Genomic DNA, 129,924 nt, shown 5'->3' with positions numbered 1-129,924 from the left:
GAAAATAAACTGACAACGCCATGGCTATAAATGAAAAAAGCAAACAGACAAACAATAGTACACATGACACAGCATAGAAAACTAAAGAATAATCAACACGAACCCCAGCAAAATGTAGGGGTGATCTCAGGTGCTCCGGAAGGGTAAGCAGATCCTGTGTCACATGTGGCACTCGTCGTTTTGCTCATATTACATATTATCGTAAAAGCATTTATTTGTTCCTGTACAGTGTCGACGACCTAATTATCGTTTTTGTATGTGAGATTACTTCTTTCTTTAAAACATATAGCTTTCTGCTTATGAGAAAGATGACGATACATGGATTGTGTTGTTAAATTAACATTTTGTCGTAAAATAATTTCGATAAAACATTGTATCAATGAAACACAATATAATTTCATTCTTCATGAGTGTAACTGGCTGATTAATTTGACAAAACTACAGATTCGCTTAATATGCTGCATATTGAGTGCTTATTCGTATTCTACTGTCGTGTTCAATTTAAAGTGCTATTGCTGCTAAAGGTTTGTTTTGCGATTTATCAAACAAAAAACAAAAAAATGAATTGCACACAATTTGCTCACTCCAAGAATGTAACGAAAGTACCTACGATTTTAAGTTGAAAGTTAAATAACAAAATAACTGAATTATGAGTTAAATTCAAAACGGAAATGGCAAAATCACAAAGCTCAAACACATAAAACGAATCGACAACAACTGTCATAGTCCTAACTTGGTACGGACATTTTCTTATGCATACAATGGTGTATTTCGTTGGAACATGGGAACCACGACTTTAAACGATCAACGAAATACAGATTTTCTAAAGGAACGTATGCATAATTTGTCAAAACAACATTATAGCATATAGCTCACTAAATCTCTCACTTGCATGACAGTCGCATAACATTCCATTATATTGACAGCAATGTGTAAACAAAACAAACCGACATAACAGGTAAAAATGTCAAAAATAGAGGTTCAGTAGTCAACATTGCGAAAATACTTGTTTAAAGTTCATGATTAGATTTTAGTTACGTAAGCGCGTCACGGTTTTTTAAATCCTTTTAGTTTAAACAATATTTATTCAGAAAAAGTGCATGAAATATAATAATACAATATAAATACAGGGATTCGGAAACAAGAAAAACTTATATAAATCCGTCTCCCTTTAAAAAGAATGACAAAATTAGGAACATAGTATATGAGAAACTCGTATAATCTAATTTTCAATTCACATTTTACATGTTTATTCTGTGGTTTGTCCGTTACTTAGAAGTCAGTTTGATCGAAAAATGTGATCAACTCTTTTTATCATAATTATGGTTCATGTATATGAGATATATGTAAATGTTCCGAAAAAAAAAAAAAAAAAAAAAAAAAAAAAAAAAAAAAAAAAAAAAAAAAAGATAACATTAGATCAAAGTTTCAACATCTAAATCGACATCGATATAAAGATAATTGTTATGGACCAAATCTCCCTGTTTCTAAGATAAATCTCTGTACAACTTTAAAAATATTTTCGTTTTCCTCATCACTGATGAGTTCACTACCTGATACTAATGTTTGTACATTATATATTGGTATAAATCCTTTTGGTGCTGTCGTTGATGAAATATGGTCGTTGTTGTTCTGTGGTTAGAAGGTTTCGTCTATTATATTATTTATTCGTGCGTTTCTCTGTTATGAATGTTCTTGCGTGGTGTTTTCTGTCACGTAGTTTTTAACGATATTTTTTTAACATTGTCATAAAGCGAGTGGTTTTACTAGCTATTTAACCAGGTTCAATCAACCATTTATTCTTAAAGTGTTTATTATGGTTGCAATTTGGTGTTTCAGTTGTTCCTGTTAATCCTTATAAAACATACAAATATGTTAACAAAGAAGCACAAAAAGACATATAAACAAAGCACATTAGCAAAAATGAAAGACAAGTATGCAAAAATTTAACATAGCACAATTACACATTGACAGGAGGTGCCCCGTCAAATGAATATTACCAAAATTAGAGTAAACAGTAAAAGTTATATTAACAAAGACAAATATAAGAATACTATATCGCGTATTGAAGACGATAAACAAAGTCAGAACCTTGAATATATACTGTAAGACTATTGTATGTATTGTTTGTGAAGTTGATACGGAATAATTATGAACAAGTTCTTGGTATCTTTCGATAATTAAGGACAAGACGTTCTCCGCCGTATTCCTGCTTCATCAGCTACTGGTACACTGGAGACGTTTTATAAAATCTGAGTTGAATCTGCTAAGTTGAATACATAGTTAAACACGACAGGAGCGGCATGTGGAACTGGATCTACTTACCCATCCAGATATAGTATCAGAGATCACGCCGGATTTTACTCAGTTATCAAACTGAAAGGCCAGATTGCATAATGAATGAACAGGTTATGGTTTTATATGTTTTCAGAGTGACTTAATCCTTCGAGTTAAAGTACGTTTATTTCACAAGTAGGTAGAACATATAGTGACGCTATCGACAAACACATTATAAAGGTCCGTAATCAAAATGTCATTGGTTGACCAATACTTGAAGCTTGGTTGAGAAAAGCACAAACACAAAAACGAGAATACAAATTAAAACTGGAAGAATATGAAAGGTTCACGAGTGTTCTTTTTGTAATTATTTTATTTTTCAAGATGAAACATGTGAAATTACATATAATACAGTATTAGACACAAGGTATAAAAAAGTTAATTAATACTTCATTTTTTTACATGAATAAGGCCGTTAGTTTTCTTGCTTGAATTGTTTTACATTGTCTTATCGGGGCCTTTTTTAGCTGACTATATGCGGTATGGGCTTTGCTGATTGTTGAACGGTACGGTGACCTATAATTGTAAATGTTTGTGTCATTTTGGTCTTTTGTGGATAGTTGTCTTATTGGCAATTATACCACATCTTCTTTTTAATATTGTAAGATCGATTAAATCATAATGGTATAGTGTTGCCTGGCGCTTTAGTCCAAACAATAAGACTTATTATAAAGTTTTTTTGTATTTTTCAATTTATTTGCAGTTGTGTACCGAATGTTAAGGTTAAAATCTACCCGCGGATTTATGTTATTTAATTTTCAAACAATTTATTTTCTATGTGAAGTAGTATTAGATTTGAACGACGATAATAACCATGCAACTAAAGCAGTTAGAGAGTCTGCAGTGTTAATGTTCTTCAAAAATCGTGATTACCCATTTTGCCAGGGTCTTTTGTCAAGACTTTGTTAAGACAGCTGTTCTATATATCTGTGATGCATGTTTACATATTTTTGACAGCTATAATTCATTAATTGTCACGTTTACCTTTGATGTCTGTTTGATTTTTTTTTTTCAATGCTAGATTTTATTTATTTTTTCCAAAAGGTATATTTTAGCTCTCTGAAATTACTCGTACTTTACAGCCTTATTAAGATCGAGAAGGGATCCAAACAATTCATGATAGAGCTCTCTTTAAGATATAGTAGGTCAATGATCTTCTTGTATCATTTGAAAAGAAAAGTATACATTACCGGATTTTTACTCCTTGTAGTATACAAAGGTATATGATACCCGTAGTTGACTTTGAGCAATAAAAGAGACGTTTGAGCGCCAACGTATAGGACATTGATTTACCGAATTTAAGCACATTTGATCGATAATAAACAATAAGCATAGGGTATTTGAACGAGAAAAAAAAAGATTGAAGAAGGAGTACCTAAACCGTTGGCCAAATATGATATGTACTGGTGGACCTTTCGTCACAGAGAGTATCACCAGCCCAGTATTTAACACTTCGTTATTGACATGAATATCAAGTGTATAGCCATCGTTTCATAATTTTGTATCCATAATGCTCTTTAACTTTGTACTTTGTTTAGCATTTTTGTCTTCTTTGATATTGAGTCTTCTGTAGACGAGACATCCGACTAGCGTATAAGAATAATTTTCATCCTCAGTAGAACACACCCGGGACATCGCGGATCCGTGACTAAATTTAAGTATATAACTATGCGTAAGCCTTATTATAGTATTGGGATTGTCATCTGATAAAGTCATGTCGGTTATAAGACTCATAGTTTTTTCTGCTTTCAAAATCTTTCTGTTTGAACCCGTCGACCTGGAACTATTATCGGTAATATTTTTTTGGAAAATAAAAGGGCCCTGGATGGAGTATTCTTTAATCAATAGCATTGTCCCATATTAGTTTTAAATAAAGTTGAATTATTTGACGACAAATTGAAAACTGTACCTATACGCCTTAATTTAAGTCCCGATTTTTACTATTTTCGTATTGTCATCTTAGACAGTCATACTGATTAAAATACTACAATAGGGAACAATGTGACAATGATAGAATTTAGTAGTGTGGTTATGATCCGTGTATATAGCAAAATCCTAAATACACCTTATGGTGGTGCGCCCGTCAGTTGCGGAACTTACAGATAAGGTAATAGGTAACAGGTGAACATACTATTGGTATCGGTATCGAATTCGACCCAGAACTTGTTAATTATTGGCAATATTTATTATGTTGACAGCAAATGGAGTGGTGTTATTTTTAATCGACACCATTGTCCTATATTAGCCATATATAAAGTTGAATTCTTTCATTTGTCGTTTTTACCCCATGACGGCTGACACATTGGACCTCGTTATTTTAGTATTATCGATATCTATGATGCATTTATCTACTGTGAACTTTGAAAATGTCTCTCTTGTCTAGGCAAAACACCAAGTTTGACCCCATTAGTATTATAGCATGTGTTGAAATAAAGACGACGCTTTGAAACATATATACCGCATACAAGTATTCAGTGTTGTGAAAGGTTTTCAAACGAGGGTATATAAAACGTCCATGAACATTCACTTATTCAGTGAATTGTGATACATATTAAAGATTATCGTTCCCCTGTCATACTAAGCTGACGTTCAGAAATAAATCAAATTAATATTCAATAAAATAGTCCAATTTTAATATATGTTAAGTTTAAACAACAAAAAATGATATACATTGTACCCATTTTCCATGGTATGTATCACCTACCACACATAAGATACCTAAACTCAAAGTGAACATTTTTGCTTACACTAGTCAATTCAATCATTAATGTTTCATTAATTTAGCATAAAGCTTTCATTATAGGAAAACAGAAATTATCATATATTATGATGACATAATTATTTGTTTGTACATAAACCAATATTTAGTTAAACATGGAGGTAATTGAAATTAATTAAATGATTAAATTTTACTTTGCTTGTAGTATATGTTTTATGTATACTATGCAAAAGGCCAGTTAAAATGCTTTTGTTGGTTTTACAAATAATTCAATTTTTAATAATCGAAATTGCTTATTATGCAGCAACCATGACAACGAAAGCGTTTTGTTCTTGCTTATTACATCAGAAAAATACAAAAGTTATTATTTTCTAAACATCCATTTTGCTCACAATCATATTACGGCTCGATCTAGCTTATAATGTTTTCTAAGCATTCAATTTACACCCAATCTATGGAATTCTCTTTTTGTTGTCCACAGTTTTTAATGTCGCCGTTATATTCACTTTTATTACCATTAATACAGTCTATTTTTGGAAAAAGATAGAACTTAAGAATATCATACAAAACCAGGATAAAAAATGTCGCTGATGATATCATGATAAATGAGTCAATATAAATAGATGAAGCAGGATTAAATCCGGATACAATAAATACATAAAAAGTCGGTCTAACGCACCACATTATGAAGAGGGCGCGCGACATTGTATGGTTATAAAGTGAAGTGTTGAAACGGCAGATGGAACATGTTTCCTTTAATGAAGAATTCTTCAGTTCTGAAATGGAAAACAATATACAAAATGAGAATATGTTTAAGTACTATATCATTGTTCTACTAATATTTAAAATTTTAATAAATTTTGTCAGTCATATAATTATAAGCTTACTGGTATCTTGATGATGTTTTAATGATGTAATAATTGTACATTTTTCTCAAGGATGAACAAGTAAGCTCACACTGCTGAAGGTTCCATTGAGGTATTATTTTTTATATCTATTAATAAAAGTTCAATTTATTGTTTTTTTATCTTACGTCAAGTAGCAGATACTTAATGCATGATAACAATGTGATTTCAAAACATGGCTAGTTGTGATACATAATAGAAATGAAATTCGAAAAAGTTATTCATAAACATTACTATTTTTATTTTAAAATCGACCTAGACACATTTTATCGCACATAATCAAATCATTATCGTCAAAATGTGTACACAGAATATCACTCGGAAAAAAAATCAAAATGACTTAACAATTACGATGTCGAAAATACTCAATAAAATTATATTTCTTTTTATTTGACCACTTTGGAAAATTGCAAAAATATATTATTGTCATTGGACACTTTAATATCTTACAAACTAAAAATAATACTAACCAGAAAATGATGACGTTTTGTATACTGTCTGATATAGTACTACAAAAGACGGGACAAAAAATAGCAAATATTCCAGAAAATAACCGCTGGTCACAGGTTCCTGATTCTCAAAGCAATAGAAAGATGTAATAGGTCTTGGTTTGTTCATGATATGTAACATACTAATTGTCCCATCGTTTAGGCATTGATAGTAATCCATGAGGTTCCAATCTTTCAGGTATGAATCACAGTTAGTGTGTTTGTTTTTGGCAGGATGTTCAACAATCAGACATGTTGCCAAGAAATAGTTCCATATAATTATTGTTATCAGCGATAAATAGACATAGACGAAACAGACAACTTTAACTAACAATGTTTTTAATGGAACGGAAGACAATATAATTGTGCCAAGTAGAACGGAACAGGTCAATGAAACTATAGGCATTCCTCTGAGAGGGAAATAAAACAGGAACACATTTGTTCTATCCCAATAAAATTTAACAAAATATAAAACACGAAGCAGTTCAAATATATATTCCACAATAATCATCATGATAAAAATTGTTGAATATTTGTGTCGTGCTGACCTATATAGCGACACCAGCGCAACAATAACAATGAAAGTCAAAATAATAATTAAAATTTCTGGCACTAACGATAGATCCATTTTTGAATTGATATTCTATCAAGCTATCATTTTAAATCATTCTACTTATAACTGCAAAATCTGGATACTCTGTAAAAGATCAATGGGAATCGATTTAATTTATATTCCATAAGTTTTGAAGCCCAGACAGAAAGTATAATTGTATTTTTTTTTAAAATTTGTATGTGTTGTTTGTCATATCGGTTTAAAGAGAATTTAATAGAGTGTTGGAGCCTTTTCCGTTATGATTATCGTATACTCGTAATCGAATTTATTAATTTTTTTCCATATATTTTAGTAATAATACGTATTTGTATTTTACGAAAATGGTCTAGGGTGAATCCACCATTTTGTTTCTCTATAAAATGAAATAGCTGTACCAAGTCTGAAATAGGACAATTGTTTTCCATTTGTTAAATGATTTTGAGCTTTTGATACTACCATTTTTAAGTTACTCTCTGTTTTAAATTTTCCTTGAATGTGTTTAGTCTTGTTGTTTTACTCTTTAATATGTCTTAAGTGTATATTTTTCCCAAGAGAAATACACAATTTTTACAAAACCAAATACGGGATCTTTTTCGCATGTTATGTTATGTACTTTCTGAAGCTTACCTGTTTCCATCGAACAGGACATAGTGCACACCGTTCCGTACAAAAGGAAAATTTCAATTGAACTTAGCTTCCTGTTTAATATTTACTGAAGTATTTGTTGAGGTCATCTTATCAATATAAATCACCATTCGGTTTAAATGATTGCAAACATAAATCCTTAACTTTCTTGTAGTTTAAACCTAGCTGTAAAATAATGTCAGATTAGATCGAAGAATATTGTTCGCGTGAAACCTATTATTGCGAAAGATGATTATTCTTCTGAAGATTTATCTATCCTAGGCACTGTGACAGCGGCTTTAATAATATTTTGATTACGATATATTCTTACGATCTTTGAGGGCCCTCATGGGGTTTTTGATTATGTGATTACTTGGCCGTTTTTTTAATGATTATTTGATTATTAAGCCAAATATTTCATGATTATTTGATTACCTAGGACTGTATTTTTAGTTTATGATTATTTGATTACTAAAGATAAGCAAATATTTAATGATTATGTGATTATATTGGCAAAAAAATGGTGATTATGTGATTACTAGGACCCCCCCCCCCCATGAGGGGCCTCATCTTTATTGCAGCCAGCTTTCTTTATGGGAAACGTAGACGACAATTTACATTCTGCTTTTGGTTTAATTTTGTTCAAATTTAATCCTTTAAGGTTGAAAAAATATCGTTAATTTGTAAGAGTATATCATGATAAATACATGTATAATGTTAGCTGACTAATATAACTAACATACATATTCGCTCAATTTGCAGTATCTGTGAACTTTTAACGCATTTGACGGTCTTCATTCGTTTAAAGTGGCATACTCCATTCTCAATGATATCTGATTATAGATATTGGGAACAAGATGCTAGAAACTTGCTTACAAGTTGGTAAATATAGGGTACGAGTTGGGTGAGGACATGTTATTAAATGTGCGAGTTGACATTGATCCCTTTCAAAAACGTTTTATGAAATGAAATCATACAATTATTTCCCCTCTTTCATCCTTAACTAGTTTTGTGTCTTTTTTCTTCTTTCTCTTTTTAACTTTCAGTAAATTTAGCCAATCGAAATCTTAAATCTGGCCATGAGGAACAAGTTCCAGTCAAGTACATGTACAGGAATGCCTTTTATGTAATGCAAACGAGTCATCATTAAAAGTTATTTAAAACCGAATTAAAATGTACAGTGGTGAATGTAGTAGATAAATAAAGGCAACAGTAGTATACCGCTGTTCAAAACTCATAAATCCATGGACAAAAAACAAAATCGGGGTAACAAACTAAAACCGAGGGAAACACATTAAATATAAGAGAACAACGACACAACACTGAAATGTAACACAAACAGAAACGGACCAAGCATCAGGCAAAATCCCATGAGAATAACAAATATAACTTCAAAACCAAATACATAAATTTGGGATAAACAAGGACCGTGACACGTCTTATCGCAATGTGAATTTACACTAAAAAATAAGAGAAAACAAACGATGCAACGTCAAAATGTAACACATACAGAAACGAACAATAATGTGACAATTGCCATCACCTGACTTGGTACAGGACATTTTTAAAGGGAAAAAAACTTCTATTATTGAACTGAACTCAATCATAAGTAGTTTTGTTGACAAAACATGCGTTTAGCTTAAATACAAAATGTAATCCTGGTATCTATGATGAGTTTATTCAACCACTAGGTCGAAGGTACTACTGGTGTAGTTTTAATTCCCCGAGGGCATCACTAGCCCAGTAGTCAGCAATTTTGTGCTGACATGAACTATAATTGATATGGTTAAATTTATAAATTAACTGTTTTTAAAACGTTTGAATTTTTTAAATACTAAGATTTTTCTACCTCAGGAAAAGATAACCTTAGCTGTATTTGCCAAAACTGATTGTGGAAATCCTTACGTTAAACATCGTCATTGGAACTCTAAAAAATTCGTGGATCCACAGGTTGCTTATTATGTCGGTTTTGGGGAACCTTTGAAACGACAATTTTAGCTGTCGGGAACCCCTGCCATTGCATAATGGCACTCAACAAGGCTTGTAATGCCCTTTATAATTTATGTCGGCGTCCAATTTGTTTTAAGGTAGTAGAAATAATATTTGCATTTTTTTTTAATAAGAATTATAACAACACTGAACCAGACCCTACATACACAGTTAAAACTTATTTCATCCGATTAATTCCTCAGCTTTGGGAAATTATGTTCAGTAGGTTCCGCATTCTTTATTTTTTTGTTCAATCACAGTGTTTGGATCATTAACAGAAGAAGGGTACAGAAAGAGCAACTTAGGTCCCGGAAAGTAAATACTATCGTTCCACCTTGAATGCCACAAATAGACCAGGACATGTTAACACTTCTGAAGCACCAATATTCAACCCCGGTTATTGATGAGGTACGTATCGATCTAACCGTTATTTTTTGTGTATTGTGTATGTCATTTCGTCGATTTTCCTTTTTTTACATTGTTTTCGACTAATTAGATTACATTTCCTTTTGTTGTTTTTCGCATTTACTTATGTAACTGCTCTCGCGTTTTGTGGTTGTTAAATTTTCAAACGACTAGGTAAGTTTAATATGCAGGCGCTAAAAGGTCATATGATATCGGCACTGAATAACGCTATGTGGGCTTTTTAATTTTTGCTTTTGAGAAATTTTTGCAGCACATTTTTTAAGAATTGATAAAAATCGTCACCAAAGGACTATAACTCTTATAAGGAGTCATCTGACAATTTTGATCAGGATAACTTATGTGTAGATTTGTTTTTGCTGATTGTTGTTACGTTCTAAAGGTTGTCTCTTTCTATAATAATTTTCGAGATAACAGGCAAATCAAAAATCAAATGAACAATTTGTCCAAGGAGTCTTATAACACAGATAGATGGACAAGAAGTATATTCTTTTGGAAGTTTTGTCTTTGTCAGATTTTTTCTATTTCAAGCGATTTTCAAATTAGTAGTCGAAACTTTCATTTTACCTTATATTTATTGTGAGTTCATGTAGGCCATCATAGTTGACAGGCGGGGTCAACAGACACATATTAGACACATATTTGAAACAAGATACATCAATGATGATTGGTTAAATTTAGCCATGTACTTTCATATGAGAAATTATTTGTAAAAGTTAAGATCAGTTAACAGACGACGCTGAACGACAGTGACGTACACCGAGTGATGAGAAAAGATCACCTGGCCTATATGGTCTAATGAACAGATGTGCAAAAAATGGTTAGGCCATAAACACTGACAAAATCAAAAGCCATCAATCAACTGTAAAAGTGAAAAAAAACTTCAATACTCCTGACTTCGAACATACATTTTTCGAAGACAATGGTGGAATAAAACCGGTTTATTAGCTAGCCTAACATCCTACTTACATTGCAGTTGTTTTTATAGCTCCGTTAATTATATTGATAAAATTAGGTGAGCAGCCCTTACAGACAAAATAATTGGGATCCAGCAGCCGAACTGTGATGAAGGTGCTGTTAATATACATCACAGACATACAACATAACTGAAAAATAATTCTAATAATCATTCATCTTAATCTAAGAAAGACAAAGACAAAATCAAAGTCGAGGCTCCGAAGATCATTTGTCGATCACCTAGGTGTACAAAAATGTATGTACATAATAAACAATGGACTGTCTCAAATATTTTAAACAGAACAGAATTCTTGACAAAACTTTTTGATGTAATGCTGATCATTTTGTTAGTTTATTTTCCCTCTATTTTTGTTTTGTTTTCTCAAAATACAAAACAAAATTGTAAAACTAAAATGCCCTTTCAAGGGCAATCACTCAGTTTGAATAGTGACATTCTATTTACTATTAGCACATTGTACTTGTTTGTGGACTTGTTTGCCGATCATTTTTGTCATCGAAAATTTTCATTGATATGTTCTAATTTTAATTTACAAAATAAAGTGAAAAAATAGCCATTAAAGTGCAATAAATAAAAAAAGAGTAAAGGAAAACTTCTGCAATATGGTCGTTAATGTAGATCATGTCTTTATTCTTGCCGTGCAGACAGACTGGAGCCTGCATTTAATCAAAATATTTGTATTTCAGTACAATACAATAATCTCATATATACATATGCATACATCACATATATAATAGTATCTATACTAAGTAATTTAACACACAACTTTGTGAACCAAAAAATATACCTCCGGCAGCAATAGTAATAAATATCTATAAACTTCCAATAACATTCCAAATGATAAATATCATATTATGAATTGAAGTCTCTATCTTTCTATATTGAAATTGGAGATTTGTAGTTTTAAGATTTAAATCTAAAACAAAAAAAGAAATAGTTCAAGTTGTCATCAGAGGGCAATAACTTTAATAGCCAACTGGTAATTTCAGCAATGCATACTTATTCGTATATCTTGATCATTTTGGAAAAGTTTCTCTTTATCTTTTATAGTTTTCTAAATGAATGGCAACAATGAAAAGTTGGTAAAATTTGCTCTGCAGTTTATTTCAACTATGTTCTTTGGCTTAATAACCATTTTGAAATGAGCGTCACCGATGAGTCTTATGCAGACGAAACGCGCATCAAGCGTATTGAATTATAATCCTGGTACCTTTGATAACTATTTAATGAACAATTGCCCTGTTAGATTTTGTCTATTCATAAAAGTTTTCAAAATAATAAACAACACTTTCATATTAACCATGTTTACTTTCTAGATATCTCGGGCAACACATTCCTTATTTCCATTCTCATTTTTATTGGTTGGCAAGCAGGGTCATCAGACATGTGTTTATACTAGATTTCTCAATTATGATTGTAGCCCATTTTGGTCAAACTTGGTTCTGTTGTTTCAGTGGAGAATATTTTGTAAACTTAAATGTACGATTACAAAGCACGACGACCTATCAAATTATAATGAATCCAATAGAAACTAACCATTGAAATATGAAATATACACCAATAAAGGCACCAGTAGTAAACCGCTGTCCAAAAGTCATAAATCGATTTAATGAAAACAACGAAACAGCAGAAACTCTAATGTGCAACAAAAACGAACGAAAATGCAACATTTATATTTTACAAATGCAATGATAGATTCATCAATGATTATATATACGCAAATGAACTGATGAACAAGACTAAAAATACTGTGAGAATATTTGTTTGGGTACCCATATCAGCAAAATCATAAACCATTGAAGTTGAAGTTTATTTGTAACCGTATTTTCAGTATTTCAGTAGGTGTCAGTATTCACCTCAGAAACTTACAAAACCTTTGAATAGACTTATTAAGAATGGATATAATTACGATACTGTTGTCAAGTCATTAAAGATTGCATGTTTTGGCGTTAATATTAAGTCACTGATAAGGTCTTTGCGTCGGAACTAAACACATTTATTCTAAAACAGTTGTTGGCATGACACGGATTATGTTCTTCTCATATATGTTATAATGGTATGATATTAAACCCCTAACGGGAAGGATTGTGCCTGATGTTCATATGATGAAATCATAATCTTTCAGTCAGTTTAATTGAAGTCTTGAGCTGGCATGTCAGTTAACTGCTAGTAGTCTGTTGTTATTTATGTATTATTGTCATTTTGTTTATTTTCTTTGGTTACATCTTCTGACATCAGACTCGGACTTCTCTTGAACTGAATTTTAATGTGCGTATTGTTATGCGTTTACTTTTTTTACATTGGTTAGAGGTATAGGGGGAGGGTTGAGATCTCACAAACATGTTTAACCCCGCCGCATTTTTGCGCCTGTCCCAAGTCAGGAGCCTCTGGCCTTTGTTAGTCTTGTATTATTTTAATTTCAGTTTCTTGTGTACAATTTGGAAATTAGTATGGCGTTCATTATCACTGAACTAGTATATATTTGTTTAGGGGCCAGCTGAAGGACGCCTCCGGGTGCGGGAATTTTTCGCTACATTGAAGACCTGTTGGTGACCTTCTGCTGTTGTTTTTTTATTTGGTCGGGTTGTTGTCTCTTTGACACATTCCCCATTTCCATTCTCAATTTTATTTGTCTTTTTTACTGGTACATGACAAATTATAGTTTGGAAAATCTAAGGTCAAATATGCTTATAATATATTTGAATCATTTCGAAAAAGATACTGAAAGATACATGTTTTCTTACTAGTCATTTAATTTTGCTCACATTTTACGGATTTTCCGTTATATTCACTTTCATTATCAACCTTAAAGTCTAATTTCCGAAAAAGATAAAATCTGAGAATGTTCGTCAAAACAAGAATAAAACATGACATTGATGATATCATGATGAATAAGTCAATATAATTAGACGCACCTGGAAAAGAGGATACAAATGCAATAAAAAAAGGAAAAAGTCGGTCTGAAGCACCAAATCATAAGGAGGGCAAGCGCCAATATATGGTTGTAAAATACAATGTTGAAACGACAGATAGAGCACGTTTCCTTTAAAGGAGGGTACCACAACTCTGAAATAAAAAACAAGATATCAAACAGAGTATGCTTATAGATACATGAAATAGTACATAATTTTACTATCAGACTGAGATAAAAATCTTTGTTATTCCTCAAAACAAAAATCAGAGTACCATTATCTTAAGATTGTTTGCTTTTATATTTCACTACGATATCTGGTTGTTTTTTTTTAATGTCCATTAGCCGATATTTCAGTCTCTTTGGAACGAGTTTTAGAAAGAGATAGATAAGTAAATAGTGCCATTTCATTTTTTTTTTCAAATTGATTGGTTATTGCTCCAATTCTCCTTCTCCACAATTCATTTAAAAGATACTTGCATTAAAACATCATATCAGTGGCTCATTAATATTAAAAAATAACTCGGACAATTTTGTTGTATTATGATTTTGCAGTAGTGACAATGTAGAGGTTTAAAAGAAAAAAACCCACCAGTAATTAAATTATTCCATATTTATACTTTACAATTTCAGGTAGTACCTATTTCTTGCATATTTTGCCTATTTCTTAAAAGCTAACAAACTGCAACCACAACTTCGGCCTACTATTGCAACCTACGTTTTGTTTTGTTCTAGAGGTCACGTGCAACTTAAGGTCGTACAAATGATTACTTACCAGAAAAGGATGACGTTTTGTATAGTTTGTCATACAGTAATGCTAATGTGGGAATACTTAAAAGAAAATATTCCAGAAAGTAACCACTTGTCCATGGATCCAGTTTTTCGTAACAGTATAAAGCTGTGTTTAGTCGTGAGTCATCAAAGCCATAGTAGGAATATTTTTCCGTTATCAAGCATGTTCCCAAAAAATTGTTCCAGACTGTGATTAATGTCATCGATAATAAACCATATATCAAACAAGCGACTGTTAATGAAGATTGTTTAAATGGGAGGGTGGTCAAAACTATTGTGCCGATGAATACAGAACAAATAATCGAAATTGTAGGCATACTGCTTACAGGAAGAAAATACAAGGAAAAATTGTTTATATTCCCGTAAATTTTCACAAAATATAATACACGTAGTAGTTCAAACGTATATTCAACAATAAGAATGCTGATAAAAATTACTGAATATTTGTGTTGTGTGGACAAACAAAGCAGCACCAGCGCGACAATAACAATCAAAGTCAAAATGAGTATACAAATTGCTGGCACTAACTATATATCCATATTTATATTAATATTCCATCAGACTATTCTTTTTATATCATTTCACTATCAACTTTTAAATCTCAACACCCTGAAAAAGATCAATAGCATAAAGTCGTTTTGTAATGCAGCCCAAACAGGAAGTTTGATTATATCTGTATTTGGAATTGTTATTTCTTATCTAGTTTCAAGTTGATTAATACTGAGATGATGTTGTTGAATTTTTCGTCATGATAAATGCATAATTGAAATTCTTAATTGACCGTTTCAGATTCTAAGGAACCAAAGGTTATTTCATTGTTCGTACCCCAAAATGAAAATAACGTAACGTTATTGGTCGAATTTCCCTTGTTGGTGACATCTTTAATGAATCACGACGTTTTGGTGTACACTTATGAAGATATTACACAGGATGCAATAGATTCTGAAACGGCGAATTGTTTTACACTGATCATTACAAACATTAAGAAGCGAAACATACTGTAATTTTACGAGAGTGGTATATATGATTTTGTTGTGTATATATCTCTCTCAAACATTAATTTTGTAGAACTTTTACAAGACTCAATACGAACTCATTATAAAATGTAATGTGTATGTACTCTTTTTTCTTCACTCCAAGAAGCTTACCTGTTCCAGTCGAACAGAACCAAGTGCACATCTTTTCGAAATTCAAAAACAAAAGGGAATTTCCGATTTAATTTGACTTCCGGAATCACAATTACTGTAGCGTTTCGTGAGGACATTTCAAATATAATCATAAATAATACATTGTTCAATTTAAATGATTGCAAACTAAAGTCCTTAACTTTTTATTTTTAAAAACCTAGCTTTAACATAATGTCTATATAATAACATTAATGCACACTGCATGTAACAAGCTGTCAGGTGTTGTAAAATGTATAATTTCTTAAAATAGGGTTTTAATATAGGTTCATTGTTTTACATAAATAAGGCCGTTAGTTTTCTCGTTTGAACTGTTTTACATTGTCTTATCGGGGCCTTTTTAAGCTGACTATGCGGTATGGGCTTCGCTCATTGTTAAAGGCCGTACGGTGACCTATAATTGTTAATGTTTGTGTCATTTTGGTCTTTTGTGGATAGTTGTCTCATTGGAAATCATACCACATCTTCCTTTTTATATTTACTTTTTGCTCTAGAAACCAGACCACTTTGCTGCCCGCAGAACTTTGTTAGCGTATTTTGGGTCAACCGATTTCTAAAAAGTCAAATCAGAAAAAAAACTGAATTCAAAGGAAAATTCAAAACGGAAAGTCCCTGATTTGCTGTTAGTAAACAAATCGCAAAATCAAATGAGAAAACACATCAAACAAATAGATAACAACTGTCATATTCATGACTTGGTACACGCACTTTCAAATGTAGAAAATGGTGGATTTAACCTATTTTTATAGCGCTAAACCTCTCACTTATACCACAGTTTAACTTACTTTAATGTAGGTAGCTTTCTATTTATGAAAACGTATACAACTTTCTACGTTCTCTATTTTTCATTTGAATATATATAAAAAACAGAAAATGTATAAGTATTTTATGAGAAATTTAGAAGAGGGACGAAAAATACTAGAAGGACAGTCAATCTCATAAATCGAAAGAAAAAAAGACTGACAACGCCATGCTAAATATGAAAAACAACAAACAAACAAACAATAGTACACATGACACAACATAGAAAATTAAAGAATAACAACTGTCATATTCCTAATTCATAATCACACTTTGATCACAACAATTTTCAATAAATGCAATAAACAGTTGAACACGATGGGTGCTTCATGTCGAGCAAGATCTGCTTATCCTTCCAGAGCACCCTTGATCACTCCCATGTTTCATAGGGCTAGTGTCGGTCAGTTTTCACCTTTCTATGTTTTTTTTGTAGACTGTCTTTTGGTTGTGTTTCTTTTTTGACGCGTCGAAGTCAGATTTTTTTTATCGCCGTCTGAGTTTTAATACTCTTTTGATATATTCAACCTCTCTTTAATATGGCTATTTCTGATGTACTCGGTTTCACCAAGGCAGGTTGAAAACATACAAATTATGATTCCCCCACTGATTAATTTACAACTGACAAAGACCAGACAGTACGTTGAATTAAGGTTTATTCTATCCAACATTTTCTTAATGAGAATATTCAAAGGACCATAGGAGAATGTAGATGTTTGTAGATTGGCCATGTTGAATCGGCCTATCAAACTACAAGTACAATTTCAAATTGTGCAAAATGGAATGAAACAATCATTATGATGTATAGAGATATATATATATATCTTAGTCAGGGTGACTAAATTCATCGATTTAAAGTACGAGCATTTGCATATCACTAGCTTCGACTCAGCGTAAACGTTTAATTTGAACTTCCATTTCGGGTTATTGCTAGAATCAAACATTGAGTTTACTTCCGAGTTGAAAGTTAGTGGTCGAGATCCGATTGAAAAGTAAAATAATGCTAAGCCAAAAACTGCAGTTTACCTGATTGTTCTATTTTTAGCCATGACAGCCATGTTTTTTGACAAACAGAAAATAAAAAAGACATTGTATTCTTATTACCCTAAGGAAAGATCGTTTTTATTAACATTCATTTTGCTCACAATGTTTGCATTTGTCTTTTTGTTTCCACATGTACATTCTGTAAGGACAACATTACATTCACTGTCATTATCCTCATTGCAGACAAAGGAGTAGGTCCGGTAAGGACCGATTTTTGCCTCAAATTTCAGGTTAATCTGACGAAAGATTTGACCACTTTTTAAACACTTTAGTGTCTATTTCATTTGATTCAATTGGTTTATGTGAAAGATTTTGACTGATTTAGTCATTAAAATTGCTCCGATTCAAGCTCAAATACGAAAAATCTAACAAATATGGCGAAAAATGTCAATTTTCAGATAGTTTTTGTCAAAAAATGAAAGGGGCCGCATCCGTTTTTATCCTCAACTCTAATATATGCTATGTATTACTATGCAATACAACTAACATTTCAATATTAAGGATGAACACGATTGCGGCCACTTTCGTTTTACACGAAAACCGTCTAAAATTTAACTAAAACGCTAGAATTGTGAAGATTTCAGTAATTTACCATGACTTAATGGTGTTGTTACCCGATATATGTGCATGGTATTGTCAAAAATAGCCAATATTTATGCAGCAGAAGCATTCTTCCTTCCAATAAATAACTAAAAGTTTACATTTTAACAGTTTTGAAAAACTGCTGTATTTTGGGGCCAAAAAGGGGTCTTACTGGACCTACTCCTTTATGAAAAAGATAGAATTTAAGAATGTAAATCAAAGCTAGTAATGTAAAACTCGCTGACGATATCATAATAGTTAAGTCAATATAGAAAGACGTTATCCGACAGGATCCTGATGCAACAAACAAATAAAAAGTTGGTCTCACACACCAAATTATAAAAAGGGCCAGCGCCATTGTATGGTTATAAAGTGAAATGTTGAAACAGCAGATGGAACAAGTTTCATTACAACTATTCAGTTCTGAAATAAAAAAAAAAACATAAAAGGGTATGTTTATGTAGTTTATGATTATTCTTTCATATTGTAAAGCATTTATTAATATTGAAATTTTTACAAAATTATAATCCTTTGATCTTTAAGGAGTTTAATCTAAAATTGTGTTTATATATTTTAATCAAGAATAAACTAGTTTAAAGCTTCTCAATTAGCTTATTTTTCCCCATATGAACACTTTGGGAAATAGCAAAAGTGTTGTTCTTTCTGTCTACTTTTTGCAAATGTCTTAAAAGCTATAAATTGTGTCAAACATTACTTACCAGAAAATCGTAACATCTTGTATCAAACAAGCGACTGTTAATGAAGATTGTTTAAATGGGAGGGTGGTCAAAACTATTGTGCCGATGAATACAGAACAAATAATCGAAATTGTAGGCATACTGCTTACAGGAAGAAAATACAAGGAAAAATTGTTTATATTCCCGTAAATTTTCACAAAATATAATACACGTAGTAGTTCAAACGTATATTCAACAATAAGAATGCTGATAAAAATTACTGAATATTTGTGTTGTGTGGACAAACAAAGCAGCACCAGCGCGACAATAACAATCAAAGTCAAAATGAGTATACAAATTGCTGGCACTAACTATATATCCATATTTATATTAATATTCCATCAGACTATTCTTTTTATATCATTTCACTATCAACTTTTAAATCTCAACACCCTGAAAAAGATCAATAGCATAAAGTCGTTTTGTAATGCAGCCCAAACAGGAAGTTTGATTATATCTGTATTTGGAATTGTTATTTCTTATCTAGTTTCAAGTTGATTAATACTGAGATGATGTTGTTGAATTTTTCGTCATGATAAATGCATAATTGAAATTCTTAATTGACCGTTTCAGATTCTAAGGAACCAAAGGTTATTTCATTGTTCGTACCCCAAAATGAAAATAACGTAACGTTATTGGTCGAATTTCCCTTGTTGGTGACATCTTTAATGAATCACGACGTTTTGGTGTACACTTATGAAGATATTACACAGGATGCAATAGATTCTGAAACGGCGAATTGTTTTACACTGATCATTACAAACATTAAGAAGCGAAACATACTGTAATTTTACGAGAGTGGTATATATGATTTTGTTGTGTATATATCTCTCTCAAACATTAATTTTGTAGAACTTTTACAAGACTCAATACGAACTCATTATAAAATGTAATGTGTATGTACTCTTTTTTCTTCACTCCAAGAAGCTTACCTGTTCCAGTCGAACAGAACCAAGTGCACATCTTTTCGAAATTCAAAAACAAAAGGGAATTTCCGATTTAATTTGACTTCCGGAATCACAATTACTGTAGCGTTTCGTGAGGACATTTCAAATATAATCATAAATAATACATTGTTCAATTTAAATGATTGCAAACTAAAGTCCTTAACTTTTTATTTTTAAAAACCTAGCTTTAACATAATGTCTATATAATAACATTAATGCACACTGCATGTAACAAGCTGTCAGGTGTTGTAAAATGTATAATTTCTTAAAATAGGGTTTTAATATAGGTTCATTGTTTTACATAAATAAGGCCGTTAGTTTTCTCGTTTGAACTGTTTTACATTGTCTTATCGGGGCCTTTTTAAGCTGACTATGCGGTATGGGCTTCGCTCATTGTTAAAGGCCGTACGGTGACCTATAATTGTTAATGTTTGTGTCATTTTGGTCTTTTGTGGATAGTTGTCTCATTGGAAATCATACCACATCTTCCTTTTTATATTTACTTTTTGCTCTAGAAACCAGACCACTTTGCTGCCCGCAGAACTTTGTTAGCGTATTTTGGGTCAACCGATTTCTAAAAAGTCAAATCAGAAAAAAAACTGAATTCAAAGGAAAATTCAAAACGGAAAGTCCCTGATTTGCTGTTAGTAAACAAATCGCAAAATCAAATGAGAAAACACATCAAACAAATAGATAACAACTGTCATATTCATGACTTGGTACACGCACTTTCAAATGTAGAAAATGGTGGATTTAACCTATTTTTATAGCGCTAAACCTCTCACTTATACCACAGTTTAACTTACTTTAATGTAGGTAGCTTTCTATTTATGAAAACGTATACAACTTTCTACGTTCTCTATTTTTCATTTGAATATATATAAAAAACAGAAAATGTATAAGTATTTTATGAGAAATTTAGAAGAGGGACGAAAAATACTAGAAGGACAGTCAATCTCATAAATCGAAAGAAAAAAAGACTGACAACGCCATGCTAAATATGAAAAACAACAAACAAACAAACAATAGTACACATGACACAACATAGAAAATTAAAGAATAACAACTGTCATATTCCTAATTCATAATCACACTTTGATCACAACAATTTTCAATAAATGCAATAAACAGTTGAACACGATGGGTGCTTCATGTCGAGCAAGATCTGCTTATCCTTCCAGAGCACCCTTGATCACTCCCATGTTTCATAGGGCTAGTGTCGGTCAGTTTTCACCTTTCTATGTTTTTTTTGTAGACTGTCTTTTGGTTGTGTTTCTTTTTTGACGCGTCGAAGTCAGATTTTTTTTATCGCCGTCTGAGTTTTAATACTCTTTTGATATATTCAACCTCTCTTTAATATGGCTATTTCTGATGTACTCGGTTTCACCAAGGCAGGTTGAAAACATACAAATTATGATTCCCCCACTGATTAATTTACAACTGACAAAGACCAGACAGTACGTTGAATTAAGGTTTATTCTATCCAACATTTTCTTAATGAGAATATTCAAAGGACCATAGGAGAATGTAGATGTTTGTAGATTGGCCATGTTGAATCGGCCTATCAAACTACAAGTACAATTTCAAATTGTGCAAAATGGAATGAAACAATCATTATGATGTATAGAGATATATATATATATCTTAGTCAGGGTGACTAAATTCATCGATTTAAAGTACGAGCATTTGCATATCACTAGCTTCGACTCAGCGTAAACGTTTAATTTGAACTTCCATTTCGGGTTATTGCTAGAATCAAACATTGAGTTTACTTCCGAGTTGAAAGTTAGTGGTCGAGATCCGATTGAAAAGTAAAATAATGCTAAGCCAAAAACTGCAGTTTACCTGATTGTTCTATTTTTAGCCATGACAGCCATGTTTTTTGACAAACAGAAAATAAAAAAGACATTGTATTCTTATTACCCTAAGGAAAGATCGTTTTTATTAACATTCATTTTGCTCACAATGTTTGCATTTGTCTTTTTGTTTCCACATGTACATTCTGTAAGGACAACATTACATTCACTGTCATTATCCTCATTGCAGACAAAGGAGTAGGTCCGGTAAGGACCGATTTTTGCCTCAAATTTCAGGTTAATCTGACGAAAGATTTGACCACTTTTTAAACACTTTAGTGTCTATTTCATTTGATTCAATTGGTTTATGTGAAAGATTTTGACTGATTTAGTCATTAAAATTGCTCCGATTCAAGCTCAAATACGAAAAATCTAACAAATATGGCGAAAAATGTCAATTTTCAGATAGTTTTTGTCAAAAAATGAAAGGGGCCGCATCCGTTTTTATCCTCAACTCTAATATATGCTATGTATTACTATGCAATACAACTAACATTTCAATATTAAGGATGAACACGATTGCGGCCACTTTCGTTTTACACGAAAACCGTCTAAAATTTAACTAAAACGCTAGAATTGTGAAGATTTCAGTAATTTACCATGACTTAATGGTGTTGTTACCCGATATATGTGCATGGTATTGTCAAAAATAGCCAATATTTATGCAGCAGAAGCATTCTTCCTTCCAATAAATAACTAAAAGTTTACATTTTAACAGTTTTGAAAAACTGCTGTATTTTGGGGCCAAAAAGGGGTCTTACTGGACCTACTCCTTTATGAAAAAGATAGAATTTAAGAATGTAAATCAAAGCTAGTAATGTAAAACTCGCTGACGATATCATAATAGTTAAGTCAATATAGAAAGACGTTATCCGACAGGATCCTGATGCAACAAACAAATAAAAAGTTGGTCTCACACACCAAATTATAAAAAGGGCCAGCGCCATTGTATGGTTATAAAGTGAAATGTTGAAACAGCAGATGGAACAAGTTTCATTACAACTATTCAGTTCTGAAATAAAAAAAAAACATAAAAGGGTATGTTTATGTAGTTTATGATTATTCTTTCATATTGTAAAGCATTTATTAATATTGAAATTTTTACAAAATTATAATCCTTTGATCTTTAAGGAGTTTAATCTAAAATTGTGTTTATATATTTTAATCAAGAATAAACTAGTTTAAAGCTTCTCAATTAGCTTATTTTTCCCCATATGAACACTTTGGGAAATAGCAAAAGTGTTGTTCTTTCTGTCTACTTTTTGCAAATGTCTTAAAAGCTATAAATTGTGTCAAACATTACTTACCAGAAAATCGTAACATCTTGTATAGTTTATCGTATATTACTGCAAAAGACGGGATACTCAATAGCAAATATTCCAGAAAATAACCACTGGTCCAAGGTGCCCAATTCTCAAAACAATAGAAAGCTGTATTAGGTCGGAATCTGTTTTGGACGGTATAACATCCAGTAGTTATCTTCTCATCATCGATGCATTTGTATTAGTCTAAGATATCTGAATTTATGAGGTAATGGTCACAGTAGATTGTTTTGGTTCGATCAGGGTGATCAACAATCAAGCAGGTTGCCAAGAAATTGTTCCATATTATGATTAGTAATATTGATATAAGGACGTAGATGGAACAAAAAACTTTTACTAACGATTTTTTTAATGAAACGGATGACAAGATAATTGTACCAAGCAGTACGGAACAAGTCATTGAAATTGAAGGCATTGTTCTGAGAGGAAAATCAAACAACAAATCTGCTTTGTTCCAGTAAACTTTAACAAAATATAAAACACGAAGCACTTCAAATACATATTCAACAATAATAATGCTGATAACCACTGAATATTTGTGTTGTGCGGACAAACACAGTGGCACCATCGCGACAATTACCATCGAAGTTAAAACAATAATAAAAACTTCTAGTACTAACGATATTTCCATATTTGATTTATTATTCCATCAAACTATTCCGTTTATTTCATTCTACTGCTCGCTCCAAAATCTAGATACCCTGTAAAAGTTCAATGGGTATAAAGGCTATTTGTATTACATCATAAACAGGAAGTGTATTAGTACTCTTTTAAAAGCTGTATGTGTTTTTGTTCAAACAGTTTTAAAGCGAATTTGATTCAGTGTTGTAGCTTTTTCAGTCATGATTATCGTATACTAGTAATCGAAATTATAATTTGTCTTTTCATATATTACCTATTAATAAAAAGTATTTGTATTATACAAGAGTGGACTAGATTTAATCTGTCATTTTCAATTTGATGAAATGCGTGTACCAAGTCAGAAATATGACCTTTTCCCTTTCATTTGATGTTTTTTGTTCAGCTATAAATATTGACATTTGTTAAGGGAATTTCTGTTTTTAATTTTTCCTTGGGAGGTTTGTATTCTTGTTAGTTACCTCTTCTATATGTTTTATGTGTATAAATTACTCAAGAACTGCTTAAATTAAGTGTTGATTTTTTTACAAATCCCGATACAGACTCTATATAACACGTAATCTTATGTACTATCTTTTACTCCCTCCCAGAAGCTTACCTGTTTCCATCGTACAGAAGCAAGTGCACACATATTCGTACTAAATGGGAACTTCCGATTTAACTGAACTTCCTGATTCACATTTACTGAAGCGTTTCATGGATTAAATTTATGTATATATAAATTACCATTCGATTTAAATGGTTACAAATTTTAGTCCTTTAATTACTTTTTATTGTTACAAACCAAGCAATAACATAATGCTAGATGACAATATGAATGCATACTTCCAAAACTGTTCGGGGCTGTGAAATTTATAATTTCTTCTTAAATGTTTTCTTAATTATTTATCTGGAAACCATATATCTTTGCTGCGTAGACGTATGTAAGGTTGGAGCATATAATAGGGGAAGTATTTGTTCTGAAGATTAAATGTTCCTATGAAATATGAAAATGCATTTTTGGTCCGGCATTTTCTTATTTCTTTATTGTAGCTTGCTTTCTTTTTATGAAAACGTAATTACCCATATACATTCTGCTTTTGATTTGCATTTGATGAAGTTTATTCTATTTAAAAAAAACACCAGAAAATATAACAATATTTCATTAAAAATGTACATAATTTTGGCTGCTTAATTTGAGAAAAGCACAGATTCAATGTATAAGGCAATAGTAGTATATAGCTGTTCAAAACTCATAAATCCATGAACAAAAAACAAAATCGGAATAACAAACTAAAACCGAAAGAAACGCATTGAATATAAGAGCAGAACAACGACATAATATTATTATGTATAATGCATTATCTGAGGTTTTTGCATTCTACTGTCCTGTTCCATCTAAAATGCTTTTGGTCATATTTGTTTTCAATTGGTGATTTATCAAAATATGCATTGAACACTCTTTGAATAGTCCAATTTTCGGTACAATGTATTAAATCGTTCTATAGACTTTAAGATCAATACACAGTTAAACATGATTGGTGACTATGTGGAGCAAGATCAGCTAGCCCTACCAGAGCACTCAAAATCACTCCGGTTGTTGATATGACTCGTATTGATCAGTCTTCAGCTTTCTATGTGGTTTTTTGTAGACTGTCTTTTGGTTGTGTTTCTTTTTTGTCATGGTGCTGTCATTTTGTTATCGCCTTATGAGTTTGAATACCAAATTGAAATCTTCCACCTCTCTTTTAATATGGATACTTCTTTGGTATTCGGATTTCCTCACGGCTGGTTTAGATTACTTGACAACATACAAATTGGGGTTGCCACACTGACACTGACCAGACTGTCTCTTGCCATGTTGGACTGCTGAATATGGATCTCCTCACTTTATGCGCATGTGTCAACTGTGTTTTCTTCTACCTATATCATTTTTAGTTGCAAGATAATGCATAAGGAAGGAACAAGTAATTACGATTTTATATAGCTTAGTCGGTATGACTATATTCATCGACTTAAAAAAAAGGTTTAAGTGAGCATTCACATACTTTATTTGGCCCTTTTAACTTTTTTTGGATTCAAACGTCACTGATGAGTCTTTTTTAGACGAAACGCGCGTCTGACGTATACTATACTGAATTAAGTCCTGGTATCTATGAGTTTATTATACTACTTCCAGTCAGAAGTAAAATTACAAAAATACTAAACTCAATTGAAAATTCAAAACGGAAAGTTCTTAATCAAATAACAAAAAATCAAAAGCTCGAACACGTCAAACGAATGGATATCAAGTGTCATATTCCTCACTTGCTAAAGACATTTTCTTATGTAGAAAATGGTGGATTGAACCTGGTTTCATAGATAGCTAAACCTTTCACTTGAATGACAGTCGCATAAATATTGATTCACATTATATTGTCAACGATAAGTGAAAACAACAAACAGACATAATAGGTAAAAATGTCAAAAATAGGGGTACAATCTTAATCACTATAAAAACAAACAAATGTGTACCAAAAAAACCCACAAGAATGCATATAGACAAAGCACAGCAAAAATGAAAGACAAGAGTACAAAAAATAACCATAGCACACAAACACAATGACGGGATGTGTAAGTACTGAGCCACGTCAATGTAACATTTCACAGCTTATTTGTGTCTTAAAGCTTACTATGGTTGATTACTCACAGTTTTTCAATTCGAGTTTTTATAAAAGAACAGATTGTTTTGACCCATTCTAACAAAGTGTCCAGTTCAACTTCTCGGTTAACCCATGCTCTGGTGTAAGTGAAATCAATAATCATTTAACAGTTATAGTTCCAATTGATGAGTTGGGGTTCTCTAAACATAGGACCATAAGATACGGTATCTCCTTTCGGAAATATTCATGTTGATTATGTGTTGATCCCCAGTAATAACATGGCCAGAGGGGCTATAAATAAGGCAAGAACAACATATTAGAGAAATTTTATATTTTGTTATTAAGGTGGTACCCAACACTTTAACTAAAATTAATTTGGCTCGTTTAATTCTCTTAAAATTTTTACTAAGTATTTCCTTTAACCCTTTGACAAAAATATAAAAATTTCAAAAAATTTGAACCAACCGTTTTATCAGAAAAATTACACTGGTTATATAGCAGTTTGACAAAAATTTATTTTAATCTTTGAAAAGCTTAATTTTCCCTTAACAACACAACGTAATTAAAACGTTTAGCTGATTTTACAGAGTTATCTCCCTGTAGTGTTAGGTATCACCATAATCTAGTTCCTCATTTGCTTGCTTATATACGACGAAATAGTATCTTATACTATAAACATGGAAAAAAGTATTGCAACACCAAATTGAAATTGAAATTAAAAAAACACTTTTTATATTTTTGTGATATAATTTGTTAAAATAGAACTAGTTAAACATTATTTAAATATCACCTGAGTTTGATTAATAATTATCGACTCGATAAGTTCTTATCTGCACATGCAACTTCTGTACCCGTAAACAGCAAAATATGTGTTTTTATCCTCATTGTTTTCAACACTTTAAACAACCAAGTTTATAAAGTTATGTGATTGACACCTTGTAATGGGTCCTCCACAACTCTTAACCGCAGCAAGATTATCAGCATCAGAGAAGCAGGAATGTCGCCATGACGTATTGTTGGTTATCACCATTCCACTTTTAGTCGTTTTGGGAATAAAAATCAGGCAATAAACGATGTTAAAGACTATCCGCGTTCTAAAAGACCCTCTATGCCATCTGTTAGGGGAAATCAAGCATTATGAAGCTTGGTCAGAAAGAAACCCATTGCATACAATACAATCCTAAAAAGAGAGTGGTGGGCATACAGGAGCCTTTTAACGAAAATTACTTGAGATCTACTCATTGCTACTTGTTATCATTCGATAAGACCATTTCGAGAACCTTTGCCTACGAACAGACACACAGTTGTCCATATCCAATGTAGTGCAGAGCTCGCCAAAGATGGAAATTAGCATCGTGGAGGAAGATCCATTGTTCCAATGGAATTCGGTTTATCTTCCTTGGCCCGATTGTAGCCCGGATTTGAACCATATCGAGCGATTTGCGCGAAAGGACACCCCAGTCCAAACACGTGATGAATTTAACAATGCCCTTCATCAGAAATGGTTGCTGCTACCTTAGCAAAAAATAAGTCGATTTATGGAAGGAATCAGAAGACGTTAAGTGTCGGTTAACCGTTTGATTGGAGGTTATTCTTAATTCTTAAGATTAATTTTGAAATGTCTGACATTGTGAAGTTCGACTACAGTAAAAGTTGTAAAATGCAGTTTTTGTACAAAAAACACTTCATTTCGTTATCAAAATTGTGGTAAGATAAATCTTTTTTTTTCAAATCTTTTTTTTTCGTTAAAATGCCAATGTAATCATAAATTATGTTTCAATATTGTTATACAAATATTTTATCATATTCCATCCATAATAAAAGGCTGATTTTTCAAGTTTTAAAAAAACAAGGTGTTGCAATACTTTTTTCCATGTGTATATTAAATTTTTTTTTTTATAATGTATATGCACTGGTGGTAAGCGGATGGTCGTAACTAAAAGTTACGACCATCCGAAAATGGGAGACAACTCTAGGGATATGTTTTTCTTTTCCGATTTTCGTGCACTAAAAGGTTCATTTGAACCAAACCGCTTGTCTCGTACATACTATTCGGCAGTCCGGTGATATTAAAACCAAATTTGCTGCATTAAAACATTCCAATTTTCGTAAAATAGTCATTCAAAAATTCAAGCATGATGGTCGTAACTTTAAATGTGTGATGGTCGTAACTTCAACTATAGTATTTTGAATGATGGTCGTAACCGACACAAGATGGTCGTAACTTTTGAAGGATGACCGTAACTTTTGAAGGATGACCGTAACTTGATTTAGAAAAACTTTTATTAATGTATTTTCATTGAAAAGGTAATAGACTCGTATGTAATATATGATTTGCTACAAACAATATTATTTGTTACTCTTGTAATGATATGCAGAAATTAAGCTAGAGAATTAAACATACACATTTCTGATGGATTTCAAACGCTCATCATTTAGAAGCAACAGTGAAAACTAATCAACTCGCATTAAGCCAAAAAGCATGTCAGGATTGAGAATTAATATATATTTTTTACTGTACGTTAAGGCATAAAATTATTGAATGCACGTGTATGCCCTTATATTTGTTTTTAGTGTTTTTTATTTACGATTTTTTTTTATCTGCAATCATGTCGGCAGATGATATTATTAAACGTACAATTCTGAACAATCATCTTTAATTCATTTATTGCAGTTCTTATAAGTCTTTGAGTCTTTGGGTCTTTGTTTACTCCTTGACTTTAAATTGTTATTGTCTTATAAACTATTGGCCTTCAAATATTCGTCATTTGGTCGTTCATGAGGAAATAGAATCCACAACTGCACTTCTGAGTCAGGGTTGAGTTCAATATCGTAGATGCTACGTAGTGCTACGTAGATTTTGACGATTGAACATGTAGCTATAGACTAGTTGTTACATAGATATTGATAGCAGCTACGCAGCCGCTACGATATTATTACGTCTTGTCGTTATTTTGTATCGATTACATAACGATTATATATTGCTGTATAGCATTGATATTAGTTATAAGTATTGGTACGGAATGAAAACTGAATCCATGGTGTCGCAATGAACATTGTGTTAACCACGAAAGTAGGAATATTGTTGATATATATTTTACACTGCTACATGCACTGAGTAGTCTTAAGAGTAAAATAAAATACTAGTTTGTAGCCAGGCTTAGGCTTGTAGCCAGGATAATGTAACAAGGACTTAGGTCAAACTAAATGTACTGCGGCAACTATTACATACAAATCCCGGTATGCAGGTTGAAAGTCATGTGTAAGTTATGTTTACATTGTATGAATGGCTACAAGCTACTCATAAACTTCGTCATTAGACATTACTGTGCACCTGATTATCAGCTTGATTTCACCAAACAACAATATGACGTCTAAGCATATAGGCTAAAAATAACTCAGGTATAGACCTGCGATTTCGCGGGTATGCTCTAGTCTCGATAACGACCTTCATAACCTATCAATATTTTAAGCATATTTTGACTCCTTCTTAATGCTTTTTCGACTTAATGTATCATTCTTAAATTGAAGATTTAAAAAAAAATCAACTAGTAGGTACATCCTCAAAAAGTTTATGTTTTAATAGATGCGAATTCCAAACGGGAAAAAAATCAGGATACTGTTATTTCATGTGATGTCCAATTTGTTAAAAATCCTTTTCTTAAACTCATTTATTTTGTAATTAAAACAATTATTTGATACATGTTGTGCTTTTTATTTCTAACTAAGAATTATCGATTCATAACCAGAGCTGTGTTTCTTGTTTTAAAATGAATTCTCCACTTTTGAGAAAAATACATTGTTAATGAATTTAACCGCTTACATTAATTAAACTATTTGCCTCTTTGTTAATTTTATACATTATATTTTCAGAATATATGACTGTTAATTTCATTTTGTATTGTTTCGTTCGATTTGTTCCAATTTTCTTCTTTACAGGTATCCTTCTCTCCATTTAGTTGTTTTATTATTTGGTGAAAACAACTTCACAAATATATAATATGATACATGATATATTCAAATAACAAAGGACACGCTTAGAACTCTTGACTGGTTCGGTTCAAGACATTTGAAAAATTTGAAATTCTAAATCGAACTTTAATCAAAATTCCCCAAAACTAATATTTGAAAACTTTTAAAATTTTTGAATTGATAAGCGTTACACGCATTGAAATTGCTTTATTTCACATTGTATGTAAAAAATGAAAAAAAATCTTCAGAAATCATCATATAAAATACTAGTATGCATATAATAAAAGACAAGTTTAAAACTCTTGACTTGCCTTATTCGGTCTAATTTAAAACAGAGTTACGACCATCCTCAATATTTTTGTTTTTTTTAGTTACGACCATCATGCTTGAATTTTTGAATGACTATTTTACGAAAATTGGAATGTTTTAATGCAAATTGGAAAAGAAAAACTTATCCCTAGAGTTGTCTCCCATCTCCGGATGGTCGTAACTTTTAGTTACGACCATCCGCTTACCACCAGTGATATGTATCAGGTTTAATCCTCTTATGTGCATGGTGATATTGCACTTTTATGTTTTGTGTAAATAACAAAACTATGTTTTAATTCTGTTGTTTTATAATTATATATAACAGTCTCTCATAGTTCTTTTGAGAATGGCACATGCATTCTAAATTTTATATTGTGTACTTGATATTATATAATATTGTGTTTATATTTGTATGCATGTGGTGAGACTTTTTAAATAACTTAAAGTATTGAATCCTTATAGTTAAATACATAGGGTGCAATGGTTTAAGTGAAACTTAAGAATACAATAGGAACACTGATTATGAAAATTATGTGGAATTTACCGCCTTTTGATATAGAACGTTACTGAAGTTGATTGCATCAATTCCTTTATTGATTAACTGAACAGGAATCCTACTGGTTTAAAAAGACGAAAAAGAACTTAATCACAAATTATACTTACCATAGACATAGAAGTATGTGGTAGGAGAGCCAATGAGACAACTCTACGTCCATATCACAATTAGTAAATTGTATCAGTCTGTACTATATTAGAAAAATGTATGTATGCATCCTTTCTTCAGTGCATAATCTCTCAAACATGTAAGAAAATTACAGTTATTGATTTTTTTTAGTTCTAATGTAATGTTACACTAGCGGATGACGAAATATGAAAGAAGTTAAAGTATATCTTTTTTGCACTTGGGCTGTTTCACGAGATCTTCTCAATATGACGATGTTCTAGTTCTTATTTGTTTATTTTCTTCACCAGAAGTTCTTGACATTACAACTCTTAAAACGTTTAAGTGCACGTGGCAAAAAAGGAAATTATAAATTCTCCATCAAAGTCCATCTTTGGTCTTGTTATATTGTTTGAAATTACCGATTTTTTTTATTCTTTTTATTTATTTTTTTAACTATTTTGAATAAGGATATCTTGCAATATGTAAATGATTAGATTGATGATTTTTTTTCTTGTTTTAACAATAACATAGTATTTAAAAAATTACACATAAAGAAATATAGATTCTCACACTGCAACAAGTGTATTACGATATTTCTCCACTCGAGACAGTTAAATTTTATCATTTAAAGCGCGAGGCTTGCCGAGAAGCTGATATAATATACTATATATAAGCCCTCTAAATATAAATATATTTTCCATCGTTTTTCAGTAAGAACTGTAATCATTATCAACACATATAGAGATGTGTACGTCATACCATGACTGCAGAGGAAAAGTACAGCGACATTCATAAAAAATGACGTTTATGAATACATTGAAAAGGTTAAAATTGACAATGTTTACAATAAGCCCTAACATTAAGAATGTTTACATTCAATAAATAATGTTATATTAATAGAATGTTGGTTAGTGTGTCATGGATCGATAGCACTATGTCAATGTGCCAAAGTGACCTGGAAAACGTCTTAAAAAGTATACATTTAAAAAGTCTTCTCGTAGTTAGTTCAGTTGTTGATTATATATGTGATATATCAGCTCATTCACCAGGATATTAACGTTATCAATATCATCTCGTGACCTTTATTTATAACTGTGATCATGTGATTAGATTGTATAAACAAAACTTGCATTTATTTGTGTATCATATTGGTTAACAGATAAATAAGGGGGGATGGAGCCTTTGCGGTACTTCTGCTGTTTTATTTTGGTTTTCACCACAGTAAATGGTAAGCAATAGTTCAACTTTACCTCTTTAATATGTATTTTAGCGCAAAAACTTTATGAAGTGATATTTAAGCTGGATTACGAGACATGCGTAAATAAATATTTTTCACTTGAGATGTTTATAAATTTAATACTTTTTAAAGGTCATCGTTTATATAGTGTGGTCACTGTGACGCCGATTTAAACAGGTTTATATTAATCTTACTACTACCAAATTGTTTAGTCCATGTACTACACAATATAAATAATGGTTTGAAGAAAGACATAAATCATTTAACAATTTAATCTCACAGACCATGATAGTTTATCCATATATATAGTAAATGAAAATATTGAACAATTTTTTTTATAATAGATATAGGAAGATGTGGTGTGAGTGCCAATGAGACAACTCTCCATCCAAATAACAATTTAAAAATTAAACCATTATAGGTTAAAGTACGGCCTTCAACACGGAGCCTTGGCTCACACCGAACAACAAGCTATAAAGGGCCCCAAAATTACTAGTGTAAAACCATTCAAACGGGAAAACCAACGGTCTTATCTATATAAACAAAACGAGAAACGAGAAACACGTATATATTACATAAACAAACGACAACTACTGTACATCAGATTCCTGACTTAGGACAGGTGCAAACATTTGCAGCGGGATTAAACGTTTTAATGGATCCAAACCTTCTCCCTTTTTCTGAAACAATAGCATAACATCACAACATAGAAAAACATACGATAAAATATCAATTGGCAGACTTAACTCAATCAAAAAACGTACGATTACACAATGAACGAATAAATTTGATCTGCGATATCTGAATACAAATGCATACACATTTTTGCATATATATACTTTCATATGCATATTTTTTGTATGAAAGTTAATTATTTTACACTCTTGTTACAATTTTATTTCTATGAAGCCTGTACATTTTGAAAAATTAATAATATTTATTTATCAGGTTTTTAATTACGTATTATGTCGAAATGCGCATCTGGTGCAAGAAAATTGGTACCGTTAATTTTGTTATATCGAGTGTGTCGTACCGTTATCCAGGTTGTATACACATGATACTAGAGCAAAAAAATTCTAAAAATTACTTTTAAGATTTTGTACATGTAAATAAAAAGTTGTCCATTTGGATTTAAAAAAAAGCTTTTAATGTAATATGTATATAGATGCAAAAGAAATGATTAAGTAATTAAATTGACCGTGGATGCAACTGGTCAGGCGTTCTATCGAGAATATATACAAAATAATTTCAAATTCAAAGGCAACACAGTGCTATATCCTTTGCGTTTCAGTATACTGCGTCACATTGAATGACATACTTGCACATTAAACACAAATGTCCCACTACTAAGTCAGAAACTAAATAATATCCTTATGAGTTTGTTTTGAAATCATTGTTCATTTAAAACACTTATATACAAAATCTGTATTTTTTTTTAAGTCTGTGTTTCCTTTCTATTAATGCAACTTTATTATATCAGGCACATATCTTTCAATTATTTCAACACTATTATCTTCATACAATATAGAATATAACTTGTCGAAGAAAATGTCAATGTTCAAAAATCAATTTAAATTAAATATATGAAACTAATAACCATTTAAAAGTTTAGAATTTTACTTTATAAACTTGCTAAATTACTTAAATTACAATCCAATATTTTCGATAGCGTTTGTGAAGTGGAACATAATACAGCGACGAATAATTGAAGATACCGGACATTGAATTATGTTTAAATGGTAATGGTAACATATCTGAAGTATTAAAAAGCCTCCCTCCCGAATTTTTTTTAATTAAAAACAAATTGAACATCCTTTTTTCTTTGTTGCATGCTCCAATAACAGTCATATCAATAACGGACTAGACCGAATAGTCCCAGAATAAACGAATACAAACATACTATAATGGTCACCACAATGCTTATGTCAGCTATTCTTTTTCAGCTTTGAAGTTTAAAGAATACAAAACTTTCTTGGAAGAACAATCCAGAAACCAAACATTTATGAAACTATTCGATCAGCATATTAAAAAATTCAACAAAGCAAAATCAAAGGTAAAATTACGTTAAATTCTTTTTTGGTGTACTGTTTTTACTGACAAGCAGAAGTATTTAATATGCTGTCAACTATTTAAAATGCATAGTTCTGTACACAAGCACGTGTTTTTCTGAATCACCGTCATCAGGTTCAACCGTCACAAAACTCAAAATGTTTAGAGGGCCTAGAAGCCAATGGCACAAAAGAGTATAAAGAATCGAGAAAGAGAAACTTAAATTCCAAGGTTTGAATGGATCATAGAACTATGCATGGTCATCCCTGGATTTCTGCATTCCGTCTATTAACCCCATGTTAAAAGCGGCTATTGGTTTAGTGTGATGTATAAATACGAAGTCACGTCCTTTCGGAAAGGTGCAACTAAAGCATATTTAAGGAAGAGTTTCAAGTCTCTATCCTTTAAAGTGACACCATTACAAAATGTCCACAGGATTGATAGATAGCCTGTTACAAAATATCACTCCTTCCTCTATCCAATACACTGTTATTTTCCATTGTACCCGCTTTTTATGCATGTCCGTTTCTTACGATCACATGTACGTTGTGTAGACTGTAGAACCAGTGTAGTTTGATTTCTCACGATTTTTGCAAGGATTGTTTTTGAAATATTAAATTAATAGTTTATTTCAAACCAAACCAATACAATTTTTAGGATGTGCATAACAGAGGAAATCTCGTTTTGTAAAAACACGATTTTGATCAAATATTTTGGCAAGTCATATCAAATGAGAAATGTAAACGCTTAAGGATATGTGGGATAATCGAAAATAAGAAGTTAAGAAATATCACGTTTATCATAAATCTCACATAACAAATAAATAGTGAAGACAACAAAAGATTCCATAGCGAAAATATGAAATAAGTTTTTCTGATATTGAAATCAGATTATAAAATTAGAATGTTTGGGTTTTTTGGTGTTTTTTTTTAAATAATAATCTCTGATTCATTTCAGTACGATATTCAGGTGACAACAGTCTCCAAAGTTCTTGAAGACTTGTAAACATTTTATTTTAATGAAAATTGTTTTTAATCAATTATTTTATCATATTGTGAATTTCAGAGCGTCCAGTTTCCATGCGAAGGATTTAGATTAAACAAGAACGCAACAAATGGTAATACAATTTCTACACAGATTGTTCATGACTCTGCATTCTTTAATATGTTTCACTATTGTTTGGGTTTTTTTTAAATTCTTTTTCGTTTGAAAAGAAATATGTGTTACTTTATTTCCTCACTTGTGAATAGTGGTGTTTGTTAAGAAGTAGATATATGTGTTAAGCGGTGATATTTGTGCTTATTCAAAATTGGAATCAAATGGTAAATGAATGGATTGGTTTTTAACGTCGACTAGTAAATGTTAAATATTTACCAGGACGAATGATATCAACCCTGCTTTGCATAAAGAGAACTTGAATAAGCCGAGTCAGATTTTAACGTGGAGAGTACACAGTAACAATATGCAGTAAGACATGTCACACTAACCATAGTCACCAGACAAATCGATAAACCAAACCGATAAATCTTTGGTTTCACTACTTATAAATGCCTCGTGCTTAGCGGTTCGATGAAAATATCAATTTTCGAGTCTTGACTATACTAAGGATTAAACCACTACCCTATTACCAAGCTGGCGAATACGGTTTCACGAGACTGCCGAGGTTGAAACAGACGAGTGCATTATACTTGACATCGTGTCATCATGTAAACAACATATATATTTATATTTAAGTTATGCGTTAGAATGGTTACAAAGTCGAAGCTATGATGCTCTAGATAAAAGATGCATGTACCCGGTGTGCAAATATGTATCTATTTAACTGATTATGTAGATAAGAATACTATCAATATACACAGGACTATCTCAAAGGCCAGATAGTGTATAGATATTAGTAACCATTAAAAACACTTCTATTTTTACTTTTTAATTACATTATTCAGTAATTTTAAATACTTTACTACAACCGATGCATATTTAGACCATCAATATGTACTTGAAAAACCAAATCCCAGTTTATATTATGAGACGGGTCCGTCGTGACTAATACATCACCTGTAGTGGTATTGAGTATGTAAAAACAAATTACATTTCATGGTACTAATTTAACTAATACCATCAACGGTTCGAAGGACAATGTTCCCATTAGGCCGTATATGAATTTCAACTTTATCGAAACATTTGAAAAGGGTCATATTTTTGTTTTTAAATAATTGTTGGTCTCTATTCTGTTCTATACCAAATCAGCATTTCGATAATGACCATCGAGGACAAAATATTTGAAAATCAAAAACTTGAAATGCAGAAAGCTTTGAATAAAAATACTAGATGCTATGTCGAAAAATGTTTAATAACTATAGCATAAAACAAAATGATGTCAGTTTTTAGTGTCCATTTTATTACCGGACAGTTAATCCTAGTATCGATCTATCAATGGAAATGGAAAAAAGGAAAAACAGACATATACTGCACTTAAAAGTCAATGGTATTTCAAATATTTATCTTCTTTGAATTCCTGTCTTTTTCCAGTCGAACAAACAAATATGTGAGTAAAATTCAAATGCAGCAAACATGAAGCAACTTTATTTTCTGAACCTGAAAATCAAGGGCAACAAAGTTAGACAAGATAGTACTAGATGTTAATTTTGGTTCAAATGATAATTCAGAAAACTGGTATCGTGGCGATGTTTCATTAATTACACTCAGTTTTATATCTTGTTGTTGTTCCATAGGTCTTGGTTTAGTATCATTTAGTTTTCAAGAAACAAGAAAACTACTGACACGAGATTCCATCAGTTTATATTGTCGTAAAAGGAAAAGAGGAAAATATTTGCAGCAAATACTAGGAAATCTCGTTTTGAGAATATTCAATGAATTACTCTATGCCTTTCTTTTTCTTTTTTTCAGTTCATGAATTGACACCAGCTGACATCAGCGTGGTAGCTGCCATTGGCGATTCTATTACAGTTAGTTAAATATTAATAAAAATACCATTGTTTTGACGTGATATCTGTTGTTGACTCTTGTAAGCTGTACAATTCATATTTAGAACAAATAACATGTTTGTACGCAGTTGTTACAGCATTGTTGATGGGTGTGATAATCTATATTTTGCTTAGTTTAATCCACCATTTTTTACATAACAAAATGCCTGTACTTTAGTCAGGAATATGACAGTTGTTAACATTTCGTTTGATGTGTTTGAGCTTTTGATTTTGCCATTTGATTAAGGCTTTTTTTTTTGAATTTCCTCTGAGTGCGTTTTTTTCCCCTGAGTTTTATTTATTTTATCCCATTTAACCTATTTGTTGCAAATTATTTCTGATTAAAAGTTAGTATATACATGTATACGCAAGGACAAGCCTTTTCCGTAGTTGTTCATTACGAAGTTTAACAAATACTGTTATACAAAACCAATAATTTCTTATGTCAGGGTGAAATTCGCCCATATTGTAATCTAAAAAAGCGTTTAATTGATGAAAAATCTCATTGAACGAGTAAGTTCATGCAGTTTCTATTTATTTAAATCCATTATTCATTACGAGCATTTGTGTAGGCTTCTAAGAAACTAACTGCATACGAAAAACGTCTATATATGCCATTTTACAATCTGGATAAGAGTGCTGGCAACATTGGTCTAACAATAAAGATAGTCATGTTAATATGTTTATTCTCAAGACGTTTTTAAGACGACAGTGTATACTCTGTATTTTCAAAATCTGCCAAATTATATAAATATTCGTTCTATATTTCACTCCAGGCTGGAACTGGTATTACAGCAAAAACACCTATTGGACTACTGAGGCAGGACAGGGGACTTTCCTGGAGGTAACATTTGAAATACGATTTATTGAACAAATATCTATTGTATATACAATTTTGGGTTTTATAGAATTGTTATAGATTTGTGATTTCGAGAGGGATACAGAATGTCACAGATATGAAGGGAATATGTGCAGCTTATTTTCCCCACAAAACAAACACGCGACGCTGCTAAATCGTTTGAACTTTTAAGGATTTGTAAAAAAAATATTTAAAAACAAATCTGACGCTGATTCCTTTGCACTTACGAAACGTCTTCTTTGCTATAAAATCATAAAGCCTGTGTCACACTGTCCCCATTTTTATATACGATGGAAAACCGAATGCAAAAATTGTAAGTTCGTACAAAGTTGGTCCCGATCTCGTTTAAATACCAAAAAGTGATCAAAGCAAGTACGATGAATAACGAAGTCTATACGATGATGCTGAAATTATATACGAAAGCAAAAGATGGACATACGAAGGTTAACCGAAGGCGGGTATTTAAGCTTCATATCTCAACTGAAGCCTACAAGATGAATCACGAAGGCTACACGATAGATTACAAAGGCTACACGAGGGATTACGATGATGGCGCGATGGCCATACGATGTCTAAAAGACGTCGTGTACAGCTAACGATGCATTTAAAGTACTGTAAACCAACTTATTTTCGCGGATACTTTATTTCGCGTTTAGTCCTTTCTAGTCATTTCGCGGCTATTTAATTTCGCGATTTTCTAATTTACTAGAGGTGTTTAAATAAGGTACGATTCAAGGTATGCAGATTCGCGACGATTTAAATTCGCATCATTTTTCTATTATTAACAAGTGTGGACACAGATGAGTGTGGATAGTGTGTTTGGATGTTTGATAGTGTCTTATGACAATAAAGTTCTATGTTTTTCCTGTATGGTGTTAATAACTGTGTTGCACGGTGACAACCGATCTGAGCATTAGGAGTGTTATTTATTTGATATTTTTTTATGTTCAATACAGACATGGGGAGACAGTAATTACATTAGTTACCAAATGATTATGATAGATCATGTTCTACATCTTTGGTTTTGGATACATTTTGTAGCTGGGAATTCTTAATTTCTGTGTCGATTTGGTCTCTTGTGGAGAATTGTCTCATTGGCAAGCATACCTCATCTTTTTTTTTATATGTATTTGCTTACTATTGGTATGGTTCTATTTACATTACTTTGTGGTGGATCGTCAGTATCATTAGTAAAAAAAAATTAAAATGTCGAATTTCTTCCTCAGATTAGAATACATTTATTGGTTTTAAGTAATGACAATGGCTTAAGTCTGACATGATTATTGGGGCTAAATAAGATCGGAAGTAAACCTCTGTGCTGATTTATATCAATTCTTTGTATCTCCTCCAAAGCTGGTCGAAGCAAGGACAAATTTTGACCAAAATAACAATGATTTCACCAAAAGAACCTTTGTGAGCATGCTTCAAAGACTCATTAATAAGTCTTAAAATATGTCTAAATACCTAAAAAGCTATTTAGTACTCAGAAGGTATTGCAAAATTATTCCTTTTCATTTTTTGTTTTGTTATATGGATACAAATATAAGTGATACATGTACCAATACAGTATTTGTTGTGGTATGCAAGTGTAGTAATTAGCAATTACTGTAACAATGTTAATTCACACAAATTAAGAAAAAACAAATGAATGGAACAGATACTCCGCAGGGTGCTGCTTTATACGACTGCAGAGGTGGAAACCTGAACGGTTGGGGCTAGTATGGACACAACATTCAAGCTAGATACAGCTCTGAATTTGGATTGTGGTTAAATAGTTGACACAACATAGGTTTCTGACACAGATTGAATGTGGTCTATGAGGAACTTCAACTTAAAAATTTTAAATTGGACATTTACCTATTTTGGTCCAATATCCAAAATCTAAATACATGGTTAAATTCAGAATATCATAGAACCCGAAGAATTCAATTTTTGATCGGACCAACTTGAAAACTAGGCCCATAATCAAAAATCTAAGTACATGTTAAGACTCACCATATCAAAGAACCCCAAAAATTCAATTTTTGTTAAAATCAAGCTGATTTTAAATTTGGACCCTTTGGACCTTAATGAAGATCAATTTAAAAACAGGACCAAAAAATAAGAATCTTAACACGGTTAGATTTGGCATATCAAAGAAGCATAATAATTCATTTTTTTGATGAAAGCAAACAAAGTTTAATTTTGGCCCCTTATTCCTTGGGACTAAAACTCCCAAAAATAACCCAAACCTTCCTTTTGTGGTCATAAACCTTTATAGATTTCTATTAACTTATGCTAAAGGTATTGTTAAAAAAACCAAGAAAAATGCTTATTTGGGACCTGTTTTTGGTTCCTAAATCCTACCCTGTTGGGACTAAAAATACCAAAATCTATTCCAACCCTCCTTGTGTGGCCATAGACCTTACGTTAAAATATCATAGATTTCTGTTTACTAATACTTGAGTTATAGAGCAAAAACCAAGAACAATGCTAAATTTGGGCCCTTTTTCCTAAACTGTTGAGACCAAAATACCCAAAATCAATCCCAGCCTTCCTTTCATGGTCATAAACCTTGTGTCTAAATTTCATATATTTCTATTGACTTTTACTTAAGTTAGAGTGCTAAAACCAAATGTCTTTGGATGAAGACGATGACGCCAACGTGATACAAATGTACAACCATAAAGTTTTCAATTTTTGTGGTGGTATAAAAATGATCTCAAATCAAATTTCTAATGGAGTTTGCAACAATAATTATTCAACTACTCATTTTAATAAAACATTAAGTATTAAAATATAAATGTCATACAGTCATGGTGTCAGATGATGCCCCCGCTAGCAGGTACATAAAGTGAAGCTGCCAAAAATTGAACTTAAACTGAGTTTAGAGGTAATAAGCATTATATACACATTTCACTAAATGTAGTTGAGACAAGCTTGAGAAATTTTTCCATTTGTGAAAGGGCATAACCCTAGAATGATAATCAAAGTGCTTGTAATCACTGAATGGCTATTAAAGACTGCTTAAATTTATCAGTTGGTAGTAAAGTGAATTTTGCATTGTATAGTGTATATACATGTATAGCATTATTTTAAGTTGATTCAACTACTATTATGGACAGAGAAATCTTAACTCCAATTTTTAAAGAAGATTTCATAAAGCATTGGTTTTAGGTAATTCAACAACCATTCTGGACAAAGAAATAACTCAAATTTATTGTCTGGAATCTACAAAAATGTTTGTTTTTGGCCCTTAATTCCTAGACTGTTTGACCCATAACCCACAAAATAGACCTCAACCTTCTACTTATGGTATTCAATATTATGGTACAATTTCAGAACAATTGAAATACTTATACACAACTTTTTGTACGGACACTAGATTAATGCTTGTTTTGGTCACCTTTGGAACCCTTATTCCTAAACCTTAGGGACTATATATATAACCCCCAAAACAATCCCAGGCTTCCTTTTATGATTATAAATATTACTGTGGATGCATTATTATTCTTTGGATACCAATTTTCGTGGCTTTTGTGGCTAGAGTCCTACCACGAAATTAAATGTTCAACGATTAACAAATTTTCTAAAGGCTTGTATGCAGACTTCGGCAAAACCACGAAATTAAATATCCACGAAAATGCAAACTTTCTTTAATCCACGAAAATAAATGAATCCACAGTATGTTATAATTTTAAGGCTTCCTTTTTACTTATACTGAATTTATTATCTGGAAACCATCCGTCTTGGGAAGACGACGACAGGATACATACATATATTTCAACTGCAAAAATTTCTGTGGTTGTTTGAAAATTTCAAACATGTACAATGAAATATTGTTTTAGAAATTGATAAGCCTAGATATGCCTTATAATTTTTCCCTGCATAGTTGAAGGACCATTTACACTCAGAACCGAGTCATCAGTAGGCAGCTAGTACAGATGTATTAAAACAACCTAGCATCATATTGCTAGTAGTGGTAGTAGCATTCTCGGGTAAATTTGTTCTTTTTTTTTATAATATATTTGGTTCAAATCAATATAGAATGCTTTTATCTCCCTAATACTTACATTGTAAATAGAGGTGATACTACTTTGACAAATCCTTGTACATGAAAGTTTTCTGTCAAATCTTTATTTCACAAAGAATGATTTGCATAACAATGAACTGAGCTCAAAGCAAAGTATTCAATAATACACTTAGACAAAGAGCTTAATTCAGTGATATACTTTGTACTACAGGTCCTTCATTAACATCCATCGACCAAAACCACATCTCAAAAACATTCCATACTACATGGTCCTGAAAAAGACATGATTTTTTTTATCATATTTTAAGTATATACACACAGGTTTAAACTTTCTTGTGGTACAATCATTCCGTATCTAGCAACTATCAATTTGCTTCATGCACATATTGATATGTGTTGAGTTTACCTCTGTTGGAAATAAGAACACACAAACCTCCACCTAATTTTAGTCAACGGACAAAACATTCAAAACTATAAAATATTATCTAAGACTTGTCAGTGTCTATTTACCATTGCCACTGAATCAGTGATATACATGTATGTACACATAATTATGTACATGCAAGACTAAAATTATAAAGTACACTAGAACAGACACGTGGTATCGCAGGTCCATGACTGAGTTAACGTATATAACTATGTGCAAGCCTTATTTTAGTATTAGTATTTTTATCTGATAAAGTTATGCCGATTAAACGATACACAGTTTTCTCTGCTTTCAAATCTTTCTGATTGAAACCGTCGAACTGGAACTTATCAATTATTGGTAATATTAATTATTTGAAAAACAAAAGTTCCTGGAATGGAGTATTTTTTTAATCAACAGCATTGTCATATACATACATGTATTAGTTGTAAATAAAATTGAATTCTTCGATTCGCTGTTTTACGTCATGCCGGCTAACAAATTGAAAACTGTACCTATACGCCTTATTTTTAGTCCAGATTTTAGTATTTGTATTGTTACAATGTATCTTAGAAAGTCTAAACTGATTAAAATTTGACAATTTAGTAGTTTCAACCCTGTGGATACGACCCGTGTATATAGCATATTAATCCTGAATACACCGTTTGGTGGTGCACCTGTCAGACGCGGAACGTACAAATAAGGTAATCGGTAACAGGTGAATATAATATTAATTTTTGGTATCGGTATCGGACTCGATCCGGAACTTCTTAATTATTGGCAATATTAATTACGTGGAAAACAAAAGGGCCTGGAGTGGTGTAATTTTTAATCTACACCTTTGTACTACATTAGTTATATATAAAGTCGAATTCTTTGATTCGTCGTTTTTACGCGATGACGGCTGACAAATTGGACCTCGTAATTTTAGTATTATAGATATATAAGACTAAAACTGACATTCAGTCTTTACGATATCTTCATTCCCAAAGTCATTTTCAAATCTGACTTCATGGTAAAATAAGATTCCATATCTACAACCAATGAAAAGGAAATATCCCTCTAATAGACTAGCATTTAAATCACAGTTTTCGAAAATGGAAGCTAGGTCACCGTGGAACCTAGAACAAAAAAAAGGGAAACAATATATCTTAAATATTTCAAATGCATGTACATTGAAAAATCACGCGAAGTTCGCGAATTGTTTTGGATAAAAAGACTTCAAACAGCTTATCCTCTCGGTCTAAATGATAAAATATTAGGGCAGGGGAACATATCTAAAACTCATATCGATGTCATTAATATTGTTGATAAACGACTTAGAAATAATAGGTCTCATGGTAAACACAAGCAATTTGAAAAATCACGCGAAGTTCGCGAATTGTTTTGGATAAAAAGACTTCAAACAGCTTATCCTCTCGGTCTAAATGATAAAATATTAGGGCAGGGGAACATATCTAAAACTCATATCGATGTCATTAATATTGTTGATAAACGACTTAGAAATAATAGGTCTCATGGTAAACACAAGCAATTTGAAAAATCACGCGAAGTTCGCGAATTGTTTTGGATAAAAAGACTTCAAACAGCTTATCCTCTCGGTCTAAATGATAAAATATTAGGGCAGGGGAACATATCTAAAACTCATATCGATGTCATTAATATTGTTGATAAACGACTTAGAAATAATAGGTCTCATGGTAAACACAAGCAATTTGAAAAATCACGCGAAGTTCGCGAATTGTTTTGGATAAAAAGACTTCAAACAGCTTATCCTCTCGGTCTAAATGATAAAATATTAGGGCAGGGGAACATATCTAAAACTCATATCGATGTCATTAATATTGTTGATAAACGACTTAGAAATAATAGGTCTCATGGTAAACGCAAGAACCGCAATCAACGTATTAAACATCGTATAAATTATACACTTGCTGATCTGTTATCTATAATAAAGAATAATGGCAGACATCAAGTATTATGCAAACTGGGTCAGATACCTATAAGTAAATTATATGCTATTTTTCTTGAGTGTGATAAAATTTCTTTTTTTAGCCCATTTTATGAATACACCCGTATTATTACAGCCTTTTGTCATCACAGGCTTTTTCCTATTATTGATAAACCTGAAAATCGTAAACGACATTTTCTCAAATTAAAATATATAAATAGAGGTATTGATTTTATTAATTTGTCTAGCATATTCAATGACTCTTCTGTCTATAGCTTAATACCTCCATATTTTGATAATATAGAACAACCCATTATTTCGTATTCTTATAAAAAACCGAGCAGAAATTTGATTTTCAATTATACGTCAATTACAACAGACGTCAATATAGAAAATAATGTTCCTTCCACTTGAGATTGCGAAACATCTAGTTTTAAATATGTTCCCTATGGTCATGTTATCACAGGAGACCTCAACATAGTCGATGACCGTGAAGTCATAACTTTTCTAAAGAAAGGACCGAAATACCGTCCTCCATCTACAATAGATTGGAAACAGTGTCGTCAGGTCATTAAAGACGCTCTGTCTGCCTATTGTAAAAATTGGTGCAAACGTGAAAAATCCGATAAAAAATCTTTAGACAGTTATTTGAATAAAATTATGAATACTGTTGATATTCGAATATCTCATTTAGAAAACAATTCTGAAATTAATAATAGGAACCATGATATACCCATTTCTAGAATAAAAAACAAACTCAAGGTACTCGCAGAGCGGTTTGTGTTCGTACCGGCAGACAAGGCAGCAAATAATGTAGTGGTGGTGTGACGCATATACTACACGAAAGTTCTTCAAAACGAAATAATAAATTCCTCTACATTCAGGTCAGTGCGCACCACAGAGAGTCAAATCGTTAACAAGCATACCACTGCCACTGCCCAGCTTAAAGCATCTTCCGAACATTTGAAAGTCCCTACCATGTACTGGTTACCGAAATTACACAAAAAACCATTTAAATTCCGTTTCATCTCCGCTTCGAGTAAGTGTTCTACTACTTATATATCAGTGCTTCTAACCACCTCCCTTACTACTATCAAAGAACTGGTTATTAACTTTTGTAATAAAGCTTATGAAAATAATGGTATTAATTATTTTTGGAGTGTTAAAAATTCTTTAGAGGTTTTAGATAAAATACATGCTTTCAATGGTCCTTACAATTCTGTTGACAGTTATGATTTTTCTACTCTGTACACTACACTTCCACACAATCTTATAAAGAAAAAGTTTTTGTATTTGATAAAATGGTCTTTCGAAAAATCTCATTGTAATTTTATTTGCTGTAACTCGTTTAAGGCCCTTTTCTGTAACGAAAAAGGAAAGTATGCTAGATACACTTACTGGAAATGTGAGGATATGATTGAAGCTTTAAACTTTCTGCTTGATAACATTTATGTACGTTTCGGCGATAAAGTGTATCGTCAGGTAGTAGGTATTCCTATGGGCACCAACTGTGCCCCTTTAATAGCAGATTTATTTCTATATTGCTATGAATCTCAGTTTATGACCAAACTCAGTAAAGACCCATCATTGTTACATTTGGTTGATACATTCAAAAATACCTACCGTTATCTGGATGATATTTTTTCGTTGAATAATCCAGAGTTCTCTAAATATACTTCAGAAATTTACCCAAACGAACTTACTTTAACTAAATCTAACATAAACAGCAGCAGTTGTCCTTTTCTAGATTTAGACATTTCAATTTCAAACGGGAAACTTCACACTAAAATTTACGACAAAAGAGACGATTTTTCATTTCCTATTGTTAATTTTCCTTTTTTAGACGGCGATGTGCCTTTGGCTCCATCATACGGTGTTTATATATCGCAACTCGTTCGGTTTGCCCGTGTGTGTTCTGATGTCATAGATTTTAACGAACGTAATCAATGCATCACTGGTAAATTGTTGTGTCATGGATTTCGACACCATAAATTACTTAAAACTTTTACTAAATTCTTTCATAGATACAAAGATTTGATTAGTAAATTTGGCTATACCTGTAGAAAGCTTATTAAAGATGGTATTTCTCATCCTAAATTTTATGGTAATATTGTACTTAAAGCGAGGAAATCACTATGTGATCCTTGTAAACTCATCGAACCTTTAAACAAACTTATAAGTAAGGGTTATCGTACCAATATTGTAATTAGATCTCTGAATATAGTTCACATTGGCACTAATATTGATTTTGTCATTAGGAAATTAAAACATAACTAAATTTCATTACCTTTTGAGGCGAGATGTATAGGGTACACAGCCACGTTAACTTTTATTTCTATAGAAGTCGCTCTTCACTATACTACTACCTGTCGATACATTTATTTTTGGCATTGCACTAGTCATGTCTTCTTTGACTATTAATGACGTTAAAATACTAAATCCCTGTGATGTGTTTTAGTCGATTTTAGTCTCTGATGCATGATTTTTTACTATTAATTGGTTTTGGCTTTTAACTAGCTGTCAGTAACTGCGAGTACTCTCAAATCGTATTTTCTTGTTCATTCGACCTGTTGATACTGTTTATAATGCTTTTTTGTCATTTTTTATTTATATGGATCTTGGCTGTATACCAGCTTTGATTATTTGTAATATCTTCAATTTTTCACTTATTCTTACAACATTTGTATAAACTTCAAGATTATAAAAAACCGGTTTTTTTCTAAAGTGAACATTGATTGGTTAAATATTTCTCAGTGTGTTTGAATTTGTTTGATAGCCTTTTGGTCATGACTGTTTGTCTCTAATATTTAATTAACTGTGCATTTGTATTCAGATATCGCAGATCAAATTTATTCGTTCTTTGTGTAATCATACGTTTTTTGATTGAGTTAAGTCTGCTAATTGATATTTTATCGTATGTTTTTATATGTTGTGATGTTATGCTATTGTTTCAGAAAAAGGGAGAAGGTTTGGGCCCATTAAAACGTTAAATCCCGCTGCAAATGTTTGCACCTGTCCTAAGTCAGGAATCTGATGTACAGTAGTTGTCGTTTGTTTATGTAATATATACGTGTTTCTCGTTTCTCGTTTTGTTTATATAGATTAGACCGTTGGTTTTCCCGTTTGAATGGTTTTACACTAGTAATTTTGGGGCCCTTTATAGCTTGTTGTTCGGTGTGAGCCAAGGCTCCGTGTTGAAGGCCGTACTTTAACCTATAATGGTTTAATTTTTAAATTGTTATTTGGATGGAGAGTTGTCTCATTGGCACTCACACCACATCTTCCTATATCTACATGAAATAATATTAATCTCTAAAATTCTCCATATTGTTCCCTTTTTTATCTTCTGTTCGATACTGTATATCCAGTGGCGAATCCAGAAATTTTCTAAAGTGGGAGCCCACTGACTGACCTAAGAGGGGGCTCGCTCCAGTCACGATTCAGTGATTCCCTACATAAGCAACCAAATTTTTTCTCAAAAAGCAGGCCCCCCCCATAAATCCACCTCTGATATCAACCTCTAGATGTCTTTCAATTACATTCAGTTTAGTGTGGGTTGATGTTTGATTGTTGTACATGTTACAATTACATTCAGTTTAGTGTGGGTTGATGTTTGATTGTTGTACATGTTACAATTACATTCAGTTTAGTGTGGGTTGATGTGTTTGATTGTTTTACATGTTACAATTACATTCAGTTTAGTGTGGGTTGATGTTTGATTGTTGTACATGTTACAATTACATTCAGTTTAGTGTGGGTTGATGTTTGATTGTTGTACATGTTACAATGAGCAAAGCCCATACCGCAGTCAGCTATAAAACTTAAAAGGCTCTGATAAGACAATGTAAAACAATTCAAACGAGAAAACTAACATGTCTGTTTAAGGTTACATCATCAAAATATGTAGGGTAGGTAGGTAGGTCGGTATTTTCTTTTTATTATTTTGTCCATTTTATTTTTTGTGCCATGATTTTGAATTGTGTGGTCCGAGTTGTCCATGGGGCGAGAGTTCCCCTATTTATAATGATTGGATTATTTCTTACGACGGCAATAAAATGGCTTAGGGTGGGTGCTCAAAATAGGATCGGTCAGGTACCCATTGGGTAGCCATATTAATCAAACATATTTTTTTGGCCTTACCGAGAGCACCATTGAAATATATACAAATCACGGATCGGATACGCATCAACTATGTCTATGTAAGACCTAATTTCAACACCCCTAAACAGTGAATATTTTTATCGCAAACAGTAGAATTTTATTACATAATGTGAAATGTGTGGGATTGTGCAGCACGTGTCATCATGACATGTGTCCCTTCGCGGCCTTCAGTTTTGATTATAGAAGAGACTAAATGCGTACAAACCTGATGTCAAATGAAGATATACGGAATTTAAATAACGTTGATCCTTTAAATGTATGAAAAACAAAAACATAGGACAATTGTTCACATAAAATAGATAGTAAAATTTACCAAATGAACGTCCATTAAAATTATTAAAGTCTCTGATGAATATTTCCCGCGCAAATGTCATGGAATAGACCAAAACGAATTTTAGGTGTGTGTTGTCATTAAAAAATTCGGGTCAATGAACACAGTTAGATTAAATATATAAATATGTTAACTATATTTATATTGGTTTTTCAGAAAAGTGACTTTACCAGATTTTTTTTGTGGCAAACAACGGTAAATAGCCTATATCATCTTGACATGACATATGAAAACCCCTTAAGCATAATGGTGTGTGTATGGAATAGTCCATGGAATTGTCCATGGAATTGTCCAAACCGATACAGGTGAAATACGTAGAATAATATTGCTGTGTCTATTGTGGACACAGCAATAAAATCAGATTTAAGATCCTTATGAGCCCGTAGTAAAGTAAAAAAAACTGTAAAAAGCCTTATTAAATAAAATTTGCTCGATTAACCTTGAAGTGAAGACTAATAAAAATTTGCGTGTATAGTGAACCCCCTAAATAAAATAATACTGTGTTCTAGACCACTTCCCCTTTCGGTGATCTACAGAAATGATTTTTTACTATATAGTATGTTAATTAAGTTGGTTTACAGTAATATGCTCATTTTTTACCTGCTGGTTCTAAAGACAATATTAAAGGTATTTCTAGTTACTGAATGTTTTGGTTGATTCATAAAAAATTAGTTTATGTATCAAATATGCATATTCTATTTACCATTTTCTGCATGTGTCATATACAAAATAGTGTCCATATTTGTCCCCAATATGTTACATACGAGGGGATGCCACGCTCGGCATTGCCGTGTTTGAACTGTAAAATGTGTGCACTAGTCTGAATAATCACCCATAATTTTGCCCATGTTTACTGATTTATCTTAAAGGTAAGGTAATGGGTTAGTTGGTCCCTTTTATTCAAAAAGATCTCTTTCCAGGTGAATATCATAATAATATAGACAAAAGGAAGGATGGCGGGAAAGCAACAAATGTGTCATAATATTTTAATTACCAAACGTGACTTATTCCCGATTGTGACCGTTTTGCTGAATGTGAATTCGCATTACTATAAGACGTGTTTCTGTACTTGTTTATCCCAAATTCATGTATTTAGTTTACATGTTTAATGTTATATTTGTAATTCTCATCAGATTTTGTCAAATGTGTTGACGTCTTCTTATTATATATTTAGGTATGACGTATAGAAAAAATAACCACCTCCTCTTTATTAATTATATTAAATTTTGTACGATTATTTACGTTTGAAGTTGGATTCATAACAAACTGGACATATATATATTACAGTTAATTGCTATTAATAAGTATTGCAATATGCATTTTGTTTAAATGAATTATCAGTATTTAGTTCTAAATCAATCCTAATTCTATCTCATTTTTTAATGATAGTTTTTCATATGTGACGTCATGCTGTTTCTAAATTTCATAAATTCAAATGTGGCATAACGTTTCTGCCTTTTCGCCATCGTATGTGACGTCACAATTTTTTTAATTACGTTGACGCTTGGACTGATTCGGATGTGTGTCTATTTTGTGATAAACTTTTAGTTTTCTGTAATTAGTTAATATTTCAGTTTCATTATGTATATCTCTTTCATATTCATTTGTTAAAATTTACTGTTTGCAATAGCATTAAGTATTCTATATAATAAGGATGTTCTTATCCCGTGCATAATAACAATGCCGTATTTGTCAAAACCTTTTCAACTTTTGATCTTCAGTGCTGTACAACTTTGTACCTTTTTCACGTTCGATCTTTTATATCTAGGCGTTATGTATTCAGGTTTAGTTTTCTGTAATTAGTTAATACTTTAGTTTCTTTTGTGTATATCCTTTCATATTCATTTGATAAAATTTACTGTTTGCAATAGCATGAATTGTTCTATATAATAAGAATGTTCTTATCCCGGGCATGAAAACAATGCCGTATTTTGCGAAACCTTTGCAACTTTTGATCTTCAGTGCTGTACAACTTTGTACTTTTTTCACTTTCGATCTTTTATATCTGGGCGTCACTGGTGAGTCTTGTGTGGGCAAGGCGCGTTTTTGGCGTATTGAATTTTAAACCTGATGCTTTTGGTTATCTATTAATCATGTTTTTCTGTGTCTAATATGTTCTCCTATTTATTTGTATTGTAGTCCTGTAATATTATGTTGTCATTTCAATGTTATATTTAACTTTGCCATTAAAGTGCGAAGTTTGGCATGCCTTAAAACCAGGTTCAACCCACCACTTTTATTCCCCTTTAAAAGTGTCCTGTACCAAGTCAGGAAGATGGTCATTGTTATAATATTGTTCGTTTCTCTTTGTGTTGCATTTTAACGTTGAGTCGATTGTGTTTTCTCTTATTTTTGAGATATTGAGAGAAGACGTGGCACGGTACTTGTCTATCCCAAATTCATGTATTTGGTTTTCATGTTACATTTGTTATTCTCGTGGTGTTTTGTCTGATGATTGGTCTGTTTCTGTGTGTGTTGCGTTTCGGTGTTGTGTCGTTGTTCTCCTCTTATATTTAATGCGTTTCGCTCGGTTTTGGTTTGTTACCCCGATTTTGTTTTTTGTCCATGGATTTATGAGTTTTGAACAGCGGTATACTACTGTTGCCTTTATATATAGAAGACAAAATGGTTATGGAGTAAACATTCGTGTGACAACAACTCAGACGATACATAAGAAATAAGAATAATGAAGAAAAAGTTCGTTTCCCTATAAACGTGTACCTGCAGTGTTGGTGTACGAGGCGCGTTTATGATTTTCATTATGTTACTTGATATGAAAAATTGACAAAAAATAATATATTACTTGTGAAAGTAAATCTTGAGCCTATAATAGCTGGGCTGTCGGTCATAAAACTTTACTCAGTACTTCTTGTTCCATTTGAATTAATAGAAACAACGCTGTCGCCTTTCTTGTTTTCATAGAATCATATGATATGAGCTCCATGTTTTGTGAACGTCTTTCTTAACTGTCGTATTAGACTGACCAGTGCATATCGTGCATGGCACTTTAAATGTATTTTAGCGCAAAAATTAAGTTACATTTTGCTGGATTTATTGCAGTCGTAGTGCCATCTTGTCGCCTTCGTACTTTTATTCGATGGTAACACGCCGGGATTACGAGGTCTTCACGAAGTCGTGTTGCCATCGTAAGACCATCGGGTAGCTTCGTGATTCATTCGTGTAGACATCATTATGTCAAAACTGCCCGATGGAAACGATGGAAACACGAATGCAAAACGATGTTCAAAGATGCATTCCCGGTGACATTACGATGGTAAGGATAGTGATACGAACTTAATACGAACCCTCAACATCGGACACACCTTCGGGGATTTTTTAACATGTTAAAAAATTTAGAACCCTTCTCGAAGTTGTCCCCGAAGGCTAGAAAAATGGCCGATTGTTCTACGATGTTTAAAGATGGCACAACGAATAGCCCGATCTGGATACGATCAGTCCCGATTTTGAAAATTTCCATAATTGTGTTGCCATCGGCGTAAAAATCGGGACAGTGTGACGCGGGCATAAATAAAGGCATTTGCTGAATGCATAATGAACTTTCAAAAGACTTAAACTTTGCCATTGTTAAACATGATGTGTCATATATAACGACAGAAAATTTATTTACCAATCGTAGCTTGATCTTATTAAATGTTTGTATCAGAAAATTGTATTGATGACAACAGAAAGTGGCAGTAACAATTAACCTATATATAATACAAATTACTTTTCATAGATACCAGGATTAAAATTGTGCATGGCAAGTTTTAAAAATAATATCACTAAGAAACAGTTGTTTATTTCAGTGTTGGTGGCGATGGCAATGTTGATGAACATATAACACTTGCAAGTAAGATTTAATAAATATCAAATTGAAATCGACATTTCTAAGGCATTTTTTACCACCCCCATTTCCCCACAAAAAAAGAACTCAAACCAACAACACAACATAACACAAATCAACAGAATATGGTATATAACTTTACATAATACTTAATACAAATGAATACCTGGAACTGACTACACAACATAACACAAATCAACAGAATATGGTATATAACTTTACATAATACTTAATACAAATGAATACCTTGAACTGACTACAGTAAGACATATCAAGATTGGCACATGCGAATTGTACATATTTATTAACTAGATTAAAAGGAAATTCAAATGTGTAAATATTAACAAATAATACATTTAAAGAAATAGAATAGTGCAGTAATAGGAAAAAAACTAAAAATGTTTCATACACGGTATTTGTCTAAGATCTTGCAAAGAAAAAATAATATGATTTTGATAAACTTTTGTAGGCTAAACCATGACTTAATAATACAATTGATTTGACTTAACGATAGAACTGAATTATGCCACAAGAAATATACAAGACGACCATGACTACAGTGAAAATAAGAAAAGAGACATTTTAAAAGGATAAGATAAACGAGTCTGGGCATCTTGATATTGACCAATTATCAAACGGAAACACTCAAATCAAAGTAAGAAAACATTCTGACAATTTCTATGCTTTTTGTAATTATTTAGATATGTTGAAACGATATAATCCAAATCTGGTAGGATTTTCTGTCGGAAGTGGTGATTTTGAAAGTGAGAATGCTCATTTGAACGTGGCAGATCCAGGGAATGAGGCCAGGTTAGTTCACTTTATATCGAGAAGAAATAGAAAAGTAATGCCAGTTAAGATATATTCGAAGAATTTCTATTAGAATTAAATAATCAAGTAGCTGTTCACTGTGAAACTGTCATACACTTTTATTTGAAAATGTTTTACATCAAAACCCGATTAAACTAACAAAAAACAAGGAACATCACCTGAAAATTTCAGAACAACTGTAAACTAACTATAGCTGTCATCGATAAACTACTGTTGCATATATTTGGCATTTTCGCTTTTAAAAATGTTCTGTACTTTTCTGTTGCTGTTTGGTGAACAGAAAGTTGTAAATTTATCTATTTAGAACATATATCTTTTTATAAATATTAAGGATATACCATTAAGACATGGGACGTCTTTCAAAATGAAGTTCCAAAAGGTTTTGTTAAATTCTGGTAGAGTTGGTTACTTATTATATAGTTATCGAGGGTACTAGACTTATAATTCCATACGACAGATGCGCGGTTCGTCTACATAAGACTCATCGGAGTTGCTCTGATAAAAAAAAGTTATAAAGCAAAACAATTGTAAAATTAAAGAGCATTTAGGACCTAAAATTCCCCAAAAAGTTGTACCAAATACGGATGAGGTCACCTTTGGCTGGGAAAAGAACATCCTTAGTATTTGGAATAGTTCATACTTTTGCAAGTATGAATTATTCCAAAAAGTTTGATAACATATATACCTTTACCAGAATGATCCAGTTCATGCATTACATTTTGTGAAAACAAGTTCTAAATATGAAAAATTTAGAGTTTGAAATAAACAGAATATAAACTGTATTTTATTGTCCAAAACATTTTGCAATAATAACGAAACATTTGCTCAGGAAGTATTCCAGTTAGCCAATCAAGACGAACTAGAACTGATTACAATAATTACACTCGTACTCTTATTTTGGCAACTGCTAAAAATATTTATTTTTGAAATCACTGAAAAACTAAGGCTTGTATTAGAGATTACAAAATTGTAATTTATCTTACACAGTCATTCATTTTGGGGAAGTAAAATTTATGTGTTATATGGGAAATCAGAAGCAACTTGGAAATGAGGTCAGAATTCACTGAACTGAAGTAAAAAATCCTAAGACATTTATATATCATTTTAGAAACATGCCATTCCAAGCAAGATTACTAGTAGATAGAATGAAATCTGGTAAAGAAGGAGTTGATTTTGTGAATGACTGGAAAGTTATAACTATGTTCATTGGTGGAAATGATCTGTGTGACTATTGTGGGGACAGGGTAAGCAGTCAAAACGACAAGAACTGGATATTCATTTATCTATTGCTGAACAAGAATGATAAATATTTCGAGGCTTATTTCAATTTTTTGCCCTAAATTATGTAAAAATGTAAAAACTGCATTTATCAGTGATCGATAATCATATTGTCTAGACATATCTATAACATCTTACAATTAGTATAAAATATACATAACTTATTAATGAACAATTAGATGCACATTTCTGATAAAAAAAAACATTCAGAACCAGGAGTGCCTCAAAACCAATGTAAAGCAAATTTTGAAATACATATAGACCTATATAAACAAAAGGGGCAGGAACTTAATGCTAGAATATGATGACCAAGGAACATAAACCAAAAAAAAAGCAACACATTTGCATGGTTGTTAAATTAATTTATAATGTTTAGTATAAAGTTAACAACATATCAATTTAACCGTAACATAAGAAGGAGGAGTGTATGTTTGCCTATGTGAACCATCTATCTTCTGTCAACTCTCCCATTAAACATTGTACCACACATAGGAATAATGAGCTTTTAAAAATGACATGGTTTTGTTCTGCTAGCACAATATTTAATAACGTTACCTGTTACAGTTTCACGACCGAAGATGAATTAATGTCTGAATATTTATAATTAAGTCTTAATTACAAGGATTGATATAATACATTATCTCTGTGGATTTTTTTAAACTGTCATTCAGTTTTAAAGTTCTTAATATAGAAATGCTGTATTAATGATGGGTTGTAACAATATCAAACATTAAAAGACGGACGAATACATGATTAAAAAAATTGTACAGAGAAATCAAAAATCGGACAACACAAACTATCGATCTCCTGCTTAAACTGAAATGTCTGACTCTCGTTATTTGCTCATTATTTTAATTTTCTTATTTTGAATTTAATTCTGCAGCCAGAATATACAGTAGAAAAATATATTGGATACATCACAGAGGCATTGGATATCTTCCACAAAGAGGTACCGAAAGCTTTTGTTAATGTGGTGGAAGTTTTAGATATTGGCAATGTACCTTTACTAAATGAAAACTTGGTTTGTGATACACTTCATTAGTAAGTATGTCTGGAAGACTAAATGAGGGTACATAATTGCGCACAATTAGTAAACGAAATTAAAAAAAAGGATATCAACGACGCATAACACTTAAAATCGAGTTTATGCAATATCTAGGATGCACTATCGCAGGATAGATTTTTTTCTTTAGGGCTCATTAATTAATTTTCGAATTACAGAAACTGGGAAAATAAGTATACAGGCAATTCGGTTTATAACAATAAAAAAACCACAAAGAGGACAAAGGAGAATACGCTCCGTTTTTGAGTTTATTGGATTTCCTCCGGGTTTTTTTCACCTTCATTTGGTTATTTTGATTGGTGTTTACAAAATGTTTACATTGGTAAACTATTGTTGCCTCTAATCAAATAATAATTGTGACTTCGGTGTTTTTTTTTAATTTTTCTATTCGATCTCATGATACTTAAATACACATGTTACGTTCCGTAGTAAGTCACTTATAACTTTCATTTTGTAAAAGTAAAATCTGACCTTATGGATCAACTAAATAGGCCAAAATAAGAAAATGTCTGTACCAAGTCAGGAATATGACAGTTGTTATTCATTCTTTTGATGTATTCTAGCTTTTTACTTTTCCATTTGATTATGGACTTTCCGTTTTGGTTTTCTTCCGAGTCCAGTATTTTTGTGATTTACTTTTCATGTCAACTGTAAAGTTGGTCTGAAGGAGATGCAAACACAATTCATTATATGAACAAAAATTATCAAACTTACATTTTTTATTTCCCAGCTTTACATGTAGATGCGGTGCCTTTCCTGGAGATAATAAAGATGAACTGAAAGCTTTGGTCATTCAATACCAGAATGGTTTGGAGGATTTGGTAGACTCTGGACGTTATGATACCAGAGATGATTTCACTGTTGTCAATCAACCATTCCTTTCTGAAACAAAAATACCAGTTAATGTAAGTATTGAAATACAACTCATCAAAGGTTGTAATTTGGTTTGCCATTCTTATGTTTCGTCTATGTAAATCACTTTGTAAATTGTGTACGTTCTAGAAGCTTTTCGTTAAATAGTACCAATTTCCATAATTAGGAACATGAAGTGAACAGCTATATGACTAACAGGGACATAACAATAATAATAATAATCAAACCCATATAAAGTAAACTTATGTTTTCTAAAGATTTTGTTTGTTAAATGCTTTGTTATACGTTTTCTAATGAAGTATCTATGTTTCTTTTTTCAGGATGATAATTCTACTGATTTGGATTACTTTGCACCGGATTGTTTTCACTTTAGTGAGCTTGGGCAAGAAGTTGCAGCTAGTGCACTTTGGGATAACATGGTAAGACCTATTACATTTAGATTACTTCTGCTTATTTTGATTTCATTATAGCAAGTAAGATTGTTTGACAAAGTGTAATACCTACACCAATACTGTTAACATAAACATTCCGATACATGCACCTTATTCTTGTGTGTTCTTGCATTCATTTGTACCTGTCACATAATGTTGCCATTTTTGTGGTATTTTTAACATCGCAACAATCGAGAGGTTTTGCTAACCATATTGCCAGGTTTGACCCTCCATTTTTCTTAAAATGTAATGAACAAAGTCAGGAATATGTCAGATGTTAAAAATTAGCAAATAGTCAGTTTCTTTTTATGGTGGCGTTTGTTTTTATAGCTAGCAGTTTATTGTTTCCGTTGTTCCGTTGTTTGCTATTTTTGGGTGTTGTATTTATCCCAGGTTTGGTTTGTGATCCGGATTTGTTTCTATTTGAATCGATTTATAACCATTGAACAGCAGTATACTACTATTGTCTTTATTTAAGGTTCTTCGCAATATTGAATATATATTTTAATCATGTTTAAAAAATGAATATTCACTGAATCAAATTTTATTAAAATAAAGTAAAGACCAAACATTCTTTGATGGTTAGCTGGTCATGAAGCTTGGTTAATCCAATTGTTTTCGAAATAGACTTCACGAAGTGGGGGAATATTGTTTTCTAGTCGTTCCGTTGGAAGGTATAACTGAGCGTCTTGTTTATTCAGGGTTCAAAGTATGTTTCTATGTATTTTGGTATTTGTTTTTGTTAGAGTTCAGTGTTATTGTTGGTCTGTTGTTTTCCTTTTATAGTTGATGTGTTTCTTTCGGTTTTGGTTTATGATCCGGATTTGTTTTAGTTAACTTGATTTATGACTATTAAACAGCGATATACTACTATTGCCATTATTAATGTAATGGACTTTCCTTTTGTATTTTCTTTAGAATTCGATATTTTGTTTTTTCAATACATGTTTATGTAGAGTTGTTATTGAATCATATGCAGTTTATTTTATATAACAGGGTAATGAGCCCATGCAGCCAAGTTTGATATAAATTAGAAACATACCAGAAACGTTTAAGTAGCAACACAGTAAGAACATATGAATAGTTGATACTTAACCAAAACTTCTCTACAGTTAAGTACTCTGTAAGAAAAAAAGTAAGAAGAGGTGGTATGGTTGCCAATGAAACAACTTTCCACCCGAGACCAAATGACATAGAAATAAAGAGCTATAGATCACTGTTTATTTCTTAAATAGTATTTTAACCATATTTTGTTCGTTTGATTTGAGTATCTGAAATGGGCAAAAAAATGTTATTTTAAAAAAATAATAAACTGAAATAATTTTTCAAAAGATTTACCTTCTTTTTGATATTCTGATTCTGTTATCCTGTATGTATTCCATTTTTTCTTCTTTCTTTTTTCTAAAACAAGATTGAACAAGTAGGACAAAAGAGAACATACTGGAGACCAGGAGAACCATCAGAATGTCCTGATACTGTAAGTATATTAATCTCTTGACACTATCAAAATAAAGAAAGTATGGTCTCGTTCATCAATTGCCACATACAAGTCCTGATCAAGTTTGAAGTTATGTGATTGCCATACAATTGACAGGTCCGTCGTAGCCAGGATTTATCCAAAGGGAGAAAAAGAAGGGGGTATTTGGATACGCGAACTGGACTTTAACAGTCACAATTCGAACAGAACGTTGGCTTTAAAAGTGCTTATTTGTTTTCAAGGTGGGTGTTCGTCCGAACCCCCAAAGCTCCCTGGCCACGGGTATGATTGAGAGATTCAGCTAGCTATAAAACAAGCGTTAACCTACTATTTTCTTCGCAAGGAAATGCATGTGCGAAGTCATGAATTGCCGATTTGAATTTTTGGTATACTTGTTATTTTACTTTTAACAAATTCAGTAATTCAAATTTCAACTACGGTAATTATAAATGAATTGCGATTTTGTAATCTTAAGAAGGCAATTTGGAAATCTTTAAAAAGTGGTTAATTCGTTTTTTCTCTTGCTTCAGGAAGAACCATATTTTTATACAAAGAAAAATAGTAAAGGAGTAGAAGGATTTGGTTCTTACCATGAACAGACCAGACAAGAAAACAGACAGCCCGATGCAAATACTAGAACTCATCAATTTAGTAGCACATCTGTTGCCGGGATTGTCATAGGTGCTCTGTGCATTATGATTGTAGTTTCACTTTCAGTTTATTACCTGAAAGAAAAACGAAAACAGAATAGTGTAGAGAGATATCAACTACTACAAGGATCATCTCCAAATTACACGGAAATATAAACAGATATTGATTATTATGGTGCTAACATAAAACAGCATTAAGTGTTATGTGAAAATAGTTTTTTTCCATTAAAGTATTATTGAAATATCCAATTGTTGAAGACCTTAAAGAAACTTTTTAATTATTCTATTTTAAGGATCTTTCTTATGGAAATGATTCAGTGTTCTAAATTTAAATCATAATTTCACACATCTTCAGTTTTAAAACAATATTTAGAAATGCACAAAAAATACATTTAGTTATAGAGTGCAATGGATCTTGAACATCAGAAGTATTTTTTTTAATCTATATTTCAAATAATTTCATTTGATTTAGTTATTTACTCAAGAAATTGCCCTTTGATTCATTTATTTTGGTTTGAAAATCACTTAGCTTTGTTGAAAAAAAAACCAATAACCAATATCCTTTAATTTTGATGTAATGAATAGTATACACTGGACGTCATGAATACCAAATTGGTCCTAAAATAAAAGTTACAACATCTTCTCTTTTGTATTAGGTAGTAAAAGACGTCCCAAAAGATATATATTTATACATGCCAGTATTTTGAAAATAAATAAAACTATTTTTATTTTGTCATTGTCAGAACTCGTGAGATTATTGTTATTCAGGTAATTTATTGTTTGTATACAATTTGTATTTTTGTATTTATAATGTGAAATTAAAAAAGATTAAATAAAATTGTACAAAATATTCGTTGTTCATTTAAGACACGGAAGACCATTACTATATGTTGTCAGGCTGACAAGGCCATGACTTCATGGTTAATCTCTTGAACAAAAAAAAAATAATCTAGGAATGTGTATATTTCACATTACCTCTTTTGATTGTTCAGTAGAACCCTTTTTTAGCTGCATCGTCTAAGGTTACGGCAGGTCTTAGGAACCCCTGTGTTGACGTTTTGTAGAGCTATATGACCATAAAATACCTAAAATCAAAAGCCAAATTCATCTAAGGTCTACTTTGCCTGCGGGATTGGAACCTTAGCTTCTTAATAATTTCTATTTTTATAAGGGATAGGTTATGAAAGATTTGTTATTCATCATGTCAAGTACTGAATTCATAGCTGATGGTATCATCGGAAATTGATAATCAACCAAGTTTTGTAAAAAATGAAAACATTTTATAAAATTTCATTCGTCCGTAGTGCTTATTATACAAAATTGTAATCCATGTATCTGTGATGAGTTCATTTTCGATAATATTCCTTCATCAAGAACGCTCAAAGCTGAATATACGAAAGCAAAAATTGTATAAAAAACTCCAAGAGTTGAAGTGCTATATGAACAAATAAATGAATATGTGGAGCAAGAGATGTGCAGCCACTTTCTATTTTGCTATAGTTTGAAATTTAACAACACTTACTAAACAATGAAAAGTTTCGTCGATACAACAATGTATTTTAATGGCTTGTAAGGAGATTAATTTTATATTTGTTTCACAACTTGATACTGACGAATTGTAGCGTGTAAGCAATGGTAACCGCTGTATCCTGATTTTTGACATTATTACTTAGTATGCCTGTTTTTTTTTGTACATACATCGTTGTCAATTTAATGGAATTTCATACAAGCCAGGAATATGACAGTTGGTATCCATTCATTTGATGTGTTTGAGCTTTTGAAATTTTCTATTTGATAAAAGACTTTCATTGTGAATTTTGCTTGAAGTTCAGTATTTTTGAGATTTTTTAGGACAAGTATTTCGTCAAAAGTTTTCCCCGACTTGCTTTTAAGGTTTGATTTTATATTCGGTATGAAACTTGAAATTCATGAACTAAAGCGTTTAATTGAATCGTCAAATTGGATCAATAAAGTGTTCCTATTTCTAGGCCATTTCCTCTTTGCTGATTGTTTGAAATTTTTGGTCAAAGTTTTCTTGCCATCAATGAAAGAAAATGAACAATATGCTTCAGTATACATGCAACCTAAAACATGTATATACAGTATTTGTCTTGTAGTATTTAGATAAGTTTTCATCAATGAATACATGTCGATGGATTAGGTTTCAATATGTTTGATATTGGTCACTAAATAGCAGTATTCTAAGTTTGATCATCCCATTCAAATCCTGAACATCACTAAAATACTGTTGCCTAAATTTAGAATTAATATGGTCGTTAAAGGGGCACTAGCTGTCAAATTCATATTCATCGATTTTAATCAAATTCTCATATTTGATTTATAACAATGTAAAACATTTATCCAAATTTTTTAAAGTCAAAAATACTAGTAAACAACTAACAAGGCAAAGACATGAAAATATGTAGCTTTATTTCGTGTGTATTTTAGGCTAAGTGCCATCTAATTAATTATCGAGTTAACCCCTTAAGTCATACCATGACCATATAAACGATGTAAACATAAATATATGTATAAATAGACTATAGTGCCTAGCAAGATTTTGTGAGGTAGACAAAATTGACTTTAAAACGATCGTATTGACTTTTGATGTGCAGAAATAGGCAGATCGGACATATTTTGACTTTATTTACTTACTTCTTAAGTTTGGGATTAATTGTAATCAACATATCCCAATGAGACTGAAAAATGCTTTTTTTATTATGATAAATAATAATTTTACCTGCCGTAGTCGTGCGTAAAATATATTTCGGCATTTTTTTTACGAAAATGACTTGTTTAATGGAACAAAACGTATTATTTGTAAACTTTCTCTTAAATCTTCACAATAGGCTTTTAAAAAATAAACTTTCAACTGTATATTCCGAAAATTTTGTGAAAATAGAATAAGTGGCAAATCTTACCTTTCATACCTTAACTTTCATTGATAAAACATAATATTGACTCGTCCAGTGTCCAGTCTGAAGGTCATTTTAGTTACCGTACACATTCATGCACGTTCTAATTAATCAATAGTCATGTATGAAAAGCATAAACAAGTTTGAAGGTAAACTAATAACAACTTAATCCAATCAAATTGCATACGATTCAATAACAATGACCAGTCCACATCATAAAATTGTTTAGGGGTAAACTGGGTAGGGAGAAAATGTCAGATATTTTAAGATCATTATTTTGCAATAATAAATAAAAATTTGTTAACCAATAGATTTGTTATAATTTCATAAATATGTCGTTATGTATTCGTATAGTTTTAAGATCTTTCATTAGCGTATTTAAGGCTGTAGAAAGTTTGGCCTTCAAAAGTCAACATAATCATTGACTTTGTACAGAAAATTCGCCTTTTTAAAACATTGAATGTTTCACAAATAATACGCGACAACAAAGCAAAATCATTTCTTAAAACACTGCAAAAAAATTAATTCTGATTGATGCAGTGGTATTGTCATAAATTGCACTGGAGTGAACAGTGGTACAACAAACGTCGAATTCCCTCACACAATGTTATCACACACTAAGCAAACTTGTGCTGTTGGATTATTCTAGATGTATTTTTAGCTCACCTGGCCGGAAGTGCCAAGTGAGCTTTTCTCATCACTTGGCGTCCGTCATCGTGAACTTTTACAAAATCTTCTCCTCTGAAACTACTGGGACAAATATAACCAAACTTAGCCACAATCATCATTGGGGTATCTAGTTTAAAATGTGTGTCCTGTGACCCGGCCAACCAACCAAGATGGCCGCCATGGCTAAAAATAAAACATAGGGGGTAAAATGCAGTTTTTGGCTAATAACTCAAAAACCAAAGCATTTAGAGCAAATCTGACAGGTAAAATTGTTTATAAGGTCAACATCTATCTGCCCTGAAATTTTCAGATGAATCGGACCACTGGAAATTTTGCTGTTTTTGGTTATCATCTTGAATATTTTTAAAGATAGAGATAAACTGTATATAGCAATAATGTTCAGCAAAGTAAAATCTACAAATAAGTCAACATGATCAAAATGGTCAGTTGACCCGTTTAGGAGTTATTGCCTTTTATAGTCAAATTTTAACCATTTTTCGTAAATCTTAGTTATCTTTTAGAAAATTCTTTTCCTCTGAAACTTCTGGGCAAAATTAAACCAAACTTAGCCACAATCATCATTGCGTCACTGATGAGTCTTATGTAGACAAAACGCTTGTCAGGCGTACTAAATTATAATCCTGGTACCTTTGACAACTATTTACACCACTGGGTGGATTTTACTGTTGGTGGACGTTACGTCCCCAAGATATCACCAGCCCAGGAGTCAGCACTTCGGTGTAGCATATCAATTACTGGTAAATGTTGTTTTTTTTTTTTATCAATTTCCTTGTTCAAAACTTTCGAATTTTTTCGAAAAACTAAAGATTTTTTTTATTCCAGGAATAGATTATCTTAGTTGTATTTGCCTTTTGGCACAACTTTTTGTAATTTTGGATCCTCAATGCTCTTCAACTTTGTACTTGTTTGGCTTTAATACTATTTTGATCTGAGCGTCACTGACGAGTCTTATGTAGACTATAATCACATACAATTCATGTGATATCCATCTTAAGCTAATGGGTTAAATTGAAGTTCACATGAATTCAGAGTCAATAAGGTCAAATTATTTACTTACAAGTGAATAATTCATAATCAATAATTTATAGCTTATTTTGACAAATTTTAACCATACTGGCTGCTAAAAGCAAATTATTACTTCACTATTTGCATTTCATTAATGATTGAGCAAAAAAATAATATTTTTGATTTTTTTATATATCTCGTAGCTAGTACCCCTTAAACCAGTCTTTTTGTTAGGGATATCTCCTTTTGTTTGATGTATTTGAGCTTTCGGTTTTGCCATTTTGATTAAGAACTTTCCTTTTTAATTTCCCTGGGATTGTGATTTTACTTTTTACTTTGCTTCAGCAAATTCAACTATAGTTAACTGAAATCCTACCTAGTACATTGAATGTGCAAGATTCCATACATTTGTTAAATACTGTAAATTCAGAAATTATTGTGAGGTTTTTATTAAAGCAAAAAATGCGACAGAGTTGCAAACGCAATAATTTAAACTCACAGTTTGAACTATTTTATATTTTATATTTTAAAATCGCAATTAAGCCTGAAATGACATAATCACAATAAGAAATGCATGCAATAATTTCTGAATTTACAGTAACATAATCTGTAATTTGATATATGCAATTAATATATGAATCTAGGACAGCATAGATGACAAGGAACAATATATATATAACATCCTGTCACATGAAAATAATACAATACACTTTAAATTCTCCAGGTTTTGTGTAGTGTGTATAATTGACAAGAGTTCTGCTGGTACCAATTTCAATATGTTTGTTGATGAACAAACATTATTCTGTAATATTTGAAATATCCCATATTTGTGCATGATGTACAAATCTAAACTCAACGAGGTATCTGTTTACTTTTTTAACCTTTTATTCCAACTGTTAGTTTTTGTTAAACAAAAACATTTGAAATTGATTGTATCTCTAACAATATTCAACTGCTAAGTAGCAGGTTACATTTGCATGATAATAACAAATTACACATTTTTATCACAATATTTTTACAATTAACAAAAATAACAAAAGTTTTTTTTCTAGCTTATAAAAACAATATTACTGTAAATCAAAAGTTAATCTAAAACTTCTTTACTATGACGATACTCTGTCTTACTAAGTAAAAAACTTAAAATTAAACAAAGATAAAAGTGTTCTTTCCTCACTTTATAAGTTAACAAAACATTAATAAAAAACAAACAAAAACACTTTCCCTTTCTATCCTTATATTTAAAGAAAGTATAATGTGCCAAGGCCATATTTGAACTAAAAATTGAAAGATTGCGAAATGAGGTATTTTTTTGTATACTGATAATTGATATATATGTGCAAAATTTAAACTGAGGAATTTTAAATTGTGTAATGATTTCTTGTTGAGTGATAGCATAAATTAGATTTCTTCTATCAAAAAGGGTAAAAATTAAATATTTTTGACACAAATTTGCGAGTCAGAATATTAGGAAAATATTAATGTTTGGTCAAACAAGGATCTTAGGAAACTGCCTACTTTTAATACAGAATAAATTTATATATAACAACCATGAATTATAGTATTTCATCAATACCAAAATGGCATTTCATTTCAAAGACTTCCAATTTACAATGCCAACCACATAAGTAGAACATGACAATTTTTTTCGCTTCAATCCCACATAAAATGTAAACAATTGCCCATGTCTCCACAAATCATACTTTTGTCATTCAAATGACACAACCATTGTCCTGATAACATTGTCCAATGCAAAATTGATTAGCAGTCACATGATGCTGACTAGATTTACTTCATCACAATGTTAAGCACCAAGTGCTGAAGGAATTCCATGTAATAGCATTCTATCTTCATCATGATGGTTTAATAACTGTAGTTGTTGTTGAAGTCTTTGTTGTTCTGAAATCTGCCTTTCTGGCACTGAAAAGAGAAAGACCAACATAAAATTTTGTTTCGAAAAATATTGCTCAGAGACAGTCTGTAAATAATCACCACAAGTTTTATAACTTTAACTTTTTCTGCAGATAAAAAATATTTAAGTCTCATATCACAACTAGTGTTTCAATCCACCAGGCATAAAACTTAACTTAAATGTATCTACTCAATATCTAAACATATTTATGAAATAAAATTAATTAGTCATATTGAAATGCCTGGCTATCATACCTTCTTTTACAATCATTACCATCTAAGTCCTAGAACTTGAATGATAACCCCATTAGCTTAAAATCATTCATATGTTGAGTTGTTCTTTTGAGATTGAAGTTATTCTAAAACTATGTATTTTACAATTTGATACCCTTATCATACTTTTTTATATTACTACCATTCTCGTCAGTACTGGCATTATTTAAATGCAAAACATTTGGAGAGAATAAAACTCTGGGAAAGTTGTTCATAACAGACAAATACAAAGGATGAATTAAAGTGATATGGGTGTTTGTGTTATTTTTAAATTCAACTGCAGTTAATTGACCTGAAAACATCAAAACTCTAGATAGCATATACCTTTGATCTAGATTTTTTAACAAGGATATGCATTAATAATACATACTAGCTTGCACTGTCATATTTCTATGTTAAGTGAACCACAGATTGTGGGTCAGAACCTTTGTTTGCCATACATATTTTAATATATACATACATATGTATACTTATATGCATATATGTATATATGAATTAAAAAAAGTTCACAGTGAAAATGCGTATTGGATGGAGAGTTGTCTCATTGGCACTCACACCACATCCTCCTATATCTAATAACTTTCAAGCTTTTGTGACCACAACTTTATGGTAAATTATCTGATATCAAAGTATTTTATGGAACAGACAAATGGACAGATAGACTCAATAACTGGGGAAAAAAATGTCCATTACTAGGCTATAATGGCAAAAGAATAAAACACTGTTTATGCTAACATGCAGGCGATATGAATATTTTATAGATGCAAAAGTGCTAAATATTTCAAGAAAACTGTTTCTGCAACATCACTTTACATTATTCGCAGAAAACATTGCAATTTGCTTTCCATAATGCCTCATGAGCATGTGTGCATATAATTATGACAGTTATTGCAAGTGACAATCATAAACTAAACAAATAAATAAGCTTGTAGTTAGTAAAGCAAAGCAAACAAATCAAATTATATTCTGAAATCTGACCAACTTCAACTGTAATGAATAAGAGTAATTAAAATAAATAAGCTGAAAATTAAAATCTGTAAAATTTCACCAAATGCACTGTTCACATCTCTCTATAAATACAAATTAGATTTGAAGACATTGTTTTGATTATCTTGATCAGTTACTACAGTTTCCATTATCATGATTATGTCCATCAAACTGACATACACCCAACTATAATATAAAAATATCTAATTTAACAACTTTTCTAGTCTAGAGATAATGAGAAGCTTTACATATGGCTCTGACATGTACTGTTGAAGAATATTTTTTTTTTTTTGTATTTATAAAGTTATCATCTCAATGAAAATTTCTCATATGATAATTTAATCACAACTAGAGGACAACAAATTGATTGCAATATTTGTCAGGCACTGGGTCAAAACCACAAAGATATCGAATAAATTGACAATTTAAAATCAGAAAGTCAGAAATCCTAAAGATTGATAGCCTGCAATGAAACAATGCAAATGAGTACCTGATAAAAGTGATAGCTTGAATGAATAGTACATGTAATATAAATAATGATTCTAGCAAAAAAAATATTTCAATAAACAAACAAAAAAGAATACATTCAGTTCTTATGCAAATACAAAAAATATATTATAATGACTTAAAGTTTCATTTAATCAAGCTTGGCATGCATTCAAATAATTTTTTTTTTTACACTATTTAAATATAAATTGCTCCATGCAAACTAACAGATTCAACTGAAATTCTAACAAGGACAAAGACAGTCAAATATTATTAGTGAAAATTTGTCTACCTCAGCTTATTTACTGAAAGTGCAAAATAAAGTAAATAGAAACATATGCAGCTGCTGTTTACTAATAACTACTGATGATTATATAAATATGATAAAAGTTAGCCCACTGAAAGAATGAACAAGTAATCATAATGCTGATGTTTGGTTTATATGCATTTCCCATTTGCATTTTTAGTCATACTTTTCGCAACTTGTACATCTGTCCATTATGACACCATACCTGGTCTAAATCTGATGATAAATATAGAGCATAAACAAATCCAAGCCTATCATATCTGTTCCAAATAATAAGAGTATTAATGCTATTTAAATATGAAATCAATATCTTAGGCCTTTGATCTATTCAATTCATCTTGATTGGGCCAAAATTAAAAATATGTTTGTTTCCCCTCCCCCCACCCGGGTCAAAAATAAGTCCCAGTGTCAAAAAAAAATTTTCACAAAAAAAACAAAATTATTTTTTTCCTGAAAATATTTGTTTCCATTTTTGGAAAGTGCTTGAAAGCAGAAGGATTGATAATCTTAATAAATACACTCAAATTGAGCACAAACAACTGATATGTGGCCTGGACCGGACAAGTCAAACCATTCATGTGACCATGCTATGACAATCACATCCAGTTAAAAAAAAAAAAAAAAAAAAAGAACCTGCCTTCCTGGTCTGTTTACAAAGGGTAGACCCGGGGAGGGGAAACAGACATTCTTTTAAATGTGGCCTTGACAATATAAATATTTCTGATCTATGGTGAGAGTTTATTAAAAATTTAAACTATGAACAATTATTATTTTATCCAAAGAACAATATTACAATTATTTTTGACATGCAAAAAGATGAATGATTCAATAGAATTGAGGAGGGGCATTTCTATTTTTGCCCTGTTATTTCCACATTTGTGGAAGAAAGATAAGGTATTTTTCTGCTAAATGATGAAAGGAGGCTGAATCGGTCAATACAAAATCTTAAATCGGTTCCAGAGTTCCTACAAATTGGTTTCAAAAGGCTGAGGAAAACAACTTTAACTTGAAGGTAGATTATCTTAGAACTCAAAATTCCAAAATTTTAGGAATAAGTGAGGTGTACAATTTTTCACAATAATTTTGACAACCATGCAACACAAAAGTCACCTTATTTTTTATAGTAAGTACGAGATTTTGCTCGTCATAAACTGCCAGTCTGGGAACAAATTTGACAGTATGAGTTCTCTGGAAGTCTGTTGTATGATTCTGGTTTTTCCTGTTGTTGTTACTATTCATAAAGTGAAGGTAAAAATTAAAACCCTCAAAAGGCAGTCAAAGTTCAGGCCAATACTGTCAAATAACAGTCCCAAAGACTATATCACTTTACTGGAGCCAAAATGTAAAACCATGTATTGTGCTATTTCAACTCCCAAGATAATCTTATTGTCCTATTAGAACAGTGATTTTTCTTCAATAGAACATCTTGTTTTCCACCACTAAAGATCCCAAAGCAATCAAATTTTAGCCCCAAAAACTATTAGAATGTAGGTACATGTAGTGGCTCTTAAAAATTGTTCCATAACATTCTTTAAAGGCACTCAAGTTTTAGAACAAGTATGGTATAATAAAAGCTGAAAATAGGCATTTAAATTTAAGAGCATAAGATTATATCATTACAGCTACAAAGAGAAACAACAGTCATCAAATTTTACACACACAAAAAAAGAAGCTAACTATCATGACTATCAAAAGGTTTAAAAAAAGAGTTCAAATGATTAAAATAAAATCTATCTATATTTAGAAAAGAACAACATGCACAAGATGTAAAACCAAATAAATATCTAAGTTGAAAAATCTAATCTTCATTGATGTGTGCTGGTGCTTAAAATGGCAAATATAACATGCTTCATGTGTATATTGAATGATTATAGTTTATTTGTACTAATCTACCAAACTGAGTTGGTTTTAGATTTTAGCACGCTGTAACACATTGTTAGAAGTCCTGTGATCCTGTGAAGACATATTCTAAGTCAACAACCTTTGTAACGTTCATTTTGATTGGATAACGTCACTTTCTTACATGGCATCATTGACAATTGATGCTATGGGACGTACGCCCAAGCGCAGACGGTATATGACAGATTTTAAATGCATGTTTTAACGTTGTTTTCTGTCAGTTTCATTAGAATGGAAATAACGATATTGTATTTTAAGCTCCGACGGCATCAATTTGGGATTTGATGGTCGCAAATACCCGTTGACTGTCTCCGCTAGCGCGTTGCCAGTAAACTTAATTTGCGACCATCAAATCCCCAATTGATGCCGTCGGAGCTTAAAATACAATACAGTGATCTCCTAATTATTCTGTGCTAGGCCAAGCAGCCCTTGTCTTTACTTCAAAATGATACATGTGTGGATAAGCAGTGAATGCCTAACTAAGTCTTATATTTGACTTGGCAAAAATTTGATTTCCACTATAGGTACCAAACTTCACCAAGTAGCACCTCTCAGTCTGGTATCTAAAGAACAAGAACCATGTCTATTCCTCATCTTTTAATGAGTATTGAGGTGCATTTCTCAATAAGCCTACATTATACAACATCCCAATAATTGTGTAAATGAAAATCAAATTTCCAACTCTGACACTGAGTACACATCAAAAAGCCTCACACACACAAAATCAAAATGCTACACATTTCAATGATATGATACCTACTTATTATCTACGTTTTTATTAGCTGTCCATGAGTATTTGTCTTTTGACTGGGTGACTGCTGAATGTCTGAACTGGGTAGCTGCTGGATGTGTAAGCTGGGTGGCTGCTGGATTTGTAAACTGGGTGGTTGTTGGATGTGTGAAAGGACAGGATGCTATATTGGCACAGCTAGCTCCATATCTACAGTTCTGAAAAATGAAGTTCATTACATAACATCATCAAATCAGAATAACATAATTTTAGTGAAATGTTATATAACAAAATTGAAATGGAAACAAGAAATGTGTCAAAGAGACAACGACCAGACCAAAGAGCAGAATACAGCCGAAGGCCACCAAAGGGTCTTAAACACAATCAACACAAATAGAAAATCCTGCACCCGGTGGTGATCTTCAGCTAGCAATAATCAAAACGTACACTATTAATGTTCATGAATGTATCAAATTTCAAGAGTACTTAAGTTCACGAGTCAGTAAATTGATATCCAATAAAATTCACTTTTTTTGGCATGCTGATACATTCAACTTTATTAATAAATGTTTTACGCTAATGTCAAATTTTTTTGGTTGTTCTTTATAAATATTACCTATTGCATGGATAACTAGATCTCATTGAGATTGGAGCCATCTCTGTGGGCCCCGCTGTCAATAACGTGGGGTAAATAAGTTGTAATCTGATATGAAGCATTATTTGAAGTTATTACATAGTCTCACGTGTGATTTTAATCTAAGATTTTAAGTTAAAACTGATAAATATTCTCAACTTACTTTCATAGTATAATAGTGATATGACTGCATGATGTGAAGTCATTGGTTCTCGAGAGGTAGAGCGGACACAATTTGTTAAGAACAACGAACGGATGGACAGACAGACAGACTGACCTTTGACCTAGGATGCATACATTATGACACATTCTCTGGTGTTGGTTAATATATATATGTTAAGTTGAAAATGTTTGTCAGGTATAAAGTATGAAATAATAACAGCTGTCCTCTCAAAATATAGTGTGGATCAAATTTGTTAGCGATGGACAGACCAACAGACAGACAGACCTTTGACCTAGGAAGTGGTACATACATCATGACACACCCTCTGGTGTTGGTTAAAATAGATGTCAAGTATAATATTTAAAATCATAACGGTTCTCAAGATATAGAGCAGACACAATCTTCACAACAGGACACAGGGTTTTCAACTGAAACCAAAGTTTTTTTACGTTGACCTTTGACCTAGGAAGTTGTACATACATCATGACACGCCCTCTGGTGGTGGTTAAAATGGATGTCAAGTATAAACTTTGAAATCATAACGGTTATCTAGATATGGAGCGGACACGATCTTCACCACAGGACACAGGGTTGTCAACTGAAATCAAAGTTTTTGACCTTGACCTTTGACCTAGAAAGTTGTACATACATCATGACACACCCTCTGGTGTTGGTTAATAATCATGTTAAGTATTAAGTACAAAATCATAACGGTTATCTAGATATGGAGCGGACACGATCTTCACCAAAGGACACAGGGTTGTCAACTGAAACCAAAGTTTTTGACCTTGACCTTTGACCTAGGAAGTTGTACATACATCATGACATACCCTCTGGTGTTGGTTAAAATAGATGTCAAGTATAAACTTTGAAATCATAAGGGTTCTCAAGATATAGAGCGGACACGGTCTTCACCAAAGAACACAGGGTTGTCAACTGAAACTAAAGTTTTTGACCTTGACCTTTGACCTAGGAAGTTGTACATACATCATGACACACCCTCTGGTGTTGGTTAAAATGGATGTCAAGTATAAACTTTGAAATCATAACGGTTCTCAAGATATAGAGCGGACACTAAAGTGTTACGGAGGGACAGACAGACTGATAACTATAAGGCGACCTGCCTTAGGCGGGGCCCTAATTAATCAACTTACAAAACACAAATTTCTTCTACTTACTGTAGGGTGCTGAAATGGGCAATATAAATTTTGGCAGGTCACTCCAAATCTGCATACAATCTTGCCCTGTGGTTTATTATTATATAGTGGAGGTGTATGTACAGGCATGGGTATATCTGTAATAAAATTAATGACACAATCTGTATTAATGATCGTGTAAGGGTTGTATAGTCAATCATGGTAGTTAAAACTTTCATCATCACAATGGGAAGTGACAATACCAATGACAGTTTAAACATAATTATTTTTTACAGTGGGTTCATTGATATCCCTTAGATATTCCTTGATTTCATGTGTTAAGTTGAAACCATGATTTAAAATGTTCAACCAAGAACACATTGTATACAGGCTTGAGAAAAGACTTTGGAAAAAATATGAAATCAAGTACATATATTCACATAAAGAAATTCTCAATCCATAACAAAGTTAAATGAATCCACAGAAAAATCTTCTTTCTTACTTTTTTTATTTAAAGATGATATGAAATACAGAAAATCAGTTTGTTCAGGATAAAACTATAACCTTTTGAAAAAATACGTTTGCCCTATTCATGTAATGAAAAGAAAACTGGCAAAAGATAGAAAAAATAAATATTTATTGATTTGAAATATTTTTTTCCATATTGAAGCCTTTTCGTCTATCAGTAAATGTACTTACATTGCTTTATAACTGTTGGAGCAGTACCTCTCTTACTGGCATGTGTAAATGGACAATCTTTCTTTGTACACTTGGCATCAAATTTACAGTTTGGATGAATGTACAGACATTTATCAGCAAACTTACAATTAGGAAACATTCTGGAAATAACATTTAACATGACAATTATAAAACTTATTTAGTGGTTATTAAAGAATATTTATGAATATATATGAAGCTTTGAAAGTTCTAGTAAAAAAACCTATCTTCATACGTTATTTGCCCCAAGAACTTCAAATTAACAATCAGTACATGTATTGACATTTACTTTAAACAGTCATCTCTCCAATGTAATGGTCCAAAATTTGACATCAGTGCCTTCTTAGTTGACAACTTAGGGAAAATATTACATGTCTTATAATATAGTCTTAATAATCAGGTGATGGGCATCATGTATGACAATTTAATAACAATTTCTGCTCAGTATAACAAGAAATATTTATCTTTCATTTTAATGTTTAAAAAAGATCACAAAACATAATATGGCAAAACCCAGGAAGAATGTCCGGTGCCATGAACAGGTGACAGCTGAGGATAAGGGATTAATGATAAAAGTCTTTACAACCATTTAACTAAGGTCTCCTTCCTTCCTGGTTAGAAGTTAGAAAAACTTGATACCAATGGTTCCTGATGAAACAAGTGAAACTGCAAGCTACTGCTCACTGATGATACCCCCGCAGCAAGTGGATAATATAAATAGTGTAAAAATATGCAAGTGTTCGGTAAACAGGAAGTTGTCGAGCGATGAATCTGAAAACGCATCACACGGTATAGCTGACTTAGATAAACCCTGAAACCAAATTTCAGAAATCCTTGTATTGTAGTTCCTGAGAAAAATGTGACAAAAAATAGTCATGGGACGGACGGACTGACTGATGGAAGGACAGACAGAGGTAAAACAGTATACCCCCTTTTTTAAAGCGGGGGTATAAAAAACTAACTCATTTAAAAAAAAACCCAGCTCAAACAATGGTAATTGGTGGAATTTAACAGCTTGTTGGGACTATATATTGCACATACTTACTTGCATGAGACTGAAGGATGATGGTAGGAACAAGAATTTCCAGCAGAACAAGCTGGCCAGAATTTACATTTTTCTGTCATTTTGGATTTCTTTGATGGGGATTCTTCAGTTGTCTCTAGATCTTCTTCTTCTTCTTCTGAAATATGAAGCCAGGTGATTAGATTTCTTTATTAGGAATTATCAGAAACTAAACTTAACAAAGGAACATTTTATGTTAACAATTATGAGTTGATGTGAGTATCAATATTTATGTTCAGTTTCTCTTTTCAATACTTTTTTTCCCATGTGACAAAAAAATCTATTAAGTCACAAAATTTAGTATCCTACAAATGATATTACCTGTAAATTCAGAAATTATTGCGTGAATTTATTATTGGGAATTTTTAGAATGTACTAAAATTTATTATTGCAATTTCAGGAAAATCCGCATGCAGTTATATGCATCAGATATAAGAATGTGAGTTCTTTTTATTGCGATACTCATCCAGTCGCATTATCAGCCTTTATAAAAACCTTGCTTTAATATCTGAATTTACAGTTAATATATAAGTCATTGATTAGACAGACATTGAATATTTATCAACTCATACCTAAAGGTAATTTTCTATTGATAGCATAAGTTGAATTTAGAAAACGTTTTTAAAAGTTATAATTTCTAAGAAAATTAACCAGAGGAATAAGCAATCGATTTACCATCATCAGTGTCTCTCAGATCAAACTTTATTGGAGTTATAGATGGGGGTGTGATCTTTGATACAACTGGTATTTCTCTTTTTGGTGTGTCTTCATCAAACATGGAACCAGTTCTGAATGTCGAGGGATCTATGCCATCTAATGTCACAATGAATCTAGGATTTATTTGAGCAGGTTTTGGTTTAGATCTGAAATAGAAGATGGAGATTTATCAAAAGTATGTAACCACATGAAATGTTATCAAAAATATAAATAACATGACTGTTATCAGTCTTGCACTTATAATTTTACTTCTTGCATTGTTTACTTTGCTCCTTCTTATTCTGTTAAATTGATCATAATACACATTATCATCAAGGCTTCATACCAAATATTAAATAGATCGATTGAATGATGATAAAAAATTATGTGAATGAACATACAGATTAGGTATATTCTGTAATCATTTTGATGATATGAAGAAGTAATAAAATATTGGACAAAACAATTGTAAAGTAACTAATTTATTATGAAAAATCCAGTTAAAATTTTCAAATTTCAGTGAAAAATTAGGCCCTTATTGAACCCTGTCCCTTATTATTAACCATGACTTACTGTTTGGGTTGTCTTTCCCTGATCAATCTCTTTGATGGGACAGGCTTTTGTTCTTCTATAACAGGTTCAGGACTTGGTTCTGGTGTCTTTTCTTCACCTTCAAGACTGAGGCTGTCTACATCCTCCACCTCCTCTTCCTCTTTTACCTCATCTTGTATGACCTCTTGACCTTCAGCATCAGAACTTCCTGCTACCATTTGACCTTCATTACTTGTCTCATCGGTGTCATCAACATCTGGAAGCATTTCTGCCTCTTCTTCTTCTTCGTCAGATGTTTCCTCTTCCTCTTCTTTGTCCACCTCATCCTTAATTTCTTCATCAAATGATTTCCTCTTTACTAATCTACTGTCCATTACAGGCTGAACTCTGGCAACTTTAGTATCAATAAAGAAATAAGACTTTAATATAAAGTTAAAAAATGGAATAAAAATCTTAAATTACAATTTCTGAATACCAGCGTACAATTCAAAAAGAGAACCCTTTTCATTCCCCCCTTAATATCTATGATTTGATTATTAAGATGGTTGAGACTTCCAAGGAATAAGTAGTTTCGACTCCTGTACTCTCAAATAATATAAGGAGTCCATGTTTTGGCAAGGAAAAAAACAAACCCAAACCATTTGGATCACATATTTGTTGAACTATGTCAAACTGTATTCAAAGATGTGAATTAATAAAGTTGATCTTTTATAAGTAGGTACTTACAATCTAACATTTTTCTAAATTATATGCCTGTAAATAATAATTTCTTTTCAAACAACAGGTCATTCTTTTGAATGAAGAACCCTGGAATACCAAGTACATGTATCAATGAACTGTATAGCAGATTATGCGGTATGAGTGGTGCTCATTGTCGAAGGCGGTACGGTGTTATCTCATTGGCAATCATATCACATCTTCTTTTTTATATTATTCATAACTAATAAGATTCACAAACGATTATATATTATAAATACCATGCTGAATCCTTCTATTATCACTCTGAAATGAGTGTTGAACTGGTTCCATCTCCATTTGTTGTCGTTCTACCTTTACATATTGAATAAACTGTGGTTCAGTGGTATCAGTATATGCCATTTGCCCTGAAGGAAGCTGTGTTAAGTACTGAACATTCTGTGGTTGACTAGTAGCAACATACCCAGAGGGCAACACCTGTACTCTTTGTGGCATCTGTCTTATAGCATACTGAACTGGCTCAGCCTGAGATATGTATTGCATCCTTGTTGAAGGTCTTTTGTCAACACTATAAACCAATTCCTCTTGCTGTGATTTCCGTGGTTGATTGACAACTGTGTATGTCACTTTCTCTTGATTAGCATTCTGGAGTACTTTACCAGTCTTTAATTTATTTTGAATGACAATTTTCATATTTTCTGGTTCGTCAGATTCAGGAGATTCTGGGGACTCTTCGTTTGCTATTGTATATGTCATGTTCCTCATCATTTCTTCACGTTTTGATTTGGATATTAATTCAAGGTTTGGACGAATCTTTGGGTGCCTTAACTCTGGTAACTCTGGTGCCTTTCGCTGTACAGGTCTTACAAGGGCTTTTCCTGAAATAATTTTTTTTTATCATTTTTACATCATCATGATCATGCATGGCACCTTTGAGAACTTTGACCCTTTCCAATAAACTTCGCTTTAATTCCGATTTATAACTGTTGAAGAACAAATCTGATAATCATCAATATCAAAAGGGAACTGCCTGGATAAATACACTAACCAGGCCTTGTGGTCATAAAACTTTCGAGCACGATTTTTGTAGTCTGACTCAAGAATAAACCAATCAAAATACTGAATTTCATGGTTCGAGCATGATTTTTGTGCTCCAAGCACTGAGCAAAGTTTATTGACTTCAATTCCAGGTAGGATTTTTCTAAATCTGTATGAAAAATAACTATGTTCATCTCAAGGCTAGCTTCACCAGACTAAGGAAAAGCCTTATTTTATAGAACATATATGTACTTTAAGTGACCTGCATATAAAAATTAATTGGCATTTCTGTTTTTTAACAATTTAACTACATTATATTAATTTTAAAGTAAGCTTGAGACAATGTCAGTTTGTCATATCTATGTTATATTTTGGTTTTAGCATGATGTTGACCCTATAAATAAGCTGATAAAATAGACATGGCCACACATTTATTTAAATAGAAATTGAGGAAACAGATAATCAGATAATGTCAGTATAAACGAATTGTACTTTATATAAAACAAGAATGTGTACAAAGAACACAGATGCCCCAAACGCACTATCATTTTCTATGTTCAGTGGACCAATAAATAGTGTCAAAACTCTAATTTGACATTAAAATTAGAAAGATCGTTTCATTACATATCACTTATGTACTAAGTTTCAAGTTGATTAGATGTCAACTTAATCAAAAACTAACTTGACTTAAAACTTTAACCTGAAGCAGAACAGACGCACAGACCGAAAAACACAATGACCATAAATGGGTCATAAAAATTTAGTGCTGACATCCTTATTTATAAGATGCTTTTAAAAAATTTCAAAAGCAGTGAGACTTTTAGTCATTAATTACAACAAAACCAATTTATTCTATTTCAACATAGTAAATTGTAATCTGTTTTCATACCTCTAGCACTGTATAGCTTCTCCTCTTTGAGAACATTTTGTAAAGTAGAACTAACAGACTTCTCAGCTTCAGCTGTGGCCTTCAGTATCAGTGCTTTGTTGGCTTGTAATGCTGGAGGTATCGTCAGTCTTCTAAATTATAAACATAAGATATCTTACTTAAAGTTTGTGTTTTTGTCATTGTTAAAGGCTCTCCCTTGACCTATAATTGCTTACATCCACATATATTATCATTGGTACATAGTTTCCCCATTCACAATCATACCACATCTCCTTATCTTTAAATAGATGCTTAAATATGCACTTCTGATTTTCCAATGATTAAGATAAATGGAGATGATCGAATTATAAAAATGCTGGTTTTATCAGCCATAAGCTAAATGGCATATTTTTAAATTAGTATTTTTGCCCAGAAATAATTTGGTGTTGATGGTAGTATATATGTTATAAATATATATTTATAATGTTAAACAGAATCGGTAGATGCCAGCCAATATTCAATATGTCCTCAGCATGTAAAATTGATTGGTGTCTCCAGTTTTGATAAAAAAAAAAGTATCATTAGAAATTATAAACAGTGATCAAATGATGCAATAAATATGCTTCTATCAGTTTAAACTTTTTAAATAAAACAATCAGTCAAATTTTTTTTTTTTTTTTAATTGTCATAATATTCCCTGGAACCATGAAATTAAATGTATACCAATTAACACATTTTTCCTACAACATGTAATACTTGTATGCAGAATTTGGCGCAACCACGAAATTAGATATACACAATCATTTAAGTTTCTGTCATCCACAAAAATAAATTAATCCACAGTATGACAAGTATACTGTGCAGATACTGATTCTGTGTCATGGATGGATTCCACATATACTTTGTTTTACTATTCATATACATATCACTATAAATTACCTCCTTCTTGAGACTTTAACAGAACTGGCCACTTTACCAAAGGAAGGATTGAGTGGGTCATACTCTTCATCAGGCAGTTCTGTGAATTGTTGTTTAACTGTTCCCACAATTGAAGATGGTTTCTTCTTAGCACTACCAGGAACCTGAAAGAACAGTGTTTACACTAAAACACAAGTTAGGGACCTTGTCAGTGGTTTTAATATCTTATCTATTGTTTGGAGATTTTGTTATTTTGAAGCAGATATTTGTTTGTGTTCGGATTTGTCATGGTTTAGAAACTTTTACATATCTTGCATCATATTAACTCATTGTTAATGTCATATGATCATCTGTAATTTTTAACATCCCTGTTCTTTGGTCTTTGATAAATAGATGCCTCATTAGCAATCTATCAACATCACCTTATTTAACATAGAAAAAAGTTATTTCTAGATTGATTTTCAGTTTATGCAGGGTTTAATTTGCGTTTAACAAGATTCACTCTACCCATATTAGCAAGCTTCTGAAAGTATATCTATAAATATAACCTACTCCTGATTTTACAGTACCAGAATCAGCTTTTCTTTTAATCACTGTTTTTACTTTCTTTGAGACAACTTTTTTCTTTGATTGCTGTGGATATGACAGATCTCTGGTGGGTATCATGACCTTAGAACCAGTCATTTGTGGAGCTACCAGAACAGTCTGAACATTTGTGGCAGTTGTTGGTGCTACAGCTTTTACTGCTTTGGTCCCTACAAGTCTTGGCTCCTGTTCTTTAATAAATTCTTCACTAAATTCATCTGAAATTATATTGAATATTTAACATTTATATGGACTGTAAGCTTGCTGTTTGGTGTGAGCCAAGGCTCTGTGTCGAAAGTTGTACCTTGACCTATAATGGTATACTTTTATAAATTGTTACTTGACTGGAGAGTTGTCTCAGTGGCATTCATACCAAATCTTCCTCTATCTTTTCATTCATGTTCTCTAATATCTTTTTATCATATATCTACTACAGTTGGGAAACAGAACTCAATACCTACCCTTAATGTAGTAGTTAAGATGATATCGATTTATAGCTTATTTAAGCTTATGCACAGTGGTGAATGTTTTCACTACTCTGCTATAAAAAGGCTAGTTAAGTCAACATTTGGCTAATAAAACAAATTATTTTTAATAATTAGAGAATTAGTAAATATTTTCAATCTTTGAATGTTGTTTTCAAAGCAAATTGATTTTGTAGACTTAAAGTCTTTAAATTTCTACGTTTTGAGTTTTTCAAAATTTAATTACGACCCACAAAAATACAGTGGTGGATGTAAAATGCCAATGCTCTTCCTTCTGTTGCAAGTACAATTGTTAAATAGAAAAAAACTGGAGGCATTCATTCTTTGCAGGAAAACTGCAGACTCAAATCCCTTTCATAACAAAATATTTCTACTTAAGATTAACCCTGACATACAGGTATGAAATTAATGGTAGAAACTAGAAATAGACTCAGATAGTATTTGCATTACCTTATTTTTCCTGCACCCTTTCACATGTATGTTTTATGAGCTTGTTTTTCATTGGTTAATCTAATTAACAAATCTTTGATCATCCATTATTGCTACCTACCAGTTTCTACTGATTCCAGGAGTTCTGATACATATTCTTCATCTTTTAGTTTAGAAGTTGGAGCAGGTTTACTGTTACTTTCATTTTCTAAAAGGTTAGAATCCACGGTTTTACTTCCTGATTCCTTGATGCCAATTTTAGGTTTGCCCTCAGAACTTTTTCTTTTAACAGCTGTCTTTTTTCCAACATTTTTTTCTGATGGAGGTTTCATAAGTTTTTCTGGTTTGTCAGGTGATGATTGTTTCCCTGTTGTTTCCGTCTCTTCCTCATCTCTGCTTTCTTCTGTCAGTTTTTCTTTAACTTTTTGTTGTTCTGAAAATTGAAAATACCACATGTGACTTTTTGCACAGTTGAAGATACATATTTTACATTTTACCTGTATGGTCACATTTCATTCTTTTCAAACTCAACAAAAGTTACTTTATAATGTGAGACTGAGTCCTTTTTCCTTCAGTCAATCAATTTCCCCCATTAAAGCTTAATATACTTGAAGCAGTATTTACTATGTATGGATAATAGATTTTGCCCCTTATAGCTAGGTAAGGAAAACAGTAAAAATTGCACATACCCTTTTCAAAAGATAGGATAAGGGCCAAGACTAACATTTTACTAATTAGTGGATAAACAAATGAAACAATATTGCATAAGTGCTAATATAACCATATATAAAACCTTCATAATTCATAAAGGGTTGAAAAATAGAAGGTGCAGTGTCTAACAATTTCAAAGAGTGCTAAAAGCATTTCAACTCATCAATGCCAATGCAAGGTGATGACTACAGTTTCATGAAATTCTGTTATGTTGTTTTAGTGGAGTCGCATCAACAACATGAACAAGAACAGGACTAACATTCTTGTCAAAAACATTATTTCCTACAGAACTATGTTGGAAGTTATTCTATTCAATAGAACTTAAAATAGTGTGCAAAAAATATTAAGCTCATTAAACATTAAAAATTAAAAGTATTGGCAAACAGGAAGTATGCTTTTGACAAATTAAAACATGCTCACACATTCAAATCATCACTGTCAAGCTGGTGACAAGATATGAAGTCATTCTGTTTAGCAAGAAAAGACAATGTATAACTTAGGCACACATATGATGCTATAAGCAGTCAGAGCTCTGACATAAACAAGTCAGAATAAAATGACTTCCATAGGTCAGATATAATTTGATGTAAGTGTTGTCTCCCTTCTTGCACTCAACAGAATATGACTTGTACAGGTCAGTTTATGTCAGACTTTAATTTATCATAAAATGACTTCCACAGGTCAGCTTTTGCACAAAATATTGTGACTTAATATCGTCATATTCTAATAAGATTTATGTCCCTTTTTGATGCATTTTGACTTAGAGAGGTCATTTTTTGTTCTGACTTGAAGCAGTCATTACTACCACTTTGTTAGCAATCTCCATAAAAATAAAGTGATTACTTGTTTCCAATCAAAGAGTTTAAAAAGTGGGGCTCATCAAACCTTCTTCTTTCCAGAATCTTAACATAAAGTATTTATATATCTCATTAAATTTAATCATTTCAAAATACAAACAAAAACCAGGGGAGAAAAAATGGATCATACAATTTTCTGTCAATATCAAAAGATTTACAAAATACAATATTGGATACATTTACTAGTACCATGACAATACCTTGAATCTTCCAAGGAAAAAATAAAGGATCTATTCTCATCCACTTTTAGCTAAATTTATCAAGAGCAAAACATTTATTATTTTAATATTTCATTGAGGTAAATACTGCTGTACTAACTGACTCAAACAAGTCACACTATGTTCTGACTTAAAAAAGTCAGTCAAAACTAAACTTATTTCAACCAAGTCTAGTTCTGTCATATTGATTTAAAAATGTATTGGAAAGCCAGATATACCACAGAGGAAATAAGGTCCCCTCAAGTCACAATGAGGACTATAAAAAAAATATTTGGTATATTCAATATGTAAATGCATTTTCTTTTAAACAAGTCAAATCATGTTTTGACTTTTAACAGTCAGTCCAAAACTAATTGTATTGCAATTTTTAGAGTGGGGCACTGACATATGATATTAAATGAAAGTATGGGAACGTCAGAACATAGGAAATGTATCTAAGATCCCCTAAAATAAATAACCATTTGACTAAATTGTTTCTAAACATTTATCAAATAATAAATTCACAGATGGCAGATTCAGAAGCAGGGCTTAAAGGAACTCATTAATATTGTACACCTAGCTTTGATTTGAAAATTTGTTCTGCAATCGGACTTGAACAGGTCAAATCATGTTCAGACAAATTGACTTTAACAGGTCAAATGGGCATGTTCAGACAAATTGACTTAAACAGGTCAAATCATGTTCTTACTTAAAAAAATCAGTCAAAAGCTAAGTTTATGGAAATTTTGATTTTTTTAAGTCAGGCATTGCCATACATGTATGATATTAATGTTATGTATGGAAGAGTCCGATAAAAGACACATAAACTACATGCAAGATCCTCTAAGATAAATGACCATTTGATTTGATTGTTTCTTAAAAAACTTATTAATAAATAAACTCAACAGTGGCAGATTCAGAAGGGGGCTAAGACTAAGAGGAAGATCACTTAGCTTTGAATGGAAATTTTGTTCTTCAAACTGACTTGAACAGGTCAAATCATGTTCTGACTTAAAAGAGTCCGTCAAAAACTAAATGGTTTGCAATGTTCTGTAATAGTCAGGCATTATCATGATTGTGTGGTAATTAGTTAGAATGTATGGATACAAGTAGGAAAAAAATCACAAATATTAAGTCACAATTGTAAGAACTATATAAAAGATAATTTGGTATATTTTTGATATCATAATATTTCATTGAGGTAAATCCTGTTAGTGCAAACTGACTTGAACAAGTCACATTATGTTCTGACTTCAAGGAGTCAGTAAAATACTATACTTTAATTAAGTATTGCAACTTTAAGTCTGGGATTGTCATATGCATTTAAGAATGTATAAGAAACTCAGATAAAAGACACCCAATAATAAAGTCACAAAAATGTGGAATATAAAAAAGTGTATGGTATACTAGTATTTAAAATTCAAATATATTTTGTTAACAAATTTCTTCAAATTATCTTAAAAATTTATTATATTTCTGTATTTTCATGACTATTTTCTGTTAAATTAACATTTGGAACTTTTGGTTTAAAAAAAAAACATTATTTTAAAAACCATTTGACTGAATTGTTTCTTAAAAAAAAATCAATCTTATTAAAATAAGTTCTCATCACTTGCTCCTCGATTTTTTATATGTCGCCGTGTGCAACATATAAAAAATCAAGGAGCAAGTGATGAGAACTTATTTTAATAAGATTGAAAAAAATTATGAATTAATTAACTCTACAGTAGCAGATTCAGATATGGAGGGGGCTTAAAGAAAGAAGACCTAGTTTTGATTGGACAATTTTTTCCTGTCAACTGACTTTAACAGGTCAAATTATGTTCCGACTTCAAAGAGTCAGTCAAAAACTTCACTTTAGCTAATTAGTACAACGTTTTAGTCTGGCATTGTCATATGCATTTAAGAATGTATTGGAAAATCAGAATATATTAATTTTAAACGATTTGACTGAATTGTTTCTAATAAACCTATCAATTAATTAACCCAACAGTAGCAGATTCAGATAAGGAGAAAAAAGGGGGGGGGGGGGGGGGGGGGGGGCTAAGATGAAGAAACCTAGTTTGATCGGATTTTTTCTTCTTCTGTAAACTGACTTAAACAGGTCAAATTATGTTCTGTTTTAAAAAAATGTTGAGGAGAAAATACTTAGAAAATCAGACTAAGTTTAGTGACTTTGTTGTCCTTCAAGAAGCGGTACATATAATACATAATATTTTCACTGTTTTTTAAATACATGTAAAAGTTGAAAGATAACTATCTATTGGGTGTTTTAAAATAGATTTTTTAGCAACATTTATAACTTTGTAATTTATGTTCAATTGTACACTTGTTATTTTTAATATATATTTTTTTGGAACAACATGTTGTCAGAATTTCTTATGGTACTATCATGACAAGAGCATTCATATTCTAAAATACTCTTAACATTAAAAACAAGTCAGTATCTTCAGATCATTCTGAGTCTTATTGAATTAAAGTCAGAATAGTTATCAAAAGTACCAGGATTGTCATTTAGTATGCCAGACGCGCGTTTCATTCAGACTTTTATAAGTCAGAACATACTGACTTCCAATGTTCTTCTCACTTCTGTAGAAACAAAGACTATCTATATTTTGAATAAAAGGTTAATGCTTTATGTGGCTATGCATCTGGGGTAAGAATTATAGATGCGTAACTTCATAGGAAAACATATATGCCATGTAATTAATAAGAAGTGATTCATGTGAGAGGAACATAATACTGAATAGACAATTCTGTTGTTTGCTGAAATACTGATCAATATAATATGTAAAGGTGGTCTCTCAGCAAATAAAAATAATTGTAACATAAATTGGATTTTTTCCTTTGATGTTTTTATGAAATAATTTGCTTAAAAAGTGTGTCGAGGGAAACCCATGGTATATTATATGCAAATTAATGTTGTACCATACTTTGCTAATTAAATATGCAACTCAACTAGAATTCAAAGGGGAAAAGGCGGAGCTTCAGCCATGGTATAACATATTCATGTTCATGTTATTCCATGGCTGAAGCTCCACCTTTTCAGTTTTAAATGTATCCGCCTCTTGAATATTTAGGAAACTGTTAAACGTACTAAAAGGTCAAGATCTTCATTTGTTTTCATTTCATAACAAAAAGCAAAAAAATATGTGTACCAAAATCTTAAGAAACCTTTTTCAAACTATATATAATTGTTACCAATTTCCCCTAATTTTGGAAACAATTACTAAATGTTTCTTCTTTAAGTTGTGAAAAAAATGAAATGTGAAACTATCATTTCCTTTGCAAAGATTCAGTTAAATTCGATTTAAAAAAGGGGGGTACCTATATAAAAGGGAATAAATATCAGCTACAAATATCTGAAAAGCATGATTTTTTTTTGTGATCAATTAGGGGAACGTACACTTTGTACGCTCCCTGGATCCGCTACTTCTATCATTAAAATTGTGTTTTAATAAATAATCTAATAATCGAATTAATAAAATAACGGAAGAAAGCAGTTTGTACGAAAACTAGAAAATGCATTTTTCAATGAGATGAAAATTCTGTAAAATATGATTAATTTGTATGATACTTGAAAACAAAAAAAAAACAATTCTTACCGCCATTAGAATAATTATTTAATCCTTGTCCGACGCTGGAATCCGATATTTTTGTTTACCTCAGTATGATGACATAATGAAGTTACTTGCGCAAACAACCATACACGGGGTGCAAAACGAAATAAAAATCGGGAAAATCTGACATTTTCTTTCCTTTTTTGCAAATTCAGGGGTTCTATTACATGAAATACACAAAAGATCATACAAGAGGCACAAAAGTGACTTGCGCGAGCTTCCATTTCATTGGATAAAACTGTAACGTGAACAATTTCCAATATTAGTTGAAGGTCTTGAAGCTGTCAATCATTTTATTTATATTACAAATTTTATATACCATGTGTCTTACTCATTAACATATTTAAACAAACTCATCCTTCAGATTCGTTTGTTTAAATATGTTAACTCGTAAAAACCATGGTATATATAGTACTTGTAACAGGATGCTGTTAGGAGGTCTCTCAAACAAAGCTCCAATAATTTGTCATTCCCATGGTCGCCTGACATTGAGCAAGTTCAAGTAAAAATTGGTTTGGTCTAGTAAAGTGATATGCATACATGTAACTTCTAGGGATTGACCCTGTATGTCATTCAAATCTTCTTGAAATGACGAACAGGAATATTATATGGTTAAGGGGTGGTGATCCAGACCATTTCAGAAAGGTGGATGGGGATGACCCCCATGGACTTTCCCTTTATTTCATTTGATTCGTTGTATTGTCCCATATAATAATATATAGGCTTAAGGGGTGGGGATCTCAACCGCTTACAAATTTACAAACATAAGGGAGTGGGGTGACCCCAAGGGACTTTATCTTTATTTCATTTGATTTGTCTTGTTGTCACTTACACTTATATATATGGTACAGGGGTGGGGGTCTTGACCATTTACATGTTTTCACACAGGAGGGGTGGTGTGACCCCCTCCCCCCCAAGGGACTTCCCCTATATTTCATTGGGTTTGTTTTATTTTCCCATACAAGAATATATATGGTTTAGGGGTGGGGATCTCGACCGTTTACAAAATATGAGAACATTTGCAAATGGCTAGGGGGGGGGTTAAACCCAGAGACTAGCCCGGTATATTTCATTCAAATCAATTTGACATTATAAAAAGGAATATATATGGTTTAAAGGGGATCTTATCATTTTCAAGATATAAGATTTTTCTCAAATGACAAGGGGTGGGGCGACCCATAGAGACTTGCCTGGTATATTTCATGATACTTTACAGAGAGAACAAATTGAGTTTAGGGGGCAGGGATCTCGACTGTTCACAAGTTAAATGACAGGGGTAGGGGTTATCCCTTTGACTCACCCTACATTTCATTTGATTTATTTTTAATATCATATTCCATAATCATAACTGAAAACCCGTTTTGTGAATCTCTTAATGTTCTCAAGTTAAAATCATTTTTTTTTAAAATAAAACTAAAAAAATATTTGGTTCTTTAGTTAAACCCTCCCTTCCTTTTTCCTTTATTTAAATTATTCCGATTTTCATTTCATTTTCATGAATATCAATATTCAAAAGATCGTTTTTCTCATTGGGAGAAACGAAAAAACAAATATATTTAATAAGCCGCAAACTCGGAAAGGTTTAAAAGTCAATTCATGATTGAGTTTAAAAATAGAAAAATCACGTGACGATGTTCATCTCGAAGCAATAATTTCACTTTTAAAATTGCACTGACTGGTTAATAATGTTAATACTGTTTAAGACAACACGAGTTGTCTCCTGAAAATAACAGTTTATTATCATAACAACATTTTCTGAACTGAACAAGTCAGAATTGTCAGTAACCAGGTCATCTCAAAGGCCACGCGTCCGTATTTACAGGTCACGCGCCTTCATGAAACAGCAACAAAATCACTTGCAAAGACCTTCTTTACACATAAAAAATATTAAAATGGCCATGAAAATACGGAGGTAATATGAATTACCATCTGAAAATGACCACATTGACCTAGATTTTCACTAAAAAAACATAAATAATCACTATATTTTCAATAACTTCTCGTTCGAGAAACTCCCAAAACAACGACTCTCAAACACGTGATCTCTCGCAAAAAAACCACGTGATCGTATGTGTCTTACATCGGCGGCAAATTCAAAATAACTTCTGGTTTGACGGACTCGATGGAAAACTACGCAACACAAAAATTGACCCATACAGGTCAGAGTTTCAAAACATTTTCTGACTTGAAGAAGTCAGTATATTCTGACTTGTTTATGTCAGAGCTCTGACTGATAAGAAGATAACAATTACATATAAACTTATACATTTACAGACTAGACACACAATAAATAAATTAGCAGTACCTGAATTTAATGGTGACAGTAACATGTGTTGGACGACAGAAAGAAAGGACAAAGTTCTTGTAGTGAGATATTACCTGAACTTAAAGTCTGTAGTTTAACCAACAATCCATGAAGCCTGTAAAATAAGTATAAATTTTAAAAAATGCCCCTGTACTGTCATCTATATATATACATCATGTTAATAGTTGGTATGGTTACACTTTACTTTTTTTTACAGTTTGGTATTTGCTTTGTAAATTCAATATTTGTCTCTTGACTGTGTTGACTAAGACTCCACAATATCTATTCAACCAACTTAGATTCCGTACATGTAAGTAAATACCTTATGATGTCAACATCAGTTTGCATATTTGGATATAAGAGGTGTATGATTAAGATTCTTTATGATCTCAAACTTGCAGACTGACATTCAATCTTACTTGTATCCTAGAAAATTTGGCCACATTGCACACAAATTATTTGCAAATGTCTCCAAAAACATTTTTATCAGTACATTGTACTAATAAAAACATAAGCACAAAACATACTTCAGCTAGTTAAAAAAAATTCAGGCAAGAAATATGTAATATTGTTGACATTTTATGTTGTTTTGCTTTTTACCACATTTACTGTCATTTCACAACTACATGAACTATGAAAATAAATACATGTAAACAAATGAGAAACAACAGATGAATACTATGAAATGTTGTCCTGATAAAGGAGGTAATATTTTGTTGTATTGAGGCAATATTTCATAGAAAAATTATCATGAAATTTTGTCTCTGACATGGAGGGGAGGTTATCAATATATATCATTTTCATGGTGAAATATTGTCATGAACAGAATTTCATAGTGAAATATTGTCCAAATGAAGATGACAAAATTTCATGGGCAGGGACTCTATTTCAAAATAAAATATTGTCCTAGACAGTATTTCATTATGAAATAATGTCCACAGACAATATTTTATATGGAATTTTGTCTGGTGGACATCATTTCATGGGGGACATTATTTAATATAACATATATAGTACAGAACAAGATTTCAGCATTTGATATATGAAACTCTGAAAAACATGAGAATACATTGAGTGAAGTGCCAAATATTGGTCATAATGGCAGGTTACTGAACATGCTTGAATGATGACTGATTGGTGTTTATTGTTTTCTTAAAGTCAGCTCTTGTCAGTGTATAGATTATTGTATTTCTTTTTTAAGAATGTTGAACTATTGTAGATATCCTGAAATTCAGAAATTTGTTGATTGAACATGGTCACTGTCAGCCTTTGTTTTTTCCTATTTGAATTGGTTTCACATTTTGAAGCCTCTCAAAGTTTACTTGACAGTAAGGGTTTCACATTTGGTTCCTTTTAGATAGTTATATGGTTTGTACTGAAATATTGTCATGGACAGAATTTCATAGTGAAATATTGTCCAAATGGGGGTGACAAAATATCATAGTATTCATCTGTTGTTTCTTTTGTAATGGCAGATGACTGAACATGCTTGAATGATGACTGATGGATGTTTATTGTTCTCTTAAAGTCAGCTCTTGTCAATGTGCCAACTATTTTATTTCTTTTTTTTAAGAATGTTGAACTATTGTAGATAGTCCGAGTCTTAAATTGATCATGAGAGGTAGTCATTGGTTGCTGTCAGACATTGTTTTCTTCTCATTTGGGGCCTTTAATGGTTTACTTGACAGTAAGGGTTTTGCTTATTGTTGATTTATATCATTTAGTCCCTTTTAGATAGTTGTCTCATTAGCAATCATACCACATCTTCATATTCTTATATTATATAAATCAAGTCCATTTCAGTGCAAATTCAGCTGTTATTAGTTCATACCAGGATGTAAATTTTTCTGTATTAAGTCCTAGAAACAGGCTCAAATCGTCTGTCATCTGATTTTGGGTCTTTTTGTTGGCCACCATAACCATAATATAGTCTGGCAACTCATCATCTATGAAAACAATAAAACAATTCAGATCATATACTTAAATAAATCACCATTTTATTTTTAAATATCGTTTCAAATTTGGACAGAACAAATATTATATGAGTCACATTATTCATATTTACAGATAGATAAGCACAGAGATATAAGCATGAAATAATTTTCATGCAAATAAAAAAAAGAAGAATGTTTAATAGATCCCATATACATGTATACATTGTATGCTTTCCATGACAAAAACACAATATGATAATTACTAATATTTTACTTTATACCTACGAATGTCATGAATGTACATTGAGTATATTTAAAACATGACTGATGACCTCTATATCAAACATTGCATGTTTTAACTCACACTTATCAAGTGTTCACAAACAAGTTGAAACACTCACTGACTGTTTGAAGCTTTACACATATTATATAAATATAACCAGATGTATAGAGATTGAGGCTATCTTTCTTTCAGGTTGTGGAAAAAAGGCATTTTACATGAGTCCAACCCATTGCATATATATTAGCATAAGGTTCTTGCTACAATGTGTCGACGTCTTGTACATGTAAAAAAAGACTAAACTTATTTTCTTTTACACCAGTCATGCCAGTGATTCTTAAGATGCATCTACATCTAGATTGTATCTGTGGAGTCATCATCATTCAATTATTGCAAAACCTTATCTGCAGATAACTGGACTTGGCAAAGCCAAAAAAGAAGTCTTCTGTTATAAGTTTTTTTAAAGAACCTTTATATAATTATCATTCTATAACTTACATGTTTAAACTAAAGATGTTACTAAACCAAGTCAAGAACTTAATGATTCGTCATTTTTTATATGAGAATTATACACCACATTAGACATGTATTATGATGTAGTTTACTTACCAACATATGCTCCTAACTCTACCAACTTGGCCTTTATGGCACTCTGGAAAAAATAAAGAATTTAGAATAAGAGCTGTTAATTGTCAAAGCAAGATTCATGTCTATCAACAATTTACAACAGTTTGCATTGTACAAAATGTACTATCAGAGGAAAGTTTAAAAGGAGGTATCACAATGCTAGGAAAAAGTAAAATTAAGCTATCTTTCTTTATTCAGGGTGCTCCTTTTGTGGAGGATTGTACACATGATCAACAATGGTGGCCAGGAGATTGGGAAATTTTGGTCAGGAAATTAAGCCTGAGATCAGGATTTTTTTATCGACATAAATTGTGTCAAAAATGTAACCGTGTGATGAAGAAATTGTCTTGAAAAGTTTTTATTTCAACTTTCCATCTGAATGTAAAATGTCTACTTTGTATTTATATTTTATTTTCTCTTCATTCATTTGCAATAAAGAGGAAAATCAGTTAATTCAACAACAAATAGAAGCTTTAACGACCTTGACTGGCCATACACCAGTTCATTCTACAACAAATGGAAGCTTTAACATCCTTGACTAGCTATACACCAGTTCATTCTACAACAAATGGAAGCTTTAACAACCTTGACTAGCTATACACCAGTTCATTCTACAACAAATGGAAGCTTTAACAACCTTGACTGGCTATACACCAGTTCATTCTACAACAAATGGAAGTTTAAACAACCTTGACTGGCTATACACCAGTTCATTCTACAACAAATGGAAGCTTTAACAACCTTGACTGGCTATACACCAGTTCATTCTACAACAAATGGAAGCTTTAACAACCTTGACTGGCTATACACCAGTTCATTCTACAACAAATGGAAGCTTTAACAACCTTGACTGGCTATACACCAGTTCATTCTACAACAAATGGAAGCTTTAACAACCTTGACTAGCTATACACCAGTTCATTCTAACAAATGGAAGCTTTAACAACCTTGACTAGCTATACACCTGTTCATTCTACAACAAATGGAAGCTTTAACGACCTTGACTAGCTATACACCAGTTCATTCTACAACAAATGGAAGCTTTAACGACCTTGACTAGCTATACACCAGTTCATTCTACAACAAATGGAAGCTTTAACAACCTTGACTGGCTATACACCAGTTCATTCTACAACAAATGGAAGCTTTAACAACCTTGACTGGCTATACACCAGTTCATTCTACAACAAATGGAAGCTTTCAACGACCTTGACTGGCTATACACCAGTTCATTTTACAAAAATGGAAGTTTTTAACAACCTTGACTGGCTATACAGCCCTTTCTCAGTCAGAAATTCTCAACAACAAATGGAAGTTTTTAATGACCTTGACTGGCTATACAGCCCTTGCACCGTCGGTCAGTGATTCTTTAACCCTTTCCTCCATGTAATATTTTTTTTACCATACTTGATTCGCATAGGATTTTCGTAGATATTATGTTTCAACTGAGGCACTACACAGGCATCGAAAGGTGTCATAACGCAGTAACGGGGGTGGCTTCAAAATGCTTTATTATGGAGGAAAGGGTTAAAGGTCATACTTACTATATGAATTTTAATTAAAGTCTTGAAAAGAAGTATACATGTAGAACCCTCAAATATTTTGCATATTATTATTTTTCTTAATCGTCCTAAGACATTTCAAATCATCTAATTACCTTTCTTTTATGATCGTTTGTTCAGTTTCTATTTTATTTATCATGTTTATATTCTTTTAACAATTAACATTACATGCATTATTTAAGGAAATTAACTTAGACAGGATAAATCAAGGGAAGAAACCTAATATTCTTTTCAATACACAAAGTTTTTATTACACAGCAGCAGCCCAAGGTAAAAATTGTTGATTATACCAGTATGTTTGACACCCAAGTTAGCAAGTTGAAGCCATATGATTACCAGTAGGCATGTTAATTGATTTACAGGTATAATTAAACTTCAGATAATGTCAGTTACATCGTATATGGCGGCTGAAAGTTTTCATTCATGAAATATTTCATACACTGGATTATTTTTCTCTTCAACAGGAGGACGGGAGGAGACCCTAGAAAACCGTATTATTGTACCCCCATCTGGAGGTTCACATGTATGTGATTACAAAATGTAGCTAAAGGTCATAAACTTTTCACTCTGTCAAATTTCGTACAATTTTTTTTTAAAATAATTTTTACCAACTAAAATGAAGATCGAAGTTTTCAAAAAAAAAGAAGGTTTTTACATAGAAAAATGTTCACGCCAGAAATATCCCAAGCAGCTGTCATGGCTGTACTTTGTTGCCATTTGAAATAATTAATCTCAAATTGCAATATTGGTGATACACAGCGTGGTCCAGGACAGTCGCTGAGTGACCAGCACAAGGTAGGACAGAAATAAGACGAGTACAAACTCACACTCACAGGCACTTGTTTCCTATCCATGACAAGATCTACTACATGTATATCCCTTTAGTGACTACTAGTCCAAATAAAAATAACGTCTCTAAAGGCTATTATATTTTTTTGCTTTGAATGTATGTTTTTCAATATTCCGCCAATATAGACGCATCCCTTGATTGACTGCAAGGGTACAGCAGATCCATGTACACTCCCTGAAGATTAATAGAGATGTGTCCTATACAATATTATCCCACCACCAGAACAATCGGTACACCGTGAAGTCTGTTATTATGGTGGTGGAAGCCCAAGTACTCAAAGAGAACCACTGCACCACTCGGTGGAAACAGACAAACCAGAGAGGAGGGTGGTAAAGGGGGGGGGGGGTGCTTGCAGGGAAAAAACCTGAAATAAGACATAATTTCACGTTGAACGAAAAATAATTTCTGTCATGAACATTGCAGGAAAAAAATAAAAACTTTGATGTGAACCTTTTCTGACTGATTCACTGTCTTCTTATATATATATCTTACATTAACAATGATTAATTTGTAGGATCCTTTACTATAGATAATTTAGGTGATCTGTAACAATAACATTTTCATGCCTTATATATCATGTACTGCAGTACGCCGCTAGATTAAAACTGACGTGGAAAGGTAACACACGGGCAGCGAAAGCTCTATTATTGTAGAGCCCAGGTGGTCGTGTGGTCTAGCGTGACGGCTGCAGTGCAGGCCATTTGGTGTCACAATATCACAGTAGCTTGGGTTCGAATCCCGGCGAGGGAAGAACCAAAAATTTGCAAAAGCAAATTTGCAGATCTAACATTGTTAGGTTGATGTTGAGACAAGTTGTAAATATATATATATATATATAAACGCCTAAAAAGTGTACATAACAACACCAATAACACAAAAAGGAACTATAAATGTAATTATTTATAAATATTTTGGATAACAGATATCCTTCGTCAGTCAGATTCTGATGTTAAATGAATCATCTTTAAGTCTTCTTAGATTAAACTTTGACTAAATCTTGAAATTTATACAATAAAAAAGGCAAACCGAACATCAGTTAAGACGCTTGCACCATTCCAAAAATATGTTGAATATGACATAGGTTATATGACTAATTACATCAGAGAGTTCAAATAAATGCTTTAAATAAAAATAATAAGGTGCGATATGAACGAAGGATATCTGTTATCCGAAATATTTATAAATAATTACATTTATAGTTCCTTTTTGTGTTATTGGTGTTGTTATGTACACTTTTTAGGCGTTTATATAATTTATTTCATTGTGTACATGTATCGTTACTTGTAATGATCCAGCGCCCTCGTGGGGAAAATCGTTGACTATTATTCAGACGCTTTCGCAATTTACAGATCTAACATTGTTGGGTTGATGTTTAGACGAGTTGTATATACATTATGTACACAGCCATGTATCACCATCATTGATGGCGATCCGATGGATACATCTGTTGTAGGGTTGTCACTGACTCAGATGTACTTATGTATATATATATATATATATATATTTTGATAAATAAAAAGTCCTTGGTACAGAAAATATAATTTAAAAGTAAAAAACACAAAAAATCACATCATAAATCGAACATTGTTTCTGTTAGCGCTTTCACCGCATCTCCAGCGGTTCATCAGACAGAAAGCGCTAACAGAAACAATGTTCGATTTATGATGTGATTTTTTGTGTTTTTTACTTTTAAATTATATATATATATATATATATATATTAACTCTCTGTTTCACTTGATTTTCCCGATTTGGTAAACACATTTGAATGGTTTGAATGGTTTACGGCTTTTAAAAAAGTATTTCTTGTCAATCCCTGCCAAGTGTTTGAATTTTATTTGAAAAATACCCAGCACGCAAAATAACTTATAAGCATTTGGAATCACAATGCACGTAAAATTAAATAAGCAGAACACGTTGAATGAGGCACTTGCCTTGCACGACTGAACGTCAAATAAAAAAGTAAAAACACGTTGAACGTGAAATAAAAACAACGATCATGTTGCACGAAAATAACCCTTTACCTGCACCCTCAGAGAGATATCAGAAGATTGATCTCCAGGTTAAAGTATAGTAGTGGTTCTGGGGTTGCAACAACCCCTTTTTAAAAAGGCTGGTTCCGCCCCTGGTAAATATTTAGGGATAGTAGATCTTGCCATGGATAAAAAAAAAAGTGCCTGTGAACGACAAGACAAGCAATTGAATGGAAAAAAATAACAATAAATAAACTGATTGTCATGAACTTGCAAATATGGTGTAGAAAGTTAATTTTAAATCCCATCAAACAAGCAAACAATGAATCAAAGCTTAAATCATCTATTTGTACAGGGAGCTGTAGTGGTCAAACTGATTAAGATATGACAAGTTTACCAAACTGAAGACAACTTCAAGATGTGACATTAAGCCTCTGTTCAATAGCTATAGACAGTCCCACAGTTAAGATTCAATTGTCAGGTCTAACATGTATATGGTTAATGTCAGTTCACTACCACAGATCTGTTTCTGCTGGGTACTTTGGTTTACTCCTCCCAAAACACTGAACGTCTGACATGAAATTACCCATATGTTGTATAAAATGTGACATTATCCCCTATCAAAGAAACCATCAGTTTGTGCACACAACTGCAAAATGCTGCACTGCTTTTGGCTGTGATCTAGAGTCAAAATGATTATGGTTGCAATATATATATAGTTTTTGAATGAAATTAAAAAAAATCCCTACCTACCTACCCAACTGCTGATGGTGTGAGTCGGCAATGCCAAACAAACAATTTTTTAAGGGTGGCCTAACATAATCCACTAACAAATTATGGTAGCTTTCCAAAAACTTTTGGTTAACAATGTGTTAAACATTTGCAAGAAACTTACTCGTATCTTTTTGCTTATATCTTTTGCAGAGTCCATGACAACACCATATCACTTTGCTATAAACTTCAAAAGAATTATTTTCAATGCTGATTCTTGCGGCATTTACAGATGTAGTCTGTCTCAAAAAAAGTCTTTGAAGAATAGAAATTACTCATCAATCAAAACGTAAAAATGATTCAGACGAAAAAAACAGAGACGACGGTGTAGAAACGTTCTAGCAAATATGTCTTGGGAAGCTTTAGTTAAAGGTTAAGACAGTTAAAGGAATATTTGTTGAGAAATTTTTAACATTTTCACAAACAGAAGCTGAAGGAACTTATTTAAACGAATTTTTAACTCGCGTTTTTTTTAGTTTGGTTTATCTGAAGACCGCAAAGTAGATGAAAAAAATGTCCACAATCCTCCCATAAATATGATTTCAATTTTCCTATTGTGAAGTTTCCATGTTTTTGTACCAAAATTAAACCATTTTCTACCTACACAGTGTATCAGGATGAAAGAAGAGCTGTGTTTTACTATGATGACTTGTCTTTAAAGTGGATAACTGGTTTACATGTAACTGTTCCTTTGGCATGTTTGGTACATTTCTTCTCTCTTACAAAACGGTAAACTAGTAACTCATTTTCCCAGTCTTGTCACATCAGGTAGATATTTTTATACAACTGCAAAATAATTTGCTTTTGAGTTTTGTATAATGCTATCATGTAGTCATTGGCTTTGCCATCTGAAGACATATATTTGGTTTCCAGGCAATATTTTACATTTAGCAAATGGATCTCTATGAAATTTCACAAAAAGGTCCAATACTACTAAAGGAAGGTTGCGATTAATTACAAGGGATATGGTACCAACAGTTTAGGATTGAAGGGTCCAAAATAAGACTTTGATTTCACTAAAAAACTTTTTATCCTGAATCTAACCATGTTGCTAGATTTTGAATATCCGACCATTCTAGGTAAATTAAATATCCCATTTCATATTTTTTAAAAAGATTTTTGACCTCATTTATTTTGTGTCAAAACTTATATTTATATGTCATTGTATGTCTAAAATTTTATCACAATCAAAATTCTGACAGAAACTAGCTTGAATATTATGTCTTAAATTTAAAATTACTAAGAATTTGGGCTGACCAGGAGGCTTAAAGCTTATCAATGATCCTAATCTGTAAAATTGAGTTCAAGGTCAGGTATCATTTATCAATCTAAAAAGTAATACTTCAAACAACCAGAACCTAAATACCAAAAACAATTGTTCCTACTAACTGCGAAGAAACAGGGAACTGACCAAACTATAATGTATAAAACCTGAAAATGATCTGGGGTGAAAACTTTTAGTTTCAGGTCAGATGAAATGGGACTTACAGACTAGTAGAATGTAGTACTGTATTTAATTTTTGCAATTGGGTTTTAACAAGCTAAGTTAAACCACAAACAAAAAGTAACCATTACATGTTGCCTTCAATTTAATTACATATTATGCATTTGAGTGAAAAAACAAAACTGATAGATCTACTGTTACTGTGCCTTTTCTGGTAAATTCACGTTTAAAGCTGACTATGAGGTATGGGCTTGCTCATTGTTGAAGGCTGTACAGTGATCTATAGTTGTTAATTTCTGTGTCATTTGCTCTCTTGTGGAGAGTTGTGACATTGGCTAAATCATATGATCATACTTAATCCTCTTTTTTTTTAACTTAACTATTAAACATTTTCTTTGCATCACATGCATCACAATGATAGTACTAGGTTTGTGGTGCATTAAACTAGTTTAACCTCACCACAGTAAGGCCTTCTGGATCATTCGTTGTCTATTATTGTTTGTATTTGTTATTTCAATGTACATGATGTTTGTCTGTTTATTTCTGACTAGGTGGATGTTGTTGGTTGATTTCTTCTGCTATACTACATGTTTTGTGATATTTTAGGAAAATTCTGTTACACTTAACATGCTTAAGCTTTGATGTACAATTCTGATGTTAGAATAAACCTCTAATTTAGTACCTACAATGTAGTGAAAATGTATCAATATATATTTTTACATCCACAGGTCACCTTACATACATTGTACTTCCTCTGTATGTTTCATTAAAATGATTGATGCAAATATTTTATACTTAAATAAGTGATTTGTTTATGCCCTGCTGTAGTGGAGGGGGCATTAAGTTTTACCCTCATTTGGTTGTGTTATTGCAACCGTTCTAGAGTTACGTCCCTTTATAAATGGAAACATTGCTAAATGTTTAGTTTCTGTTCTCCAACTTAAGTTTACCTCAACTAAATGTTATGGAACTTATTGTCAATGCTTATTAACACAAAATACAGATCATGTTAGAATTTTTGTGTGGTTACTTTAACCATTCACTTTTTATGCCTATTTATAAATGGAAAACAATGCAAAATATTTAGTTTCTGTTCTCTCACTAAAGTTGCCCTAACCAAACATTCTAAAACTTATACACAATGCTTTTATCCACAAAATACAGATCAAGTTGAATTTTGGTGGCATCACTTTAATCATTATCGAGTTATGCCCCTTTATAAAAAAAAAAAAATTGCAAATTTTGTATTTTTCCTTCTGTACCTTAAGTTTGTCACAACCAAACATTATGAGACCTATTCACAATACTTATTACCTAAAACTCAGATCAAGAACAAATTTTGGTGTCCATAGGGAAACATTCTCCATTTATTTAATTTTAGAGCTGTTAAACAACTGCAGCTTTCTGGGGTTCTAACTTTGATTTTTTTTAAGGAAACAACAGGAACATTTTAATGTAACCCTTGACCTTTCATCCTTCTTTTTCGTCTTTCTGTCTGTTCTATTTTTCTTTTCTGCACTTAATAAGAAATTTTATGAAACTCAAAAGGACTCACAATGTTTACAATCAAAACACAATGACAATAGTACAAATTTGGAAAGTTAGTTATCTACCCTTCTAGAGTTTTGCTTTGATTAACTTGGAATATTGTAAAAGTTTGAGGAGGGCGCATTTGTTATGCCCCACCTACAATTGTAGTAGGGTATTATGTTTTTTGGTCTGTGCGTCCGTCTGTCCGTTCATCTGTGCACCAGTTTGTCCTGCTTTCAGGTCATGGTAGTTTTTGATGAAGCTGGTGTCCAATTGGGGGGTTTGGGGGGGGGGGTGTTCCAACCATATGTCCCCATTCAAATGGATTCATGGTACAAAAAAAGGGGGTTCAAAGTAACTTCAAACTTAAAACCCCTGGAACCTACCTTCTGGATCCGCCATAGCAATTATTTTAACCTGATATATTGTTATACTGTAAAGTGATGATATTCATTCAGGATATAACTTATTAAAACAACTGATTGAAGACAATAACTGGTTTCACTGATGAAATGCAATCATCGACTGACTTTTAGCAAAAAGCCTGATCATATATATATGTTACAGTAAATAGGTGAAATTAGGAATTACACGTAATTACTAAACATATCAGTAAATACCTGTAATTACTACCCAATTTAGTAATTACATGTATTTACTGGTTGTTTCAGTAATTACTGGTATTCACTGATTTTTTTGGTCATTTTTACAGCTATTTACTGACTTGATGTTTTTGTTTTAAAATTAAAGATATAAATCAAGATAACAAATAAGAAAGTAAAAGGGTAGGTAATTTAGGGCTTAGTTCATTGGGGATTAAGGAATATAAGGCACATCAAAAGTGTATACTCTTTAGTGTTTGTGAATTGAAACTGGAAAATGGTGCGATGTTTTAAACGTTTTGAAACTCCCTAAAACATTTTCAGCATGCAAGACAATGATATTAATTTAAAATTGAGAAATACTTTTGTGAGAAGATTATAGGCAACTTCGCAACATCTTTTTTGATGATAGACATTCAATAATGCCAAATTTGGTTGAATAATCTTGATAATTCTTTTAAAAATCTCATAATTTCTTAAAATCAAAATCTCCATCAGGCATACTTTGCACATAAACTTGCCCAATGACATAAGTTAAATTCCTTTTACAAAATAGGTTTATTTACAACTTCTTTTGTCAGACTGTTGTGTTTACAATTTGATGGTGTTAAGAGTCATATTTTTATGAGTTTTTCAAGACCTCAAAACTTAAGCTTATATACCTGCTACAAAATGTTATCGTCGTTTCTACTTGTATAAGAATCATCTTTTTGTGGATTTAATAAGTCAACTAAATGGTCCATACCTTTTGTTTTACTTTTAATTTTGACATTCTGTTTCTTTTTGTCAAGCCTGCAACTTTTGTCGCAAGAGCAAGACATAGCAAACCTTTCTGTCGTCAACAGCATCCACAAATATTCACTATGTGGTTAAAGTTCTTTGTATTTTTATAACTTTCTTAAAATATCCTGAATTTCTACCAAACTTGAACAGAAGCTTGTTCTAATATGATCATAAGATAATTTTCAAGTAGCGAACTTTTTAAAAATAAAATCAAGAGTTTCAGTATTTTACTTATAATTGGAATAAGTTTTTATGCCAGTTTACATTACATTCACACTGTGGTTAAAGTTTTTTAAATTTTAATAACTTTCTTAAAATATCCTTGATTTCTACCAAACTTGGACAGAAGCTTGTAACGTTTATCATCATACGATAATATCCAAAGTAAAGTTTGTATAAACACAATTATTTTTCGTACAATCCTTATAAATGGACTTCGTTCAGAGAAACACTTACAACTTTAAATCTGAATACATCAGTAACCTATCTTCAGCCAGGGGTTGAATTGAAGGTCACATTAATATGTATTCGATGAGGTCCAATTATTTACTTGCAAGTGCACAACTCATCAACCAGGTTTCTCAGCTTATTTTAGTAAAATAGAACCAGATTGACTGCTATAAGTGAATTATAATTTCACTATATATCATTTTCATTAATGATTCTATATCTCTTAGCTAATGCTCCTTTTACAAAAAGGTACATTTGAGGCTGATCACTTTTTAAGAGTACTCACTGATCTTCTATTTTTAGTATTACCATAACTTTTGAACAGCTGACCATATTAAAACATTGTTTTAATAGTTAGTAAATAGGTGTAAAAATTCATTTTAAAATTAGTAATTACTGGTAATAACTGGGCCGTTTAAGGAATTACTTGTATTTACTAAGTGCATCGGGGATCACATGTAATTCCTACAATTTAGTAATTACATGTAATTCCTAATTTCACCTATTTACTGTAACATATACATTGTATATAGATATAGGAAGATGTGGTGTGAGTGCCCATGAGACAACTCTCCATCCAAATAACAATTTAAAAAAGTAAACCATTATAGGTCAATGTACGGCCTTCGACACAGAGCCTTGGCTCACACCGAACAACAAGCTATAAAGGGCCACAAAATTACTAGTGTAAAACCATTCAAACGGGAAAGCTAACGGTCTAATCTATATATTTTTTTTTTTTTTAAACGAGAAACACGTATAAATAATATAAACAAACGACAACTACTGTACATCAGATTCCTGACTTAGGACAGGTGCAAACATTTGCAGCGGGATTAAATGTTTTAATGGTATCAAACCTTCTCCCTTTTTCTGGAACAATATATATAACATCACAACATAGGAAAACATCACAACATAGGAAAACATCACAACATAGAAAAACACACGATAAAATATCAATTGGCAGACTTAACTCAATCAAAAAACGTTAATTAATGATTGTACATATTTTGAGATAAGAGATTACATCTTTTTTATTACCTTAATTTATTTATTTATATGATACATTGACAGAGCACTTACTGCAACACAAGGTGGTTAGTGGGATACTTCTATTGACAAAGCATGGACAAGAAGCCTTCACTTATGGGGAGCTTTCAAATCTTCTTCAGGTATTTATGATATAAATTCTCTCTTGTTTAATTCGATATAATTTGATATTTTACCATAAGTGCTAGAATGAAATTTGAAACAAATAGGCAGGACGGAAGTTTTATTTCAACAAAAGACAGGATGAGCCTTTTTTGGTGAAGTGAACTCCTTAAAAAATAAGCTATTAAATATTATTTGTAAAAAAATATATATATATTCAGATTTTGGATTTAATTTCATATAAATTTAATTCTTTGGGTTCTTTGATATGTTGATTCTAACAATGTTTATTACTAAGTAGTTGAATTATATCCATTTTATCATTAATTTGAAATTAGATATATATATTACATAAAATCTAATTTTAGAAGACTATTTTTTTGTAATTTATTCAGTTTGAGTTATTTCCCTTTGAACAGAAAATTATATAGATAAAATAAAACTGTATTTCATTTCGACATAAATTAAATAAATATCATGTATATATGGCTGAAATGCTGAATCTAAACCTGTATTTAGATATTATATCTTTTGGTACAGCTTTCAAGTTGGTCCGAATCAGGGTCAAAAATTTAACTTTTGAATTTTTCATTTCTATTCTCTTACTTTAGTGAGGGCCTGGGTGGCCAAGTGGTCTAAGTAGTTACTACTGTAATCAATAGCCAGTCAACACTGAGGCTCTGAGTTTTGACCCTGCTCGTGCGCTTGCACTCGACTCCATTCTTAATTGACTAGGATTGTCAGTTTTCCTATTGAAGGTCGGTGGTTTTCTCTAGGCACTCCGTCTTCCTCTACCAATAAAAACTGGACACCATGAAATAGATTAAATGCGGTCCTCAAAAGTGGCGTTAAAACACCAAATTTCAAATCAAATCTAACTTTAGAGTGCCTCTGCCCAATGAATAAAACTGGAAAAAAACAATGCTAATGACCACAAAAATATACAGATAAGTTTAAATTTTGGTGATGTCACTTTTACTGTTCATCAGTTATGTCTTCATATAGCATTATATGCAAGGGGGAATTATCTAGGTCTCATGAACACATTCCACATTTATTTAAAATTATTTATCACTTGAATGTAGACAATGAAATTTTAATATTTTTGTTTCTATAAAACCAGAATACACAATCAAATAGGAACAACAACTAAAGAAAATCTTCCGTAGTTTTAGTTTAGTTTAAACATATTTATTTAAAGTGCATTGGGAAACAAGTTTTGCAACTTATATTAATCCCTCTCCACTTTGCGGGTGCGAGTGCTGCCTTGTAGCGGCATTAGCCTACTCTTTTTCGAGATCTACAAGGGTGTCTTTAACGTGCAAGAGATATGGCTCTCTCTTAACATGGGTGACGGTGACAGGTCAGCCATTTATCGTCCCCTTCCGACGGACTATCATCGTTTCCTCAAGACCATACTCGCAAATGGTGTCAAGGGAGAGCCGAAAATTGAGTTCCTGAAATTTTCATCCCAAACGGGAATCGAACCAGGAATCTTTGTGCTAGTAGTCCGATGCACTAACCACTACACCACTTCTCTCTCTTCCGTATCAAAGACATAATTTAAATTTCATCTGCAGCCAAGCCGTAAGATGACCATAATTTAATGATAACAACTATTACAGCTAACATTAACAGCTACGTAGACTATTGAAATAAATGAAGAAAAAACGGAATAAATTTTATGTAAACACACCTTGATTCATTAATTCCGCAATTATCCTTTCCATTGGCACATGCATTTCGTTTTGCTTTACACAGAGTGACCTCTTACACTTCCAATCGGCCAGAATACATGATACAGAAGTGGAGAGAAACCTTAATTTTTAAAAGCATGCTTTTAAATATACCTTCCTTGATGGAGATTTAATGAAAACTCCATCAAGCTTAGTCAATTCTTAAATTGAGGGGTGGTGACTGCAATGGAAAAATTTGAGTCGTCTGCATCGGTCAAATGTTTTCTACTGGATGGAAAATTTCGATTATTTGACCTATTTGGTCAAATGAATATTTCTTTTGTTAATATTGTTGTTAATGAATGTCACGTGCACGTTGTTTTAGAATGAAAAGCAGCAGTTTATAGACTCTTTTAGAGGACTGAATCCAGCTTCAAATTACAATACATTTCTGTTGACAGTTGGAAAGAGACCAACTCTGCAGTATAAGATATACAAACAGTCATATTGCAGGTATGGTAATCACACAATATTAAGAATGCACACAGACATATGATATTATTAAGTATATAAGAAAAATTAGTCTAAAATAAGCACTTTATACAAATTATAAAAAAAAGTGTTTGATGGACCATGCAGTTCTTAAATAAGAACTCCAGTGTAACAAATCATGTTTTTTTAATCTTATTAACCATATGACACTTTTGATTTTTGTCCAAACATTTTGGAGGCTCTTATGGTTGCAAGTAACATATAAATTTCCTATACATTTTTCTATAAGCAAAGTTACTGTGAATTCATTTATCTTTTGTGAATACCAATTTTCAAAGATAGAGGAAAACTTGCTTTTTTGAGGATGTTTGATTTTGTTGTTTTGCCAAATATAAAAAAGAAGATGTGGTATGATTACCAATGAGACAACTCTCCACAAGAGACCAAAATGACACTTCCTTCAACAATGAGCCAAACCTGTACGGCATAGTCAGCTATAAAAGGCCCCTAAATGACAATGTAACACAATTCAAACGAGAAACTAAGATCCATAGTATAAAGTAAATGTCTCCTACTTTGATCTTTTACCAAGTGTTGTTTTTTCTCTGAATTATAGAGGGAATGCCCCCCCCCCCCCCCCCCCCAAACAAAAAATTAAAGCCAGGTTCATGTACAAAGAAACTATACCATTTATCGAAACCAATAAAATTCTTTATATGGCATTGAAATAAGCAAAACAGAAAAAAATCTGAAGAAGAGGCCTTTCTATAAAGCATACAATGGTAGGGTAAATGAAAAGAAACCTTAAAAATTAATAGATAAAAACCATGATTGTCAGTTGAAGGTCTGCAGTTCTGAGAAACTTGTGAGACATCACAGAAATAAGAACAAAAATTATACATAAATGGAGTCAGTACTGTGTTGCAAAAAGTAAAATCACAAAAATACAGAACTCTGAGGAATATTTAAAACGGAAAGTTCCCAGTCAAATGGCAAAATAAAAAGCTCAAAAGCATCAAATGAATGGAGTCATATTTCTGACTTGGTACAGGCAAATTATGGCTTGGTAATATGAACACTTTTAAAGGCATTATTCAGTAACCTTCAATTCAATTTTCTGATATATTAATAGGCCATGAAATATCTATTTGAAAATTTTAGCTAGTACCCATATATTGTGGATTCATATATTTTCGAGGGTATCAATTTTAGTGGATTGATAAAAACTTGCACTTTTCGTGGATATTTGATTTCATAGTTTTACCAATCTCTGCAAACAAACCGTATGCATTATATTGTCATTCCTTGAAAATTTTGAATATGTGATTCACTTGTACCCACAAAATTTGGTGTGCAACTAATAATAATGAATCTGTAATATTTTTAGTTAGAATGAGGTGCCAAATGTGGGCCATATAAACCCTGCATTTTGTACTCATAATGAGTAGTTGTTTAAAAAATGGATAATTGTCGTAAGGCCATAAACCAGCCTAGTTGTCGTCAATACTTTAATATTTGATCTAGTTGTATATTTTTTACAGTATTTATGCAACATCAGAAAGTGACAGAGATGGTCTGGCAGTTTGTAATCTTCCCTATGGTATAATGATATGTACATTTCATCAGCCAGTACAATGTTGTAAAGCTGTACAATGCATTGAAAAGTTCTGTGATCTTCTCAGAACATGATCATGTTAAAGTGTATTTCAAAGGTATACTGTGTTTAGGAAACGGCTTTAATTCAGTCCTGATAACATTAGTTGACGAAGTAACTGAAGAAGGACAGCATTCAATTGTGATCTCAGATTTGATTGGGAATGACCTTTTCAATAGACCACTTTACAGGAAACTACATTCCTGTGCTTTAGAAAGTCATATTTAAAACATTATGGTGTAGTTGAAGAGGATTGTGTACTAAATCATTCTTGGAAATATTTATTAGCTTGCTGTACATCAGATGTAGCAAGAAAAGTGTTACTTTATATACTGTAAATTCAGAAATTATTGCGAGGTTGAAATTATTGCGAATGATGCGGCAGACTTATAAAAGCAATAATTAAAACTCGCATTGTGCAATATTTTATCTGAATTAAGCAGGATTTTCCTATAAATTGTAAAAATTAAAATGGCATTTAAGTTTAAAATGACAAAATCGCAATAATAAATGCACGCAATAATTTCTGAATTTACAGTATATGTTGAATTAGATGTGTCAGATAGCTGCTTTGTATATTTTGTATTCAGTCAAGATTAATGGGGTAAAAAAGTTTTGAAAATATTGAATGAAATGTGTATTAATTACTAACATGCATCTTAATATTTCATAGGTCAGGAGATTTAGAAATTAGGAATAAAAGTTACAACATATATACGTAGCTGCTATGAGTTTATCAGGAAAGAAGATAATTATGGAATTATGATATTTATATAGTACTACAAATCTGTATTATTTTTTGAATATGAGAAAGATTTTAAATGGGATATATGAAATGAATGTTAATAAATTGTGACAAAGGTCTATAATTCAAATTTTGGATGTAACATGTCTTCTGATTGGCTGATATTGTTTTGTTTATCAGCTCATAGACATAATTTAGTCATGTGACCGTGACATCTTCAAAGTGGTTTTTTTAGTGTTTATACGGGTTTAAAATGGAATAAAGAAATAAATAACAAGAAATAACTTCAGTATTTTTTCTCTCTTCAAAATAGCATAAAAAATGTAGTGCACACTTTAAAATAACCCGCTACCCCAGGTTTTTCAGTGTGCACCACATTTTTGATGTTATTCCTTTATAGTCAGAAAAAATATTACAGTTGTTCCTTTTAAAATAGAAATTATTGTTGATTTACTACTTAAGGATTAATTTATCAATGCCTTATGTCATATGTTTGTAATAGTTGATTAATCGACAGTAATACACTAAATTATTGTTTAGTTTGTGTACAAGTTTGGACATGTATAAAAACATTCCAGAGTGAAAATAAAATAAAACAAATTGCAGACTGAACCAATATTAGTTTGTAAATTGAATTAGAGGATTTTTTTTAGAGGAGTTGTCTACCCCCTCTTGAGCTTACCCCCACCATATAGTTCGGAGTGAGATATTAATCCCCCTCCCCCTCCAAAAAAAAGAAAAGAATAATCCTTGAAAAATGATAATGCACCCTGTAAATGATTATATAATTTATATCTCTGAAGCCACTTCTTATGATAACAGTAAAATAAATAACAGTTGGAAAAAGTCTGAATTTTTCAGTTGAATTACATGAAGACTGTCATACCTAGGACTGTGCCTTTCCAAGATAAGCAATTTTGAAGTTGACAATTTTATTTTTATACCCCAATTTGCCAGACTTATAATGGTACTTAGTATATCGTTGTCTGTCTGTCCATCTATCTGTCCGTCCGCCTGTCCTTCGTCATTATGTTTGACTATAATTAAATCAACAATACTTATTAACCAATTTGCATGAAACTTTGGTAAATTGTTTTACAATATCTATTGATGTAAAGGTCTCTTTCTATTTTGATAAATTTTCTGAAAGAATAAAATTGTTCATTGTGTCAAGATCTATCTGCCCTGAAATCAGATCAATCAAGCAACTCGTTTTTGGATTAATGCTACCCCTGAATTGGTAATATTAAGAACATTTTGCTGCTTTTGGTTATTATCTTCAATATTATTATAGATAGAGATAAACTGTAAACAACAATAATGTACAGCATAAGAAGACCTACAAATAAGTCAACATGACTAAAATGGTCAATTGACCCAGTAAGGAGTTATTGCACTTTACAGTAAATATTTAACAATTTTGATAAATTTTATAAATTTTGTAAATTTTTACAAAATATTTTTCTCTTTAATTACTGGGCCAAGTTCAATATAGGTAGAAATAATTTTGTCATGAATCCATCTGTGTTCTTTGCTAAAAATGCACATATACCATGGTGAGCGAGACAGGCTCTTTAGATTCGCTAGTTATAAATTTATGCTTTCAAGCTATGGGGTTTTATTCTTTAAACAAGCAGTATTTTCTAGTTTTAAAACAATAACCTCACATGTGTTGAGCAGTTTTCATGAAACTTTAGTGACTGGTTTATATCTTTTAAAATAACCTCCCTTTAGCTTTTTGTCGAGCCTTAGACTTTAGTGGAAAAAGCGAGACTAAGCGATCCTACATTCCGTCGTCGTCGGCGGCGTCAACAAATATTCACTCTGTGGTTAAAGTTTTTGAAATTTTAATAACTTTCTTAAACTTTACTGGATTTCTACCAAACTTTGACAGAAGCTTGTTTATGATCATAAGATAGTATCCAGAAGTAAATTTTGTAAAAATAAAATTCCATTTTTTCCGTATTTTACTATAAATGGACTTAGTTTTTTCTGCGGGGAAACAAAACATTCACTCTGTGGTTAAAGTTTTTAGAATTTTAATAACTTTCTCAAACTATCCTGGGTTTGTACCAAACTTGGACAGAAGCTTGTTTATGATCATAAAATAGTATCCAGAAGTAAATTTTGTAAAAATAAAATTCCATTTTTTCTGTATTTTACTATAAATGGACTTAGTTTTTTCTGCGGGGAAACAAAACATTCACTCTGTGGTTAAAGTTTTTAGAATTTTAATAACTTTCTCAAACTATCCTGGGTTTGTACCAAACTTGGACAGATGCTTGTTTATGATCATAAGATAATATCCAGAAGTAAATTTTGTAAAAATAAAATTCCATTTTTTCCGTATTTTACTTATAAATGGACTTAGTTTTTTCTGCGGGGAAACATTACATTCACTCTGTGGTTAAAGTTTTTAGAATTTTAATAACTTTCTTAAACTATCCTGGGTTTGTACCAAACTTGAACAGAAGCTTGTTTATGATCATAAGATAGTATCCAGAAGTAAATTTTGTAAATAAATAAATCCATTTTTTCCATATTTTACTTTTAAATGGACTTAGTTTTTCTGCGGGGAACCATTACATTCACTTTGTGGTTAAAGTTTTTAAAATTTTAATAACTTTCTTAAACTATCCTGGGTTTGTACCAAACTTGGACAGAAGCTTGTTTATGATCATAAGATTGTATCCAGAAGTAAAGTTTGTAAAAAGATTACTCCCTTTTTTCTGTAATTTTCTTTTAAATGGACTTAGATTTTCTTACAATCATAAAATAGTAACAAGAGGAATATTTTTATTGATTTTTTTCCTCATTGTTGTTGAGCCTGCGATTTACAGCAAAAATAGGCGAGACACTGGGTTCTGCGGAACCCTTATAAATTTTATTATTTGTATAAATAACATACAGAAGTTATGAAACTTTATTTGTTGAATAAGTGATGTATCATGCCCTCGTGGCACAGCTCTTTATCAGGAATGCTGTTTATACAGTCTACAGTAGGCTCAACCTTTTAGCTCACTGGATCATACAGATCAAGCAATTGGATAAAATAGTCTTAATTGACAATGTTTTCAAGATTTAATTATTTTTTTACATTTGGGCATGACATCAGATGATCAGACATCAGACAACCTGTTGTTGGGTTGCTGTCCCTGAATTGGAAATTTTAAAGAAATATTTTTTTATTTCATTTTCATTTTTGTATGATCAATCACAATCCAAATTCAGAGCTTTTTTAAGCTTAAATGTTGTGTCCATATTTTCTCAACTGTTCAGGGTTCAACCTCTGTAGTGGAATCCGTTTTTTGTCACTTGACGGCCTCTTGTTTAATGATTTCATGGTTCATTTAGCAAGCATGCTATCCAAAGATACTTTCTTCACATACATACTCAAGTCAATGTGCTGTAATGTCTGCATACCACATTGTTTTGATTAAGGTTCATCATAACAAATGGACAAATATGGCCGTTTTTTCACCTTTTTACCAGTAAGTATTATTTTACCTACATCCTTACCCAATTTTTTGTTTGTTTATTCTATATATATGTACCGTTAGAAAATGCATGAAATTTTGCAAAATTCAAAATGTTTTTATTTTAATCTTTGCTCTTTCATCTTAATCAGTAGGCTATTTTCCCAAGGAAAATGCCTTAGGGGATTGTACACTTCATTAGTGCAGCTATTAAGAGTTCACTTTCATAATTAACTGACAATGAAAAGTCATTTATGTAAAGCATTTCATAGTGCATGGAAAACCATGTACTATGAAAATTAGAGGGCAAAAAACTGACTTTTCATAGGACAGAAGGGGTGAGAATGTTCTAGTAGAAACCAGTTAATACATGAGAGGGAGCATCTCAAAGTTGTATCCCAACTTAGTTAGTTTTACACCTTCTACAGGAACGAAAGAAAAAAAAAATGCCCATCAAAATCCATAAAAGATTTAATCTTTCTGATATGCAAAATACATTTAACTTTTAAACTTCTAGTGGATGCCAGCCCTTAAAACTTTATAAACTGCACAGGTAAGTATGTACACAGAGTAGTTTTTCGGAGGTGAAAAATACAGCCATAGTTGTCCGTTTGTTATGATAAAGCTTAACTTCGACCAGGTAAAATTAAAAAGACTTAACAGAAACAATGATAAATGCTTAGATTCGTTTATATTTCACTAAAAGTTTAACAATAATACCAAAATACATATCAAAAGTAACTAATCACAGATTGCTTTTTCGGAGCATTTGAAAGCATAAATTTTATTTAATAACATCTATTTTGAACCTGCCATGCGTTTCCTAGAGCAAAAGCGTCGGATGTAATTTGTTTATTTGGCATTATCATATCATCGTAACGTTCATGGTTCAGTGTACCAAGAAGTCCTCCTGTTTTACCAAAATACCACTTGCTCAAACCAATGTCGACCATATCAACAGTTGGGTCGGATTTAACATGGAATCCACGTCCTTCAATAAACACCTAACCATCTTCAGAGAAAACTGCAAATTCTGATGATCTGTAAGGTAGATCCATAACAACACCGTCAACGCTGACCTACAGAACGTATGATAAGGTGAATTCTTTAGGTATGTTTCAAAACACAATAATGTACAGTTAATCCCGCTGCAAATGTTTTCACCTGTCCTAAGTCAGGAATCTGATATACAGTAGTTGTCGTTTGTTTATGTAATAAAGACGTGTTTCTCGTTTCTCGTTTGAATGGTTTTGCACTAGTAATTTTGGGGCCCTTTATAGCTTGTAGTTCGGTGCGCGAGCCAAGGCTCCGTGTTGAAGGCCGTACATTGACCTATAATGGTTTACTTTTTTTAAAATTGTTATTTGGATGGAGAGTTGTCTCATTGGCACTCACACCACATCTTCCTATATCTATGTAAAAGGTAAATGTCTTATGGAGTCATACAGTCATATGCAGAGTAAACTTTAATACCATTTTATAATATTTTCACTTCTTATACATGCCTAAGGTGACCTACAGTTTTTAATTTCTGTGTCATTTTGGTCTCTTGTGGAGAGTTGTCTTATTGGCTATCATACCACATCTTTTTTATTGTCACTTTTTAAAATTTTCTCAATAGAGTCATCCAATGAAGATTTGTGGATATATATGGAACGTCGTAACTGCCTTATGTTAAAATCTTTCATTATATGATGGTATTTTGACATTATTTGATGGTACTTTTACATTATATGATGGTACTTTGACATTATACGATGGTACTTTGACATTTATTATATGATGGTACTTTGACATTGTATGATGGTACTTTGACATTATACGATGGTACTTTGTCTTTTTGTAAAGGAATCATGGGAATTAGAAAAAAAAAACAAGAATGTGTACCCAGTACAATGATGCCCAATCCGCACTATCATTTTTATATGTTTAGTGGACCATGAAAATGGGGGGGGGGGGGGGGGATCTCTTATTTGTAATAAAAATTAGAAAGATCATATCATAAGGAACATGTAAACTAAGTTTCAAGTTGATTGGATTTCCACTTCATAAAAACAAAATGCAAGAATCACTCATGTTGAGTGTACTGAAAAGGTTGATTTGAAGCATGCGTTTGTTCATTTTGAAAGAGAAAAGATAACACCAAACATTGTGAGTATGTTTGAGACATGAATTTGAAGCTCATATTTAATGCTTCCTCAACAAATGTACTTATATGCAATGTAATGTAAACAAATGTGTTTTTCTGTATAACTTTGTCCAACTTAGGTGATACCAGAATAAAATGATATATATAGGAGTTTCAAAAACAGCAAACATGATGAAGCGTCGAATTGAGTGTATAAAATATGGGACTATTAAACCACAGAAAATTCAAGGAGGTTCCGGTCCTCCTAAATTTGACATATAAAAATCAACACTTGAATTTACTTGATAATTGATTTTCATCTCGGATGTTGCAAAGCTTTTGCTCGTAACTGAATATATCGAAGAATGGCACAGTTTGATCTGTAAACGTACATTTTCAGAACTTAACGATATGGCCTCAGTGATGTTGTATTGGGAGAAACTATTCAAGAGTAAACAGAAAAATAATAGTACACATGACACAACATAGAAAACTAAAAAAACTAAACAACACGAACCCCACCAAAAACTAGGGGTGATCTCAGGTGCTCCGGAAGGGTAAGCAGATCCTGCTCCACATGCGGCACCCGTCGTGTTGCTTATGTGATTACAAATCCGGTAAATAGTCTAATTCGGTAAAAAGTGTTTAATATATGTAATCATCACCATATTAGTTAAATTTCAAAATGATATTCAGTATATTGAATAAAAAATAGGTTTTTGCTTATGATAACAGCAGAGAACATTGTGCAATTCTAGTATAGTACATAGTAACAGAAAGGAATTTATTTGAGAATTTTTCACTACCTAGGCAGATTTTTCATCTTGTAAATACAGTTGCAAAGGATAAATGAAATTGTTTGCTGTTATCTTCCAATTGTGACCAATCTGAAATTATGTATTTTTCTTAAACTATAAAATGAAGCATTTTTTGAGAGAAAAATCCCTTTCAGTTACCAACTCTGTCCTGTTACTCAAGATTCTTTCATGTTACCCACATATCTGACTATATTTTAGTACATTTCTAAACCTCTCGTATTGCGAATGCCAAAATCAATAATTGGCATTTGATAAACGTTTGCAGGTCAAACTAGTAAACCACAAATAGTGTCTTAAACTCATTCCTTATTCCCAGTAGAAACTCTTTAAAATTGATTCACTTTGGTAACAAGAAAGAACTGGATTTTTTTAATACCATTTTTAAAATTGCCATTGTTTCCACATTAAACAATTGTTTGAATTACAGACAACAGTTCCTAGATTCTCAATGTGTGTTCTTCGATTTGTGCTATTAAAAACCTGGACTAAAGACATTTCTTGGGTTTTTTTTCTTGTTGCCAAAAATCAGACTTTTCAGATATTGTTTCATTTGCTTGTATACATATACATTTTGATGTAAAAAATGTAAAATAAAAGTAAAAATTGCAGAGGACACCCGAGCTACTCGAAATTGACAAAGCAAAGTATATTGTTAAAGTACCATCGTATAATGTCAAAGTACCATCATATAATGTCAAAGTACCATCGTATAATGTCAAAGTACCATCATATAATGTCAAAGTACCATCGTATTTTGTCAAAGCACCATCGTATTATATCAAAGTACTATCGTATAATGATTTTTTTAACATAAGGCAGTTCCGGTGTTCCATAGATGTACATAGTGTATTTCATGTATATTGTACAATTATGCACTTCATTAATATTCCTCATATGTAGAGAGTTATATTTACCTTTCCATTAGGTGATAATTGAACATTTTGTTGGTGAGAAGTCAAGATTAACTTCTTCTTTTGTCTACCCAAATAGTTCAAAATAATACTGAAGTTGCCGTCTACATAATCTCGTGCAAGAACGTAGCTACATCGACCACTGAAGTCAAATTCTTGACCATCGAAAGATGTAAAGTGTCGGCCATGTACTTTTGCACTTCCTGTAAAATTAGATTAAACATAACATTATTCTCTATTTATATAATTAAGAAAATACACAATATAATAGAAAAAGTATCACTGTATGTAAATTTATTTCATTTTGTTTTTGTTTTTGCTAATTATACCATGTGTGTTCAGGATAATATATAAATAACAGTTATTTGAATATATACTAAGTGGAAGACCTTACTCATCATGACTTAAATACGAAAATACAAACACTGTTCACAAAACGATGCTCGTACGAATTGAAAGTATTTCTTATCTGAATTAAAGTGTATACACACATAAACATATCTCTTTCTCTTTTTTACAATATATTATTTGACTCAATTGTAGATATTTCTACTATGCAAACAATATATAATTACATGAAATTAACACAGCAACAAATAAAATTGAGAATTGAAATGGGGAGTGTGACAAAGAGACAATTTTCAAACCAACCAAGGAGTAAAATACAACCGAAAGCCATCAATGGGTATTCAACACATCAAGAATATCTAGCTCGCATCCGGATGCGGTCTTCAGCTTTTTTTCTTCTTAACAAACATATGTACTACAATTAAATGTATATATATATATACTGTTGTGACTAACCGCGATTCGACATAACAGCAACCACCTTCGATATTAATACATTATAATGCCAAACTTTATATAGTATCAAAAATGCCAATCCATAGAAACAGCCAAAACTGATCCCGTGTCCTATGTACCTAACATCAAACTTTATTAATAGAAAGCACTGTTGCATTACTAGTTATAATAGTTTCCATCTATAAATAATTCCTACAAATAGCAAACAGGAAATAAATTCACCATATATAGATACCAGGATTAACTTTGGTATGCATGCAAGACGCTCGTTTTGTCTTCAAAAGACTTATCAGTGATGCTCGAATTCAAAAAAGTTAAAAAGCCCAAAATAAAGTACAAAATTGAAGAGCATTATATACCAAAATTCCTTAAAGTTTTGCCACATACAGCTATAAGGTAATCTATTCCTGAGGTAGAAAAGACATAGTATTTCAAAAATTCAAAAGTTTTGTAATCTGCTTACCCTTGCGGAGCACCTGAGATCACCCCTAGTTTTTGTAGGGGTTCGTGTTGTTTATTCTTTAGTTTTCTATGTTGTGTCATGTGTACTATTGCCTTTCTGTTTGTCTTTTTCATTTTTAGCCATGGCGTTGTCAGTTTGTTTTAGATTTATGAGTTTGACTGTCCCTTTGGTAACTTTCGTCCCTCTTTTAATTTATAAATATGACCATATCAATGATGATTCATGTCAGCACAGAAGAAGTGCTGACTACTGGGCTGTTGATACCTTCTGGGGAAAATGTTCATATTTATAAATTAACTGTTTACAAAACTTTTGAAATTTTGAAATTCTAAAGACCTCCTACCTGAGGAATAGATTACCTTAGCTGTATTTGGCAATTTTTTTTTAGGAATTTTGGTCCTCAATACTCTTCAACTTCGTACTTTATTTGTCTTTTTAACTGTTTTTAGATTTGAGCGTCACTGATTAGTCTTTTGTAATCGAAACGTTAGATAAAGCCATTTTGTAGTGGAAATACTTAATTTCCAAGGATTGACAGTGATAAGATTTAAGCAGATTGTGTCCTTATTTAAAAAGAATATTTAAATATGCATCATCACAACATCCTTGTTTCCCTTAATTTTTCTTGAAACAATCGAGATTCGCAGTATAAAAATGGGAAAAGTTTTTGTTTACAAACCTGTCCAGGACATATGTGGTATGTAATCCTCCACAGATCCAAGGAAATTTATTTTTGGAGTTGGAAAGCTCATATCTGGAATGTATTGTCTCAAAGAAATGTCTTTTAGTGAGCTGAGAGTGCGTACATCAACAGGCAGGTTCAAATCTCCTTCAATCTCTCCATTTGGTATATCGTATCTAATAAGTTTGGATCTGCGTACATTTCCGAAAATCTCTTTAAAAACAGACATCTCCTTGTTAACATCTTTTTTCAACTCATCAAATATTTTGTCAATTAATGCATTCACATTTTCTTCAAATTCCCAGTATTTATATGCAGATGATCCCTTGAAAAGAATATGTAAATCTTATTTTACTTTATCTATCATATATATAAATGTTTTTTTTTTTTTTATATATGTTTAATATAAAAAAAGATGTGGTATGATTGCTATTGAGGCAGCTCTCGACAAGAAACCAAAGACCCAGACATTAACAACTATATATAGGTCACCGTACGTCCCTCAACAATGAGCTTAGCCCATAGTCCGTCATAAAAGTTCTCGAATTTACAAATTTGAAACAAGATAACATTTATGTACAACACAATAACGAAAAACAAATGTGTAACACATCAACAAACGACAACCAATGAATTACAGTTTCCTGACTTGGGACAGGCACATACATACAGAATGTTGCGGGGTTAAACATGTTAGCGGAATCCCAACCCTCCCCTGACCTGGGATAGTGGTGTAACAGTACCGCATCATAACGAACTATAAAAATAAGTTAAAAAAGGATTAACTCATCAGATGGATAAAAATCGAAATACGTCTAATCTATGACTAAATTAACAATCAGAGCACAACCAACATCCAATGGATTTAGTGTAAAGTCGTCATAAACAGTCAGAAAAAAACACGACCATGTGCAATGCAAAGCTACAGGTATCGACGGATTGTAGATCCATGAATGTGTATATGTATATAATTATAGTATTTAGTTTACCGATAACAAAATCAATGCTAGTACTAATGCCAATAAAAACTATATTCAATTATCTTATATTACAGTGTTGAATTAGTAACCTTTTAAAATAAGTTTATTTACAGGATCGATAAGTTTACCAGGACCGTTTCTAAATTTTCGGGCACGGTAAACAACATTTTCGTTAAAATGAGAATGTGCTATCTCGTTTGAAATAAGTTTTCAATGGGTACAACAAAACTTCAAAACCAAATCTTTATATTTTTCACTATGATGATGGAAGAATTAATTTAAGGTTTCAAGAAATTTGTGGTAACGAAATCACTGTCTTAATAGTTTACCAGTAACACATAGATTACGTTCGTTAAAATCATAAACAGACACGAGCATAGCGAACTAGTTGTGAAATATAAACACCGTAAGATAGTGTCAAAGGAATATCACCATCCCAAAAGGGAAAATTAAAAATTGGGAACGAAAAATCGACCATTTTGTCGTTAATTTTAGAGTGGAGTTTCCTGTTTAAAACCAAAATATCTAAATCTCGGAAAGGACAGTTATTACTGTTTACATTTAATTTATTTAAAGTAAGTTTCGGCAGTATAGTTTTATGTCTGTCATATCTCTCTTTTTTTTTTAAAGTCAATCATTAACATTTCTGCTTATACATTTCATATATCTTACCCCTACGTATGTATATTTATAACTTTGGTAACATATTTTTAAAATCAACTTACAAATCGATATACACAAGTTTATACTTACCATATTGTACATTGGTGTTGGTAACGAGTTGACCAGTCTTTGGTTGATCCCCTCTCTGATGTTATATATGCTTGATGTGTACTGGTTGGCAACGTTAGACCATTGCTCATTTAATTTCAAATTTTTAAGCTGATCCATATAAGAGTTATACTTTGATTTTAAATTGGCAACAGTTTGGTGATTTTCAAAATCTGAAAATATTAGATTTTGTAAAAATATAAATGTATTAGCAAAAGAGATTTTAAAGTAATGATTTTACTTTCTTTATAAAACTAATATGTATGTGAACTTATATTAATACTAAGTTTTTGTTGTTGAGGATCATCTGCGTCTCAACAATGTGAAGCGTTTATGATAAAAGAAAAAATGCTGGTAACGTAGTACGCCACTTCCAGATTGTGTCTGCTTGAATCTAATTAGTTATTTTGAAATTTTGAAATTATCTTACATGAAGAAATTGACCTCTCTTATGACAGCTGTCATTCCTTATGCGGATTCTGCTTTACTAAAGGGTATGGAACGCCAAAACTGTCTTGTTATGACAATTTTTCATTATATGATGTGCATTTACCTTTATATGATGTGCACTTTTCATTATATGATGTGCATTTACCTTTATATGATGTGCACTTGTCATTATATGATGTGCATTTCCCTTTATATGACTTGCAAATATGCTTATATTTTGTGCAAGTATCTTAATATGATGTCCAAACAACTTTATATGATGTGCAACTACACTTATATGATGTGCATACATACTTATATGATGTGCCTACATACTTATATGATGTGCAATTATACTCATATGATGTGCAAATGTACTTATATATATGATGTGCAAATATCCTTATATGATGTGCATTTTCCCTTATATTATGTGCAAACATCTTTATATGATGTGGTTGTGTCATTATATTATGTGCTTGTAATCTTATATCATGTGGTTCGGTTAACTTCATTATATGATGTCGACACTTCATTATATGATGTGCTTTCTTTGTCGTTATGGTCAATGAACATGATTACGATTAGAATGATTACTGTCTATGTCATAACTGATTCCGATCTGCTTCTGCAGAATTAATATAAACCCGGATCAAATCTTAAGCTATTTAAAAAGAGAAAAACCTTGACATGTTTGTTCCTCGATTTAAGATGAAAAAAATCACACCAAATATTGAAGGAAAATTGTCAAATTATGAATTTTAATCGATGGGTCTACAATAATGAATATATACGGGATCTACAATAATGAGCATACAGTTAACTTATTACGTTTTAGAAATAGATCTTTAATCTTTTAAGCGAAAGTGCATTTTTAAGATAAAGTGAGACTGCATTTTAACAAAAATTAACGTCAATTAATACAGGAACTAGTTCAAAAATTTCCCGGCAGCGGCGAAAATATGATAAAACAAATTTTGTGGCTCTTATTTATAGCTTGATATTCGGTTTGAGTAAAAGCTCCGTGTTGAAGGCCGTAATTTAGCATATAATTGTTTACTTTTTACACATTATGACTTAGATGTAGAGTTGTCTCATTGGCATATATGGTATGAAACACACCAACAGACGACAACCACTGAATTACAGGCTGCTGACTTGGGACAGGTGCATATTCGTACGGGAACATATTAATGTGAAATGAATATTAACCCTGTTTTGTAATAGACTGACACCCTGAGTCGGATTTTTAACATGCTACTTCACAGAAATCCATTTCACCTTACCCGGACAGATTATTCTGATTCCGAGCCGAACAAGTCTTTGATTTTACTCCTTAATTTAGCAGGGAAGCAGCAAATACCAATTTTAAATTCTTTGGTTTTGAACCGGCCGGAATTGGAACCTACGACCAGCAACACTAGAGGCTTACATGCTACCATGAAAGCACCGCCACTAGACAGTCACCCGTAATATAAAAGGAAAGCCGTTCAGATATACAACTCCATTAACAGGGCTAACATACTGACCATTGCATTTTTTTGGTGATTGTGGGGGGAAAGGGGGGGGGGGGCATGTTTTTTTGTAAATGTTTGATTCCAAGTTTCTTGAAAGATATTTTATCTTTTTCAGAAGGGAATCAAAATAATTGTTTCCATTGAAAATGAGAGAAAAAACAAAACAATAATGAAATAAAATAAAATAACCATATTATTTTTAAAAAGAGTTTTATCATTAAAGTAAAAAAATATGTTTGTCCTGGAACAAGGAAGTACACGTCCTCCTGCCCACACTTCATGTTTTCATCACGATGACCGTGAGGGCATTCCGATGTATTGTCGCAACAGAGATTTGACTTTCGATTTTGACTTGTACATGTAACCGATCGTAAAAAACGCAGACATAATCCAGTGCAAAATAACATTCCTTGTCGGTTCAAGTAATACTCATAAAAACATTTTTTTAGAACATATTAAATTAATAATATGAAAATAATGCGTCGTTAGAAATATATTTATACATTTGTAAGTAATATCTATGCACACGTACAGATCAATTGTGTTAACGCATGCGGAAGAATATCTCAAGAACGTTTATGCGGGAAAAATGAATGCCTACATAAATCCAAACTATTAGAAAATCCGAATTATTACAGAAGAGTTTTTACCATGCACTTGCACTGCACTATTATTAGAATAGTAGAATAGAATGCTATAGCATTTGGATCAAAATTATTTATACATGTAACTGTAATATACAAATAATGATTTAATATATAACAACAAACCAGAGTATACTGATTTGTATCACTACAATATAATTGTGATTACGGTGAGGTTGAATTCCCTGTCATTTATTCATCACCCACACACGAACTTGTCCCAGAAAAAAATATATCTCTGTAAGTTAACCTCACTTTCAGGTATTGAGATGTGCTTTTCTTTTAGACAAGTGTGTGTGACCATCCACGAGAACTTGCGGTCATCCGATGTTCAGCTGGTACTTCAGTCTTCTTCTTCTTCTTCCAGTAAGCGGCCACCGTCAACTGGTTGACTATTCTGCCACATTTATGGAGTGCGCGCATGTATAAATTTTTAAAATTTAACAAAAACAAAAACTAGGTGAATTTTATATACCAGTGCAAATAAAAACATGTCAATTTAACTACTGACGGAGCTGAGCCTTGAAAGAATCAGGACTCGGGGCAGAGACCTTACAGTTGGGCAAGGTGTTCCACTCTCTTATTGTTCTAGGATAGAACGACTCCTTTCGAACTGTAGTTTTGCATGATGGAATTCTGAATGCTTTTTCGTTGTTATTCCTGGAAGGACGTTCATTTGGTATCAGTTTATTTGATGTATCAATCTTTACATAGTTGTTATTAAGCTTATACATCATTATCAGTCTGCTCTGTTTTCTTCGTTCTTGAAGTGTTGTCCTTTCTAGATGTTCAAGCATGTCACTAACATCTGTTAGTAACATACTTTGCTGCCCTCCTTTGGTCCATTTCCAATCTATGAATATCATTTTGTTGGTACGGGTCCCATACTGAACTAGCATATTCAAATGTTGGTCTGACGATTGATATATATGCTTTTTCTTTTATAGACTTGTTGGAGATGTTTAAGTTCCTTTTAAGAAAACTGATGGTATTGTTTGCTTTGGAGCAGATGTTGCTAATGTGTTTACCCCATTTGAGATCTGATGCAATGGTACATCCCAGGTAATTTGCTGCTGTGACATGTTCGAGGATATGGCCATGTAGTGTGTAACTGTATTTAGCTGGTGTTCGCTTTTTGGAGATGGTGAGTACGTTACATTTATTAGGATGAAACTTCATGAGCCATTTCGTTTCCCATTCAGCTAGTTTGTCAAGGTCCTTTTGAAGGTTTGCTGAATCTGCATCTGATGAAATTGTGACATACGCAATTGTGTCATCAGCAAACAGTCGTACAGTTGATTGGATCCCCTGGGCATGTCATTTATGTAGAATAGAAAAAGACTTGGACCCAAGACATATCCTTGGGGTACGCCGGACTCCACAGGTATTGAGGTTGATGTTTCTCCCTCCACAACTACTGATTGTGTTCTACCACTGAGGAAGTTCTTTATCCACTCATTTGTTTTACCTGTTATCCCATAATGATTCAATTTGTGAATGAGAAGGCTATGACTAACCTGGTCAAATGCCTTTGAGAAGTCCATTATGAGACAATCTGTTTGTTTACCTTGATCTAAAAAGCCAGTCCTTTGATACTGTTTGTTCTAGTAAATATTACATCAGCCAATGAAATTCAGCCTTCACATTTTTGAAGGTGTATATAAATCCGACCAAACCGAGAATCCCAATGGTCTTTAAACAGATATCACAGAGATATGTCTCGCCTTTTTGTAGTTTTGACTATGCGAATGTTGAAATCAAAATAGCAATACTTTAACATCTTACACAAGTTATGCAATTATTCAAAGTCAATGAACCATGACTGAGTTAAATGGCTAAACGAATCTCCATGTTAATGAGATGTGCCAATGCTAATACAACTGCATATCAAATACCCTTAACTTATTATAAGTCGTTCTCAAACCTAATTACAAACGTTGACTTGTAAACTATGTAAAGTTCCAAAGTCAATGAACCATGAAGAGGGGGTGGGGCTATGTAATCTCCATGGAAACAATACTTGCAAATGCCAATAAATTTGCATACCAAATATCAATGACTTAAAATTAGCAATTCATCTTAAACTGATTTAATCACAAACTAATACATGTAAACTAAGATATGTTTCAAAGTCATTAGACTGTGACTGAGGGGCGAGGCCAAATATTCTCCATGGAAATGAGATGTACCAATGCTTATACAACTGAATACCAATTAACATTGGCCTACCACTAATGGTTCCACTTAAACTGACATAATCACAAACTAATACATATAAAATAAGCAAAAAATTTTGAAGTCAATAGACCATGACTGAGGGGTCAGGGCCAAATAATCTCCATGGAAATGAGATGTGCCAATGCTTATACAACTGCATACCAAATATGATTGACCTACCACTTGTAATTCACCATAAACTAGACCTAATCACAAACTAATACATTGTTGACGCCATCGCCGCCGTCGCCGCCGCCGACGCCGGAAACAGCATACCTACTAGTATGTCTCGCTTTTTAACTCCGTCAAGGCGAGACAAAAATAGAATGAAGCGTTTTCAGATCCGCGTAAGCATAGCTTGAACACACAACATCTGTAATTTAATTAGACTTGTGTCTGAATGAACATAAAAAACACTGTATTTATTTTTTGTTTACTGAGGCCTGGTGATCTCTGACAGATAGAGAGTTATGTTTTAAATCTTTCTTATGAAAATTTACGGCGGTGACTATTAATATTTTGCGTTTATCTTTAAAACTACAATAGATTAAAAACAAAATAATAGTGCAATGTGTCTGAATATATTCTATGGTAAATCTTAAGGTCCCATTTTGGGCAATTTTGGCTCTTATGAGTTTTGTTGTTTTATTGCCTATTATCTTGATACTTATTTATAAAGAAACCTTTTCTTAGCAAAATAGTTTTCTTGTTTGAAATGTTTTACATTGTCATTTCGGGGCCTTTTATACTGACTACGCGGTATGGGCTTTGCTCATTGTTGAAGGCCTTACGGTTACCTATAGTTGTTAATTTCTGTGTCATTTTGGTCTCTTGTGGAGAGTTGTCTCATTGGCAATCATATCACATCTTCTTTTTTTATATTATAAGAACAGATTTAAAAATAATAAATTTAAATTATTGTTATTTTCATCATTGGTGGTGGAGACGGAGTAGGAAAAATTGGAATTCCTCTAATTTTTTCCAAGTCATTACCGTAAAATAGGGAAAAAAAACAAACAATTATTCCAAAGACATAAACTTCTCCCCCCCCCCCCCCCCCCTAAAATAAAACACCAGAGAACAATTACACACACCTTTCTCAATACATTTGTTCGTAATAACAAACAAAAAACGCATTATATAAGTTTAAAATAGCACGTCAATAGTGGATCTAGAACTTCAAGTGTGGAAGTTGTTTGCGACTTGGAATTTAATTTGGATATGCCGGTTATGGTCTCATTGATATTTATCACACCTTCATTCAATATTACTAGTTTCAGATGAAACCATACTCTGCTAGAAGAAATTATTTGTTGAAAAAGTAAGGATTTAGATTTTAACAGATGAGGATAGCAGAGCTAGGCGTAAAATTGACGTCTTTCGAGTCAAAACTATTAATTTTTACGGGGGGGGGGGGGGGGGGGGGGGAGAGTACGATGAGGGTCTAACCCTAAACAGTTAGGGCAAGTATGGACATAACCATTCAAGCTTTATTCAGGTCTGAATTTGAATTAATTTATCATTCAATATCTGACACATCATAGGTTTGTGAAACATAATAAATGTGGTCTAAGATTTTCAAAAGTTGAAATTGGGCAATTACATTGTACCTATTATATAATTGTCCAATATCCGAAATCTAAATATATTGCTAGATTCAGCATATCAAAGAACCCTAAGAATTGCTTGTTTAAAGTACCGTTTGTTTAAAGTGCCGTTTTGGCCCCTTATTTCTAAAAAGTTTTTGTCTGGCAACAAAATATTTACGGACAACGAACACATCGCAAAAACATTATACTGCGTCAAATCCATAAATATAAACAATTGAATACCACCATTGTATTTAAAAAAAAATCAAAATTAAAGGCTTCCTTAATTTCTTCCTATCCCCTCTTTATCGGGGTTGCAAATGACCGGTACATTATATTAGTCATTACCCTATCAATGTCCAGTTTTGTCCATGTTTGTGTCTTTCTTCAGAAAAGTGATATATAAAGACAAACTTCCACAGCTAAAATGATCAGCAAAGCAAACTTTACAAAACAATGAACATACTGGAAATTCATGTATTTACTTCATTTAAAAAAAAGCCGTTAACGCTAGATATAAAGATATTGTCAAATATAAGCCTAGTACAATGAGCATATAGCACGACATAAAAGAATCATTTCTTTAATTTAATAACTTTAACTGTATGCCCATTATTGCAGACCTCGTATGTTCATTATTGTAGACCCATTGATTAAAACTAAACTTTGCAATTCACAATTTGACAATTTTCCAATAATATCTGGTGTGATTTTTCATCTTAAATCGGGGAACAAACATGTTAAGGTTTTTTTTCTTTTACATCTCAACTATTTTCCAAACGATATCTACAGATTTGATCCGGGTTTATATTAATTCTACAGAAGCAGATCGGAATCAGTTATGACGTAGACAGTAATCATTCTAATCGTAATCATGTTCATTGACAATAACGACGATGAAAGCACATCATATAATGACGTTTCGACATCATATAATGAAGTTAACCGAACCACATGATATAAGATTACAAGCACATAATATGATGACACAACAACATCAAATAAAGATGTTTGCACATAATATAAGGGAAAATGCACATCATATAAGGTAGTTTGCACATCATATAAGGATGTTTGCACATCATATAAGGATGTTTGCACATCATATAAGTATATTTGCACATCATATAAGTACATTTGCACATAATATAAGTAAATGTGCACATCATATAAGGATATTTGCACATCATATAAGAATGTTTGTACATCATATAAGTATGTTTGCACATCATACAAGAACATTTGCACATCATATAAGTATTTATGCACATCATATAAGTATATATGCACATCATATTAGTATATTTGCACATCATATAAAGATGTTTGGACATCATAAATAGATACTTGCACATAATATAAGCATATTTGCACGTCATATAAAGGTGTTTGCACATCATATAATGACAAGTGCACATCATGTAAAGGTAAATGCACATCATATAATGACAATTGCACATCATATAAAGATAAATGCACATCATATAATGAAAATGGTCATAACAAGACAGTTTTGTCGTTCCATAAAAGGGCCTTTATATGTTATAGATTAACATTTTTGAATATTTTGTCATCAAGTCTCATTAAAGAGACATAAAAAATCGACCTGTTCATCTGATGCTATGAAATATATGCCGTTTATGTAATTGATTAAATGATTAAAATTTCTATAAATATCAATACGCTAGCTCTTCAACGGTTTCGGTACTTATACATCTTCGGATTTCAAATGTTTGGCTTTGAGCGTTCCTGATGAAGGTAAATCCAGAAAAGCGTTTCGGACGCAAGCAATTATTAAACGTGTTGTTTTCATTTTTTTTTTACATCACTGGGTCGACACCTCTGCTAATGGAAAATCGGTCCCCGAGGGTATCATCACCTCAGTAGTCAGTATTTCGGTACTGACATGATTTAACAAACTTTACTAAAGTTGCCCGTTTATAAATTTATAAATTATTAAGAAACAAAGATTTCAACTCCCTCAGGCAAAGTTGGCTTTAGATGAATTTTGCTATATATTCAACGGTTTCGGTACTTATACATCTTCAGATTTCAAATGTTTGGCTTTGAGCGTTCCTGATGAAGGTAAATCCAGAAAAGCGCTTCGGACGCAAGAAATTATTAAACGTGTTGTATTCAATTTTTTATACAATTTCCTTATTTTTTTGTTTGTTTGTAAGTTGTCCTGAATTTATTTAAATGATCAGAGGCATTCAAGGGATAATATTTACCAAGTAATCTTCGATAAGAATTTGTTGAAATGCTGTTCAACTGGCCACCCATGTTGATATAAGTTTCTTTTGAGTAGGCATCCAGTCTCTGAAACATAAAGATAACAGTGTAAAATAAAACTTCCGACATTCTGCAGGTAAACAAAATAGTTTTCATAGAGAAGACATTTTCGAGATTTTTTTTCTAAAATCAATCGAACGTAGATACTGTGTTAAAATCATATAAACATTAGTGACACATCCCCATTAATTATAATAAGATATGTACACTGTACCCTTGCAGCTCTCGAGGGGCGATCCGAATAATTGAGAGATCACGTAAACAATATGTTGATAATTTCTGATTGTTCTTTTAAAAATGCTATAAGGTATCATCTGGAGTACTAATAGGTAAAAAGTGTTTATTCTTAATTGTAATGATTCAGTAAAGAAATTAACTAATACATAGCTACAAATGTGTTATCGTCTCTTTATCGTTTATACCAGGTTTTGTGTTTTAAATAGTTTAAACACGAGCATCATTGAAGAGCAATAGTCGTGCAGTAAATTTGATACCGTTAGAAATAAAACTCACTTGTTGTAGTTGTTCAAGACTGGTCATATATTCATCAATTGTGTGTTTGAATGGGCTTCTGCTCCAAGCTTCATTTAAGTCTTCCGTAAATTCACTGAAAAAAATTAAAAATTGATATGTTGTAACACATGTGGCAGTTTTTTTTGCAAATTATGTTCATATAATTTATTCTATTATCGCTATTTTGTGCATTTTTCCTTTGATCTTTTTTTGTGATAATTTTCATATCATGCTACTCGCCTGAGATGGAAAATTATCGCCAGTAACTAAGCATGCACGTGGCGTTGCTAACGAAATTGACACGAAATTGACACGAAATTGACACGAAATTGACAACGTCGTCATAGGTAAAATAGCGATAAAAAGATTATCACTGTTCATCTCAACTCGATTGCGTTTCTCGCTTTCGCCGTCCCGGCTCAAGCGAGAAAATCAATCTCGTTGAGATGATCACCGATAATCTATAATTCTCTCACTGTTGTAGATACTGTAAAGTTTTGGCACAAACAAAATTTATAAAACAACCTTTTAAAGTGAGATATTAAATTTCAGTGGAAAGATTTTTAAAGAAATGTACCCGATTCTGTTCATGGTAGTATCAACTGAATTACAAATGTCTTGAAAATAAAAGGCATTGTCTGCTTTCAAAGTTCTGAGTTCAGACAGTTTATCATTGATGGCATCGTCATAGGACTTTATTTCTTCAGTATAGGCAGCTTGGAATAATCGTCTCTTATATACTATTTCTTTATTAATTTCATCAGAAGACTCTTCAACGGCCATAGCAGATCGTATTCCATATTCTTCAATTCGTTTTGTTAATTCAGCCTGAAAGATGAACGAACTTTGTGAAGTTTGGTGATTTTTCAAATGTTTCAATTAATTTAAACATATTTTATTGTTTAAAATGACAAATGGATCAGACACAAGTTTTACAACTTAGTAACGTCTTCTCCAAAACAACAAAAAAATACACACATTGATTAATGAAAACATGAAATATTTCACACAAAGACATAATTTTAGAATAAAGACATAAAAACAAAAGGAAACTTGCTTTAGCGAATCGAAGGATTTCAATCGAGTGTTTCTTTTTACAGTAAAAATAAAACACAAACACATCGAATAGTTTGTGAGCGCAACTCGTGCAACTCGTTTCTTTTGTAGAAATAACGTGAAGTGTTACTTATTGTGTGTGTGTTTCTCAAATAATGCGTGAGATCTAAATATAAGATGCAAGTTTAAGGAAAGGATGTAAACTACACTAGTAAGTATAGATTTGCTATTTAATTTCATATGTTTCAATGCATTCAATTATAACATTTATAATTGTTTTGGTCATAGGATGATGCTTAAAACGGCATTAACAAAAAGCAAACCGAATTTAATGTGAATGCTTATTTTCCCCAAATTGGAATACTATAAAACAATTACCTGTGTAAATCGAACTATTCATATTTTCATTCTGGTATGGTTTGGGTCGCTCCTTCTTTTTTGTTCGACATCATTGACTTTTTATCTGTTTTGTCTTTTATTTAGGTTGGTCGTGTTTTTCGTGGTGTTTAATGTCTTTCTTAATCTTATACTTTATGTTTACTCAAAAGGGCCAAGTGAGCTTTTCTCATCACTTGGCGTCCGTCGTCCGTCATCGTCGTCGTCCATTAAGTTTTACAAAGGTCTTCTCCTCTGAAACTACAGGGCAAAATAAAACCGAAATTGACCAATATCATCCTTAGGGTATCTAGTTTAAAAAATGTATTCAATAATCCCGCCAATCACCCAAGATGGCCGCCATGGCTAAAAATAGAACATGGGGGTAAAATGCAGTTTTTGGGGATATATATGTGAAACTAAAAAATTAAGAGCAATGTTAATTATAAGTAAAGGTAAATTATTGTGTAGATTGTAGTGTGTTTTTGGGGACGTTTGATGTATCTTATTTACTGTAGAATATTATGAATATTTTATACGCAAACTCAATCTGCGTAATTAATATGGATGTAGAACTGATGTATGGAAAAAATATAAAATAGAGGTTATTTTTTATAATAGAGTCCACCGTTTATCCCTGGACCTTGGATTATTGTAAACACAGGGCCCCTTGTCTATACTTCCCTGGTTATACAAGGTAAGTTTTATTCAGGTGATTTGCAATAAATGTATTTCAAGTCTTAAAAAAAATAAAAAAATAAAGAGCAAATCTGACGGGGAAAAATGTTTATCAGATTAAGATTTATATACCCTGAAATTTTCAGACAGATCAGACAACCCGTTGATGGGTTGCTGCCTCTGAATTTGTAATTTTAAGGAAAGTTTCATTTTTTGTTATCATCTTGAATATAATTATAGTTAAAGATAAACTGTAAACAGCAAAAATGTTTAGCAAAGTAAGCTCTACAAAAAGGGCTGCGCTTTAGCGCATGAT

General features: G+C 32.0%; 6 protein-coding genes and 1 long non-coding RNA gene across 10 annotated transcripts in view; 2 read left to right on the top strand and 5 right to left on the bottom strand.

Moving 5' to 3' along the window:
• Positions 1 to 5,339: 5,339 nt before the first annotated feature.
• Positions 5,340 to 6,967, bottom strand: LOC134709394 (uncharacterized). The gene is made up of 2 exons (XM_063569561.1): positions 6,432 to 6,967; positions 5,340 to 5,832 (listed from the first exon to the last, which is right to left on the bottom strand). Exons 1-2 carry the CDS (start codon positions 6,961 to 6,963, stop codon positions 5,498 to 5,500), a joined length of 867 nt encoding a protein of 288 aa, XP_063425631.1. The 5' UTR covers positions 6,964 to 6,967; the 3' UTR covers positions 5,340 to 5,497.
• Positions 6,968 to 21,992: 15,025 nt separating this feature from the next.
• On the bottom strand, positions 21,993 to 24,552 carry LOC134709393 (uncharacterized). Its single transcript, XR_010105957.1, has 3 exons — positions 24,464 to 24,552; positions 23,212 to 23,927; positions 21,993 to 22,916 (listed from the first exon to the last, which is right to left on the bottom strand). It is a non-coding gene; the product is annotated as an uncharacterized LOC134709393 (long non-coding RNA).
• A 7,805-nt stretch (positions 24,553 to 32,357) lies between these two features.
• On the top strand, positions 32,358 to 60,718 carry LOC134711370 (phospholipase B1, membrane-associated-like). The gene is made up of 13 exons (XM_063571926.1): positions 32,358 to 32,659; positions 34,612 to 34,721; positions 35,783 to 35,834; positions 37,625 to 37,683; positions 38,478 to 38,545; positions 53,228 to 53,271; positions 53,967 to 54,075; positions 55,205 to 55,340; positions 56,258 to 56,415; positions 57,168 to 57,342; positions 57,631 to 57,729; positions 59,153 to 59,218; positions 59,749 to 60,718. The coding sequence occupies exons 1-13, from the start codon at positions 32,605 to 32,607 to the stop codon at positions 60,022 to 60,024; spliced, it is 1,407 nt and encodes a 468-aa protein (XP_063427996.1). The 5' UTR covers positions 32,358 to 32,604; the 3' UTR covers positions 60,025 to 60,718.
• Positions 60,719 to 65,341: 4,623 nt separating this feature from the next.
• On the bottom strand, positions 65,342 to 97,172 carry LOC134711367 (zinc finger CCCH domain-containing protein 14-like). 4 transcript variants are annotated; one of them, XM_063571922.1, is made up of 17 exons: positions 96,859 to 97,172; positions 91,562 to 91,604; positions 90,570 to 90,684; positions 88,813 to 88,853; positions 81,170 to 81,481; positions 80,102 to 80,352; positions 79,571 to 79,713; positions 78,653 to 78,783; positions 77,007 to 77,603; positions 76,051 to 76,423; positions 75,457 to 75,644; positions 74,764 to 74,896; positions 73,701 to 73,840; positions 73,044 to 73,159; positions 71,099 to 71,286; positions 69,550 to 69,670; positions 65,342 to 66,395 (listed from the first exon to the last, which is right to left on the bottom strand). In XM_063571922.1, exons 1-17 carry the CDS (start codon positions 96,892 to 96,894, stop codon positions 66,339 to 66,341), a joined length of 2,985 nt encoding a protein of 994 aa, XP_063427992.1. In that variant the 5' UTR covers positions 96,895 to 97,172; the 3' UTR covers positions 65,342 to 66,338. The 4 variants fall into 4 exon arrangements, with proteins under 4 accessions (XP_063427992.1, XP_063427991.1, XP_063427990.1 ...); XM_063571921.1 differs by having other exon boundaries at positions 74,764 to 74,899; positions 78,653 to 78,780; XM_063571920.1 differs by having other exon boundaries at positions 74,764 to 74,899; positions 96,859 to 97,170.
• Positions 96,977 to 107,909, top strand: LOC134711369 (uncharacterized). The gene is made up of 4 exons (XM_063571925.1): positions 96,977 to 97,106; positions 102,621 to 102,718; positions 104,760 to 104,887; positions 106,408 to 107,909. Exons 1-4 carry the CDS (start codon positions 97,082 to 97,084, stop codon positions 106,553 to 106,555), a joined length of 399 nt encoding a protein of 132 aa, XP_063427995.1. The 5' UTR covers positions 96,977 to 97,081; the 3' UTR covers positions 106,556 to 107,909.
• A 3,504-nt stretch (positions 107,910 to 111,413) lies between these two features.
• LOC134711368 (apolipophorins-like) lies at positions 111,414 to 118,462 on the bottom strand. Its single transcript, XM_063571924.1, has 4 exons — positions 118,281 to 118,462; positions 116,545 to 116,872; positions 114,602 to 114,801; positions 111,414 to 111,820 (listed from the first exon to the last, which is right to left on the bottom strand). The coding sequence occupies exons 1-4, from the start codon at positions 118,416 to 118,418 to the stop codon at positions 111,746 to 111,748; spliced, it is 741 nt and encodes a 246-aa protein (XP_063427994.1). The 5' UTR covers positions 118,419 to 118,462; the 3' UTR covers positions 111,414 to 111,745.
• Positions 118,463 to 126,851: 8,389 nt separating this feature from the next.
• LOC134710744 (uncharacterized) overlaps positions 126,852 to 129,924 on the bottom strand; it is an 11,306-nt gene continuing 8,233 nt past the window's right edge. The window contains exons 5-7 of the mRNA XM_063571136.1: positions 128,077 to 128,327; positions 127,500 to 127,593; positions 126,852 to 127,013 (exon numbers count right to left, since the gene is read on the bottom strand). Of these exons, the coding sequence (XP_063427206.1) occupies positions 126,852 to 127,013; positions 127,500 to 127,593; positions 128,077 to 128,327 (507 nt within the window). The remainder of the gene's footprint in view (positions 127,014 to 127,499; positions 127,594 to 128,076; positions 128,328 to 129,924) is intronic.

Source organism: Mytilus trossulus, chromosome 3 (assembly GCF_036588685.1).
Source record: "Mytilus trossulus isolate FHL-02 chromosome 3, PNRI_Mtr1.1.1.hap1, whole genome shotgun sequence".
Taxonomy (NCBI): Eukaryota; Metazoa; Mollusca; class Bivalvia; order Mytilida; family Mytilidae; genus Mytilus; species Mytilus trossulus.
Note: the sequence above shows the minus strand (reverse complement) of the source record. Positions and strands in the feature narration are given on the sequence as shown.

What these genes read in the sequence shown, in the direction of transcription:
- LOC134709394 (XM_063569561.1), bottom strand. Translation starts at nt 6,963, where the DNA reads ATGATGATTATTGTGGAATATATATTTGAACTGCTTCGTGTTTTATAT. An exon ending in CAAAACGTCATCATTTTCTG is followed by an intron (nt 5,833 to 6,431) that starts GTTAGTATTATT and finishes TTTCCATTTCAG; the next exon opens with AACTGAAGAATTCTTCATTA.
- LOC134711370 (XM_063571926.1), top strand. Translation starts at nt 32,605, where the DNA reads ATGGAGCCTTTGCGGTACTTCTGCTGTTTTATTTTGGTTTTCACCACA. An exon ending in GGTTTTCACCACAGTAAATG is followed by an intron (nt 32,660 to 34,611) that starts GTAAGCAATAGT and finishes ATTCTTTTTCAG; the next exon opens with CTTTGAAGTTTAAAGAATAC. An exon ending in GACAGGGGACTTTCCTGGAG is followed by an intron (nt 38,546 to 53,227) that starts GTAACATTTGAA and finishes TGTTTATTTCAG; the next exon opens with TGTTGGTGGCGATGGCAATG.
- LOC134711367 (XM_063571920.1), bottom strand. Translation starts at nt 96,894, where the DNA reads ATGGACTCTGCAAAAGATATAAGCAAAAAGATACGA. An exon ending in GTTAAAGTCTCAAGAAGGAG is followed by an intron (nt 78,784 to 79,570) that starts GTAATTTATAGT and finishes TTTATAATTTAG; the next exon opens with AAGACTGACGATACCTCCAG. An exon ending in TACTTACTATAAAAAATAAG is followed by an intron (nt 66,396 to 69,549) that starts GTGACTTTTGTG and finishes TTCTCTTTTCAG; the next exon opens with TGCCAGAAAGGCAGATTTCA.
- LOC134711369 (XM_063571925.1), top strand. Translation starts at nt 97,082, where the DNA reads ATGTCTTGGGAAGCTTTAGTTAAAG. An exon ending in AGCTTTCAAATCTTCTTCAG is followed by an intron (nt 102,719 to 104,759) that starts GTATTTATGATA and finishes ACGTTGTTTTAG; the next exon opens with AATGAAAAGCAGCAGTTTAT. An exon ending in TACAAACAGTCATATTGCAG is followed by an intron (nt 104,888 to 106,407) that starts GTATGGTAATCA and finishes TATTTTTTACAG; the next exon opens with TATTTATGCAACATCAGAAA.
- LOC134711368 (XM_063571924.1), bottom strand. Translation starts at nt 118,418, where the DNA reads ATGGATCAGCTTAAAAATTTGAAATTAAATGAGCAATGGTCTAACGTT. An exon ending in CAACACCAATGTACAATATG is followed by an intron (nt 116,873 to 118,280) that starts GTAAGTATAAAC and finishes ATTCTTTTCAAG; the next exon opens with GGATCATCTGCATATAAATA. An exon ending in ACCACATATGTCCTGGACAG is followed by an intron (nt 114,802 to 116,544) that starts GTTTGTAAACAA and finishes CTAATTTTACAG; the next exon opens with GAAGTGCAAAAGTACATGGC.